The following is a 121,051-nucleotide window of genomic DNA, read 5'->3' on the forward strand; positions in this document are numbered from 1 at the left end:
CCGGATTCTAGAAACCAGGAAGTGTAAAAGTACAGAGTCACAAGGTAGTCATGAGGTAATGACTGCCAGACTATGGAATGTCCTCTCCCTGGTTTCCAGGGTAACTGACCACAGAAATGTCCCCACCTGAGGGCAGCCAATGAGAAATGGTGGCGGGTAACCACTCCCTTAGAAGTAAGATTAAGCCATGATTTCTAGAATGCCCCTAGAAGCGAGCCAATCAGAATTGTACCCGTACTAGCACCCCTAAATGATGTAACCTTGTGATTTTTCCCTTTAAAAACTGAGCTTGCAGACAGGTGGGCACTTCCTCCAGCCTCCACTGCATTGGATGTATTGGACGAAGTCCCTGCCTAGGCTTGTATTGCTTTTGGATATCCAGAATTAAACCTTGCTTTTGCATTCCGGCATGCTCGTCTTTGGTGGTGACCCTCTCCGAGGGTCACGATCTGGGCACAACACCAGTTCAGCTGGAATCTCCAGCTCGGCCTTATTTCTCTCTCTGAACTTGGCCCTCTCAGAAAAACCACCAAAAAGTCCAGTTCCGCATTCCCAGTTGCTCCTCCCCTGATGCTGCTAGCTGACCAAGACCCTGCCTGAAAGCGTTACCACACGTGGGCACAGACCCAGCTTGTGGCTGACAGGTCATGGCCCCTCGACTACAGGGTACATCAACGGCCCGCTTTGGATCGGACATGTGATTTTTCTCCTGCCCCTTTCTTCCTTCCTTGATCTCTGGGGGCTGGAGGGTCACCCGGGAGAGCTTTGCCCAAATAAACCTGCTCTTTTACTTTTTAATTTGGCTTGATCTGGCTTACTGCCTTGGCACAGAAACCTATTATCAGGGTACAGAAAACATATTACTGCTGGGCGGTGGTGGTGCATGCCTTTAATCCTACCACTTGGGAGGCAGAGCCAGGCGGATCTCTGTGAATTCAAGGCCAGCCTGGGCTACCAAGTGACTTCCAGGAAAAGGCGCAAAGCTACACAGAGAAACCCTGGCTCGAAAAACCAAAAAGAAAGAAAGAAAGAAAGAAAGAAAGAAAGAAAGAAAGAAAGAAAGAAAGAAAGAAAGAAAGAAAGAAAGAAAGAAAGAAAGAAAGAAAGAAAGGAAACATATTACTACCTGGGAGCCATCCTGGCTGCTCAGTGTCTGAAGTGAGCGCTTGAGTTCCTGCCTTCATGCCTGTCAGCAGCAGATAAACAAACTCCAGACTGACCTGACCGTGTTCAGGTGAGACTTTGCAACTGTGGGTTTTTTGTTTGCTTGTTTTTTTGTTGTTCGTTTCTTTTTTTGTTTTTGTTTTTGTTTTGTTTTGTTTTTTGTTTTTTGTTTGTTTGTTTTTTGAGACAGGGCCTCAACCTCCCAAGTGCTGGGATTAAAGGTGTGTGCCACCACTAGGCTGGAACAGTGGTATTTTGAGTGAGAAATGTTCCCCACAGGCTCAGGTTGGTGGCACTGAGTGGGGAGGTTATGGAAGCTTTAGAGTATGGAGCCTTACTGGAAGAAGCATGTCACTGGGGTGGGCTTTGAGGGTTTATAGACTTGCCCTGATTTTCTCTCTCTCTCTCTCTCTCTCTCTCTCTCTCTCTCTCTCTCTCTCTCTCACACACACACACACACACACACACACACACACACACACAACCACTGCTTCTGCTTCTTCTTCTTTTTTTTTTTTTAGGTTGTTTTTGAGACAGGGTTTTTCTATGTAGCTTTGGAGCCTGTCTTGAGTCTCGCTCGCTCGCTCTGTAGACCAGGCTGGCCTCGAACTCACAGAGATCTGCCTGGCTCTGCCTCCCAAGTGGTGGGATTAAAGGCGTGCACCACCACTGTCCGGCCACACACTGCTTTTTGATCTGTGGATGAAAACGTGACCAGCCAGCTTCATGTTCTGCCAACCATGCATTACCCACCATGACGATGGACTCTGTCCCTCTGAAACCATGAACCACAATAGACCCTTCTCCCTCAACTGTTTTGGTCGGGATGCTTCATCACAGCAGTGGAACAGTCACTAATACAGAAGAGATTAATTTGGCTCACAGTTGGCGCATACAGTCCATTACAGCAGGAAGCAGAGAGAGATGAAGGCTGGCACTCAGCTGGCTGTCTCCTTTTTATCCTGTCTGGAACTTCAGCCCATAGAATGGTGCTGCAATAGGTAAGGTGGGGCTCCCCACCTAAAATAATCTAATTTAAAAAAAAAAATCCTTCACAGACATGCTCAAATGTATATTTCCATCAAGATTTTAAATTCAGTCAAGTTGATAGTAAAGATTAACCATCTGAGACGCCCAAGGTGAATGAGACACACAATCCCCCATAATATAACAAGCCCTTTCTGACTAAACGCAGTCTCAAATAAGCAAATAAATAAATAAATAAATAAGTAAATAAGAATAAATAAATAAATAAGAATAAATTTTTAGCTGGGCAGTGATGGCGCACACCTTTAATCCCAGCACTCGGGAGGCAGAGGCACACAGATCTCTGAGTTCAAGGCCAGTCTGGGCTACAGAGTGAGTTCCAGGAAAGACGCCAAAGCTACACAGAGAAACCCTGTCTTGAAAAAAAAGAATAAATTTTTAAAACGTGTTCTCAGAGCTAGAGAGATGGCTCAGTGGTTAAGAGCACTGTCTACTCTTCCAGAGGACCTGAGTTCAAGTCCCAGCAACCACAGGGTGGCTCTCAACCATCTATAGTGAATTCTGGTGCCCTCTTCTGGTGAGCAGGTATACATGCAGTCAGAACACTATATACATCAACCAATCGATCGATCAATCAATCTTTAAAAAAGCAAATATTCTCATTTGAATTTTTTGATCTGTCTTGTTTTTTGAGATAGGGCTTCACTATTTAGCCCTGGCTTTCCTGGAACTCACAGTGATCCTCCTGCCTCTGCTTGCCCAGTACTGGGATTACAGACTTGTGCCACCATGCCTGGTTAAGTTTGTTGTTTTGAAACAGAGTCTTGCTTTGTAGCTCAGGCTGCCCTTGAATTTGAGATCTTCCTAGCTGGGCCCCTCAACTTCTGAGATTAGAGACTTGAACCACCATGCAAGGCTCTGGTCTGAATTTCTTTTTGCAAAAGTAAACTTAAATGTTGGTATAATTATAGATTTACAGAAAAAAACAAAACAAACAAACAAACAAACAAAAACAAAAAACTGAGCCAGGCTGTGGTGACGCATGACTTTCATCCCAGCACTTGGGAGGCAGAGGCAGGCGGATCTCTGTGAGTTCGAGGCCAGCCTGGGCTACAGAGTGAGTTCCAGGACAGGCACCAAAACTATACAGAGAAACCCTGTTTCAGAAAACAAACCAAAAAAAAAAAAAAAAAACAACAACAAAAAAAAAAAACTGCCCGGAGTCTAGAACTTCCTTTATATACCCCTCCCCCTCTTCCTGCACCAGCAGCCTCTTACAAGCCATGGGCAGCCTGAAATAAACATTGGTCTGCTGCTGTTAACTACAGTCTAGGCTTTAAGTAGACTCCCCCGGCTCTTCTCCCGTGTTCTTTTTCTGTTCCAGGATCCAATCCAGGATCCCACGCTGTGTTTAATGTCAGGGGTGGTTTCCATTTCACAGACTTAGCTGGGGGCTTCCTCGTGCTGATGAAGGAGGGAACTCCTGGGGAATTCTTGTCTCTCTCAGCTGGGGATGTGAGCGTTTCTGAAATCCCTGCCACCTCCCCAGATGTGCCTACTGCTCCAATCTCAGGAAGTGTAAGCACTGGGTAAGAACATAAGACCTTAAAAACCGCTCACAAACTCTCCCCACCTTCTCGGCCCTGCTGCTGCGCTTGTGTGAGCCCCATAGAGAGAGCCTGGGGCGGCCTGCCCGTAGCAGTTCTCAGCCAATCCAATCGGCGGTCATTGATTGGATCCCTCCTGAATGCAAGGCCCTCCGGTAGATGTTAGGGGGAAATAGTTTTAAAACGACCATATCCTACTTTTAAGAAGCTGACATGCAGTGGTGGCGCACGCCTTTAGTCCCAGCACTCAGGAGGCAGAAGCGGATCTCTGTGAGTTCGAGACCAGCCTGGTCTACAGAGTGAGTTCCAAGACAGCCAGGACTGCACAGAGAAACTTTGTTTCAAAAAACTAAAAAGAAGAAGAAGGAGAAGGAGAAGGAGAAGAAGAAGCTAACATGCATCCGGAGAGAGACACAGCTAGACCCAAGTGAGAGGCTTGTAGCAACAGTGTGAGCAGAGGCAGTGTGAGCAGAGGCAAGGCTGGGAGGGCTGGAGAGGGTTTCTGAGGAAGCTGGCTTTTGAAACCAAGCCTTGAAAAGAAGTAGAATTTCTGGGTTAAAGGAGAAGGGGACATTGTAGCAGGAATCTTAAAAGTTCTTATCAATAAAATCAAACCGAGGCCAGGTATTGGGGTGAATGCTGGAAGATCAGAGAAGCAGAACAAGCCACAGCTACCTCACCTTGCCAGTTCCTCAGCTGATCCTGTTTCCTCAGACTGGACGCCTCTGAGTCCTCATCCAGAATGAATCTCAGCTGAACTGTTGCTCAAAATCCTAAAAGTTTAACCAGCCAAATGCTTTTAGTTTCTGGTCTGCCATCACTCCCTGGGATTAAAGCCTCACTCCCTAGGATTAAAGGCGTGTGTCACCATGCCTGGCTGTTTCCAATGTGGCCTTGAACTCACAGAGATCCAGAGGAATTTCTGCCTCTGGAATGCTAGGATTAAAGGTGTGAGTGCCCCCATTTTCTGGCCTCTGTATCTAGTGGCTGTTCTGTTCTCTGACCCCAGATAAGTTTATTAGGGTGCACAATATTTCGGGGAACACAACACTACCACAGGACAGCATTCTGAGGGGAGGGACAAAGGCTCCGAGGCATGGAAAGCAGGAGTCAGGTACAGAGAACAGGCTGTCGTGGAATATTATTTTAACTAGGCAAAGATGTATTCTGCTGCGGAATACTACTTTAACTGTGTAGAGGTGTGTTACATTTGTTTATGCTGCATTTGTTTAATTACGTAAAGGTAAGTTGTATTTGTCTCACCTTGCCTGCCTAAGGTACCTGATTGGTCTAATAAAAGCTGACTGGCCAAAAGCTGGGCAGGAGAAAGGCTAGGCAGGGCTGGAGGGCAGAGAGGATAGATATGAGAGAGAGAGAGAGAGAGAGAGAGAGAGAGAGAGAGAGAGAGAGAGAGAGAAAAGAGAGAGAGGAAAGAAAGGAGAGAATGAGGGAGATGCCTGGGGCCAGAAGCCAGGCAGCCTCTAGCCAGCAGACACAGAGTAAGACATACAGAAAGAAAGTAAGAAAAGGTAAAAAGCCCCGAGGCAGAAGATAAAGAGGAATAGGTTAATTTAAGTTAAAAGAATTAGCCAGAAATGAGCCTAAGCTAGGCTGAGCATTTATAACTAATAAGAAACCTCTATGTCATGATTTGGGAGCTGGCTGGTGTCCCAAAAGAAAAAGCCTGGTACAGTGGACAGCACAGAATTCCACGTAAAGGAGTAAATAAAGGCTTCTAACATCATCTAATAGTATGGCAGGAGCTCCACCTCTCCCCAGCCGGCAGAGAGAAGCGCCCGGATTCTCACCCAGAGGTAAGATCAGCTGGGGCAGAGGACTGGTGGGGGCTTCTGGTAACAGTGGAGTGAAATGGAGGGTTTGTCAGGCAGTGATTTCTCTTAGAGGGTCGTAAGTAGTAAATCCAAGAGGGGCACAGGAATGGAAAGGGGAGAGAGAGGCAGGCAAGAAAGAGATGGGGTAATAATGGAATATGAATATGAGGATGAGACTGGATGGAGGGAGGGTGACTGAGGTCCAGCCTGCAGGACAGACAGGAGCCAGTTGAGGCCCTGTCTGTTGAAGGAGCTGATTAAACCAAGGGAGTTTTGAGGTCAAAGGTACAGGAGAGGTCAACCCAGAAGTCAGGCAGGCTGGAGACTGCTGCCCAAGTGTTAGTGTCTGTGGCAATGCGTCTTCAGGGAAGAATGGGAAAGACACCAGCCTGCCTGGCAGGCACCATGTTCCGGTGCCTCTGCTACCTGAGTATCTGTGCTCTTATGCAAGTTGGTAAAGACCCATGTCCACAAGGAATGACAGAAACCATTTCCTCAAAAGATAGATACCACTGCTTATCCCGTATAGAAAAGCTCTCGTGTGTAGATGTAACCAACCATCTTATTAAATAAGAAACACAGAACAAATGTAAAAGAGAAAGCCAAGAGGTCAGAGCTCAGAGCTAAAACCTTACCCTTCCTCCTGCGTGAGAGTGAGAGCTAGACAATGATAGGCCTGAGCTAATGGCCAAGCAGTTTAAATAATGTAAGAGTCTGTGTGTTTATTTTATAAGTGGGTTCTGGGACTGGCGGGACTTGGCGGCGGGAGCTGGAGAGAAATTCTCGAGCTACACTCGTGCTGGGTGGTGGTGGCTCACGCCTCTAATCCCAGCACTCGGGAGGCAGAGGCAGGCGGATCTCTGTGAGTTCAAGGTCAGTCTGGCCTACAGAGCAAGTTCCAGGACAGGCACCAAAACTACACAGAGAAACCCTGTCTCGAAAAAACCAAAAAAAAAAAAAAGCTCTCACATGGGACTGGGGTGTAATATTGTAGCTCAATTGGTAGTGTTTGCCTGGCATGCACTATGGGTTTGATCCCCAGCATTGCATAAACCAAGCAAGCTTATAACCCCAGTATTCTGGAGGTCTCAGTTCAAGGTCATCCTCCGCCATATCGTGAGTTCCGATCCTGTCTCAAAGAACAAAGAGAACAGAAAAGTTTGCTTTGTCCCCAGCTCCTAACCTTCCCGGAGTCAACCCACTCAGAAAAAGTCCAAGCTCAAATCCTGTCACCATCTGGTGGCCCCATTCTGGCCCCTCATCTATCCTGGCCCACTTCCCAGCCTCAGCTTTCCATACGCGGTGGCTCTGCCCATCCTCCACGTGCCTACCGCAGCCGGTGGTCTTCTTTCCCCAGAGTCTGTCCTGGCACCCCTTTGGGAAACTCACCACACCGATTTCCCTCAGCCTCCGGGTCTGTGGTTCACGGGTTAGGACAGTGAGCCGCTCAGGTCCGGGGACCACCCCCTGTTCCCTCCAGAGGTCTGCCTGGCAAATTTCAACAGCTCCAGAGGTTCAGATTTTGTCTTTTACTGTAAAATTCAATGCTTGCATGTGCTCATTTGGAGAGCGTTTTGTGGTTTGGGTTCCTAGGGTTTTGTTTGGGGGAGGAGGAGGTTAAGGGTTGAGTCTCTGACGTGTAGCCCAGGCTGGCCTCCAGTCCCCATCTGCCTTTCCCAGCATCCTGAGTGTACCATGTCCACAGCCCGACTCCGGGTTCTTCATCTTTTCTGGACTGAAACTGTTTAGAATCCTTCCTTGCCGGGGGGCGGTTTCCACCAGAGCCCTCAATTGCAATACGTTCATTTATTCATTTAGGCTGCACAATCAATTATCAAAGCTGGATAGTGCCAGGCTCCGTTGAGGGGCCGTGGACATGAAACACTGTGAAACACAGTGTGAGAGCCAGAGGGGATCCTCAGGGCGCTTTGCTCACCCCGGAGCCACTGGGACCTTGTCCAGCTCCTGGTGCCATGCGGGCATGCCCAGGGATCGGTCCTGCCACCTGCGTGTCTTTGTGTCTTTCAGAGCCTTCTGTACTCGCTCCAACACCGCCCCACTAGCCTGGGCCAGGCGGGATCCATGTGGATGTCCCCAGCCAGAGAGCGCGGGAAGGAGGGGCCTGGGTGGGGCGGGGCCCTTGTGGTGGGCGGGGCCGGGCCTGTCGGAGAGGCGTCTTGCAGGAGTCTGGCGGGCCTAGAGGAAAAGAAAAGTCAATTGGGCGGGGCTGGAGCTTCTGAGTCCTTCCGTCCCTGCGACCTCCCGGGAGAGGAGTGACAGCCGCACTGACCGAGCAATGGGTGAAAATGCCCCTCAGGGCCCCTTAGATCGGAGTGGGAAGGGGAGGCCCATGCACCAACTCAGTCACTCTAGCCAGTGGAGTGTGTGTGTGTACTCACTGCCCTCCCCACTGGGTGTCCAGACCCAGTCAGCAGCGCTGAGATGCAGCAGAGCCAGACTGTGGGCTCCGAACGAGTCACAAGGCCGCTGAGTCCCCATAGCTCTTAGATTAGACGAGTGTGCGCATAGCTATTTGGGGTTACACTTTGGGGCCAGCAGCATGAGAAGGTCAGCTCTGGGACACACCTGACCTGAGTAGGCCCAGCTGGAGTCCTGGAATCATGCTGTCGGCCTGTAAATCCTCTCTTGATCTTTCCGAAGGAGCTTGGCCATCTTCTGTGCCTCTGTGTAGCGGTCTGTGTACTGAGCATGGCAGTGGTCCAACTCACGTTATGGGCAGTTGGCTTGTGTCAAGTGCCTGGCACCGGCTCTGAAGGCTTAGAAAATGCTGGCCACAGTAGCCTCCCCAGTTTCTATTTCCAAGGGTTCAGTTCCCCAGCGTCCAAAATATTTAGTGCAAAGTCCAGTTTTGAGTTGCATGCTACTCTGAGTGAGTAGTGTCCTAAAACCCTCAGCCGTCTTAAAGCCTGTCCTCCAGGATCTCTCAAATATTTCTTTGAATGTAGTTTTAGCAGGCCTGGAACTCCCCTTATCAGCCTGTCCTGACCTGGATGCAATTCTCCTGCCTCTGCCTCCTTAGGGCTAGGATTACAGATGTGTGTGTGTAGCTATACTTGGTTCTCATGCAATAGTTCTGGAGACAGAGACCGCTGCACACATTTTCATTACAGTGTTTGTTTTGGAGATTTATGTTTTATGAGACAAGGTCTCATGTAGTCAAGGCTGACCTCAAATTTCTAGTCTCCCTATTTCTACCTTGTGAGTAGTGGGATGACTGGCACGTGCTACCACAATTTGTATATTATAGTCTGTTATCAGCATTGTGTTTTATTAAGTATTGTTTATTTCCTACTGTGCCAATTTATAAGTTAAACTTTATCGTGGATGTGTGTGTGTGTGTGTGTGTGTGTGTGTGTGTGTGTGTGTGTGTAGAAGCATAGATAACATTCATTGTATGGGGTTCATTAATGCTTGAAGTTTCAGGCATCCATGGGGGTTCTTGGAATGGGTTGTGCAGTTAAGAGGCACTGTAATCTGCTTAACAGAGAAGGAAACTGAGGATATGATACAGAGGTTTTAAGCAGCCAGTCCAAGGTCGTACAGCCCACAAGTGGCAGGATTCAAGCCAGCAGCCTCCAACCCACTCCTTCCCATTCTGTCCCAACACCAATGGGTTACTTCCTATTCAAGCCTGTTCAGATCTCTCTCACCCAGGGGACCCGGATGTCTTTCCCTTCTCAGGATATCTGGTAGTCTGTCTGTCCAGAGCCAGGACATAGGCTAATAGCACCCAATTGCATGCTGGAGCATACATAGATGAGGGGCTTAGGGCTGGAGAGATGGCTCAGCCGTTAAAGGCTAGGCTCACAACCAAAAATATAGATGAGGGGCTTGGTGCATGCTGGGTTCATGGTTGCAGCGGGAAAATGACCGGTTCTACCTTACAGGTCTGCTGTCCGAGTTGAAGCTGGCTGTGCCCTGGGGCCACATTGCTGTCAAAGTCTGGGGCTCCCAGAAGAACCCTCCAGTTCTCTGCCTTCATGGCTGGCTGGACAATGCCAACTCCTTTGACAGGCTTATTCCTCTTCTTCCACAAGGTGGGGCTGTGGGCCAAGGGGGCGGTGGAGGGGTGGAAGCCGCCACACAGACCCCCTTCTCTTTCTCCTCTCTGCCGCAGATTTTCATTATGTGGCCATGGATTTCGGAGGTCATGGGCTCTCATCCCATTACAACCCAGGCTTCCCGTATTGCCACCAAAATTTTGTGAGTGAGGTCCAGAGGGTGGTAACAGGTGAGCAAGAGCCAAAATGAATACCAGGAAGGAGTTGCGTGTGCGTGCGTGCGTGCGTGCGTGTTTCGGGCAGCGCGCGCGCGGGGGTGGGGTGGGGTGTCCTCTGTGACATCCCCTCTTATCCTAGGAGTAGGGTGCAGTGTCTAGGAGGCAGTACTGGCTTGGAGATGGATGCCTGGGGTCTGGCTCCAGTTCTCCCAGCAACTGAGATGAACTTGCCTCCTCCACTAGGAGCTTCCCACAGTGGAGCTGAGCCCCCTCAGCTCACCTCCCGGGTGGGGTGCTACAGGTATTTGGAGGGAGTCCCAAGCCAGGACACAGGAAAAAGTTCGGAGTAAGGCTGGACCATGCTAACCTTTTTTTTTTTTTTTTTTTTTTTTTTTTTCCTGCTTTGTGTTTTCAGCCTTTAAATGGACCAGATTCTCCCTCCTGGGCCACAGTTTTGGTGAGTCCGTTTTGGCCAGGCCCTGAGTTCTATGGAGGGCTATCGGAGAGGGAGAAAAGTTGATACGGTGGTGCCTGGTACCTTTCCCTGCCCCTCTGAGGAGGAGGAAGAGAATCCTCGTATGCTTATCTTAGGGACTGTGCTTCTGGTCTCAGATGAGGGAGGGGGATGCCCCTGTGAGTGTTTTCACACGAAGGGACCTTGGTGGCCCAGGAAGAGGCTCCAAGATGCAGAGTCCCCACACTGTGGTGGGAGAGGAGCTGGGGATGGGACAGCCCTTAGAAAAGAGCTCAGGGGAGGATATTGGGGGCTGGGGAGGGGGGGTCACATAACAGTGTGACAGCGCTGCTCTCTTGTCCGGCAGGTGGCACTGTGGGCGGCATGGTGAGTAGCTGGCTGCTCTGTGGTCACCTGGGACCTTGAGGGGCAAGGGAAAGGTGGGCTGGGGAGAACGATGGATGCAGTAGCCAGCACCTCCTTAGCCAGAGGCAGATTACACACACACACACACACACACACACACACACACACACACACACACACACGATGGATGCAGTAGCCAGCGCCTCCTTAGCCAGAGGCAGATCACACACACACACACACACACACACACACACACACACACACACACACACACGCGCTGTGTCCAGGTCACGGTTCCTTGTAGTTTCTACGGGTCCCATCTAGGGTTACTGGGGTCTGCAGCTAGGTCTGGGAGCACACTGAAGGGACGGAAGATTCGATCTGGTGAAGCCTGCCCCTTCTCCAGCCGCTCACTTGGCTCCTCTCTTGTTCCTCTCCAGTACGCCTGCATCTTCCCAGAGATGGTGGACAAACTTATCTTGCTGGACTCAACACCCTTTCTCCTGGACTCTAACGTAGGAAGAGGCTTCTTGGAGGCTGTCACGGGGACCCTAGGCTTTAGTGGGGGCGTGCCTTCAGCTCTGTCTCCTGTGGTGGACATTAAGGAGGCAGCAGAAAGTGACGGAGATGGACAAGTTAGCCAGGGATCTCCCCCAGAGAGGGTAGCATCCTGAAGCTTGTGACCCTACGAACGTCAGGGAGCAGGGCATGGGAACTCTTTGGAAGCCCAGTGTGTGGCCTGGATTCTGCAGAAAGCCGGGGGAGCCAGCATAGACCAGAAAACAGCAGCCATGGGTGGAGGAAGTCTGGGGCCACAGCAAGCTTCCTGCCTGAAAACAACCAGTTCCTTTGCGCTGTGCACCTGGAACAACCATAAACATCAACCATGAGTGTGGCTGAGAGACCAATACTACCCCCAGCAGTCACAACAGCCAGTACTGTCCCTGTATCTGAGACTCGGCCCTGTCCTTTACATACTGTGTGACCCTAAGGAAGTTAGTTTGCTCCAGACCACTCCAGTATGACAATTTCCATCTTTCCATTTACAAAATGGCCACACCTTCCCTGAGGATGATAACTCATTCTTCTTTTTTTTTTTTTTTTTTTTTTTTTGAGATAGGAGCTCATTCTGTAATCAAGGCTGGCCATGAACTTCTGGCAATCCTCCTGCCCCAACCTCCTAACAGCTGAAATTACTTTTTTCAGTTTGTTTTGTTTTGTGAGATAAGGTTTCTTTGTGTAGCCCTGGTTGTCCTAGAACTAGCTGTTGTAGACCAGGCTGGCCTAGAACTCATAGAGATCCTCCTGCCTCTGCCTCCCAAGTGCTAGGATTAAAGGTGTGCACCATCACTGCCCAGCTGGGATTAGTTTTTATCCCTATGTCTCCAGGCCCTGCACATTGTAAGCACTCAGTAATTTTCCATTGCATGGACCATTAACCATTAAGCATTAGTGTGGAACCCAATACCCAGACTACGGTGAACTTTGCCCTTTGGTCTCTGTGATGTCCCACTGATGAAACAAGTATAAAGAGCCTTGGGGCTTCCTCCTGGGTGGTACTGGGTGGCAGTGAGCCCCCAAAAGGCTGAACCTGCTGGTCTTCTGCCACTGGGGACTTTGCCTACCTGGTCCCACTACTTGCTGTTAGAGTCGAGTTGCCTGCCCTCGATGGAATGCTAGTGTTCACACCTCTACACAGCCCTCGGCAGTTAACAGAGATGCCCCCTCCCCCATCATCTGACCCCTCTAGCTGTCCCAGGCTAGCCTGTGCCCAATGAGAAAGGGTAACTAGCAGGGGCGGATCCCCCTCAGAGGGGCACCGAGGGCAGCGGGCGGGACCTGGGAAGGGACTGGGACCTCTCGTCTGAGGCTTCCCTGTTCACCAGCTCTGGCTGGCTGACTCCTTAGGAAATGGAGCACATCCCGCTCTACAGACGGAGGAACATAGAGCACATGCTGCAGGTGGAAGCTTCCCAGAAGCCCCCGAAGGTGTCCAGCCCCGAGGAAGTGCTGCAGAGGTGTGGGTGCTGGCGGCAGGGGTGGGGCGGAGGGAGGCTGGCACTGCTGTGCCCAGGGTAGAAACCTTCCAAGTCAGGGAGAAAATACAGCACGCTCCTCCTTCTCCTGCTACTGTTTCCTCCCCCTCCTCACAACGTCATCCCCCCACCCCTCCACCCCAGTTTGCTCCCCCTGGGTGGCATTCGGGCATCAGGCCTCCTGGATTCTCCCACTCTCCTGTTAGAGCTGTCCGGCAGCCTCTACCCCAGAACAACCACACAGCCTTGTGTCCTTGTTGGCCTCTCCATTCTGCACCCACGGCCCAACTGGGAATGCCCTGGCTGTGTTTGCACTCATTGGGCAGTGTGCACAGTAGGACAGGGCTCTGCTTTGTTGTTGTTGTCTAGAGGAGTGGAGACACACACACACACACACACACAGAGAGAGAGAGAGAGAGAGAGAGAGAGAGAGAGAGAGAGAGAGAGAGAGAGAGAGAGAGAGAGAGTAAGTAACAGGCAGACGTGCCTGATGCTGTAAACACCCCACTGATTCTGAAAGACATGCAGATCGTTCAAGGTTAGCCTCCCTTCCCTCCATCTCCCCTTCCTTCCTCCTCCTCTTCCTCCTGGAGGGTGACCCCAAGCACTCAAGCACTTTACCCCAAGCCACACCCTTAGTCCTTTTTGTTGTTGTTGTTTTGTTTGTTTGTTTGTTCATTTTAGAGAGATTTAGCTATAGTTCAGGCTGACCTTGAACTCACTATGTAGCCGGGACTGGCCTTGAATTCAAAGTCCTCCTGCCTCAGCTTCCTTAGGCGCTGGAATTAAAGATGGGCACACTCTCTCTAGCTGCCTGCTTTCCTTTCTGTCTAATCCCTGGGCTGGACGGAGGCCTGATTCCTTTTGTGTCTTCCTGTCTCCCCCAGGACCCTGAATAACAACAGCCACTTGAGTAAAGAGTGTGGGGAACTCCTGCTGCAGAGAGGAACCACGCAGGTGGCCACAGGTAAGGACTCACCCTCCGTCCGTCTGTCTGTCCATCCGTCCATCCGTCATTACTGCGGGATGCCATGGGGGGCCTGCATGGGTCAAGCTGATACTTGGTGCCCCCAAGTGTTTCACTGGTTTTTCCATTGCCTCATACAGAGCACTGTGAAAGCAGGATGATGGTTATGATAAAGGGCGCTGGTTACCGGCGGAAAAGTAGGCACAGATGCTGTCACTCAGGAGACACTGGGCATTGCTGACGTGAGCCTCCGTGCTAGGGAGCAGGCAAGCGGTAGGAGCCTGTGGCAGGAGCAGAATTAGCTTGGGAGAAGGAAAATCCAGATCTGCTGGCTCTCTGGATACAGTGTTAGGAAACCATTGTTCTGGGCCTCCACACCCCTCCCCAACACACACACACACACACACACACACACACACACACACACACACACACAGAGAGAGAGAGAGCCCCCCCCTTCTCTCTCTGTCTCTCTCTCTCTCTGTCTCTCTCTCTCTCCCTCCCCCCACCTCTCCCTCCTGATCTGAATAATGCAGGTGAGGAAGTGGTCTCAGGCATCCACTTCCTGGCCAACGGGAGTACCCAACAAAGCCAGGTCATGAAGCTAATGAGTTAACCAGGCAGATGTACCAGGATCAAGAGAGAGCCATGAGGGGCTGGAGAGATGGCTCAGTAGTGAAGAGCACTGGCTGCTCTTTCAGAGGTTCTGAGTTCAATTCCCAGCAACCACATGGTGGCTCACAACCATCTCTAATGGGATCTGATTCCCTCTTCTGGTATGGATGAAAACAAAGCACTCATATACATAAAATAAACAATATTTAAAAAAAAAAAGAGAGAGAGAGAGAGAGCCATGAAACACAGCTTTAGGCACATTCTTCTCTAAACACAAGTGTTCCAGCCCAAAAACCCGGTGCTTGCTTCAAGCCAGGTGTGGTGGCATGCCAGCCTGAAACCCTAGCACTTGGGAGGTCGAGGCAGGAAGACCGTGCTGTTGCGGCCAGCCTGGGCCACATAGTAAGACCCTAAGCCAAGCAAACAACAGAAGCAACACATACTCCTGGCTGAAGGTATTCTGCCAAGAGGGAGAACCCAGCTCTGTCCAGGATCGCTGAGGATGAAGGGACAGGCTCTATCAGTCTCTGGCCAGGGAAGCCCTGCCTTCCCCTCCAGGATGCTGAAATTTCTGTCATAAACTCAGCTGCATTCAGTCAAAAGCAGATCCGTCTGGCTTGAGCAGTTTCACGGAAACACTTGGCAGGGGAGCCGGGACAGCTGCCCATGTTTGAAAGGGAGAGGCTTTGTAGAAAAGCAGAGCTTTCTAGCTGCCGATGAGAAATGGAGAGACCTAACCACAGTCATCCCCCCACCGGCAACCACCAGAAGCTCTGAGGGCCTTGTCCATGGGCACAGTGCCCTCTCTGCCGGTCTCTGCTGGATCTGTCTGTGACTTTGACGAGTCCCAGCAGAGACGCGGAGCCAGCAGTGGGAAGACTGTTGAGTTCACTGCTGTTCCTCGGAAGGCCGGGCAGGCCTCCTAGGTGGGAAGAAAACAGGAAGGAGCCACCCACGGGCAGAGCGGGCAGCTATTAGTGTTCAAGGATCAGGGCCTGTTTGGTTTTTGTTTTGTTTTCAATTATACTTGTTTATTTTGGGGGTGTGGGTGTGAATGGGTGTGTGCATATGTAGATGGATGCCAAGGATTGAATTCAGATCTTCAGGCTTGGTGGCAAGTGCCTTTACCCACTGAACCATCTTAATGGCCCCAGAGGACTCTTGGCTGTTTTTTTTTGTTTTGTTTTGTTTTGTTTTGGTTTGGTTTTGGTTTTGATTTTCCCATTTTATTTTTATTGGACCTAGGGCCTATTTTCTATCCCTCATGCCCCCATGCTCTGGACAGAGGGATGGCTAGGGAATATCCCCAGTACTCCAACTGTGTAACCTGAGGACTGGGAGACAGTCACCATGTAGGTGTCCCTCTGACACTGCGGGACACTGCTAAGGCAGGGACAGAGAAGGGCCAGCAGATACAGAAGCCACACTGTGCCAAGGACCTGCCAGGAAGCTGTGGGGAGGACAGCGGGATGATCCTGAGCACAGGGCTGGAGGCTGGACCAAGTAGGACCAAGTTAAGTCTGCACTGGGACGCCCATGGCTTCATGTGGGTTCAACTCAGCCCGGGCCATTTCCCTGTCCTGCTTAAAGGGTAAAGGAGTTTATTAGGGAGGAAGATTCACTACAGCATGGGAGATTTATCGTAGGGTCCTGGAAGTCCGAGGTGAAGTCCAACGCTGGGTCCGTCTCAGCATCCAAGCCCATGAGGTCCTCTATGCATCCGAGTCACAAGTGCCTGGCTAGAGCTCTATCAACAATTAAACATTCCATTTATTATCTCAGAGTTCCATAATCTCTAATTAGAGGCCAAAACCTAATAATTACAGAAAATAGCATTCCTTAATGTTCCCATAATTGCTTTTTTTTTTTCCCCTCAGAGTAGCATCTAGATTCATGCTTGCTTTTCCTATGGGGGCAGGGAGGGGTGGGGTGAGGGTGGGTGGGCGAGGATATCCTGCCTTAACCCTTCCCAGACATACAACAAGCTCAGTCATCATTTGGCTTCTCTTTCTTTCTTTTTTAACAAGTTATTTTTTTTATTTTGTGTGCATTGGTGTTTTGCCTGCATGCATGCATATCTGTTGGATCCCTTATAACTAGAGTTATAGACAGTTGTGAACTGCCATGTGGTTGCTGGGAATTGAACCCAGGACTCTCTGGAAGAGCAGCCAGTGATCTTAACCACTGAGCCATCATCTCTCCAGCCCTCACATTGAGCTTTTTATCAACTTTGTCTAATCTGTTGCTATTTAAAAAACAAAACAAACAAACAGACAAAACCTGAGTCGGGTGGTGGTGGCACACACCTTTAATCCCAGCACTTAGGAGGCAGAGGTAGGTCAATCTCTGTGAGTTCAATGCCAGCCTGGTCTACAAAGTGAGTTCCAGGACAGCTGGGGCTACACAGAGAAACCCTGTCTTGAAACAACAACAACAAAAAAACCTGAGTCCAGCCGGGCGGTGGTGGCGCACGCCTTTAATCCCAGCACTCGGGAGGCAGAGGCAGGCGGATCTCTGTGAGTTCGAGGCCAGCCTGGGCTACCAAGTGAGTCCCAGGAAAGGCGCAAAGCTACACAGAGAAACCCTGTCTCGAAAAACCAAAAAAAAAAAAAAAAAATCTGAGTCCAAGCATGATGGTGCACACCTTTCATCCTCAAAGAGGCAGAAGCCTCTGCTTACCCTCTGTGAGTTTGAGGCTAGCCTGATCTACACAGCAAATTCCAGGCCAAGACTACATAAGTAAAACCTGTCTCAAAAATAAATACTTCTTTTTGCCGGGCGGTGGTGGCGCACGCCTTTAATCACAGCACTCGGGAGGCAGAGGCAGGTGGGTCTTTGTGAGTTCGAGGCCAGCCTGGGCTACCAAGTGAGTTCCAGGAAAGGTGCAAAACTACACAGAGAAACCCTGTCTCGAAAAACCAAAAAAAAAAAAAATTTATTTATTATGTATACAGTGTTCTGCCTATATGTGTCTCTGCAGGCCAGAAGAAGTCACCAGATCTCATTACAGATGGTTGTGAGCCACCATGTGGTTGCTGGGAATTGAACTCAGGACCTTTGGAAGAGCAAGCAGTGCTCTTAACCTCTGAACCATCTCTCCAGCCCCAATAAATACTTCTTAATAAAAACACCAGTAGGGAAGGTGGTGGCGCACGCCATTAATCTCAGCACTCAGGAGGCAGAGGCAGGGGGATCTCTGTGAGTTTGAGGCCAGCCTGGTCTACAAAGCAAGTTGCAGGACAGCCAGGGTTGTTAAACAAACAAAACGTAAAACCCAGGTGCAAGGCTGGGCGCATTGCTGGGTGGTAGGACGCATTGCTGGGTGGTAGGGCGCCTGCTCTGCATGCCCCAGGTCCTGGCTTCCAGCCGCAGCACTGCAGGAGAAGGGGATTTACTGGAAGACTGTGGAGGTGGGGAGCCCAGGGGTGCAGTGTGAACATCTGCCCCATCTATGGTCAGTCCTTGGCTTCATCTCAGTTTTTACCAACTTTCCCATGTTGCAGACGTGGAACTGTAGCCGCCTGGTCCCTGGTTGTCACTTCTCTCTAGACCTGGAGTTTCTTTTCTTGAGTGCAGAACTGTGGTATTGCACAGTGATATCCAACTGCAATATGTGTGTCTTTTTTTTTTTAATGGACTCTGGAATTTGAATCATCTACGTGTTTGATTCTAAGACTTATATTTGCATTAAATGTTTAACACACTGGGGACAGCCCGTTTGCAGGTGTTCCGGTCTGACGTCACCTTGTCTGGTGGTTGGGCACAGGGGAGTTGAGCGGACTTGTAGGTAGACCTCTCCCCAGGCTGACACCTGCAGCCGACCCTGTTCCTCTTGTTGGAGCATGTCCCCAGGGTTGGAAACTTCCACGGCTTGTGAGTTCCTACATGGCAGCAGAGGCTGCTCTGCCCCACCCCCACACTCCTGCACACAGTTCTCTAGGAATCATAGATGTGGCCCAGGAGGGCGTGGCTAAACCTTTCTAGCTGGGTAGAGTTGTCCATCCTCTATGGCAGCGACCAAGTCTGACAAGGAATGCCGTGGGTCTCGATTATCCTCTATTTCCTAAAGAAACGAACAGTTTTCTCTGAGATGGGAGTTGGACCCTAGAGGGGTGGCACATGTCTTTAGTCCCAGCACTTGGAGGCAGAGGCAGGCAAATCTCTGTGAGTTGAGGCTAGCCTGGTCTACAGAGTGGGTGCCGGGTCGTCAGGGGCCACCTAGTGAGATCCTGTCAAAAACAAACAAACCAACAAAAACAAGAAAGGGGAGAAGGAAAGAGAGAACCTTATTGTTTCCATCATCATCCTTTGCTGTCCCTTGGGGTCTGAGGAGATGCCCATGTGCTGTGGTCAGACAGTCTTGACAAAGCTCTGTTCTAGAAGAAGCCCAGGACGGAAGTCCAGGGCTGGCTTTCAGCAGCCCAGATAGAAGGCATGAGCCCTGTGTGAGGAGACCGAGATTTCCCCAGGAAGCCAGGTTCTCCCTTCCTGTAAGAGCTGACACTGAAAACACCATGCTTTGTGCTTTCTTCAGGGCTGGTGCTGAACAGGGACCGGAGGCTGTCTTCGGTAAGTACCGCTGTCTGCCGGCTTCGTCACAGATTGCCTGTGATCTCTCTTTGAAGGTAGTGTTAAATTTCTATGCATAGCATAGGATAGACCCATTTTAGGTGGCTCTAAGTACACTGCTGGGTAGTATTAGACACACTGTTTTATGTAACCATCACCAACACCTATAGCCAGACTTTGTCCCGCTCAGTAAACACTGAACCAATTAAAACCCCAAGTCCTCACCCGTCTCTCCAGCAACCTCTAATTGACTTTTCTGTCCCTGTGAAGTTGCTTGTATGATACCCCACAAAAATAGAATCAGTGTTTGTCCCTCCGTGCCTGGCTTCCTCTCCTCAGCATCGTGCTTTCCAGATCCTTTCATGTGAAACATGAAACACACACCCGAGTTCACACCTTTGTGAGGACTGAAAACTGTTCCAACGTGGTGACTTTAATCCCAGCATGTGGAGGCAGAGGCAGGCCAATCTGTCAGATTCTTTTTTTCCTTAAACATCTTTTTTACATCTACTTTTTAAATTTAATGTGTGTGTGTGTGTGTGTGTGTGTGTGTGTGTGTGTGTGTGTGTGTGTGTGTAAGGGCAGGGGGAGCGTGTGTGGAAGTGAGGACAACTCGTGGGAGTCTCCCCTTCCTCCATGAGTGTCATGGATCAAAGTCAGTCAGCTTGGCAGCAAGTGTGTTTATCCTCTGAGTGTCCTGCTGGTCCACAGCGCATGTTCTCTGTGCAGTCCTCTGCTGACAGACACCGGGCTTTCACGTTCTGGCAGCTGAGAACAGTGCTGCTGGACCATGAGGCTATGCCAGAAGAGAATTGCTGGAATTGTGACTGATCTTTTGAGAAACTGTTGAACTGCTGTCCACAGAGGCTGCGCTAGTTTATGTTCCCACCAATACACAAGGGTTCCGATCTCATCCCCACTTTCTCTCTCTCACACACATAGGGGAGGAGGGGTGCTGGGAACTGAACCCAAGGCCTTGTACACTCTAGGCAAGTGTCCTACCACTGAGCTTCGTCCCCAAATCCCTTTCTCCCATTTGTCTCTTCATACACATGGACATACATCGACAGACTCTCCAAACGTCCCCAAGTGTCTTTTCATACATGTGCATGTACACGGACACAGACCCTTGTCTTAGGACTTTGCATCATTTCCACACTCCCTTCCTAAAGAAGTCTCTCACGGGGCTGGAGAGATGGCTCAGAGGTTGAGCACTGGCTGCTCTTCCAGAGGTCCTGAGTTCAATTCCCAGCAATGACAATCATGTGGCTCACACCCATCTGTAATGAGATCTGGTGCCCTCTTCTGGCCTGCAGTTGTACATTCAAGCAGGACACTATATAATAAATAAAAATAAAAACAAAAACAAAAACAAACAAAAAAACCCATCTCTCACAGACATTTGTGGGGCTAGAGAACAGAGGTGTTCTCCTCTCGGCCCCTGGTGAGTCTGGAGCACAGCCAGGCACACCGACCTGGATCCAGGTCTCATACCCTGTGTCCTGTATGCAAAGTGCTTCAGAGCTGGCAGCTCATTTGACTTTGCTGTTGGCTTAACCTTATTACTTAAAAGGGGGGGGGGGGGGTCGGGGGATGGTGGTGATGAAATTGGAAGAGTTAAGAGACGTTGTGGGGAGAGGCAGCTGATAAAAGGGGACAGGCAGGGGCCCCCAATGTGGTCAGTCTACAAAGGAGAAATAGGCTGCCATAGAAACTCAGAAGAGCCTCACGTCTACAGGCATGATTGAGGTAATGTCCCCTAATCCTTGCCTCGGGACCAACTTAAAATGAAGTTTGAGGCCTGATTGTACCCTTGAGCCAGACCAACCCCAGGTCGTGAGGAAAAGGAGGGAGTTTGGAGGCCAAGGCCCAAACCTCCACCTGACTGCGTCTGGCGCCACCTCCTGTTCGCTGTCGACTGTGACCAGTGTTCAGAGGCGTCCTCCCTGCCCCGCCCCCTCCTCCCGCGCCCCCCAGGCCTGTTGGAGAAGGTGGAGCCAGGGAGCCTGCCCTTGTCGCAGGTCTCCAGCAGTTGCTCTGATGTGAGAACCTGGCTGAGAGACTGCGGGGCCTCGTGGGCGATGTGGGAATCTCTGCTTTGAGAACGTACCCATGGTGATTTCAGTCTGAGGAGCAGGATGAGAAGCGACTTTGTTGTGTCTGTGTGAGAGTTTGTGTATGGTGTACGTGTGCATGTGGAGGTCAGGGGACCTTTGGTGTTCCCCAGCCACATTCTCACATTTATTATATATTATCTTTATATAATAAAGACTTTTTGAGATGGTCTCCAACTTTTCAAGCAGGCTAAGCTGGCTGGCCCCCACACTCTGAGGATCCACCTGCCCCTGCCTCTTGAGGGCTGAGATTGTAAGATCGTCATACCATGTCCAGTTGCTTAAAAGTGGAATCAGAAGATCAGGTTCAGGTCTTGTTACAAGCACTCTACTGACTGAGCCATGGCTCCAGCCCAGGAGTGAATTGTTTTGTTTTGTTGTTTGGTTTGTTTGGTTTGTTGGTTTGTTGTTTTTGGTTTGTGGAAACAAGGTTTCTCTGTGTAGCTTTGGAGCCTGTCCTGGAACTCACTTTGTAGACCAGGCTGACCTCGAACTCACATCGATTCCCCTGGCTCTGCCTCTCGATTAAAGGCGTGTGCCACCGCCGCCCGACAAGGAGTGAATTTTTTCAACTGGGTATCCGATACTCCCCAGGGCCCAGTATACAACAGGCAAGCTCTCTACCACTGACCTACAGCCTCAGCCCAGATGTACTGATGTCTTCTATTTAACTTTACTAACTATCATTTCTCCCACGAAGTCCCCTGATCCTAGCATGCATATCACACCTGCTGTGCACGTGACCTACAGTGTCCATCAGTAGCTGCATGGGGCTGGAGGCCTCCATTTTGTGGCCCTGCAGCACAGGCACATTAAAAAGCAAGGACAGGGCTGGAGAGATGGCGCGGAGGGTAAGAGCACTGACTGCTCTTTTAGAGGTCCCGAGTTCAATTCCCAGCAACCACATGGTGACTCACAACCATCTCTGATGAGATCTTGTGCCCTCTTCTGGTGTGCAGACATACAAACAGAACACTGTATACATAATAAATAAATAAATAAATCTTAAAAAAAAAGACACATTTAAAAAAACAAGGACAGAGCAGTGAGGGCTGGGTGGAGACACAGGTATGGGGGACTCCGGGACTCTGTGTTGTGGTCACAACACATTTCTTTCAAGTAGAAGCAGTCTCATGAAGGGAATGAGCTCTGCCTGGCAGAGTCCAGAGCCCACAGCTGGGCTCTGTACTGGGAAAGGTCTGCAGGGGCTCCCGTCCTAAACAGGTCCAGAAGTAACCTCCAGTCAACAGCCACACCCAACTGTAAAGAGTTCTGTGAATGGAGTCTGGCTGGGCAGCTCTGATCCCAACAAGAGGGAAGAATAGATCTGGGGGTGGGGGTGGGGGTGGGAGACACAACTTTGGTTGATGGGAGCTAAGAAGTCTTGATGAGTAAGTGACTTGGTGGACACTGGCCTCCTGGGGTGGGTGGGTGGCCCAGCTAACCTCGCTGGAACCCAGCTGCCCTGAAATAAGGACTGTGCAGGTGTGCATGGGACTTCGTGGCAAGGATTCACCCTGGTCTTGTTTCTGCAGCCAGAGAATAGCTTTGACTTCGTGAGCAAGGAGATGTTTGTGCACCTTACCAGGAATCTTCAGGCCAATGTGTTGCTGATCAAGTGAGTCTGAACTGAGTGCCCTTGATAGACCCGGAGAGCAAGACCCTCTGAGGGAGCCTGGCACAGGCGTCCAGTTCTCCAGTATGACACCACACTATTTCCACTTAGTCTTTCTCGGGAAGCATCTTTGTCAGCAGGGGCTGGGAGGGGGGAAGACAGCCTGGGAGGAGGGGGCAGGGGTGAGGACTGCAGCACAGACTGGCAGGTCTCCGGGAAGCCAGACGTGGCTGGACTTAAGATTCCACTTCCACATCAGAGAAATGGCACAGGCAATCTTGGGAGCTTGCTAAGTCCTACTCTGTTGGGAAAGATTGTCCTACTTGAGTGCATGGCTTCAAGAAGGATGCACTTGGGGTGATTCTCAAGGGGCACACCCCTCGTCAGATCAGCCAAATTAACCCTGATGACCAATGGGGTGACAGACATCACAGGATTGTCTTCACATGCAGGAATTTTGAATTAGGAACTTTTCCTGGGCTAGCCACATGCAGTTGGTCTAGCCTGATCCTTTCCTTGATGCTTGGTTGTGGCGGCAATAGCAGGGAAATCAGAGGCAAGTTTGATGTCGTGGCGTGGGCTGTTGCTAGGTTTGGAGGCTTAATTAATGCTTTTTTTTTTCTTTGAGTTAAATTTTCAACTCATTATGGAGTTGGGGGAATGTTAGCACCGTTATAAATTAAGGCAAAGCTGAACTTAAAAACAAGGGACTGGCTGGGCACGGTGGCTCACACCTGCAGTTCAGGACCAGGGAGAGCTCAGCAGGGCTGTGACAAGCCTGAGGCCAGCCTAGGCTACAGTGTGCTTCAAAGGCGGGGGTGGGCTGGGCTGGGCTGGGGGGGGGTGGGGAATGGTTGCGTGATATGCACGTTAGACGTCAGTAGATTTTATTTTAAAGAGAAGCCTGGCCTTGAGAGCTGGTTCAGATCTCAGCCCAGCTTTCAGTGGCCCCCACTTTCCACGGCAGGCATTCAGCTTCTGTTAGCCTGCTACCCACTCTAAGAGAAAGCTGGTACTGAATGACCAACCCTCAGGATCAGCAGAGGCTCAAAGGGACCTAGGAAAAAGGAAAATGGGGGTCAGCCAGGCTTGGGCTCTTCAGGTCCTGAAACTCAGACAGGGCAGAGGGCTCTCTGTTGAGAGTCACCCCAACTTCTTGCTGCACAGGGCAACAGAGGGGTACTACGATGTGAGAAGAGCCAATGATGAGAAGAAGGAGCCTCTGTTCTTCATGGTGGACACGCTAAATACCATCCTAAAAGAGGTAACGTGTGTGGCCTGGGAGGCTGACAGGTTGGGCATGTCTTCTGCTCTGAACCCCACATCATAGTCAATTGCTTTGGATCCTCTCCATGGCCAGTCCCCAGAAACACACAGTCTGATTCAGGAAGGAGACAGCTTTGGTTGGCAGGATCTTCCACTTTATTGTTCTCACCTGACCCCTGGCCAGTCCTACTTGTGAGGCACACCTCTTAAAAGTGGCCTCTCACTGGCCTCCACTGCTCCCGGAACCAGCACATTGGCAAGTGTGATGGCTCCAGGGCAGGGGGAGGCCTGTGGAGGTCCTGGCTCTCTCTCGCCAGTCATCACTTAGACCCACCGAGGCCTGGAACCTCTGCACACAGCCCGCTCCACCAGAACTGGCAGCGACCCTGCCTGTGGCTGCCCCAGTTCAGCACTGTAGCCATACAGCTCAGAGGCTACATCCCCGGGACAGCTTCCAAGTCCCCAGGCTGCTGTGGAGAGAGGTCGCCTCTCACCCACTTGGAAGCAGTCAGCTATGAGAATGTCTCCCGAGTGGGCAGCATCTCACCAGCTGCCCCTTTCTCCAGCGGTTCCAGCTTGTGAAAGTCCCAGGCAATCACTACGTCCACATGAACAAGCCCCACGTTGTGGCTGGAACCATCAGCTCCTTCCTAGAGAGCCAACCCAGGACCTCATCGTTGCTGTAGCTCTGGTCTTGGATCCTGTTCGCACTTTCTAACACCCCCATCCCACAAAATAGGTGGGGTGGGGCTCACCGGGCTCGAAGACCAAGGGAGGTGGCGGAGAATCCCATGGTAGAGCTGTGGCAGGCAAGGGAAAACAAGATTCTGGCCTTTGAGAAGGGGACAGGTGCCCTGGGGCTTGTGTCTGGTAAGCTGCAGTGAGCTGTGCGCTGAGGAAGCAGGACCTGGGCTGGGTCTCTGGAGCCTGTCCTGGCTGCCAGCCTGTGTGGAAATAAATCTGTCTTCACTGCATTCCAATGGCTCTGTTGCCTGCAGGGACTTCATGGAGGGCAACAGAGTCAGAGCAGATGGTCGGTCAGGTTTCCCAGGAATATCTTTACAGGCACGAGGAGGCAGGGGCAGCTCTCTGGAGGCCAAATGCTGCTGCTGCCCTGCACTTCCAGCCTGTGTGGGTGTAGAGATGGAGCTGTGGGACACAGCAGTGGCTTCTGGGCCTGGGATCTGCTTCCCAAAGCACAGTCCCCGAGGGAGCAGGCCTGCTCGCCAGCGGCCACAGCAGCTCAGTAGGGCCGGAACTTGCGCTGGGCGCGCATCAGTTCAATCCTCTGCTTGTCCTCCTCGAACTTCTTGCGCAGCTGTGCTAGGTCTGGGGGTGTGAAGGGACACAGGACGGGTCACACGGAGTGCCTGTACAGGAACTGCCAGCCACCCTACTAAAGAGACTCCTCATGTCCCAGGGAGGCTCAGTACACCCTCCTTCTGCCCCCCCCCCCCCCGCCCCCCATGCCCCCTCTATTCCTGCTGTGCCCTGGGTCATGGTCAGGATCCTGTAAGAAAACAGACCCGGACACTAACTACAGCCACTCAGGAGGGCTAGGCTGAGGTGGGGGGGTGGCACGGAGAAGAGGCCCAGAGAAAGCAGGACTCCTAACCCTTCTGCTCCCTAAGAAGCAGCAGGTCCAGGGGCCCCTTTCCCTAGATGAGGCCTTGGAGTAGGGGGCTCCAGAATTCAGCAGTAAATGGTCACCAAGTGACCCAAGTCAGAGGTGGCACCCGGAGCTCTAAGGAGGGGATCTGACAGGCTGCTCAGGTGAAGGTACAGCTTGGGGTCTAGGAACAGGGCCGGAGCATGTGAGGTGGGGGAGAGACTATGAGGCAGGGGCCAGTGCCAACAAAGGTGGGATCTGAAGGTGGCTGTGGAGCCCAGCCCATGTTCAGGAGGGGACCGGGCCTTCTCAGCTCCACAGAAGTGTCCTGTGAGCAGCGAGAGCGTGTACTCCCATACGGAACACTCAAGAGCCCCCCCATGCACCCCCACCCCTCAGGTCCCTGCCCGAGGTGCTCTGGGGACCTGGTGGTGAGGCCACATCCCAGGTGCTCTGGGGAGCAGCAGGGGCACCAGCCTGTAGAGGAAGTGCCTGAGGACTTCCTGCTCCCTGCCCCGGCCCGTGGGGTGCCCCCGGGTGTCCCTTACGCTCCATCTTGGACTCTCGGTGCTGCCAGGCATAGAAATTGAGCAGCTCCTTGCGGGCCCGCTTCCTTTTCTCCTTCTCGAGGACGCGCAGGCTGGCCGCTTCTGTCCGAGGGAGCACAGGCCTGCGGCCCCGGCGCGTCACCTTCACCCAGCCCTCCTCATCCGGGACTCCTTCCTCCTCCTTGGCCTTAGTCTCCTCCTGCATGGAAGAGGCTGTGGATGGGCAGGGCTCCGCGGCAGCAGGATGCCCCGATTGGCCCGAGGCCCACACAGTGTCTGCTGGCCTGAATGGTCCCCACAATGAGTGTTGAACAGACATGTCAATGACACTCCCTTCACCTGCAGACCACTGAGAGTCCATGTCACCCAGCCAGGTGGCCCAGGTTTCAGCAAGCAAAAATGCGAGCCTGCACCCCCATGGTAACCAAGGACAGGCTGCCACCGCCAATCCCTCACAGGCACCACACCACACCATTCTCTACCTGTGGTGCCCACCTTCCCACGGCTACACACGTGATCCCCAGGAACCCTACTGGAGGCCTACCTCAGCTATCTTCTTGTCGTAGGCCTCCATGAATGTGTCTACTTCGATTCTCAGGGCCTCAGGGTCGAGCACTGAATCTTCATAATCACTGATCCACTCTGAGGGGGAAGGAACATGGTGTACCATAAACCACACTGGGAAAGCATCATGCGCTGTCTGCGCTCGTGGAGAGTAGACTCGGGACCAGAGAGCTAGCTCAGCGGTTAAGAGTACTGTTGCTCTTGCAGAGGACCCAGGTTCGGTTCCAAGCTCCAACATGGTAGCTCCAACCACCCATAACTCCAGTTCCAGAGATGCAACCTCTTCTGACTTCCTTGTATACGAAGCACACGTGTGGTGTGCAAACACACATAAAGCAAAATCTTTAACAATTACAAAGAGAGCAGACTCTAGGAGGCCTTCCTTTGTCCTCTCCCAACCTCTCCTGGGTCAGCCTGGCTCCCTGGCTCTGTAGCCGGGAGAGGTAAACCGGCAAGCTGCCCCGCTGGAAACAGTTAGCAAACTGCTGCCAGCAGATGGCACTGTTTTTGTTTTTTTATGCCAAGGCATAAAAGCCCCAGAGCAGGACAGGGAGGGCAGGAACCCTCCTGGGGAGGAATCAACCTCCCCAGTCACTCTGGGGCACTCCCCCATCTGATGCCCTTCCCTTGGCCTGCTCTCAGCCAGGCTACTCCAGCCTCTGCTGCTGGGTGCAGCAGCACTGACTTTGGAGGTTTTTGCTGTCTCCGCTCTGCACTCTGCCAGCCATATACTTAATCGACAGTCATTCCAAACCATCATCACTCCAGCTCTCACAGAACGTTCTCCAGGCCGTACAGAATACAGAGACGACTGGCTCAGACTGGAGAGTCAGGCTTCACCAGACATGGCCAGCAAGCTGGATCCTCTAGCACAGTCCAGGCACTTGGGATTCAGGTTCGGGTGATAGGAAGGTTCTAGAGGCAACAGGTAGGGAGGGCCCTTACCTCCTTACCTGGTGCCAAAGGCTCAGGCTATTTCCTGACGTGTCTCAGACACAGCCCCGCCAGCCCAGGCCCCTTGGGAGAGGGGACACAGCTTGTGGCATTCACAGATGCTGCCCCCATCAAGTGTCCCTCCCCAACCCAAGGCCCGAGGAGGAAGCACTGGACACCGCCAGCGGTACTGACTATGGACTCCGCTCTTCACAGGGTGGCTCTCTGTAGAAAGCAGCAATGGGCCCTTCAGATTCAAGGCAGCTGACACTCCACTTGGCTTCTGGAACACCACATAAGCTACCTGAAAGCCCTGGGGGGAGAGAGATGTCTGTGTGAGCCTTCCCACTTGTGGCACAAGGTCCCCATACCTGCCCCGGACCAGGGGAGATGGTGCTCGGCTCTTTCATGTATCATCCCACAGTCTGGGTGAGGGACAGCCATGCTCCTAGCTGGCCAACTGCTGCTGGGACACCTGGGACTCGTGAAAAGCAGGCTCACCCAGGCTAGGGTGGGTCATAAACAGACAAGGCACAAAGTCAGGGTGAGACCCCCTTGTACCGCAAGGACACGTGAGGGACCTGGGGAGAGGAGCAGGGCTCCCGGAGCCAGGGCACCAGTCCTGAGGAGAAAGCCACTGAAGTAGGAAATGGGCTCCGGGAGACTGCAGGGCAGAGAGGGAGGCAGGAAGTCAGAGAATGTGGCGGCACACCTGAGAGAATCCGAGGCCATCCCCGCCAATCTATGTCACACGTGGCAGAGGGCACCCCAGGGCCACAGGGCGCCTGTCTGAAGTCCACTGCCGAGCCCACCCACGCCCCACCACCCTGCCCCCACCCAGTGGAACCTGATGGTACCGGGCAGCCTACCTGAGCGGGCTTCTGGTGAAAATACTTGGACTTTGGCTCCTTGGGGCTCTCGGCAAGGTCGGGCTTCTCCTGCAACTCCACTGTCTTGATGGTGCCACAGGAAGAGAGGAGTCGGGACAGGCACTCCTGCCACGGTCAGAGGGAAGCAGAGCGTCAACACCCACGGGCTCCTCAGAGCCTCTGGACACTCACAATAGCCAGGAAGGACTTGAGCCCAGGTCTACACAACCCAGGGGGCCTACGTGCCCAAGCCTGACCAGCTCCCAAGACAACGCAGAGGCAGATGTGTCTAGCTGTGATGGACGATAAGGACTTTCAATGTCACTGACTTCGGATGACAACTAATTAAGCTTTACCACCTACGTCTGAGGGAATCAGCTCCGGTTGGGCTCAGGATGGTGGGAAGCTTTGGCAGGAAGAGTATGAGGGGACTTCTTAGGTCTGTGCTGCTTACACACAGTGTGGTCAGCTTCTGACATGCAGCAACTGACCAGCCCAGCCCTTCCCTCCAACCTGCTGTCCGGGTTGGCCTTGAACTTCTGATCCTCCAACCTCCAAATCTGATTTATGTGGTGCTGGGGATTGAACCCAGGCCAGCACCCTATCACTGAGCTATATCCCTAGCTCTAGCATGTCTCTTCTCAAAAAAGTAATTCCTCCCACCAGGCATGGTGACACACCCCCGAAAATCGGGGCAGGTGGAGCGATTGAAAAGTTTTTAAAATTGCATTTGTCTGTGCGTTTGTGCACAAGCGTATGTGTGTATGTGGAGTCCGTTTTACATGTGTGGAGGTCAGAGGACAATCTGCAGGAGTCAGTTTTCCCTTCCACCATGTGGGTCCCAGAGATCAAACTCAGGCTATGGGACATGGTGGCAAGTGCCTTTACCCACTGAACCATCCTACCAGTCCTCACCTTCCTTTTTAGACTAAGTGTGGTGGCACATCCCTGTAATCCCAGAATTTGAGAGGAGAATCAGGAGTTCAAGGCTAGCCTCACCTACATAATAAGTATGAGGCCAGCTCAGGCTACAAGAAACCCTGTCTGAAACAAAACAATGAAAAGTACATGTAATAGTGTCTGCGAAAAATCAGTACGTATGTCTAGACAGAACTGCACCTGATTTTTGTTAGACTTTCTTTAAAACAAAAAAGAAAAAAACTAACCAGTAAACAAAAAAAGTGGTCGGAAGGATAATTATTTCCAAGCCAGCTGTGCCCACTCGTTAACTGTAATGAGTCGGGGTGGTGGGGTGGTGCAGGAGCACAGCACATCTGAGGCCAGCCCGGGCTGCCTGGTGAGGTCCAGAACTGCCTCCGGGGGAGTGAGACCCTGTAGCCCATATTCTTAGAATTCTGAGAGCCCCGGCCTTTTCAACATCCTCCACTGTGGCTTTACTGGCATTTCCACCTGGCCGCCAGAATTTTGTAGGGCCCATGGCAAGCCCCCCCCCTTCCAGGACCCCCCGGTCCTCTGCCAGCAGCTTACCTCTGTGCAGTACGGGGGCACATTGAGGATAAAAAGGGTCCTATTGGGAGGCCACGTGGACTGGGTGTCCTGGCGAACTCTGTGCTGTCTCACGTAGAGGTAATGAGAAGCCCGCTGCTTTTCCGAGAACTTCACTGGAATAGCTACGAGCAGGGGAGAGTTCGGGGTACCCCGAGTTGAGGCCAGTGCCTGTGTCATCCAAGTTCCTCTCTCTGTGTCCCTCTCTAGCTCCACCTGCCCGCCTGTTGGTCACCCGCCCGCCCACGGAGAGCTAGGGAGCACGCAGTCGGGGCATCACGGCCGGTGGGGACACAGCGGCTCGCTGCCGCGCTCTCGGGGTACTCGCTGCTCACACCATCAGCCCCCCATCGCACTGGCTGTTCCGCTCGGCACACCAACCCTCTCCCCTCCACCCACTCTCCAGGTTGGGGCTGTCGCGTCCCGACCCCTCATGCCCAGCTAGCCCCACTTCCCAGGAAGTCTACACCGGTGAGATGCGAATCTCCATAAAGCCAGGGAAGCTGTCCCTTGGGGTGGGGATACAGCTGCGGCCACCACCCCCAGGAAGCGCTTGCTGAAGAACCAGACAAGCGCAGGCCGGCGGGTGACAAGCTCCAGTGGTCGACGCTGCACGCTCGGCGCGGCCTGGAGGAAGCTGCTCCCGAGGCCTCTCTGAGCAATGCCCGCGGAAGTCGGCAGCCGGAGCCGGTGCGGCGCGGCGAGCTCCTGCGCCCCGAGACCCGACGAGCCGCCGTGGTCTCCGCCACGCGCAGGCCACCTCCCTGAGAAGAGGTCAGTTCCCGGCCCTCCGCTGCTCACCTGAATAACCCGGTGGGCTCGGTATGCTCCCCTCGTGGCCGCACGCACCAGGTTTCTTCTTGCGGGCCACCATCTTGAGGACCGGGAGCGCAGGGATGGACGGGAGTTGTAGTTCTCCTTTCCGGCGCGGCTGAGTTCCCATGACGACGGGACCACGTGGGGCCCCGCCTTCTCAACTCTAGGCCCGCCTCCCGGATCTTGTCCAGCCCTAAGATTTTCCCCTTCCTTGTCAAAATGGGGGTGGAGGGGGCGGGGTGAGATGGGGTGGTGAAAGATGGGGATGGAGAGGGGGCGTGGGGGAGGCTGGAACGAAGGCTCGGAGGTTAAGAGCGCCGGCTGCTCTTCTAGAGGACCCGGGTTCGCTTCCGATCACTCACAATTGTCTGTAATCCCAGTTCCAGAGAGATCTGACGCCCTCTTCTGGCCTCTGTGGGCACAGTATACACGTGATGCAGAAAAACAGAGATAAAACACTCATAACACAAAAAGTAAATAAATCTTTAAAAATAAATAGTAGGCAGTTTGAATCGCGGTGCAACTGAGGAGCCACTGTGGGATTTTGAGTAGAGAGATGCATAAACCGTCTCTCCTTGGTAGTTAATTCGACTGTAAGAGGACAAGGGGGTAAGTAGCCTGGGGCTGAGACTGTAAGCAAAGAGCCTTGGCAGCGGGTAAAGGCACTTGCCACCAAGCTTGACATCCTGATAGATCCACGGAAGGAGAGAACTGACTCCTGCCAGTTATCCTCGGACCTCCACATGCACTCCATGGCATATGTCCTCTCCCACAAGATAAAAGTTTAAAAAATTAAAAAAAAAAATGCGTCCGTGTGACCCTGGCTGTCCTGAAGCTAGCAGACCAGGCTGGCTTCAAACTCAGAGATCTGTGTCTGCCTCCCGAGTGCTGGGATTAAAGGTGTGCACCACCACACCTGACTCTATAGAATTTAAATGTTTACAAATCGAAGTGAGTTCAAATAAACTTTTCCCAGCTGGGCATGGCTGTAATCCCAGCTGAAGCAGAGGATACCTGTGTGTTCCAGAGCATCTGAGGATACAGGGAGACCGTGTCCCACCTTTTTGAGGCAGAGGTCTCACTTAGCCTAGGTGGGCCTGAACACTGATCCTCCTGCCTCCATTTCCCCAAGTGCTGGGATCAAATGTATGCATCCCCAGGGTGATTTACGTAATTGCTTCATGCTGCTAGACAAGCACCCTACCAGCTGAGCTTCATCTGAGCCCAATTCCTACTGTTTAATCGCCAAATTCACTGCTGTTCCCACCCCCATTGCTTATCTTAATTCTAAAGGGTTTTTCTTGGCTAAGACTTTGAAAATTTCATTCAAGTGTGTATTCATAATTATCCATTATAGTATTTTTATGATGGCTACTTTAAAATCTTTAATAAAATTGGGAGCTGTACTACATCTTAAATCCCCATTCTCAGGTTGGGAATGGAGGATCAGATTATATGTCCAAGGCCAGTCTTGGCTAGATAGTGACATTGTAAAACCCTGTCAAAAAATAAACAGTAAGAAAATTATGCCAGTACCAAGCCATTTTTATTATTATAGCTCTATAGTAGAGCTTAAGGTCAGGGATGGTGATGCCTCCAGAGGTTGCTTTATTATTCAGGATTCTTTTCGCTATCCTGGGTCTTCTGTTTTTTCAAATGAAGTTGAGTATTTTTCTTTCCAAGTCTGTGAAGAATTGTGTTGGGATTTTGATGGGGATTGCATTGAATCTGTAGATTGCTTTTGGTAAGATTGCCATTTTTACTATGTTAATGCTACCTATCCATGAGCATGGGAGATCCTTCCATTTTCTGATATCTTCTTCAATTTCTTTCTTTAGAGATTTAAAGTTCTTATCAAAAGGTCCTTCACTTGTTTGGTGTTATCCCAAGGTATATAAACAGTAAGAAAATTAAAAACCCTTGTCAATTCCCACCACACCTGCCATCCTGGGGTTGATGTCCGTGGGAGATTTGCTGGTTCTCGTGATTTACTTGTTAACTGAGACCCGGACATTTTGGGTATTGGATAGACTCTGGATTTATTTAAACCTGCATTTCTTTACAGCCAGTCTGCTGCCTTTCCTTGCTGTGGGATGTTCTGTATGGCAAATGTGTTGCTCTGATTGGTCAATAAATAAAATACTGATTGGCCAGTGGCTAGGCAGGAAGTATAGGCGGGACTAACGGAGAGGAGAAAAGAAAGAACAGGAAGGCGGAGGGAGACGCTGCCAGCCGCTGCCATGACAAGCAGCATGTGAAGATGCCGGTAAGCCACGAGCCACGTGGCAAGGTATAGATTTATAGAAATGGATTAATTTAAGCTATAAGAACAGTTAGCAAGAAGCCTGCCACGGCCATACAGTTTGTAAGCAATATAAGTCTCTGTGTTTACTTGGTTGGGTCTGAGCGGCTGTGGGACTGGCGGGTGACAAAGATTTGTCCTGACTGTGGGCAAGGCAGGAAAACTCTAGCTACATTTCCTTGACTCCCCCGCCCCCCAAACCTTGATTCATCTACATTCAAGTTGAAAGCCTTGAGTCCCATTTTACTCTACAAAATATTCAGGGCTGTTTAGTAGGAAGAGCAGGGCTAAGTACTATTCTATTCTACCCCTATCAACGAACAACTACTTTCCTAATGCCATAGCTCACCCAAACAGTGAAGCATTCCTTCAAGTTTAATTTCTTCAGAGCAAGACACCAGCTCCTTTGTTGCTTGTGGACAATGCCTAGGTCTGTCTATACAGGAACGAACAAGCCTCACAGCTAGTGTGTGGGCTAGTTTGTCAACCTGCCACAAACTAGCTATCTAAATAAAAGGAGGGAACCTCATCTTGGAAAATGTCTCCAAAAAATCCAACTGAATCCCAGCACTGAGGGGGGGGAGGGGGAAGGGCAAGTGGATCTGAGTTTGAGGCCAGCCTGGTCTACAGAGTTCTAGGACAGCCAGGGCTGTGCCATAGAGAAACCCTGTCTCTAAAAACCAATAAATAAGTTTGCAGAGGGAGGAAGGAAGGGAAGGAGGGGAGGAAGGAAGGGGGAGGAAGAGAAAGGGAGAAGGAAGAGAGAGAGAAAAAAAGAGAGAGGGAGGGAGGGAGGGAGGAAGGTAGGCAGGCAGGCTTACTTTCTGGTTAAGTTCCACAAGTCGCTGTGGTTTAAATGAGAAATGCCCCCCTAGGTTCACGTATGTGGTGCTGTCTGGGAAAGCTCAGGGACCTTTAGGGGACAGACATTTGCTAGAGGAAGTACACACCGAGTGCAGGCTTTGAGAGCGTGGTCTTGCAATGGCCTCTTGTGTTTCCTGTGTGGCTCAACGTCATTGGTCAGCTGCCCGCTCTTCCCTTTCTTTCCAGGACAGACCATCCCTGAATCTGGAAGCCAAAACCAACCCTTTCTTCCTTGCTTTTTCCTCAACAACAGAAAACTGTGTAATCCAGCAGGAGTGTTGCTCTAATCAATCTGACCACATGCCGTTTATGCCTTTGAGACTGTTTTGTGAGAGTCTGGACTCTGGGCAGGAAAAAACTGCTTAATGCTAGAAGCAGAGCTTAATGGGCCATTCTGGTGGGAACTTGGAAGATAATACTCAAGAGAAATGTAGACAGCAGAGGCCTGGCTTGTGAGCGTTCTGGGGGGGATGAGGACTCTAACCAGAAACAGGCCTGGGGCCATTAATGTGATAGTTTGGCAAAGAATCTGCCTGCATTCTGTCCGTGTCCTGAGAATTTACCTGAGGCTGAATTTTCAAAAATAACAAATTTCTTTGGCAGAGAAAAAAAAAATTTTTTTTTCCTTCCCCAAGACAGGGTTTTTCTATGCAACAGCCCTACTGTCCTGGAACTCGTTCTGTAGCCCAGGCTGGCCTCAAACTCACAAGGTCCACCTGCCTCTGCCTCGCAAGTGCTGGGATTAAAGGCGTGCGCCACCACTGCCTGGCACAGAGAAGACTTTAAGACAGTGTAACACCGAGTCTATGGTATGGTTATCAATGGTTACTCTCATGCAGGTCTACAGACCTACTAGGGCAGAAAAAAATAAAGGCTGTGCCACTTAGAGGAACAGCCTGAGCAACTTTATGCTGCAGTCCTGTCATGTGCTGAGAGGCTGTGCCACCTCCTGCTCTGCACCCACAAGACCACTCCCTGCTCAGCCTCCAAGTGTCAGAGGAGGAAACAAAGTGGTTTTCTGCTCCTAGAAAATAACTGCCTAGAGTTTCCCAGCTTCCACACAGAAGCTGCCACAACTGTGCTCCAAGGGGCCAGAGGCCAACCTGAGTTGGGCACAGCTGGCAGTATCATTCATGTGGTACTGGTGTGTGTGGCAGAGTTTAAGTGTGGCAAGGCTATTTATTACACAGTACAACTGTTAGTGAAGCCTGGGTTGCACTGGAGACCCCAAGATGGGGGAAATGCCAAAGCCATGGACATCAGACAAAAAGCTGCATACAGGAAGTGGAGCAGGCCGGAGAGCTGTTGCAGACGACCAAACTGGAGCTATTGAAACCTTTGAAACTGAAGTTTTCATCATGGACAGGGAGCTGAAGGATTTGGTGTTTGTAATGTAGGTTTTGGTCTTGCTTTGGTACAATCTTTCCTGGCTATGCCCCCACTCCTCTCTCTTGGAATGGGAATGTGCATTCTTTGACATATGTTGGAAGTATATAATCTTTTTTGATTTTGAAGGGTCAGTTAAGAATTTGACTTGAGGCTAAAGAGATGACTCAGTGGTTAAGACCACTGGCTGCTCTTCCAGAGGACCAGGTTTTGATTCCCAGCACCTACAAGGCAGCTCACAACTGTAACTCCAATTCTCCAGAGGATCTGATGCTCTCTTCTAGTCTCTGCAGGCATCAGGCGTGTACGCACACAGACAGACAGACAGACAGACAGATAGATGCAAAGAGATTATAGCCCAGGACCAACAAGATGGTTTGGTAGGTAAAGGTGTTTACCCTTAAGCCTAATAAACTGAGTTTCATACACGGAATTCTTTGGTGGAAGCAAAGAATGGACTCCCAGTGTGCCCTTGACCACCACACATGGATCATGAAATGCACATACCCAAACTAAATATAGTAAAAGCAATTTTAAAAAGACATTACGGCTCAAAGTTAGGAATAACGAACATTTATTGAGAAATGGAAAGTAACAAGCCCCTCCATCCTGCAATGTCTTTCTCTCCTGAACAAGACACAACAAACAAGTAATGCAAGGGAGTGGGGACATGAGGGTTGGCCCGCCTTCTTTTCCCATTCCCAAGATGACACCCTGAAAATGCAAGGGAGGCCACACACTCCCTGAAAAGTACCACATAGCCAGGAGGCCGAGGCTGACTCTGTTCAACTGTGCTGCCCAGAGCATGCCTGGTTCAACAAGAGCAGGGAACCAAGAAGGGCCTAGGCCACCCCTACTCTACACAAAGCAGAAAGCATGCCAACTGTTCCCAGTGGCAGACAAGTCAGGCCCTAGTGTCTTGGGGTTCTCTTGGGCCAGGAAGGGTGAGCATGAGGAATGTCTTCTGGCTGCTGAGAAGAATTAAGTTTGTCCCCATTTAGAGGGTTTAAGGGAAGCAGACTTCTTTCAACAGTAGAGTGGAGCACCCCAGATGCCATCCTTGGATTCCTTGGCTGGGCAACCTCAGAGCTGGACTGATTTTGGCTCAAACTAGACCTTTCTAGCTGGGCAGATCTAACTCCAAGAGAACAGGAATTAATTGAAATTCTCTTTATTGGGCTAGCCTTGAGAGGATCATGGTGTCTCAGCTTCCTTTACTTCCTTGGCTTGTGCCTTTACAGCACACACTACTGATATGTGTGGCCTTAGAATCCTGCTCCAGCTATGACAGCTTAGACTCTCCTGTTCCCATCGTCAGAGGACTACTGGCCAGCTCCGGAATGGTGCTGCCCAACACTCAGCACCTGCCCAACTGCCATAATTCTGCACTAGCAGCCCAGGAGCATGCTGTAGAAAATCGCCCACCAGCTCTACTCTGAGACTACTCATGGCAGTGAGGGTCACTCACGCCAACAGACAATGCCATGGTGGCAGCTGCACTGTGGGCAATCCTGACTGCTGTTCTGTAGATACCAAAGCCAGGATGGCAGAGCCAGAGCCAGCCAACAGCTCCCATGCAATCCACCCTCCCAAGCCCACTGTGCCGCAGCCTGGGGTACAGCCTGGAAAAAGACCCAGCTAACTTGGAGCTGGCACCTGCACCAAAACCAGGCTGTGGTGTTGCCCTGTCAGGGAGAACCAAAAGGGCTATGGCACAGGTCCCTTCCTGTGTTCCTATCTGGAAGCAGAGACTGGGCCAGGGCCTTTGGCACAACTCTAACAAGGGAACACGAACTCTGGGGAATCCTTTTGGGCTATCCACGACAGCACGGGCAGCCAGGAGCTGGCCACCCTACCTCTGCCTGCCCCTGTCACAGAGCTCTGCACATGAGCAGTCAGGTGGAAGACAAGAGGCCAGTGACCTAATGCAGCTCCCCAGCTGACCTAGTGCCCTCCAAATGGCAGGAGGTCCCATTCATTCCATTTTATTTGTAAAACTTCAACAGAACAAGAAAACTCCTGAAAACACAACAAAAAAAGCGGTCTCTCCAACAGCCCCCAGCCCTGTGTCCCACGGGGCCACAAGAAGGCTACCCAGGGAAACAGCACACCATTCCTAGGGAAGAAATCAGCATGGGGCCGAGGGTCGGGAGGCACACAGACAAACACAGCCTACCTTGGTGATGAGTGGAGGAGAGAGGAAGCATACTATAGAAATGTAATGCACAGAAGGGCAAGGTGTGGAACAATACAGAAAGGTGGGTCCCGTCCAGTGAGGAAGCTCGCCCTGGTGCCTTGTCCCTTGCTCAGGGGGCTTCAGTCCGACGGCCCATTGGTCACAAGCTTTGCCTTGGGAAACAGAGCCACCCTCCTCTGCCCTGTTTCTGGCTGCCTCACTCCCCTCCTCAAAGTTTGATTTTGAATTCTGTGGGCTGTGTGGTCACAGAGGCCCCCGAGGACTTGAAGAGAGCTTTGAGAATGGTGTCAGGGTCCACTTCGGCAGGAGGGTTGGAAGAGGAGGCAGGAGTCCCCCGCCGAGGCAGCTCACTCTCCTTCTTCACTGAGGGGCTGTCACTCAGGCGCCTGTGAGAGCAGAGAACCAAATCCCTGTTAGTTTCTCCTTAGGTGGGGCAGGGTCTCAGCACTGAGCATCTGTTGGGAGGTAGGCATGGGGTGTAATGCTCTCCACACCCCTCCATCTGACTTCATCTTCTAGGAGACCTCTATTCTTATTTACTACTAAACAAACAACAACAAAACCTAGCTGCAGCCTGCTGAGTGCTCGAGTTCCAAGTCTAGAAATACTGCATGTTCTTCTTTCTAGATAGTCACATACGGTCACATATTACACAAATCTTATAAAGCCTTACCTAAACCAACCACATTAAATCTGGTTAGTCCAATGACTAATTTGTCAGGTCATAAAAACCTTCAATTTTTTTATTATTATTTTAAATTATGTTTATATGTGTGTCTGTGCATGTGACTGCAGGTGCTCACAGATGGTTCAGAGATGCCCAACATGGGGAACCAACCCTGGGTCCTCTGCAAGGTCCTCGTATTACTGAGCTGTCTCTCCAGCCCCTTCCCAAACATTTCTAAGCAAACTTACTCCTGAGACAGTTTTACAGACTGGTCTAATCACTGTCTATTACCCAGGTTCAAATCCTGCCTTTGCATGTCCAAGTCTATTCTAGGCCTGCCTGGCAGGATTCCACCTACCTTGGCAAGTGTCACCTTCTCCTTGGGTATACTGTCCCTTTCAAGAAAATTCTACCCTGCCAGCCTCAACACTATGCATCCCAGGCTCCAAAAAGTTCTCAACAGTAACCAGGCACCTGTGCCCAGAGTCTCCAGCACCAGCTCAGCAGTCAGCCACACAAAGGGGAGGGGACTGGTTTGCTTTCCACTCCCCTCAGAGGTGCTGGACGCTGTCATATTAGTCCACTGTACGAAAACCTTGGGGACAGTCTGAGACAAACCACTTGGTTCTAACTGAAGCACCCTGACTGACCACTGAGCATCAGAACAGAGGAAATGGAATGGAGGACAAAGGAAGCCGTGATGAGGCAGGCGCTTTACCCCTCCGAACAGAAGAGGTGACTATACGGACTAAACGAGCAGAAAGCCTTTCCCGAAAGCCTGTTCCCCTTGGCACTTACAGCAGGATGGGTTGGTCTGAGGTGATGACATTCCCATTCATGTGAAGGTTGCACTTCATGGGCTGCCCTGGAAACCAAAAAAGGCAAAGGCTCCATCAAGAGACCTGTTCCTAAGAGGACAAAGGTCACCAACACCATGACCAAGGGTCAGATCCTATCACTGAGGCCAGACATGGTGAAGAGCTCTGAAATCTAAGTGTTGAGAGACTCAGACAGGAGGATTCTGTTTCCCCATCTCCATGCTTACTCTTGCTAACAAACTCGTCATCGTTTGTCAAACGTGTGATCCCTGAGTATGGTGTACTGCATGATGAGAACAGGCCTGGTTCAGTGAGTCCTTGCCGAAGCCAAACCAATGCTGGTGCTGCCTCTGAAAATCCAAATGAACCTCTTTCCTGTATGAAGAACATAGCTTCAAGTACTGCATCCCAACAACAGACAGCGCACTAACACATGCAGACACTAGGAAACCTGAGAGCGTAAGGGAGCCTTGGTAATGAGACAAAAAGGCCAGGACTCTGCTTCACACTGGAGTCAGTCGGTAGCTGGGGGGTGGGAAGGAACTACCTACCAGTGAGGAGCCACCCCAACAAGTCTGTGAGGCACACAGAAAGGAAACCATTTATGCTATGATCCTGCATAAGAGAAGACTTAAGGATTGTGTGAGGCCTTCCCCGTCCACGAAGGACCAAGTGCTGTGAGGCTGTCCTCCCACTGTGGGAGTCATGATGTGCAAAGTGAACAGAGCTGTATGCAAGCACCCAGGTCAAGTCACTACTAACACGAAACAGGTCCTGATAAATTACAATGTGCACCGCAAACCTTTGAGCAACCATAAAAAAGATTCAAAATACACACTGAACTCACTCAAGGAGCCAAAAATCTGATTATTAGTAGTGCATGTGGGTGGATCACAGCTCCACTTCAAGGAAGCAAAGGTGAACGGGACTGAAGCCACACTGCTGACCCTCAGGAGGAGCCCACTCTGCCATGCTCTCACTACACTGCCCCGAGGGGTTGTCCCACCTCCTTTCTCCAGACTGAAGGTCCTAGCACCCACCCGGGATGAATGAGGTTAGCAGGGCCACTTTTGCAGGAGCAGTGCGCACTCTAAGTCTCTGTCACGTGTTTTGTTTGGTTTGGGTTTTTGGTTTTTCAAGACAGGGTTTCTCTGTGTAGCTTTGGAGACTGTCCTGGAACTCGCTATGTAGAACAGACTGGTCTTGAACTCACAGAGTTTGGCCTCTGTCATGTTTTGGTGATTCTGCACTGCCTGGAGCTGTCTCCGTGTTATCACATATGTTGTGTGATACAGTATGATGCATCCGAAGTGTGTGCTCTGGATGCCCCACTGACTAGCCATAACACTGAAAACAGACCACCGAGTAACCCTACAATGAGTCTGTTTTGTCTGAGCAAGGTCTAATTGTGTAGATTTGGCTGTCCTGTAACTACACAGCCCAGACTGGTCTCAACTATGATTTAGAAATGGTCACATGAAGGGAAGAGCTGCATGTCTAGTCACTGCTAGTTAAAGGCACCGGACCAGAGCTGTAGCTCACAAGGAGAGTGTTTGCTTAGCATGTATGAGGCCTTTGTTGTTGTTTTTAGGATTTATTTATTTATTAATTATGTATACAGTATTCTGCTTGCACACATGCCTGCAGGCCAGAAGAGGACACTAGATCTCATTACAGATGGCTTACAGCCATCTGTAATGAGATGGGAATTGAACTCAGGTCCTCTGGAAGAGCAGGCAGTGCTCTTAACCTCAGAGCCATCTCTCCAGCCCTTTGGTTTCATCCCTAGCATTGGGGGGGTGTGGGGGGGGAAAGTATCACAAAATGAAATAAAATGAAGCTGCACCTAAGGGTGCATGCTTGTAATCCCAGTCCTTGGGAGGCAGAGGCAGGAGCACTGCTGTGAGTTTGAGGCCAGAATGAGCTACAGTGTGAGACTCTGTTGTTTGCAAACAAATACTACCACCCCCAAGATAAAGGAACAGCTGGGTGGTGGTGACACACGCCTTTAATCCCAGCACCTGGGAGGCAGGGTCAGGCGGATCTATGTGAATTTGAGACCAACATGGTCTACAAAGTGAGATCCAGGACAACCAGGACTGTTACACAGAGAAACCCTGTCTCAAAAAACAAACAAACAAACAAAAAAGGAATAGAGTGGTGGGGGATGGACAGACAGACACAACACCCTACAGGATGAGAGAAATTAACTGTACACCATTTATCTATTCAAAGACCTGACCTAAAAATCAGATGAAGAACTCTTGTGCATGGTGTAAGGCTGGGCATGTGCGCATGTGGAGGTCAGAGGTCAACATCAGCGTCTTCCTCTATCACGCTTCACCTGCTTATTCACATTTATTTATTTATTGTCTGAGACAGCATCTCTCACTGACTGGCTAGCAAAGCTAAGGACCCAGCTGTCCCTGCACCAACGTGGTGGTCTTGCAGAAGCCCGTGACCTTCTCTATGGTGCAGGGAACCTAACACAGGCCCTTATGCTCACACTTAACCCACTGGGCAGTCTCCCTAGCCTTGTGACTCTAGGAAGAACCTTTACCACTCAGGAGCCAGAAAAGAGAATCCAGCCAGCACACCTTTAGTCCCAGCACTCGGGAGGCAGAGGCAGAGGCAGGCGGATCTCTGTGAGTTCGAGACCAGCATGGGCTACAGAGTGAGATCCAGGACAGTCAAGGCTACACAGAGAAACGCTGTTTTAAAAACCAAAAAAGAATCCAACTCTAGACCTGGCAAAGACTGAACAGACATTTCTCTAGAAGATACACACATGTCAGATAAGCACACACAAACCAGAGCACCAATGCTGTCTATTATTCTCTGTCTCTCTGATTCTAGTCCAGGGCCCTGGTCCTCGGCAGGTTCTCATCACATACACAATGAACATGGAAAGGCACAGAGCTCCTCTCAACTATTTAGCTTGAGATACAAAAAGAAAGCAGTTTCCTCACTGGTAGCTCTCACCCAGAGAAGACAACATATAGCCAAGACTGCAGGCCTCTGAGAAACCCATGCCCTAGCAAGCCTGAATGTGAAGCTTGGCTTTCCCAGCAAGACCAGAGAGTCACTATTCACAGAGTGCACATCACTGCCTCTTCCTGTTACCCTGAAGGTCGCAGGGAGTGAGTTCTCCAAGATGTCTTTATACCAACCTCAGAGGACAAAAAAAAAAGCCTCCTCTTAAAAGCAGAGGGAGCATGGTGGCAGCTCCTCTCTAACTTACCGTCCAGACATCGGTTGTTGTACTTCTTATAAGCAGTGATGGCATCATCCTTCTTCACGAACACAACCTCTGCTACCCCAGGATGGACCAGTCGAGCCCGCTTGAGGGCTCCACACACACAGAAAAGCTCCTGCAAAGAAAAGTGAGGTTAGGAGGGAACCCCAGACTCCCAATAAAGCCCCAGACACCGAGTCTCTAGCAGGTTGTTGGTTTCAAGTGTTATCCTAACTTGTTGGGGGAATAAGTCCATCCTGTCACCCCACTAGGAGATACTACCTGTTTCCTAACTCCACCTTTGGTGATTTGGCCCTGTATCCTCAGGTAGTGAAAAAGCTGCCCTGAGCATGACCATCCTTTGATTTGCAGCAAATCATAACCGACGTGGTCCTACAGACTGGTACCACAGAAGCAGCCTGTGACTTCAAGGTCGGGCGGCTGTGAAGGTACTTACAACAATGTCCTCCTCCGTGACTCGAGGGTGCAGATTATTCACAGTCATCTTGGTGCCTTCCAAGGGACTGAGCACAGGCTGCCATAGAGACAAGAACGTGACAAGAAGTCAAAAGGTAGCATGTACTAACACAAAACTCACCCCAGCCAACTGTCCAGGAAGGCACAGCAGAAACCCCATTCAGAGGCCATCTATCACACTGGGCCTCCTGGACTACAGAGGCCATCAGACTCCTGCTCCTTCCTAGGTGTGCAGGTGCTTCAGACCCAAGCCTCTGAACATTTGGAATCTATCCATGCTTCCAGTCTCAGCCAGCTAAGGCCTAGTCATGGCATAGCCTTAAATTCCTGAGGGGCACAAGATAGCTCCTCAAAGTTCTCAGTAGCTTTCTTCTGGGACCCTCATGTCATGTCACTATATAGTGGGATCTCTCTCCAAGGGTCCTCACTGGCCAGCAAGCTCTCTGAGGACAAGGGTCCCCAAGTACTGGTTTATTCATTTGCAGAAAGGGGTGGTTAACATCCATTTCACAGGGCTGTTCTGAGGACCGTGGGTACACAGAGCACGGTGACCACCCACACAGGCTGATACTAGCTGGAGTGGTAACTTTTACCTTACCTCAGCAGGTGGCAGCTCTTTGGGAGGCTCCTCCTTGTTCACCAGTGTCCGGGACATGTTGGTCAAGGCTTTGGTTCGAACAGAGGAGGGGAGAACAGGAGCTGTATAGGCATCATTCTGAACCACTTTTGTGAGAGGGAGAGCCTTGGACATGGACAGCTTGGAACTGCTCAGTCCAGTCTACACAAACAGGCAGAAAGGAGTCTGAGAAGCCAGACACAGATTTTGTTTGTATGTTTGTTTTTCGAGATAGAGTTTCTCTGTGTAAACACCCTGGTTGTTCTGGAACTCACTCTGTAGACCAGGCTGGCCTCAAACTCACAGAGAACCACCTGCCTCTGCCTTCTGAGTGCTGGGATTAAAGGCGTGCGCCACCACTGTCTGGCCGAGACACAAGACTACTGTCTGAAGGGCTAACAACTAGCTAGAGCAAGACCCCCAAAGTTTCCCAGTCCAAGCCCAAGGGGGGAGGTTATTGGTACTAGTGATATACACTGGGGAGGGGCAAGATTGAGAAGAGTACACTGCCCAGGCACTGACTGAACCCTTGATGGGAGGGAGGCACAGAGAAGCTACTTTCCCCAGGGTTAGCTCTTGCTTGGCAAGAGGATTCCATACAGCTTTGACCAAGAAACTCATCCAGGAGTCACAGGCTCACACACACTGTTCACATTTTCTGGAAACCCTGCAATTTACAGCTGGTCAGAAGGTCAAAAGCATGAGGTTAATCTCATCCCTAGATAAGCTTCTACTACAATGGAATGATCATCAGCTTGTAGAATGGCTAGACAGAGGAACTCTCATTTTCTTTTCTAATGATTAACTTATTTTCTGTACATTGGTGTTTTGCCTGTATGTGTATTTGTCAGGTCCCCTGGAGCTGCAATTACAGACAGTTGTGAGCTGCCATGTAGGTGCTGGGAATTGATTCTGGGTCCTCTGAAGAACAGCCAGTGCTCTTAACCACTGAGCCATCTCTCCAGCCCCTAGGAACTCTCTTTAAGAAGGCATGGAACTCCTAGCTTTCCGTCTCTGACCTGGCAATGCAGAGGCACCATGCCTAGCCACAGCCTCTGTAGCTCTAAGACTGTGAGGACAGCCTGGCAGAGTTAGCATGCACAGAGCATCAGACTCAGTCCCCTCCTGAACTGAGGATGTGGTCCCTTGAAAACAGAAGTTCCTCAGTTTAACATGTCTAGAAAGATGCATGACACTAAAGCCAGGTGGTTTTGCTGGCACCAAACAGGAAGAAAGGAGGGATGCTACAGCCAAGGAAGTAGATGAGAGTATGGGGCGGGGTCAGCCCACCAGGCTTCTCCAAGTCCTGGTGAAGCATCCTTTCCATACCAGACTCCACACTGCTCAAGCCATGTTCTGTGTCTCAAGAGCCATACTGATGTGGTTCAACAACTCCATCAATGTCTTATAAGCTGGGTTATGGTGAATAGGTCCATCTACTTTGTGCTGCCTTCTTATCATAAAAACAAACTCATGGCACTGAGAAAGAGAAATCTTAAATGAAATTACTATGAGCATTGTTTTTCCAACTGGAATTAGCCATGGACTAAGCCAGCAGACAGGCACACCCAAACAGTCTAATTACTGGAAAGGCCTCTTCCCTTTACAGCTAAATGAACTGGCAACACTCAACTTCACAACCACTGTAAGAACTTAATTAGCAACCAAGAGATTGCTTCACACTTGGGATCCTGGCCAAAGCTGAGTCTTTGCAGCAGGACCCTCCTCAAGCTCCCAGACACTGCTTTCTCACCTCTCTGCATGATGTCTGACTAGTACCCTTGGTGGTGGCGGGTTGGGGGAGAAGCCCAATTTTCTTGACTTGCTGGTAACTCCTACTGCTTACAGTTTACCAGCCTGATGTACTGTTAGAGTAGGAGAAAATGGACTAAGACCCAATTCCCTTCACGTGTCTCAAACCCAGCCCCTGGGAACTGCAGCTGTTCATCTCACTGCTGTGGGACCCTGAGCAAAGTCCTGGACACCCCAGTCTCAGCAACAATAAAACCAAGGAGCTGGCTAGTCATGGCTCTAAAAAAGCTCATAGCCCACATCAATGAGAGGCCCTTTTCTCCACAACCTCATCCATACACTAGATCTGACGCAGGGTGCCATACCACGTGGTGGACAAAGCTGCCCGTGGCTGCAAATTTCATCTGTTTGGTAGGAACAGGTGCTGCAATATCATCCTCTTCATCTAGGTCGTATAAGTTCTGAGAAGAAAGAAATAGTAGCTGGGCTAGGGATGTCGCTCAGTGATCACTAGTACCCCAGAATAAACCAATCAATCAGATAGATAAATGCTAATATGGCATGCAGGCCCTCAGCAAACATCTGAACCAAGAGCAGAGAAATGGCTGCTGAAATGCACAAGGAACTAAGAAGGAGGTGGACACATGAGTACAGGGGCCTGGAGAGACTTAAGACTCAAGTCCTTACAAGGTGATTCCTACCCACAGAACCCAATAAAAACTGCTAAAAAGTACTGTGACTTATGGGTCAGTCAAACTCCAGTTCCAGGGACCTTTTTCTGACCTCCGAAGCACCAGACATTCTAAAAACCCACCACCTGGAAAGGAGCTATAGCAGCATGCATGCCAATAGCTCCTGGCTTGGTGGACAGGTACACAAAGGTGTTTCTCTACATTAGACATATGTAATGTTTATAAGAACAGTTTGGTTTCCCTGTCTTCTCCTGCCCTTTGTGCCTCTCCTTTCTCAGTTAAGAAGTTTCTTCTCGGAGGCTCCGGTATAGCTGCTGAGATGGTCCAATGCAAAGCCCTGGGTTTCACCTGAAGCACAATATACCAGGAAGGAGAAGGCAGAAGGACCAGATGTTCACAGGGAACTGGAGGTCAGCCTGTCTACATGAGAACCTGTCTCAAGGTCTCACTACATAGCCCAGGCTGTCCTAGCCCTTGTGACCCTCCCGACTCTACCTCCCTGATTACATATATACCATGCCTGGATTAAGACATTTCTTTATTTATTTTCTTTATGTTTTGTTTTTTTGAGATAGGGTTTCTCTGTGTAGCTTTGGAGCCTGTCCCGGAACTTGCTCTGTAGACCAGGCTAGCCTCAAACTCAGAGAGATCTGCCTACCCCTGCCAAAAAAAGTGCTGGGATTAAATTTGTGTGCCATCACTGCCTGGCTGTTTCTTTCTTTAAAAACAGGGTTCCATTCTATAGCCCAGGCTATCCTGAATTCACTATATGGCCCAGGGCTCAAATTCATGGGCCCAGCCTCCAAGTGTTGAGATTATAGGTATGAACCATCATGACTCCAAAGAGGCTGCAGCTTCTTTTTCTGCAATAGCATCTCATTATGTAGACCAGGCTAGCCTCACAGAGATTCGCTTGCCTACGCTTCCTGTGCTCTAGGATTAAAGGTGTGTGCCATCATACCTAGTACAAGTTTCTTCTTCAAACTCACAAACTCCAAAGTGAAAACCTTCTTTTAACACTTTGAAATAGAAGTCGTAGGCCAGTCCTCAGTTGATTTACCCAAGCAGACCTCATCAAAATACATGCATGCATATACACTCAGGTGTGGGTACCACACACACACACACTCATTCTACCTGTTTGGCCTGGTGGTTATTGACAACATTGATCCTCATTCCAGCAGGATGAGCATGAAGAGGCACCATGGCCTTTTGCTGTGGAACCTAGAAACATCCAGTGGTCATAATCCATCCCAGAAGGTTCATGTGCATTCTAAGTAGTCAATGAACTTGAAATGTGTTGGCATGTGCAAGTATCACAAGCAGTCAGATCTCTTGGGCTCCTACTCTGGTCCTCCCACTGGCTGGATGAGTGAATAATGTCAGATACACTAGTTCACATTTCTTTCAGATTTTTTTTTTTTTTAAATAAAACTGAGGTAATAACTCTCAAGTCTGAGTGAGGAACAAATAAGCTAGAACTTGTTAAGTACCTGCCGTAGCATGTGTACAACATGTTTTGTGTCGTGTCGTCCCCTCCCCCACCCCCCCCCACCCCCGTTTTTCTCCACTTCTGTCTCACTCTGGTGGACCTCTCCTTAAAAGACAATACTCTGTTCCACAAGACTGTCTCTAATGTACTCTATCCGTTTTGTAAGCCAGAAAGTACTGGACCAACACTTAGAACAAAAACTTGCATTTCTGCCATTCCCCAATGTTCTCTGCATATTTCTAGCTTTCTTCCCAGGTTTCTGGAAATGCAGGCAGGAGCCACAGCCTACCTGGATGGTTTTGGTGAGTTTCAGAGCAGGGGTCACCGTCCCAATGGGTGGGCTTGTGAAGGTAACAGGCGATCTCCTCTTCAAGCTGATCTTCTCCCGGGCATCAGCCACCTGCCGGGGCTTCTGGGGCACAGCGCTCTGCTGCTTTCGGGAGTTCAGCATCTCTCTGGCATCCTGTACTTTTCCTTTGATTCGAAACCGAGCATCTTTCTGCAAAAGCTTCTCACGGGCATCTTTGACTCCCAGCTTGAGTCGAGCATCTGAGATGCCAATCTTTTGCCGGGCATCAAATCTCTGCTGGAAGGTGGCTGTGCGAGCTGGCTGGCTAAGAAGACTCTGCTGGATCCCAACTCGAGATCGGATGCCTCCTCCAACTCCTGGTCTGGCACTGAGCCTGCAAGTACAAACTGCAACAGTAAATAGACCTGAAGATCAACAGCAGCCCATGGAGGAGAGCTAAGACCACTGAGCAGAGCTTGGCCTACAATTTCCAAAACCCTGCTGGCACCCACACACCCAAAAACATACCAACTTCTTTCTCGCCTCTGCCTTTTAACGTTGCGCGATAAACAAAACTATGGACAGTCCATCACAAATTAAGACTGTTTCCGTCCCCGATCATGCCTTCAATCAACACTTTACATACCTTGAGGTATTTGTTATGCCTGCTTTCCTGGAAGGCAGACCTGGTGAAGCTGCCTCTTATAACAAACGGTGCCTCTATGCAGGCAGACACCTCTTACTAGGACAAAGGGAGCTAACATGTAGGCCTTAGCACTCTAAGAACTAATAAAATGAAGATATAAAGATTTAATAGCCAGGCATGGCAATGCTCATAATCATAGTATTCAGGAGGCTGAGGCAAGAAGACTGATGCTGAATTCAAGGGTGGTCTGAGCTACACTGTAAGACCTCTCAAGATAAAAGGAAGACACAGGGGCTGGAGACAGAGCTCAGTGGTTAAGAGTGTGTTTCTCTAGCAGAGGACCTGGTTGTTCCCAGCTCTGGGATGGTGGCCCACACCATCTGTAACTCCAATTCTAGGTGATCCAATGCCCTATTTTGACTTCTGAAGGGCACCAGGCCCATACGCGGTACACACATACATTACATACATGCTTGCAAAATGCTCATACACATAAAATAAGTAAAACTAAAAAAAAAAAAAGTAGCTCTACAATAACAAAAACAATTTTACAACTCTTTTTTTTTTTTTTTTTTTTTTTTTTTTTTGGTTTTTTCGAGACAGGGTTTCTCTGTGTAGCTTTGCGCCTTTCCTGGAGCTCACTTGGTAGCCCAGGCTGGCCTCGAACTCACAAAGATCCGCCTGCCTCTGCCTCCCAAGTGCTGGGATTAAAGGCGTGCGCCACCACGCCCGGCCAATTTTACAACTCTTAAAATTAGAAATGAAGGCTAAAACAATGGTGCAGTGGTTAAAAGCACTTGCTGTTCTTCCAGACCCGAGTTTGGTTCCCAACACCCAGGCCAGGCAGCTCACAACCAACTGCCTGTAACTCCAGCTACAGAAGATCTGATGCCCTTTCTAGCTTTTTTTAGACACTGTACATAAACACATGCATACACATAGTAAAAATTAAAACTAAGTTGTTTTTAAATATTAGAAATGAGGGGGCTGGAGAGATGATTCAGTGGTTAAGAGCACTGGATGCTCTTCCAGAGGATCTGGGTTCAATTCCCAGCACCCACATGGCATCTCACAACTGTCTATAACTCCAGTTCCAGGGGATCCAACATCCTCACACAGAATATATACAGGCAAAGCACCAGTGTACATTAAATACATAAATCTTTAAAAAAGTTAGCAATGAATTAAACTCCCTTAAGCAGGCCCTGTTCCTGTGGTTCCTGTGGAGAGTCACCAGCTGGGCCTGCTTTCTCCTGCCTGACCCACCTACCTACTCTACCCACAGGCCTCTCTCCACTCCAGCCAATAAAAGCAACCACCCCTAAGGAGGTGTCCTGTCTCCAGCTGTGTATGCCAACATCTCCTTTGGAAACCCTCTTTGATTCTCCAAGACATCTTTCCTTTGTGCCTGTTACAGCTGCTGGTTTCCTTGATTTCTCCCCAACCTAAGCTAGGACGGGCAGAAAGGGATTCATTTCTTTTCCAGGGCTCGGTATCTAAAAAGTAGTACTATGTAGTACTGTAGGAACTGGGAGGAGAGGGAGGAAAATTGGAAAAAAAAAAAAAAAAAGAACATCAAACAAACAAAATCCACCCCCCCATGCCCTAACCCCCCCCCCAACACATGGGGGAAGAGTTACACTCCATTAGTTCATACAAGGACTGCATGGAAGAGTCATTTACAAAATCAACCAGAGTAAGTTTAAAGTGGAAGGTGGTGCTCGTTTGGTGTGGTTTTCTTATGTAAAGACTCTGGGAGATCAGGCTGATAGTATAGTTCAGTGGTAGAACACTTGTCTAGCTGGTGCTAGACCCCGGCTGAATTCCCAGCATTGCATGGGTAAAAAAGGATTGAAGGAAATGGAGGCACTAGAGAAACCAGTCAAAAGGAATGGGGCATGGAGGGTGGCCAGCACCCACAATTAGGGAGGAGAAAATAAACTGGGAAGCAGACAACATATACCTCACTTCCACTGGGCTACCCTTGACTTAGCTGTCCATAGCTTGGAAGCCACTGGCAAAGTGGAGTTATAGAAAAACTTGATGCCATACAGAAGGAGCCCTGTGAAAGTGAGACCCTCCCCAGGTGCCCCACAAGCTTTCTCATAGTCTCCCACACTTGTTCGTGATGTCCATTAAAAATAAAAACAAGCCGGGCGGTGGTGGCGCACGCCTTTAATCCCAGCACTCGGGAGGCAGAGTCAGGCGGATCTCTGTGAGTTCGAGGCCAGCCTGGGCTACCAAGTGAGTTCCAGGAAAGGCGCAAAGCTACATAGAGAAACCCTGTCTCGAAAAACCAAAAAAAAAAAAAAAAAAAAATTGAGGAATCAGATTCCTTGATGTAAATAACAAAAAATAAAAACAACTGGCCGGGCGGTGGTGGCGCACGCCTTTAATCCCAGCACTCGGGAGGCAGAGGCAGGCGGATCTCTGTGAGTTCGAGGCCAGCCTGGGCTACCAAGTGAGTTCCAGGAAAGGCGCAAAGCTACACAAGAGAAACCCTGTCTCGAAAAAAACCAAAAAAAAAAAAATAAAATAAAATAAAATAAATAAATAAATAAATAAATAAATAAATAAATAAAAACAACTGGCTATGGGTTCAGACAGTTGCTACTAAAGTGCTACTCATAAATGGAAGATTTTAATCAACAATTACCATCTAGCTCTAAACGAAAGCAAGGCTAGCAGAAAGCACCCCAGATTAAAACAACCACTTACTGAGCTCCTCCAAAGCCACAGGCAATCAGGTTACCAAAGGAAGCGGGAGAGAGGAAGCTTCCAGGTGCTTCCAATCCAAGAGTGTGGCTTTCAGCCAATCAAACAATGGCCACAGTCCTACCGAGAGGAAGGCGCATGGTCTGCAGGGTAGGTTTGCAGGGTAGGTCTGCAGGGTTGTCACAAACAAGTGGACACCTGGAAGGCTGTGGGGACACTTAGACATGACCCAGGAAGCCTGGGGCAAGCAGCATGTAGCAAAGCTAGCTACAGCTCACAGCTCATAAGTTCTCTGCTCACGCAGTTGAAGAAGGATCCAGCTTCCCCCCTTTCCAAACTCAAAAAGGTTCTTTACTTCCTGTAACCCCCACACCAATGCCTCTCTGCACCCTGGTTCCTAGACGGAAGGTCCTCTTGCATCTCTCAAAGCACCCTACAACGCTTATAAGCACAACACCCCATTATAAGCCTATGTCTCCCATAGCCTGGATGTTCTCAGGCGCACACCCTGAACCTCCTTATCTGTGCCAACCCTGCATCTAGGAAGGAAAGGCTCAAAGAGAGATGATCACTGCCATTCACACACGAAAATTCTGCAAGACTGTCTGTCCGGGTCTGACTCGGAGGCACCCTGACCAGGCCCCAGAAGGTCCAGGAGCTTTTACCCCTTCTCCGGATCACAATGTCTGAGACTCCAGCAACCTCCCTCCCACATTTCATGCTGACTGACTTTCTGGCTCCCCTGAGTCTTCCAAGCACGGGGATGCCTCCTCCTAATACTTAGGCTTGTTTTCATCTTTCCCAAAACCTGGGGGGATGCCTCAGGCAGCAGGATAAGACACTCCGCCAGTCCTGCCTGCCATTTCTTTTTTCCTTCTTTCTTTTTTTTCTTTTTGAGACTTACAACCTGGCCCAGGCAGATAGACTCTACACTGGGTCCTAATGCCTGCTGTTTCTACTGGGTCTCCAAGCCGGCTTCCCCTGAGATAGATGGTCTTTTTGTTCCCGGGTCTTCTTTGTTTCTCCTCTACCAAGCCTGGATGCTCTTGCTTTTATTTCTACTTTTCAGTTACCCATTAGGCTTTTAAGGTTGTCTTTCCCCATCTATAGACATAAACTGGTTATGGAGATGGAGACCACTGGGTTCGTCTCACAGAGATTCAGATGTCTTCTGGGTATGGATAGATTGATAAACTGTCACAGGCTGTTTTAATTCACTTGAAAAGTTGGCTCTGAAGATGACATCTGGCATGCTTGCTTCAGCTGCAAGCTTACGTATCTTAGCATTTCCTCCAAAGCCTCTGTCCCAGGTCAGGCTGGCCCCGACTCCATGACAGAGAGAACAAAACAGGTAAGAGGTAAGCCATTTCCAATAGGGGTATTATTGATTATTTCATGCTATAAAAGTGTTTATAATAAAATTAGCTAACACGAAGCCCACACATGGAAAGAATAAAAAAGGACCTGTCCAGAATCTCTTAATAAGAACTCCAACATCACAGTTTTTTTTTTTTTTTTTGGTTTGTGGAGACAGGGTTTCTCTGTGTAGCTTTGCGCCTTTCCTGGAACTCACTTGGTAGCCCAGGCTGGCCTCGAACTCACAGAGATCCGCCTGCCTCTGCCTCCCGAGTGCTGGGATTAAAGGCGTGCGCCACCACCGCCCGGCGTCAACATCACAGTTTTAACAGGACTCCCTCAGCTAAATTCTGTCAGATGATGTAAACATGAATTTAATGATGATTATGATTAAAAAACAAAACAAAAACCCAAAAAACCTCAGCCAGGCAGTGGTGACGAACACCTTTAAGCCCAGCTGAGGCTGAGGCAGAGGCAGTTGGATCTCTGAGTTTGAGACCACCCTGACCTACAGAGTGAGTTTCAGGACAGCCAGTGCTACACAAAGAAACCCTGTCTCAAAAAACAAACCAACTAAACTATCAAACAAAAAAACTTTACATGCTGCCTAAGTTATAAAGGCTGCTTATGTTTTGTTTTACCTGGGAACTTACAAGGCCCAATGGGTTAACAAAGGGACACGTGTGATACTGATTCATTGCGTTACTCCCTGTGTGATTGCCTTCTCTTATTAAGGTGGTGCGGCACAATTCCTTCTAAACTAAATAACTGCCATTTTCAGAACTCCAACTGTGCCCACTTAAAACAATTACAGCTGGACTTGTTAAATGTTAATATTCCTGCAGAAAGGGAAGAGACAGACAAGGTCATTGGACTGTCACCTGAGTAACCAGTCACTCCTCACAGCTGGTTGTATGAAATAAGGTCCTAATAGGAGAACTCAAGGTTTCTTGAATGACCAGGCTAAAAACTAAAAATAGGAAGGAGGTTCATCTATGCAGCAATGAAAAAAAAATGTTAAATGTACTGAATAAAGGCCCAATTATTGCCCCCTAGAAAGTTTTCTTATAACAAATGATGAGTGTTACTGTTATATCTCATGGTATTAAATTTTTTTAATCTATCTAAGTTAAAATGATTAAATTGGGGGTTCTGGCTCTGAATACTCCCCCTGTTGTCTTTTTTTTTTTTGGTTTTTCGAGACTGTTTTCATGACTGTCCCTGTCACCAAGTGAGGCCTTGCTGTAGGTGAAAATGCCAGTCCAGATTGTCTTGGTGACTTGTATGTGAGCAGCTGAGCACTTGGTCAGGCAGGTGTCATTCATGGGCATCCTCACCCTGATCAGCAGTAGAGTGGGCTCTGTCCCTGAGCAAGACTAGAGCCCTGAGATGGTGCTGCTCCTGAAGACAGCAGTCACCCTTCCTTTTTACTTTGGAGGTGTTAATGTGGTAGATGAGAACTAAAACACCAACATCAGTAACGGGAAAGACTGTTTAAATTTGATTCCTCAAGTTAATGTCTGTTGACCCATGCTTAATTTGTTGGTGGGCCGTTGGTTTTTGTTTTCCAAGACAGGGTTTCTCTGTGTCACAGCCCTGGCTGTCCTGGAAATCACTCTGTAGACCAGGCTGGCCTCCAACTCAGAGATCTGCCTGCCTCTGCCTCCTGAGTGCTGGGATCAAAGGCATGTGCCACCACTTGATGAACTTAAAATCCACAAAAAAAGGTTGTTAGAAATTCATAAATAAGTCATATCTTAATTTGCTACAGCATGCCATGTATAAATTCCTAGGTTATATAATGGTCTATTCATGTTAACAAAAATCTGACTTAAAGATGTATGGTTTTGTTAACGTTTAGTTTTCCCGTGGACTGTATCTATGGTTTAGAATTTATTTTTATTTTATGTGCATTAGTGTATGTATGTCTGTGTGAGGGTGTTGGGTACCCTGGAACTGGAGTTACAGACAGTTGTGAGCTGCCATGTGGGTGCTGGGAATTGAACACTGATCCTCTGGAAGAGCATTCAGTGCTCCTAACCACTGAGCCATCTCTCCAGCCCCCTGTATCTATGGTTTAAAGCTTATTTTGGTACTAAAAGAGCTTCAATTCAAAATTGCAATTTTGAGAAAAAAAATTTTAAAAAATCCTAGTTTTATAAAAGTTACTTATTGTAAGCAGTTAAAGATAATTAAAGCATACAAGTTAATGGTCAGTTACCTGATAAATGATCAAATTCTTTAATGTGCAAAGAACTATGTTTGAGCCGGGCGGTGGTGGCGCACGCCTTTAATCCCAGCACTCGGGAGGCAGAGGCAGGCGGATCTCTGTGAGTTCGAGGCCAGCCTGGTCTCCAAAGTGAGTTCCAGGAAAGGCGCAAAGCTACACAGAGAAACCCTGTCTCGAAAAACCAAAAAAAAAAAAAAAAAAGAACTATGTTTGTAGTCATGCTAAGTACAAATGAGTCATTTGCAGAAACAAGCTTGGAGGGAGAGACCAATTTATACCTCCCATTATTTAGTCTTTCTGTATATGTTGTCAGAGATAAGCCTGAAGAAAGTAACTCAAAACAAGTTTAATGTAAAATAATATTCAAAACTGTTTAACACAAAATCATATTCAAAACCAGGTATACTAAAAAAATGGAGTAAAGTGGGCTGGATTTACAACACACCTGCATGGCAGGATGTCTGCAGGTCCAAGCAGTCCCCTTGGATGGAGCACAACCCCACCAGGGTAAGCTGCAAGCCGGCCTCATTACAAGACAAGGATGCATGAGAAAATAAGACCTGCCAGAGGTCTGCTGCTCCTGTCTCTGGCTGTGTAGGCCAAACTAGAAAAAAACCTTATCTGTGGAGAGGATGAATTTCTCCTCACTCTCACATGACAAGGGAATAAATTCTCTTGCCTGTGAAGGGTCTGAAAGTCTACATCCACATTCCAAATGCCTCAGAGAGGTAAACTGTTGAGGAATACTATTTTTGTACACTGTGAAGAAGTGTCACTCTGATTGGTTTAATAAAAAGCTGAACAGCCAATAGGTAGGCAGGATTTCCAGGCACAGAGGATGCTGGGAAGAAGGGCAGAGCAACTGCCCTGTCTTCAACATCTCCCGAACAGACATAAGAGGATGCTGTGAGCAGGGAAAACCTGTACCTAAGCCTACCTACCACCTGACTGGTATAGGACCTATACGCCATTTCAAGTGGCTGTGCCCTTTACCCTGGCTTTCAATTCTTCCTCTTAACAAAAGCTGATTCCAGGGTCCACACCCTAACCACCATGTGCCCTGATTAAAGGAGGCTGCCAGATATTCTGTCATCATACTCACAGTTGTGGATATTTATTCAGAATAGCCAAGTGGTGTCTTTGAAAACCTTGCTAGACAATCCTATAAAAATGACTCAATAGGGTTCTAGTTCTCCTTTAAATTGCCAATTAGATGCTGAATTTAACTGAATTTAAAGCTTCTTTTACAAAGCTTCCAGGTGCTCGTTCCTTATGTGGGAGTTTGGTGTAACTAACTGCTAGTTACAATTACCTTATCCTTCTACAGAACTCTGGTACACGGTCTGGCCAGTTGTACAATTGTATTAAACCTTACTAAACAAAATTTATGTTAGCTTTGTCTCTTAATGTTCCCCAGGAGGTTGTACAGTTACTACCTCCTGAAGTTTTCTGGATCCTTGCCATCTGTGGGGTTTCACTGTGGCCCCTTGGATGGACCCTCCTGAGGCACTTTGACTAACGCCCTTCTACACTATCCCTTTTATCAGCGCAAAGAGAAATCTGCACCCTACACCCCTAAAGCAGTTTGGGTGACCTATGACGGGGTATCCAACCCCATCCCTCTTTTTGCCACTCTGATCAGTTCTTGGCACTCAGAACTAGAACAACCAGATGGAAGCCTTTCTACACCAATTAACCTGTTTTATCAGCTCTCAACGCCCAAGAAAAATTTCAGATCAGCCTAACACCCAACCTGATTCTTTGCCTGCTGCAGTCCTCGTCTGTGACTAGATCTGACTCCAGCTTGGGATGGGATTTGTGTCCTCCTCTGAAAACGATGTTGCTTCCACACCAACAGATCCTAACTGGTTTGAGATGCGGCCCAAAGACATAGGGACCAAACAAAAATTCAACCACAAGCTTCTGTGTATGTATGGGCTTTTAGTTCCCTCCCTCTCTGGCTCCTCCCCTGATCACTTCCTTCATCCTTATTATCCTCACAGTCACATTTTTTACCCTGTCTTTTAAGTGTTTTACCCTCTGAACTTCCCCCATAAGCCCTCCCAATGGCTCTCACCCTACAAGTGATGGGTTGCCAACAGTTACAACACCGCCAACTGACCAATCAGATTAAGGAAGACCTGACCTTGGTACAACACAGCACAGGCACCTTACAAAATTAAATAGGTTCCCTGACTGTGGTGGTCCTCCAAAACGGCAGAGGACTAGACTTAATGACTGCCAACAGGGAGGCATCTGCGCCTTCCTAGGGGAAGAATGCTGTTTTCCTGGGAATCAACCTGGCCTAGTACGGGAAAAGGCTAACAATTATTAGGAGGAATCAACACAGACAAAGGGCACACAATACTTTCTGGAAGCCCACCTGACTGCTTGGGGACCACAGATCGCCCCTTGGCAGGCCCAATCATTATGTTCCTGCTAACTTTCAGCTGTCTCTCCAAAGTCCTCCAGCAAAGACTACAAGCTTTCTGTGCCCAGAGGGTCACCGAATTCTTCATGCCCCATCCCACCTGGAAGGGACTTCTACATGCCCCCCTCCACCAGTCTGACGGTCACCCCACTCCAACTGGAGAAGCCTCCCTGAAACTACAACCTCTGTCCCTTCTTTTTACTCTTCCAGAATTGGGATACGTTGGTGTGGTAGTTTGAATGTAACTGGCCCCCATAATCTCACAGGGAGTGGCATGAGTAAGAGCTGTGGCTTTGTTGGAGGATGTGGGGGGGGCGGACTTTGAGGTTTCCTATGCTCAGGATACCACCCAGTGTCTCAGTTGACTTCCTGCTGCCTGCAAGATGTGGACTCTCAGCTACCACATACTCCAACAGCATGTCTGCCTGCCTGCCGCCATGCTCCCTGCCATGATGATAATGGACTGAACCTCTGAAACTGTAAGCGAGCCACCCCAATTAAATGTTTTCTTTGTAAGAGTTGCCATGGTCATGGTGTCTCTTCACAGTAATAAAAACTCTAAGAGTTGGGTAATAGCCTCAGGTCATGAGGAAGTGAGCCAGGCTATATGGGGCACTAGCCTCTCGCCATAAAGAATGGTCTAGCCCCAGCCTGACCAGTCCATTCCACCCAAAGAAACAACATGCCCCAGTATCAAAACAACCCACCCAGAGCCTGGTGTGGTGATGCAGGCCTTTCATCCCAGCACTCAGGAGGCAGAGGCAGGTGAATTTCTGAGTTCAAGGCTAGGGAGTTCCAGGACAGCCAGGGCTGTGACACAGAGAAACCCTGTCTTGGAAAACAAAAACCAACGACCCACCAACAAATTAAGCATGGGTCAACAGACATTAACTTGAGGAATCAAATTTAAACAGTCTTTCCCGTTACTGATGTTAGTGTTTTAGTTCTCATCTACCACATTAACACCTCCAAAGTAAAAAGGAAGGGTGACTGCTGTCTTCAGGAGCAGCACCATCTCAGGGCTCTAGTCTTCCTCAGGGACAGAGCCCACTCTACTGCTGATTAGGGTGAGGATGCCCATGAATGACACCTGACCAAGTGCTCAGCTGCTCACATACAAGTCACCAAGACAATCTGGACTGGCATTTTCACCTACAGCAAGGCCTCACTTGGTGACAGGGACAGTCATGAAAACAGCTCAGCACTGCCCTGTCACATAACCCTAGGGCCACCTCCACGTATGCCACTTTTGTCTGTACACGAGGGTGCATCTGTGGAAGAGAGGCTCTGGCAGTCAGGGATACAGGCGCTGCTCCTGTGGGGAGTAGCTACTTTGCAATTTGATGCATTCATTCCCTGGTTACAGGCATTCTTTCAACTCCTTTCACAGCTCTGGAGGCTTCTGTGTTCCAGCTTTTTATAATCACATCTCCTCTGCTGCATGAAAAGACAGCTATTCATCCCAGCAGGCAGCAGCCCTGGCTATAAGGCAGGCATTAGTCATCAGGGATTCTTCAAATAAACACAACTGCCAGGGGCAGACCTCTAAACCAGTCAATTATGGTACCTGCCCCAGAACTGCTGAAGGCTCACTAACAAAGCCCTGCCCTATGGGGGGTCTCCAGTCTCACCCCATCTTTGAGCCTGCAGCCCCACATCCCATTGTAGGAGCTACTGAGTTTCCTAAACACATCCTGCACATTTGTCTGTGGACAGCAATAACTGCAACTCTGCAATGTTCCAAGCGGCCCGGGCACTCCTGAGACCCTGGGAGAACACCGCAGGTCAAGGAGAGGGCCCACTGGACTCCTCTTTCCTAGTCTCCACCTAGAACCCGGCAGACACAAGGGTGTGCGGGGACCAGGAAGGCCTGGTCTTCCTCGTTCTGTAGAAGACAGAGCCAAGGCCAGCTCCAGATGCCTGACACAAAAGAGGCTCATGAAGGTAGCCATGGGTTACAGAAAGTGGATTTAAATGCAGGAAAGGAAGTTATGCTAAGAGTATATTCATGTTGACACCATTCAAAAAAAAAGAATAAGACATTTGTGTATGTGTGTGTGTGAGAGAGAGAGAGAGACCCCGCAGAGAGAGACAGAGACAGAGACGACGGGGGGGGGGGGGGGGGGGGAGAGGGAGAGAGAGAGACCCCGCATACAGCACAAATGTAGAGATCAGAGGACAACTTTCAGGAGTCTGTTCTCTCCCTCTACCAAATGGGTCTTGAGATGGAACTCAGTTGTCAGGCTTGGTGGCAGGCCTTTTTACCTGCTGAGCAATCTTGCTGGCCCTGAGGTCATTTGGGGGAGGAGGGTGCTGGTATTTTTGTTGTTTTTTGAAGATTTTATTTTTTTGTTTTATATAATTGTCTGTCTGAATGTGTTTGTCTGTGTACCATGTACACAGGGAGGCCAAAAGAGGGTGACAGATCCCTGGGTACTAGAATTACAAAGAGTTGTGCACTGTCATGTGGGTGCTGGGAATTGAACCCAGGTCCTCTGGAAGAGCAGCCAGTGCTCTTAACTGCTTAGCCAGTCCCGAGATCATTTTTATACAGAGAAAACAAACAGTTTAACCTAAATTAGTAACAAGATACCAGGACACGTTCCTTACTGAAGTATTTTCAGACATTTACTTGAAAACAGCACTCCTCCACCTTGGTTTTTGTGTTTGGAGCTACACTTCCTTCAGCTTACCTCACAAGGAGTCAGAGTGAGGAGCAGGTCCAGAGCCTAGATCTGAGCCCAGCTTCACTGTCCTGCCACCCACCGTGGCTCCAAGGACTCCTCAGACTGCTGTGAAGCTCTCAGCCGATCAACTCCAGCACACTCTAACCGGACCAGCAGTGATCCCAAGAACCAGACTAAGAACCTACAGAGAGATGCTGCACTCACTAACTTAATCCGAGACTCTCGAGTCTAAGGCAGAAGTCAACAGGGCACAGCCTGCACTAGAGCGCTAAAATCACTAGAGCCAAGTGTAGGTGGGACAGCAGGATCCCATCAGAGATGGATCAGGGGTCATTCAAACCACGCTCGCCACTCTACACACACCCATTCACCGGAGCTCTGCTCAGACCGCTCCCCCAGGTCCCACTGCACTCGGTGTGCTTGGGCTGCGGTCTTATGGTAAGCAGTGAGGAGGGCCACCAGGCAGGTAGGTTATGGAGGCTGTTTTCCCGGGCAGCCCCTGGCTTTTGCCCATCAGCTAGCAGGAGAGTGGCTGCCCCAGGAGCCACACACTCTCCCAGTTACTTAACCCAAGGCTCTTCTCAGGATCACTTTGATAACACTTAAAACCAAAGTTGCCAGAACAGTGATTCCTTCTAGAAAGTACTAAACAATGTATTTACTGTATGACATCACAGAACTTGATATGGAGCCCCAGATCAGTTTGTTGACTATGCAAGTGAAATGGAATGTCAAGAAGTTTTAACCCTTGCACTGCCTTCTAGTCCTCCAGATACTCCTGTTCCAATACAATCTTCACATAAAAGCAAAATCCTCACACTGAAAATCAGATCTTTTTTTTTTTTCTCTTTAAACCTTCAACAGTGACATCAAAGAAAGGCACCACCTAGTGAGCACTTGGCCTGGGGGACAGGCCTACTCTGTTCCAGACGTGGAAGGAAAGCAGAAGCAAACCGTGGTGCTCTGAGTGCAGAGTCTTTCCACCTATGCGGTTCCCTGCTTCTCTTCCGTAAAGGGAGGCTCCATGGCACCTCCCATCCCTTTCAACACTCACTACAAAGTACATGCTTTGTTTTCTGAGGCAGGGTCTCAACAGCTCAGGCTGGGTACCACTCCTCCTCAGCCTTCCTAGTGCTGGGATGACAGGCTTGCTCCATCACCTCAGCTCTAACGTGGCAGGAACTTAAAAAAAGAAAAAAAGTATGGTTTGGATCAAGAATGTTCTCCAGAGAACTCACTGTGGAAGGGTTGGTTTCCAGCTAGAGGAGCTACTGGGGTTGGGGTGGGGTGGATAGGTTCATGTATATAGCCCTGGCTGTCCTTGAACTCACAGAGATCTGCCTGCCTCTGCCTGAAGTGCTGGGACTAAAGATGTGCGCCACCACACTTGGTGGTGCTAAGAAGGGACTAACTACATCACGAGAGACTAACCTTACCAGTGGATTACTCCACTGACCAACCTTCAGTTCATAGCTAAATGGGCTACTACGGGGTGGGGCCTAGAAGCAGGAAGCAGGTCACCTCCTTCGAAGGGTGTACTTCTGTCCTTTCCCTCTCCTCCACTCACCTCTCCTGCTTCCGTGGCTGCCCGAGCGGCCCTGAGGTGAACAGCCCTGCTTCTTTAAAGTTCAGTCAAGTCGAGAGCCAGGCAAACACGGACTGAAACTGAGAGTCAACTGCCATGTCAAGTACGTCACAGCAACGTCACAGCTGACACACAGCGCAGTCCTCTGAACAAGCGGCCAGGAAGACCATCCCAAGGACAGCGGAGAAGGGCCTGCTCTCCCTTAGGGCACACATCTTCCTCTCCCGAAGCTGCCCTCACTGCTTGACATTCCAAGACCACCCACCTAGGTTTTGTAGACCGCACAGCATCAGGCTCTGGGGGAGACATCTGTGTCGAGAGCTGTGCTGAGATAACTAACCACACACTTGTGTAAGCAGGCCCCGTTAAGTTTGCACACTACATTATCACAGGTTGTGAATTCCGGGATGCACGCCCTCCTTTGATTCCCCACCGTGCCTGGGGATTTTCGTGCACGCCTTTAATCCCAGCTATGAACTCGTCAGTGGAGTAATCCACTGGTAGGTTAGTCTCTCGTGATGTAGTTAGTCCCTTCTTAGCACCACCAAGTGTGGTGGCGCACATCTTTAGTCCCAGCACTCCAGGCAGAGCCTGGTGGATCTCTGTGAGTTCAAGGCCAGCGTGGACTACAGAGTGAGTTCCAGGACAGGCAGAGCTACACAGAGAAACCCTGTCTCCACAAACCAAAAAAAAAAAAAAAAAAAAAAAAAAAAAAAAAGAAGCAGCAGCAGCAGCAGCAGCAGCAGCTTATGGCCTCTTCTCAGGGTCACTGAGCCAGATCCCGACCTGCCTGTGGCCCTAACTAGTTAGAAGTTCTGGTACCCCAAGGTGATGGAATAAAGTTGCTTCTGCTCATCTAAGGTTGGTCATTTCCAGACCCAACAGCCATAAAAGCTCGAGATGGCTACCGATGTTGATGTCTATTGAGTCTTGAGTGTCTCACCGAGTCCAGGACATCCATCAGCGAACACCACTGCACCCTGTCTTTTTCGGCAGTTAAAACTCCGAGCACTCCGTGGCCTTGGGAAAAGCCACCCTACCCTCTCTCAGGCTCCAGCTTCCCATTTGTGAAACCGGCATAAGGTAAACAAATAGCGCGGGAGTGCCTGGAGTCCCCGCTACTCAGGAGGCTGAGGCAGGGGGGCCGATCGAGTTCAGGAGTTCGAAACCAGCCTGGGCAACATGGAAGGCGCCAGCTTCTCAGAACACAAACAAACTCGCCTGTCATCCCAGCAGCACTTGGGGAAACGAAAGCGGGAGGATCTAGGCTTTTAAGGCCGGTCTCAGCAACACCACAGAGTTCGAGGCCTGCTCCCGCTATGTGAGACGCCGTCTCGAGAAAACTGGCGACCACCACATTACAGACACTCTAGTGATAGGAACCAGGCCTCTCAGCTGGTCAGAGGTAACCACAGTGGCTCAGGAGAGCCTGCAGGACGGGGTCTGGGCTGCGGTCCCGTCCGCTCAACTTCCGCCCTCTTAATTCCGAGGGCCGCAACGCGCGAGCCGAGACGGCGCCACCGTGGGCCGCCCCGGACCCAGAACCCAGGCAGGAAGGGCCGGCGCTGCCCAGCCCTCGGCCCGCCCGAAGCTGGGCCTCCCGGGGCCCGGTAATAAGCAGTGGGCTGGCGGGCGGATGGGCCCGCGCGGCCCGGCCAATAAGGAGCGCGGCGGACGCAGGGGGGCGGGAGCAGGCGGCTCCGCGCGGGCGGCTCCCTTCTCTGCCTCCCCCCCCGCCCCCGAACCCTACGAAGCCGCGAGCCCCACGAGCCCCCGAATAGAGGCCAAGGCCGCTCACCGTCCCTTGGTCGCCGTCCCGCGCTTCCGGATGAGCTCGTCGAGCGAGATGTCGGCCATCTTGCGCCGCTAGGCTAGCGGAGAGCGCAGCGAGCGTCAGCGACGAGCCCGCTCCGCGGCCGCAGCGCCCAGCAGCTCCCGACGCCCCGACGACCAACTCTCGCGACAACTCCAGAGGGGCTCGGAGCGGAAGGGGCGGGGCCGCTCCCCGTGAGCCTCTGCGGTGCCCGCTCTCAATCTGCATATAGAAGGCCGGGACGTAGTGGATTCTTTTTTTTCCTTTCCCCCTCTCCTTGTACAGAGGAAGAGTTAAAGGGCTATGATTGGAAACCACTAGAAAACTTTCACGTCGACGGTTTTGCCGGTTGAACGACCGATCGGAAAGTCACCACAGCTGTGATGAGAATATAACTCCTCACCCCTGATGATCCGGGCGGTTGCTGTTCATGCCTTAAACTTATGAGTAAGGAAAATAACGATTCGGGGTGACGCCCGAGTCCTCACTGCTAATGTGAGAAGAATTTTTGAGCGGGTAAAGGTTACCCCCTAAGGTGACCCGCCTACTTTGCGGGATGCCTGGGTGAGGTAGTCTGCCCGACCCCCTTTATGCTAAAGAAAGTCAGAAAGAGAACAAGCTGTCTGCATAGTTATCCCGGAACTGCATCGTGTGCACAGGTCTGCGGCTGCCTTTCCATCCCAGTAAGCCGAGTTTATCCCGGGCGTCCTACCCCGGTATGAGTGTAGATACTCTCCGAAGACTGTTGGCCACCTGCTGTAGGGTGAAAGATTCACCTGCTGTAGGGTGAAAGATTCAAGCTCACTTTCGGTTTCGGGAACCCATCTTCTCCGCTGGCTGGACTCCACGTCCACTACCAGTCAGTTATTTAAAAAAGTGCATCAGGACTCAAAGAAGAGCTAGGCAGAAGCCAAAAAGCCTTGGGGTTCAGCACTGCATCTGACACTGGAGAAGCATCCTGGTCCCCGGAGTGGAGCTAAGATTGGCTCGTTCTCTATCCTTGTCTTCAAACAGAGACCACCAGCATCCCACCTGTCTCTAGTTGTTCAAGAGGAGCAGGACCCCAGGGTGGGCAAAGGGATAGATAGCTGCAGGTTTAGCCTCAGTGCTGGGGCTATTTGAGCCGTGCAGGGAACAGAACCGGCCACGGGGGTCTTGTCAATAAAGCCCTCACTCCTCTTGACAGTGAAGTTGTTAAAAAAAAAAAAAATAAAAAATCCGTGTTTTCCTCCAGTACACGAGACTATAAGGAAGTCATCTAATTTTGGTTTGGGCACTGGGGATGAGGCTTTGGGTGGGGGCAGCCCCACTGGACTCCCCCATGGAATGGAGCTCTGTGATCAGGTCTTTCTCCCCGGGGCAAACAAATGCACCTTCCAGCGATGAAACTGCCTTGTGGTAGCCAAAGAAATTCACTTTGCTTGGCAACTGTAGAAACCACACCTGACTGTGAAACCCAGAGTCCAGCCGCACTGGAGTGGGGACGTGCCCAGGGTCCTGCTCTGGACAAGCCTCCCCAACGACTGCACCTCTCCTGGAGGACTTCAACTGTACACGGACATACTACATAAGCAAGTGACACCCTATTGTGAATTCCTTTTCTTTTTACTAGTTCTGACGTGCTTGGAGTGTGTCGATTCTTTCCCCCAATTACATGTATTAGGGAGTGATTTCTCACCCCAAGATCAACTTCTGAGAATAAAGGGGCTACTGTGGCTTTCTAGATAAGCCTCAGCCTAGAATCACTAGCCCATATGGTGGACTGGAAAACTGAGGCAGAAAGGGTGTGGGCCAGGCCCAGCACATCTCCTCAGAGAATAAGACCAGATCCCTTTCAAATCCCACCCCTCAAACGCTAATTTTGCATCCTCGGGCAACACAGACCTAACCTGTGCCAATGGCTCACACTGATGAAAGGCCTGTGGGGCTTGGGATTCTAAATGGAGCACACAAGAGTCCTGTGTGCAGAGTTCCAGGGACATGATGGGGTAGGAGAGAGGGGTGCCCCATCGTTGAAGCTCCCGCGGGCATTCCTGTGACCCCTCCCACTCTCCCTGGCTCCACTCTAGCCTTACTAGCTGAAGGCAGGTCTGGGTGTTTGTTTACGTGGTTTCTTCTTGTGTCTAGCCCCACCCACTTGTTTACCATTTCCTGTCCCTTCTAGCCACCTACATTCTTGTGTGTGTGTGTGTGTGTGTGTGTGTGTGTGTGTGTGTGTGTGTGCGCGCGCGCGCGCGCGCGCGCGCCCACCAACTGTGCACATGTGGAGGCCAGAGATCAATATCAGGTGTCTTTCCCTCTCCCCACACCTTATTATTTCTTTTTAAGATTTATTTATGGGGGCTGGAGAGATGGCTCAGAGGTTAAGAGCACTGGCTGCTCTTCTAAAGGACCCAGGTGCAATTTCCAGCATGCACGTGGTAGCTCACAGCTGTAATTCCAATCCCAGGGGATATGGCATCCTCACGCAGACCTACATGCAGGCAAAACCCCAATGTACATAATAAATAAACGAAACGATTTATTTATTATGTATATAGTGTTCTGCCTGCATATATGCCTTCACGCACCAGATCTCATTATGGATGGCTGTGAGCCACCATGTAGTTGCTGGAAATTGAACTCAGGACCTCTGGAAGAGTGCTCTTAACCTCTAAGCCATCTCTCCAGCTGCTCCTCATCCACCTTAATTTTTTGACAGGGTCCTTCACTGAGCCTGGAGTCATCAATAGGCTAGGTCGGCTGGCCAACCTGCTCACCATCCTGACCACTTCCCAGGGCTGGAATTGGGGCATACACTGCCTTGCCAGCTCCCCAGCCCCTCCAGACTCCTGCTTTTCTTCATGTTTCGGGAAGCTGCTTGTTCCAACTATACGCCCTCGACCTCATTCTCACTGCCTGAACATCTGCTCCAGAGGGATCAGGTCTCTACATCCCAGCTATGGCATCAGCGGTGGCTTTCCTGCCAGCCGGTTTTAAGAACAGCCCTCAGTCCCTCCTGGTCTGTCTTCAAGTGACCACCTTACACATGTTATCAGCCTAGCATCTTTCCCAGAAGAACCCAGAGCTAGGAATCAGGAAAGAGAAGGCAATGACAAAGACATCACAGGGAAGTCTCAACATGGACAGTGGACCAGGAAAGAGGCCCGATGAGCCGCCCCCCCCCCCCCCCCCTACACACACACTCTATATCTTCCACAGAGCTGTCCTGACCTGGATGTGACAGTCATCAGTAAGGTGACAGGACAAGGGTGAACTTCCCATCTACTTTTCCCCACTTTCCAAACTCTGAACAGGCAACACAAATGCATATCTGAAATAAAACACGTCTGTCTCTTCTGCCCCTCCCTGGCGATCCCCATGAAGACTCCAGAAGGGTCAGTATTAGCAAAGTTTTACTTCAACTCTTTTCTGCCCATAAATGACTAAAAAAGCCGGTGTGCAGGAGTCGACACCACCTGCTGGAGGCTGCGCCAGGCAACGGGTGTGTCCCCGAGGCAAGAGGCACTGCTCAGACACCCTCCCCCAGGCTGGAGACCAGGCGGGAGGGAGGTTTAGGGTGGAGAAACAAGCCAGAGCTCTGGTGGATCCCAAGGTCCACCCCACTCTGTTGGGCTGACGACTCAGGGCACCCAAGGCTGCAGGGGGGAGGCCGTGAGGTTTTGGAAGGGTCCATGTGCTGCCCCAGGAACGCTTGGCCAGCAGTGGGGGGTAGTCTGTCAATGCCAGACACCCTCCTGAGAGAACCTCTGGGCATCACCGTCTAATGTAGTGTGAGGGGCACAGGCCAGGTCATGGCCTAAGGCAGGTGGTTGGATGGTAGGCATGGGTTCTGGGGCTGGGGCTGTTACCCTGCCCTCTTCCTTTCTATAGACTGTGGTCCACGGCAATGGGTAGACGTGGTACTGACAGCTAGCGCTCTCTCTCTCTCTCTCTCTCTCTCTCTCTCTCTCTCTCTCCTTTCCTCTCCTCTCCTCTTCTCTCTCTCTCTCTCTCTCTCTCTCTCTCTCTCTCTCTCTCTGTGTGTGTGTGTGTGTGTGTGTGTGTGTGTGTGTGTGTGTGTGTAAGGGGGTGCTCATGGGACATCTCTGATAATGGCTAGTTAGTGCCAAACAGGAGCTTATGCAGACAGTGGTCAACAGGGGTCACCTGATACAAAGTCCTGATCCCAAAGAGGCCCCTCAGGGGCCAGTACAGCTGGATGACCAGGGCCGGGCAGGCCAGGCTGAACCCAGGCCCCAGTATGGATGTGAGCTGATGTTAGGGTGAGGGACAGTGGGGAAGGAAAGGGCGGACAGGTGGCTGTGGTGAATACATGAGCAGCAGGCACGGGAGTGGCCGGCGTCCAGCCATCAGAAGGTGAAGCATCGCTCCTTGGGGTGGCCCACTCGCTCCAGGTTTGGCAAACAGGCAAACTGGATCATGGGTGGAGGTCCACACATCAGTATCAGCGGCTCCTCCCCAGGTGGTGGAAGGTGGTCCCTGATCATCTCCTCATTCACGAAGCCCTGGCTGTAGTTCCAGTCTGTAAAACAAGAGACCAGTTCGGTCAGAATGGGGTCCACTGCCCACCTGACCCACAGTGCCCCGGTCCATCCTGACCCTTCCCAGATGTTACACATCCCTAAACCCAATACCTCCTGACAGCCTGCAACCGGAAAACAAGGCCTTCCTGTTTCCCCTCACCCACCTTACAGTTTGAAAACCTGCCCCATGGGCCCCCACAACTACCACAGGATTATTGAGTCTAACAATGATAGGATGCAGTTCGGCCCATGCATGCTAAACAAGTGTCCGGCCCAGGGTATGGCACATGGATTTCATTTTATAGAAACAGATGCCAGAGGACCCAGAATCGTTGAAGGTCGCACCCTGAGTCTCCCTGAGGCGGTGTCCAGCCCAGGCTAGTCAGAGTGACACTCTCTTCACCCTGAACCCCAGCGGCAAGCTCACTGCCTGGCTCTTCTGCCCCCCTAGAGCCGGCCCCCAAGACGTAGGGTCTTGTTCACAGCTGGCTTCTGGTCCCTGGCCTGAAACTGTCACTCAGTAAACAATGAGCAGGCCAGGAGAAATGACAGGCTCAGGACTGAAATCCCAGCACCTCAGAGAGACAAGGGAAATGAGGATGTGAGTTCGAGGCCAGCTCAGGGACTATAAAGTGAGACTGTCTCAAAATAAATAAATGAAACAAAAATCCCCTGGAGAGGCAGCATGTAAGAGCAGTCCGGGATCCGACACCAATGAGGCCAGGACAGACTCAAACCCTAGGCCCGGGCCCTGGGTGGCAGCTGCTCCCTCCAGGTCCTGCCACCTCCTCCTCCTTTCCTGGGCCTGTGTGCACAGTATTTCCACCGTTCCCATCCCTCATAACAGAAAATACATCAGAGAGAAGCCAGCTCACGGCGGCTGGGGAGGGTTCTGGTCCAATATTGACGTTTAAGGACCTGCTGGCTGGTTCGGGATGCCCAGAACAATTCTGACACCTCTTGCTCCATCTGAGGGTACCTGCTCCAGGCCAGTCCCTGAGCTGTGGGCACATCCCTGGATTGCTTTCAGAGGGAGGCAGGTGGAGGCAGCGGCCGAGCAGGGGGAGGCCGGGCCACTGACCCCTACCACTGAGGCTGCTTCTGAGACGCAGGGCTCCACAGGCCTGGCAGAGGCCCCTCAACCCACCCCCCACCTGCCCCCTGCCAGTTCCCATCACTCGGGGTCATCTCCCGCTAGTCTCTGTCCTCTGAAACCCAGACAGGCTTCCTCAAAGCTGCAACCGCAACAGAAACACCACGAAGCTCGGGGTAAAAAGGGCACTGGGGGCCACGGAGCTGGCGCCGTGGGTCAAGGCACCTGTTGTGCCAGCCAAGCCTGGTAACCCGAGTTCGAATCCCAGAACTTGACTCCACAAGCTTGTCCTCTAACCACCACACATATGCCGTGGAATGCACCCGCCACACACACACACACACACACAAACACAACGTTAATCATTTCTTTAAAGGCGCTGACAAGGAGTTATTGCCTTTATGATGTCTCCTCTATGGGTTCCCAGGTGCAGGAGGGGCCAATACAGTCCCAGGAGACCCCAGGACTGGGAAGAACCCACCGTTTGATCCATCATGTCCTCCGAGCAGTGATCCCATGAGCTAAGTAACTGAACACATTTCCCTTTGCACCCCGGCTGCTGGGAATGTCGGGGTGACATACAGGGCCCATTTGTGGAAGGCGTGCATCACAGCCAATGTTTGTGTGAGCCCCATTCCTGACTTCAGGCCAGCCCTTGTTTTTCTTCCATTTCTAAATTCCATTTGTACCCCCTCTGACTCAGCGTGTGAGTCACGGCAGGCTTCCTAGGATTCCTCTGCAACAAGGCGTGGCGCGGCCAGACAGCTGCCTGGGAACGAGCCGTCTGACAGCACGGACGGGTACAGAGGAGAGGTTCACAAGGCATCTCCGCACGGCGTTCCTTATGCGGGTCCCAAAGGTGGCCTTGGGGAAAGCTAGCATTTGCCACATGTATGGGCTGCTGTCCCTGTGTCTGGGTCCTCAGGGCCTGTTGCTGCTTCCTTGTGGATCAGGGTGGTATCGAATAAAAGGGAAATGCCAGCTGATGACCCAACTCTTGCCTGAGCCTTGTTAGGGAAACCAGCCCGGCGAGATGGCCTGCATTTCCACAGATCGCCACGAGGGGGCAGCCCTGGCCCTGACCCCCGGAGGGTGGTCTCCAGCAAGCCGCTCCCGGGCCAGCCCATCTCCCACTCCCCCCCATTTCTTTACTAGAAGAACAGAAGCCATTCAGACACCCACACCCAGTGCCTCGCTGACTCACACATGCAGGGCTTGGCCAGCATGGAGCTGGGTAGCTGTTACTTCCCACTGAAACGCCTTCCTGCCGGGGGAGGAGGGAGGCCAAGGCTCATAAAACTCCACAAGTGTGGAAGACTCACCAGGGCCTCCCCAGGATTATAAAGGCCGCAGGAAGAAGAGGAGACTCTGGACGGAGCTGCCTGCAAGGTGCCCAGGGAGCTCCTGGGAAGCCTCCTCGGTCATGAGTGGGCACCCACGCTGGGGTGGGCTTCTAGGTGACGCCGCTGCTTCAGAGTCACCGTGTTCCTGTAGGGGACCCTGCAGCTGTGCTCCTGGCAAGACCCCAATAAACTCGGTGGGCACCAGGGTGAACTTGGGTGGAATCATTCCTTTACTCTATCTTTGCTCTCTCAACCCAAGATAAATAGAAACGGTCTATCTTTTTGCCCTCTCTACCTGGGGTTAATAATAGAAACGGTCTATCTTTTTGCCCTCTCTACCTGGGGTTAATAATAGAAACAGTCTATCTTTGCCCTCTCTCCTGGGGGTGGGTGGTGGGTGGGGTGGAGGAGTGGGGGGATGGGGGGGACTAGAAACAGTCTACCTTTGCCCTCTCTGCCGGGGGAACTAGAAACAGTCATGGAGGAAGCAGTGTTAGTTACTGCTGTTGTTTTAAGGGGAAAGGGTCCCATGTGGCCCAGGCTGGCCTGGAACTTGCTATGTGGTTGAGAATGACGAACTGCTGACGCTCTTTGCCTCCCACCTTCTCCTGAGCGCTGAGATTGCAAGCATGTGCCACCATCACGTCCAGTTTGTGTTACGTACGCCATAGGTCAGACCCAGGGCTTCAAGCCTGCAGAGCGAGCCCGGCCCAATACCGATGTGACCTCGTATACTCTGGCATTTTACTCCAAGCAGGATATGAAGGACAGTTCGGTTCCCAGAGAGCAGTCTCACAGGAGTTTGGGGGCCTCGTTCCCTCCTTCCAGCTCCTGGCTCCTCCAGAGCACCATGAACTTGGCCCACAGCTTATGCAAGCACGTGGTAGTGTCAGGGCAACCGTAACACCCCAGCCCCTCTCCAGAGTGAGTGACCAGAAAAAACACATACAAAGGCTGTTACAGATTACAAATCACACAGAAGCTGCCGCCCCAACCCCCAACCCCAAAATTGAGCCAGGCCCAAGGAGATAGTGTGGGCTCCACTGTACAGTGGGGCAGTGTGGAGATTGTGAAGGACCAGGATTCCTGCCCTGTCTCTGCCGCTTCCCAGCTGTGGGATGTGGGCACTTACTTCCCGTCTCCGAGATTCGGTTCTCCCACAGCCATGAACAGGCCGTGAGTGCTGAATGAGCCTGGTGAAGGCTCAGGGCTGAGGGTTCAGCCTCCCACTCCACCTGGGGTTCCCCATGCTCACCATCCGGGGCTTTGTCCACTGTATACCAGAGCTTGAAGCGAGCGGAATGTTCGTTCCTCAGTTCCTCCAGCTCAGGCCGCAGCAGGATGTCTTTCTCGGACTGCAGGGGACAGGCCACCCAGTCAGGAAAGGTGACTCAGGGACTGCCCTTGGGGACCTCAACAGGGACAGACCCAGGGGTGGACCGTCTTGCTCCTGGAGGCCACACTCAGCGGCTCAGAGGCAGATGCTGAAGCTCACGAAGAGTCCTAGTGACCCAGTGGCCCGCTCCAGCCACCTCGCCTGCAGGGCCTCTCAAAGCAGCTGACCAACGGGTCCTTATAAATGGAGCCTGTGAGCTGGGCATGGTGGCACATGCTTCTAATCTCAGCAGCCAGAGGCAGAGGCAGGAAGATCATAAGTTCAGGTCCAGTCTCCACTTTGTGGGTTTATGGCCAGCTTAAGCTCTCTCTCTCTCCTTGGCCTAGCCAAGGCCCCAGTTCGGGCATCAAGGTGTTTCCTACAGCTGTGCAGAGACCAAGTCTCAGGATGGTCGAGACTAGATCGGGGCAGAACATGCTTCCCCTGGGCTACTGTGCCCGATACATGGGCAGTGCAGAGCTGGGCCTGACAGGCTCTGGGGACAAGATGACCTGAATCATATCTGAGAAGAACAAGGTGCCAGGGTCTGGCCTCTATACTGCTGGGACAGGTGGACTCAACTTGGTCCCTCTAGAGACCTCACATAATTTCATCTTCAGCCACCAAACACAGGACCCGAGAAGGCTGGCGCGACAGTCTTGCTTCACCAGCCTAGTCTACCAGAGAGCAGGGCAGAAAGGGCCAACTCCTCATGCCAGGCTACACAGGTCACAAAAGCCAGGCTTCACCAAGCCCCTGGCACTTCACCTCCGTCTCCGCCCAGGCCTGTGTCCTCCCACTCTACCAGAGCTCCACACTCTGCCTGGGCACACCAAGTGTGGAGGAAGGAGTCGGGAGATGCCCTGGGGCTCCCCCTGCAGCAGCCACCCACACCTGCTGCCGCCAGAATGTTCGCCCTGCCCCTCATTCCAGACATCCTCGGCACCTCTGAGGAACCGTCAGACTCTTGCCCAGGACCTGGGCCAAGCCCCAAGTCCGCCCGTTCTAGAGACTGTTCACTGACCTGGTTGGCAAAGAGCAGGTAGCACACGGTGTGGTCGTTTGGGTCCTTCATGACGGCACGGATCACTTGCAGCATTGGGGTGATGCCTATAAAAAAACAGGGTCCTCGCACACTGACACCAGGCACCCAAGCAAGGGGAGGTATGGGGCACCCAGGCCTGGCCTCGAACCTGCCGCTTCCCATCCACGTCCTGACCCACCCCCAGCTCAGCCAGGGCTCCGCCCCTCACCTGTGCCTCCTGCAATCATGCCTACAGACTTCACCGTCCTGACAACAGGGTTGGACTTCTTGTCTGCACGGATGGCAAACTTCCCTAGGAAGAGAACGGTGATTGAAGTAGCGAAGCCCTGCGGGGGTCCGGGCAGGGAGGACACCACACACTCCCGGGCAGTTGGGAGTTGACGATTGGAATCCAGGCCCCTGCTCAAATGAGATCTCCATGGAAAAGAGAGGGCAAAGGTGGGCAGGATTCCCACTCAGACACTGGCTGGCTAGTTTTGGGGGGCACTGAGTCTGTAAATGAACCTGGTCCCCCCCAAGCACAGCCAGGGGCAGCCCCTGCGCCGGCCACTTACCCTCTAAACAGCCACCGACCAAGGTAGGGGGCAACACCACCTGTCCCCACCCCCCAGTCTTCCCAGACACAGCACCCCCAGCTCTCCAGTTCCCGGGGATGCCTGCTCTCATCACCTTTGCCCTGGTAGACCAGCAGCCCGTTGGGGCCCCGGAATTCAATGGTGTCGCCAATGTTCATGTTTTCCAGGTACTGAGACATCTTCCCTCCGGCGGGAAACTTGGGATGGGTGTCCTTGAAGTAAACCTGCAAGCCACACAGGTATCTCTCAGTCCCCAGCCAGCCTTGGGGCACCCCAGCCTTTCCTAAGGTCCCATTCACCCCAGACTTAAGCCTTCCACCCCACACCTCACAAAAGCAAGGCTTCCACCTGCTACACGGGGTTACTATCTGGAGGGATCGTGCTGCACCAGCCGAGGTTCTGTGTCCGCGTCTGCCGGCACAGTGAGGCTCTGGGCATCAGCTCAGCCCAGCCCCCACTCCTGGTACACGCTTCAGCAGTCACACAAACATCCCCCTTGAAGTGACTTCCTTCCGGGCCCCTGGGGGATTACTGTCTTGGGAAAGGCGAGGCCTATGGTACAAAGGGCCTAAGAATACGACGGACACAGAGGAACAGCAGTGCCCATGTCTGGGCCCGGCCATCTTCCCAGGGGCCGAGACCTTGAAGGTAAGCAGGAGCCTGACCGGGAAGGGGAGAGGTGGGCAGAACACTGTCACAGACTCTGATGCATCCAGGGCCAGCAGGAGCCACGGAGACTGGGAGGGGCCTGTCTAGGGCCCGCGTGTCTGTCTGTCTGTCTCTCTCTCTCTCTCCTAGACTCCTCACCTCCCTGTGCTCTTCCTATCTGACCAGAGATTCCAACCCAAACAGATGCTCGGTCCATGACCATTTCCTTCGTTTCTGGACAAAGTCCCAAGTCAGACTGGGACATCCAGGACCCTGTCTAGCCCAGCGATGTCTCCACCCCTAACCACCCCTCAAGGCCTGCTCCGCACTGTTTGGTTGGTTGGTTTTGTTTTTTTTTTTTTTTTAGAAGCAGGATTTCTCTATGTAGCCCTGGCAGTCCTAGAACTCGCTCTGTAGACCAGGCTGCCCTCGAACTCACAGAGATCCACCTGCCTCTGCCTCCCTGAGAGCTGGGATTAAAGGTGTGCGCCACCACCACCCAGTTCTGCTCTGTACTTTTGACTGGCCGTTCTCAAGAGAGCCTTTACACCTGGAAGGCTCCCTCTTCTCTCCTCACCTGGCCATCACCCACTCCCCTATGGGTCTCCCTTTCTCTGCCACCTGAGTAGGAAGCGGGTTTCCACACGCCACCACCCGCAGCCACGCCCTGGGGACCCCACCTTGACCACCAAATCCACGAAGCCCTTGTCATCATCGCTGGAGACGGGGGTGTAGGGCCGAATGACCAAGTTCCCATCAATCCTACTCGAGAGGTAGATGTGCTGGCCTGTGAGACAAGGAGGGGTCATTTGGGGTCAGGCGCTATCTCCCCCAGGAGCTTGTTTTCCCATGGCCCTTACACCTGTCTCACATTCATACCCCGGCCTCGGCTCCCACTGTGCCCTCCCCCTCACAAGGGATTCCCAGACCCCTCAGCACTGGTCTCTACATCTGCAAGTCCCACTGGACTCCAGGGAGGAGATGGGCTGAGCTGGACAGACTCACCAATGGGAAGGCCCAGGATGTGCTGGGGCGAAGGCAGGGCGAAGCGGAAACGCCGAGTGTCGTGACTGATAATCTGCAAAGAGGCAGAGCTGCTGGACCTCAGAGCACACACACACACACCCTCCGCATCCCTCAGCAGTGACAGTGACGTCACCAGCACACACATATGGGGGGTGGGGGGGTCAGGCGCATGTGTGTGTGGGTCTCCGCTCTTGCACAGAGGGCCACACAGCAGGGTGGTCAAAGCAAGACTGAACATGTGGCCACAAATGGAGGATATCAGACAATCCAGAAAATTCCACATGGTGGTGGTGGTGGTGGGAGGAGCCACCTCTACTCTCCGCTGGAGCCAAAGGTAACAGGAGACACTTACACCTGGACTAGAGAAGGAGCAGAGATGTGATAGAGTTATGGGTGTCAAGCTTGGCAGTAGAAGGTTCTAGAAGCCACCGCAGCCAAGAGCCCACAAAAAGTGAGTGAGTGGCCGTGGCTGAGGCTGAGCTATGTAGGGCCAGGGGCCACAGCAGCCTCCACTGCCTGGGAGGTCCTGGGGTTGGCCACAGTCGAGAGCCCAAAGTCAGGCCTCCACCGTCCACAGGCTGGGCACTAGGGTATAGTCAACAGGGGGACTGTGGTGGCCACTTCCCCTGCTGGGATGGCCAGGGGCCACTGAAGAGCCTAAGGAAAGGACCGAGAAGCAACCCTGAGACCCCCATAGGAGGATCACGAAGTCTGCCCGTGAGTTCTGGCCAGAGCCGACTCTGGACCCTCACCTGGCACCCCAGCTGGCTCGAGGAAGAGCCAGCAGCTGTAGAGCCACACCCACATGGGCAACTGTCCACAGATGGCCACAGCATTAACACCTGGGGGTGACATGCAGGCTCCCCCACGATAGGTCGGATTGAGAAAGAAGGCCTTGGCCCACAGGAGGAAGTCAGCAGAAGGAATCTGTCCGGTGGGGGGTGGGGAACCCCACCCTGTACATTTGAGCAGAGGAAACACTTGGCGAAGCCCAACCGGGCACCACTCGGGGCAAAGCTGCGGGCCACCCTGCCTCCCGGAACCTTTGGACTGGGCCAGATGTGGCCTCAAGCTGACTAGGAGCAGAGTTCAACGCTATCGACTGGGCCTAAGGGCCAAGGACAGACACTACCCTTGGGGGTTTTTTGGGAGGAAGTACTGATAACTACAAGACAGCTTGGCAGGACCACAAAGCAGGTCCACCTGCTGACAGGAAAGGCAGCGCCAGGCTGGGGAGGGGGAGGGGGAACAGCTGAACTCCAGAAATGCCATGTGCCCGTTCAATGGGGACAGGAGGGTCCCCACGGTGTGGCCTCGTGTCCTCATAAAAGACACCAGACAGTCTCAGAAAAGATGCACACAAACCAAACCAAACAAGGCGGCCCTGAGTTCCTGAAACGCCATCTGCACTGTACGGGTAAAAATGGAAGCCACCTGCAGGTTTCCAGCACAGCCTGCTGGGCCAGCCATGGGTGGGAAGGGAAAGTCCACCGCACAAGCAGAACTTTACAGGGACACGCTAATCATGTCACACACACACACACACACACACACACACACACACACACACACACTAAGAATAAACACGCAGCATAGAGAGGGGAGACGAAAATCCCAAACAAAAACAGGTCAAGAGGGCTGAAGTAAAGGGCAGAGCCCGGAGCACCTTGCTTAAGGCCCTGGGTTCCATGCTCAGTAACAGGACAAGCCAAAAACCTGACAGACAAGGTTTAAAAACATGATGCTGGGGGCTGCAGAGATGGCTCAGCGGTTGGGAGCACTGGCTGCTCTTCCAGAGGACCCGGGTTCAATTCCCAGCACCCACATGGCAGCTCACAACTGTCTGTAATTTCAGTTCCAGGGTATCTAACACTCTCACAGATGTAGATGTAGGCAAAACACATAAAAATGTACATAAAATAGCCGGGCGGTGGTGGCGCACTCGGGAGGCAGAGCCAGGCGGATCTCTGTGAGTTCGAGGCCAGCCTGGGCTACCAAGTGAGCTCCAGGAAAGGCGCAAAGCTACGAAGAGAAACCCTGTCTCGAAAAACCAAAAAAAAAAAAAAGTACATAAAATAAATGCATTATTAAAAACATGATGCCGACAAGGTGTGGTGGCACTTGGGAGGTAGAGGCAGGCAGATCTCTGAGTTGAAAGAGAGCCAGTGAGTTCCAGGACAGCCAGGGCTATACACAGAGAAATCCTGTCTTGAAACACCAGGGAATCAAAACAAAACACCATGATGCTGGGTCTGTTGGTACTCAAGCAGTGCTCGTCTTTAGTCCTAGCACTCAGTAGGCAGAGGCAGGAGCATTTCTGTGAGTTCCAGGCCAGCCTTACTTACTGTAGTGAGACCCTGTCTCAAAAACAAACAAACAAAAAAACCATGGGAACTCCATTTTGGTAAGAAGACAAGTATGCATGTGTCCACACTTGTGCAAGACTCTGTGAGAGGCCACAGAGGTCTCAGCAGGAGAGGACTTGGCTTTCATTCTGAATTTTCCCCTTCTGCCTCCCCTACACCTCTGAGAACACTGCAGACTTACACACGTGAGTCCCATCAGGTCCCCCCTGAGATGGCCAATCCCACGGCCACGCGTCCTGAGTGGAGACCTGGGCCCAGGGCCTGAAGCCGAGGCTCCTCCACCCCTCTAGGCTTTGCCTCTGTGCTCCCTGACTCAGTTTTCCTGCCACACCCCTCTGGAAGCGTCTAGGGAAGCCAGGAATAGAGCAGGAAGGGCCCCGAGGAAATGGGGAGGGCGGCTGAGCGGGAGGGGAGAAGCTCAGCCTGGGTCCTCTCCAGACACAGTTCCGAAGGCAGCGAGAGGAAGCCATCCGGGCTGACGGAGACCAGACTCTATCTACCACCCGGGCAGGGGAAGGGTGAGCTCTTATCTCCAAGGGGCAGAATGCTCAGCCTCTCACCCTGCTCCCCAGGCTAAGTAGGGATATGTACCCAAAGGGCCCCTCCCACCCTGACACTCCATGGACAGTGAACGTGGTGGGCCACGGTCATGGGGTGTTATGTGACCCCCCCCCCAAGATAACAGTTTCCATCTTCATCAGTGCAGCTCTGACTACGTGCAAGAGACACCCCACCCCCAGACCGGGCCTGTGGTCGACTCTCCCTCATAGGCTGGGCTGGGGAGGGTCAGTGGGCCCTCACCTGGGATTCCAGCCACCTCGGCACCTCCCAGTCAGCTGTGTGGTTCTGCCTAACGGACCCGGCTGAGGGGCCTCCCGAAGGTGCTGTAGTCCACAGGGTTAACTCAAGGGGCCCTCCACCTACGCCACGTGGGAAAATCCACCATTCATGTCGGGGTGAGGTTTTTCAGTGGTGTGGCTGCTTTGGGGTCACCCACAGTCCCCCATGCTTTGTAAGGAAGCCCAATAAATTCATTGGTCCCCCGGTGTGGCTTTTGGTGGATGGGTGCTTTGGTTTGTCACTGTGCCCTATCTGGAGAGAACGGGTGTCTGTGTCTACCTCCTGTTCACACAACAGAGAGCAGGGTCTGAATCCCTCTGCCACTTCTCCAGGGCCTTCAGAAGGGACATCCCTGTGTTCTCTCCGTTTGGAAAAGGGGCAGATGAGAGGGGGAAGCCACAGGGATGCTGGGGCGCGGGGTGGGGCAGTCACCTCCTTATCGATGAGCCGCAGCGGGTACTTGACGTCAGGGTTCTCGAGGGTGATGGCCGGTGTCGAGCGCGGAAACAGCTTCATGAAGAGGCTGTAGAGGAACCAGACGGGAGAGAGCGCCACACGGCTCAACTGTAAAGATAGAGTGGGCCCCAAGGTCAACACAGCGGGGGGAAGAAGCCCCGCCATTCCCTCATAGGTGACAACTTCACCAACATCCCCAAGCCTTTCCTCCTGTGACCTTTCTCCTCCAGGGAACTCCATTTGGCAGACCACTAGAAGAACCCATCAAAACCAGACTCACGACGCATGCCATATCACTCAGTCGTCTGTGCCCAGTGCCACGAGAGAAGTTGTGACCCTCCCACCTGCTTCTACCTCCCGAGGGTGGAGATTACAGGCATATGTATCCTGCATGCTGGGCAAGTACTCTCCCGACTGAGTCAAATCCCAGGCCCAAGTTCCAGTTCTCAGGCCCGCTCAGAAGCCTCCTAAGAGCCCTACGCTGCCCACAGGCCTCCAAGCATCCATGAACCAGTTTCCTAAGGGTCACTGGCTCCTCACTTTCCCCTCCCCGCTTCCCCCTCAGAGCCAAGGAAACCAGCCAGTGAGGTTGGAGGAGTTGAGTCACTCCCCACAAATAAGGAGCCTGAGTCTCTCCCTGGGTGCTGGGCTCTGCCTGAATTCAGCGATGGGCAGGGCACTGCTCCTCACCGGTTGAGTAGCCCTGGGCAGCTGTTTTGGGAAGTTGGGCTTAGCTGAAAGAAGTGAGTCACTGGATCTGGCCCTGGCCCGTGGCTTCCTGGTTAGCAGGATGTGAAGAGTCTCAACCACAGGCTCCTGCTTCTGCTGCCATGATCTCGCCGCCAAGCCCAAAGGTCCTTCCTCTCTGGTTATTTCTGCCAGGTGTCTTGATCACAGGAAAAGTGCCCTCACCCACCCACCGAGCCATTTGGTGGACACCCCCTAAGGGAGGATAGTCTCGCTCACTGTCCCCCTCTGTCAAAGCCCTGCCAGGACGCCCCACCCTCCAGCAGCTCAGAATGGCACTCAGCCTCTTGTCCCATCTGCGGAAAGAATGTAAGGCTCACCACGAGGCGTTCCTCCCCAGGAGCAGGGAGCTAAGCTGGGGGGGGGGGCTGATTCCCAGAGGGGTGTGCAACTTGAGAGATGGAGGGGCAGTAAACCTGATACACTCCTCACCCCCAAACCGGCCCTGCAGGTTCCAGCAGCCCCAGCAGCCAAGGGCCCTTTGTTGGGCCCAGAACAAACTGCCTCTCTCCTAGTCAAGGCTGCACCCCACGGGCCCCTGGTATGTGACCCATAGGGTCTAAAAGGGCCAATTGTTGGATCACACCCATTTAACAAGCACTAATGTGCCCGGTATCATGCAAGCACCTTACCTGTCCCAAGGCTCACTGAAGGACCAAGTTGGCACCATGGAGTGTAAGCTCCAAGAGACCCAGTTTTGAGGCCCAGCCAGAACTCAGAAAGGGTCCCCTAAGGTGTGGGGCTCTGGAAGTGAATGAGACTTCCAAAGGCCAAGCACAGAGCAAACATCAGCCATGTGTCCCTGGGACACCCCCACTTCAGCCCTTGCCTCCCAAGTCTAGTGGCTACTCTAAGCTACTGAGAAACAGGCTGGAGGGAATCGCCCTGCCCTGGCCCTGCCCCGAAATCTCAGGGTCATATTCACGCCACCATCTGCAGGCCTTCTCAGGGTAAGCAAGTGGCTGGCCGTGGGGACAAAACCAAATAAGAATGAGACTGCAATTCGACTTCAAGACTTTTCAGTCCCATCTTGCTGTTCCTGAGCCACCTCTGGGGACAGGTCCTACTGTGCCCACATCACAGTCTCTTTCCGCCCTAAATGCATCCAACCAGCTTCTCCTATGAATCTTTCAGAACCCAACTCAAATGTTCGATCTTTCCTGAGGAGTCATGCGTAGCTAACCAGGCCCTTGGTGACTTTCCACAGCCTTAACTTCTCTGTAAGCTCTCTGGGGTTGGGGACCATCCTGGAGAATTTTTCTCCATCCTGCTGGATGGTTCCATGGCACATAGCAAATCCACATCCAGAAACCACCACTGTTGGCAGCCTTGGGAATGAGCACCAATGACTGTCCACCTGGGCCTATGCTTGGTGTGCCCTGTTTTATCTCCCCCAGCAGGGCTGTTGTGAGTACTACAGGTTCACTAGCTGGAGTCCCCTTGGCCTGCCGGCAGCTGGCCTCCCAGGGCCTGCCACACATCTGGATCGTTCCTGACCCTCCTGTTGTGGTTTGAATGGGGAACATCCCCCATAGGCTCGTGGATTTGAACCCTTGGTCCCCAGTTCATGGTGCTGTTTAGTGAGGTCCTCAAATCTTTAGGAGGTACAGCCTTGCTAGAGGAAGAACATCACAGGAGACAGACAAGCTGTCTCTGCTTCCTGTGTGTGGCTGAGATGTGATCCCCCAGCTCCCTTTTGCCATACCTTCCCCGCCATGATGGACTGTCCCTCTGAAACCCTGAGCCAAAACCCACTCTCCCTTAAGTTGCCTTTGGTCACGGTGCTTGATCGCAGCAGCAGAAGTGACTAATTCAGAAGTGCAGCTCTCGACACATCCCCATGTAACAAAGGAGGCTCAAAGAGGCCCAACATGGACTTCAGATTTCGTCCAGTGTGTGGACCAGCCCACAATCCTCACTCACCCTAAACCCACCAGTGCTGGTCAGTTTTGAGGGCAGTGTCTACAAAGACACCCCTGTGTCAGGATTCTGGGTGGGTCCCAGAACATAAGCTACGGTCCCTACACAGCCCCCCTGCCTCAACGAGCCCTGGGTTCAGAATGGCCCACCTCTCCGGTCTCCAGGTAACAGGGTTGCCTGGTCACCACTATCCCAACATTTGGTGCAGAAGGCACTCAGCAAATATTTGTGCAATTACCAAAAGGACAACAACATCATCTCTCTCTCCTGACCCCGCATGTCTCTTTGTTCCAGAAACCAGGGCAAAAGCCAAGACTGCTCCCTAATGAGAAAAGGATTCAGCGTATCCGATTTGCTTTACAAACCTTAGGCTTAGCACAGGCTGTGGAGGAAGCCATGCCACCTGCCCCTGGCCCTGGGGCATGCTCAGAAGGTGCCGGTTCCATGAGCCAGGACCTGCCTCCTGGTTGCTACCAATAGGCACTGCCCTCTTACCTCAACCCTCAGGCTGCATCTGGGAGGTGCTAATGTCACTCCCAACTCAGGTAAGAAAACAGTCGCTCCGGTGACAAGCCTGAGCCCAGGGCCACTTCTGGACACTGAGAAAGGAGAAGGGAACCTTTCCTAATATAAAAATTCCTATCTGGAATGACAGCTGTGACAGGCCGTCCTAACTGTCGTCACTGGTTCAGTCAACAACCTCGGCAGGCACTCCGGGGGCCTAAGGTAGGTGTGTACGTGTGTGGTCCAGGTAAAGCCCAGGCCCAAGGAGCTCAAACTGGATGGGGAGACAGAGTAGTCACAGAGGAGCCGCACCAAGGCCAGGAGCAGTAGAGCGAAGGCCTGATCCCCAACAGTTAGAGGCCCAAGCAGACTCACTCACCATGGGGCTGGGTGTATTCTGTCTTCACTGGCATACAGTAAACAAGCTGTCCCTCATGCCTCCATGGCACCACCCTAGTCCCAGCAGCAGCGGCCAAGTAAACAGGAGGCAGACGGCTGAGAAGTCACTGCCTCAGTTTCACACACACACACACACACACACACACACACACACACACACACACCATCTTACCCCAACCAGTTTCAAGTCCTTGAGGGCAGCTGCTCCCAGACCTTGACCCTCAGGCCGCACCATGTACCAAGAAACCCACCCCTTCTTCTTCTTGCTCCGACAGCAAAGAGAGGTAAAGAAACTGGATGCCAGGATCCCAAGAGGGAGTCCTGACCTCACTTACCATCATAGCTAAGGGATGCATGGCCTGCTCCCCACCTTCAGGACACCCTGCCTGGCTGCTCACTCTGGCATTTTTCCCTCTAGGGCCCTGGAATCTACTCTGCCCAGGCTGGATAGGGAGGTTGGGCAGAGAGCCCAGCCCCGGCCTCCCCCCAGGTGCCAGCTCCCTGACCTGGGGCTTAAACAAACCAGTCATCCACTCGCTTACCTGCCCACCACCCACTCGCCTGCTGTCCTGCCAGATCAAGTGACCACAGCCCTCCCGGTCTTGTTCTAAGTGGGAGGAAGCAGGAGGAAATGGAGGAAGTCCTGAAGCAGGGGGGCTCTGGGCTGGGCTCCAGACCAATGGGAGAAGGGAGCCCAGGAGGAGGAACAGGTGGATAGTTGAGCCACCCTCTGTGGATTCTAAGCTACCAACCAGGCCCAGGGTTGGCAGGAGTCAGTGGGAAGACCTTATCTGCTCTACAAGAGGAAATGGGTCTGTCAGGGCTTGCTGGGACTCACGGGCAGGCAGAGAAGCAGTCCAGAACAGCAGGCCAAGCCCGCAACGTTTTCCAGATGGACAGCTGACTCGAATACCATCCTCTGGGCTGGAACCCCAATATATGCAGGAGGCCTCCCACAAGGCCTGCATGGCCCAGATAAGACATCTGGTACACCCAATTCCCAGCAGCCACTCACAGAGCACATGGCCTCCCGGACAGGAGGCTGGATGGTGTATACTGTGGGCATTGGGGACAAGTGGGACCCCAGTCAGTCCCATAAGTCAAGGACAATACCAAGCAACTCTTGGACAATTGAGGCCAGGGTGGGGGGCGGGGTCTCCTGATAGAGCTCTGCTGCCTGCAAGGAACTACTGTTGATGTAACATGAATGGATGTAACAGCCAGGTGCTGGGGTGCCGTGATGAACCCACTAACATGGTCCAGAAGGTGAGGAGAACCTGGAAAGCAGGAGAGGGCAGGGGGCCCAAGGGCAGTCTCTGGGGAAACTGGTCAGAATGTCATTGTGGGATGATGTCACTCTGGGGAGACGGCACATGTTTGCCTTGGGCCAGGCTGCTCCTTGAATGGACCATTCTGGACTGGTCACTTTGTCAAGAGCAGATAGCAAATGCCAGGCCACGAAGCCAGTTGCCTGTCGTCACCAGAAGTCTTGGATCTTGCAGAGAGGAGAGCACCCTCCAAGACAGGTGCTGGCCTAATTTCCCCACATCCAAAAGAGCTGGGCACCTCAAGGCCAGGGTGTGCTTATGTGGCTGGGGGTGGGCACACTTCACATGGATGCTCTCAAGAAATCAGGGAGAGGAGGTGGTCTCCAGGGTTGACGAGGGGGGGCCCTGGTCAACCCAGAGTGACAGCAAGGGGGTAGATTTATAGATATTAGACAGTCCCAGCATCCTCAGTGTCCTGGGCTGGTGGCCAAGTCTAAGTGACACTTCAGTGACAGCACAGCTGTGTAACTGAAATGGCCAGGGCCTGCGTGTGCCAGCAGCCAAGGGGCAGACAGCATAAAAGATCCTGGCCAGCTACCAGCCTTGATTATGACAAGAGGATGCACCAAATCACTGATCTAGAGATACACTACACACTTTGCCCAAGCACACATGCACCCCAAAGTACTCACTCTGGCCATGCCAGCTCACACGTGTCCACGATTCACACAGGCCTGTCTTCACGCCCACACCTTCATTCTCACACACACACACACACACACACACACACCTGTGCACCTACTGTCACACCTTCACGTTCACATTTACAAAACCCTCACGTGTGCACTCGGTACCGATGCGTGCGTTCCACATTCTCACCGGCTCAGCCGCTCCAACTTTCTCACTCTCACAGGTCACGCCCACTCACGCGGGCACACACGTCACTCATCCCCTGTCACGTTCGTGCACACCCAGGAAGGGTCGCCCAATGTCCGCCCCGCGCCCGGGCCCCTCTGGCCTGCGGCAGGGCCGGCGTGGCGCGGCCACTAGCCAGGGCGTGAGTCACGGTCTGCAAGGGGCCGGGTGGGGCGCGCGGTGCGCGGTGCGCGTGAACGGATGCTGGGTGTCCCGGATCGTACCGTGTCCCCACGGTGCGCGCTGGCGACCCCAGACCCCTGCCACCTACCGTGCTCAGCTGGGACCCCATGGTGGCAGAGAAGACAGTAGCTGCGTGCTGCTGCACCCGCTACTCCGCCCGCCGCTCCCCCAACGACCCACCCCAGCCGCAACACCTCGGAGGCGGGGCCGCTCCGCGGAGCCAATCAGAAGCGCTGTGGTGGGCGGGTCGAGGGCGTGGCTCCTAGTGTCCCCGCCCACCACTTCCGTCCTGGGAAGGTAGGAGCGCGTTCTGAGTGGCTGACGGCGCTGCACGGAAGAGGCTCGGCGGGATCAGCTGCTGTGGCGCCGCTGTGTGGCCCCGGGCGGTAGCTTGTCGCCCCTGGGCCTGTTTTGTCCCGGTGAAGAGAGCAAGATGGCGTCCCCATGATAGGCTCTTAAATCCCGAACCTTCGGTCCTGGAAGCCTGCAGGAACTGGCTGTGCCGGCCAGGGCTCAGTTCGCATCCCAGGGCGTGTTGCCAACACCATTGACCACCGAGTTCAGGCCACAGCCCTGCCTTGCCCTTCCAGCCTTTGAACCGGTCGTTCCCTCCTGGACAAATCTCCCAAATGTGCTGAGGCCAGCTCCGTATTAAAGTTCAGATGCTGCCTCTTCAATCATGCCGGCTCTGACCCCTCCCTGGAAGGACCCAGCTGGTGCAGAGCGGTCTTTGTACAGCTTACGTTATCCCACCTGTTCATTCAGGATGCTCTACATCCTCATACCCACCCTGCTGGACTGTGGGCTTCCCCCGGCCAGGGCTCTGCTGTCAGCCTCCTGTGTGCCTGGAACCCAGAACAGAGCCGAGCATGTAGGTACTCAATTAAACACTTGCTGAATGTGTGGCCTACTGGGGAAGTGAAGGCGTCCCTGGTGTTCCGGAATATTCCTCAGTGTGGTACTGGCCAGATAGGGAAGAGAAGAGCGCTTGGAGAGCACGCAGAACCCGCAGAGGCTGGAGGTTGGGACAAAGTGGGTAGATGCAGGAGATGGGAGAGGCTGGAGAAGCTGAGACTGATGGGGCTGCTGCCCTCAGTGATGTGAGACCCGAGGAGCATGGGAACTTGGCGGGCTGAGTGAGGGAGTGAGCAAGGGACTTGTTGCATGAAAATAGGGAACTAGGGCCTGTGGTGACAACCCGTGTATTCAATACTGAAGAGACAGGCGGATGTGTGTGCAGTTCCAGGCTACACAGTGAGGCTGTATTAGTTATTTTTTTTTTGTTGTTGTTGCCATGATAAAACACCATGACCAAAGGAAATTTTAGGAGGAGTTTATTTTAGCTTACAGTTTCTAAGGGGTAAGAGCCCATTATGACGAGGAGGCATGGCCACAAGCAGCAGGCAAGCATGGTGGAAGAGTAAGATGCTGAGAGATAACATCTGGATCTTAAACTTGAACGGAGAGAGAAAACTGGAAGAAAGGCCCCGTCTATAAGCTCTCAAAGCCCACCCCCAATGACAGTACTCCCTCCTGAGAGGCCACACCTCCTAAACCTCCCCAAACAGCAACACAAGCTAGGGACCAAATGCTGTGGGAGGTTCTGTATGTTAAATGTGTTGCTCTGATTCGTTAAAAAATAAACACTGATAGGCCAGTAGCTAGGCAGGAAGTATAGGCGGGACAAGGAGAGAGGAGAATTCTGGGAAGTGGGAGGCTGAGGCAGAGAGACGCTGCCAGCTGCCACCTTGAAAAGCGAGATATAAGGTGCCAGTAAGCTGCAAGCTACGTGGCATCTTATAGACTAATAGATGTGGGTTAATTTAAGATATAAGAACTAGATAACAAGAAGCCTGCTGCGGCCATACAGTTTCTAAGCAATATAAGTCTCTGTGTGTTTACTTGGTTGGGTCTGAGCAGCTGCAGGACTGGCGGGTGAGAGAGATTTGTCCTGACCGTGGGTCAGGCAGGACTGGAGAAAACTCCAGCTAAAACCAAATGTTCAAATACCTGAGCCCGTGAGGGACATTTCTTATTCAAACCACCACAGAAACCCTGTCTCAAGTAATGAAATGAATAAATAAATAAGGAATAATGGCAGACACATCTGTAATTCCAGAACTTGGATCGTGGAGGCAGGAGGATAAGGGATTCAAGGTTATCCTTGGCTACCTACTGACTCGAGGTTAGCCTATGCTACATGAGACCCTGCCTCAAAGAAACAACCATAGGAGGGGCCCCTACTACCCTGGAATAGGAGGGTAGATCTGACATCAGTTAAGTATGGTCTCGTTTGAATTTCTGAGGCTTCTGAGGCTGAGGCAGGAGGATCTCAAACTCAAGCCGGTCTATTCTACAGAGTAAGACCTTGTCTCAAAAGGGGCGGGGGTGGGTGTGGAGGCTCTTCTGATCCCTAAAAGTAAGTAGCCTAGGAAACGCGTCCTGGAGACTAGCACCCTGGTCTCCAGGTCTCCACGCTTGCACAGCAGGCGCCCTTCCCTTTAATCCTCCGAGCCTCCTCTCCAGCCCTCACCGTCACAGCCTCCCTTGGGATCATGATTGACCGTCCGTCTCTTCCATCTGACTGAACCTCTTCACAGTTGTTTCTCTTCCTGAAAGTAACAGGGGTCATAGGTCACAGTCACCTTTCCTTACTGAGGCATCTCTCTGCTGTTTCAGAACCTGTCTGCACATATACGTCAACCCACTGGCAATATTTCTCTCTCTCTCTCTCTCTCTCTCTCTCTCTCTCTCTCTCTCTCTTTCAGTGTTTTGTTTGTTTGTTTGTTTTGGTTTTGGTTTTTGGTTTTTCAAGATAGAATTTCTCTGTGTAACAGCTCTGGAATTCACTTTGTAAACCAGGCTAGCCTCGAACTGTTTTTGCTGTGTAGCCCTGACTGTCCTGGAACTCACTCTGTAATCCAGGCTGGCCTTGAACTCAGAGATCCACCTGCCTCTGCTCCCCAAGTGCTGGGATCAAAGGCTTGGGCCACCACCACTCGGCTTCACTCCTGATATTTCAGGAACTGGAAAGGGAACTGGGTATCACAGCAGATGTCATACTAGCTTGGTGCCCTGACTGTGTGACCTCCAGGCTGTGTTGACTCATGACCTGAGGTGACAGAGCTGATAACAAAGTGGAGAATAGTGGAAGCTGATGACAAGATCCGGATAGATCTTGTCAGCTTAGGGGAGGGAAGAGGCATGTGGTCAGGAAAGTCACTGTGACCACGGGACGGTAGCGAGGAAGAGTCACAGGTTGAAGAACTGACTCAGAGGTTAAGAGAACACGCTACTCTTCCAGAGGACTGGAGTTCAGTTGCCAGCGCCTACAACCACCTTAACTCTAGCTCTAGGGCAGTGGTTCTCAACCTGTGCGTCTCAACCCCAAAGAAAATACAGATGTTTACATTGTGATTCATAACAGGAGCAAAATTGCAGTCAGGAAGTAGCAATGACAATAATTTTATGATGGGGGTCACCACAACAGGAGGAACGTATTAAAGGGTTGTAATATTAGGAAGGTTGAGAACCATTGTTCTAAGGGAACCAAAAGGCCTCCATGAGAACCTTGAGAACCTTGCACACATGTGCACATAACACAGACATTAAAAAAAACAAAAATGGCCGGGCGGTGGTGGCGCACGCCTTTAATCCCAGCACTCGGGAGGCAGAGCCAGGCGGATCTCTGTGAGTTCAAGGCCAGCCTGGGCTACCAAGTGAGTTCCAGGAAAGGCGCAAAGCTACACAGAGAAACCCTGTCTCAAAAAAAAAAAAAAAAAAAAAAAAAAAAAAAAAAAAAAAAAAAAAACCACAAAAAAAAAAAAAAAAAAAAAAAAAAAAAAAAAAAAAAAACAAAAATGGTCGTTGTGACACATACCTTTAATTCCAGCACTCAGGAGGAAAAGGCAAGTGAATCTCTGAGTTCAAGGCCAGCCTGGATTACTGAGTGAGTTCTAGGACAGCCAGGGCTACACAGAGAAATCTGTCTCAAAAAACCAGGAAGAAAAAAGCCACCAGAGACCCTTCCTCTCTCCACACTCTCCAGCTGCGGGGTCCCCAGGCCTGTGCTTGACTGCCTCCAGCCCTGGAAGAACTGAGTTCCCCCATAGTGCATTGTCAAAGTTGTCCGATTCGGTGTCTGTTTGAAGACAGCATCTCTCTCACTATGTAGGCCAAGCTGGCTTCCAACTCCCAGTGATCCTCCTGCCTCTGTCTCCTGAGTCCTGGATCACAAGCTTGTCCCACCATGCCTGGCTTGTTCTGTTTGATGATTGAGCTGGGTCTCAACTCTCAACAAATCCTCTTCCTGGGGCCCAGATCTATGTGAAGTGGTTGAGCTCTGCCCAGAAGTTGTTGCTTTCCAGGGGGACGAAGTTCCTATTCCTGTGGCCTTTCCTCTGAGCCCCGAGCTCTCCCCATTCAGTCTGATCCAGGCTTCAGCTCAGGTAGGGATGTTGTTCCAGGGATGGTAGGTAGAACAAGCTGAGGGAGGCTGTGGTCCAGTTTCTTTTTAGAGAGGGGGATAGATTTCTTCCCAGGCTTCTGCAAGGAGCTGACAGCGACAAGAGGTCATCCTGGAGCTGGCCTCTTACTCAGAGATCCCCCTGCTTCCGCTTCCCAAGTGCTGGGATTAAATGTATACGCCCCTCCCCCCATCTTCTACGCAGATCGGTCTTCTGTCTTTCCCAGACTTTCAATTCGTCCCCTGGCCACCACCATCCCTGTTACAGTTCTTTAGTGGTTTGGTTTATTTCTTACTATTTTTACTTTTTTTCTTGAGACAGGGTCTCACTAGATAGCCCCAGTAGGCCTGGCCTGTGCAGCCCTCCTCCAGGCTCAGCCTTCTGACAGATGGCAAGTATCACGAACTGCACCCTGCGCTTACTGGGCAGGTCCTCCCGCCTCCTTTTATCTGGTGACAGATAAAATCGGGAGATGTGCAGTGTCAGCTTTCACCACTGTTCGTGGCACCTGGCACTCACCAGATCTTCCCAGGGTAAGGTGATCCTTTGCTTTGAATCTCGTGTGACTGTCTCAATCCCCAGCAACTTCATCCCAGGTTTCAATGTCCTCAGTGTCCCTTGCCTGGAACAATTGTCACTGAAGGGGGTTAGAAACTGCTTTAGGGGAAAGAAAAGACCCATGACCTCATCCATCCCTCAAGGCCCTCCTATGACCTAAGACCAGAATTTCCCTGTCACTCGGTTTCCTTCAGGCATTGGCAGAGAATCCCCAACCCAGCCCAGACCCCTGATCCAAAAAAAGGTTGAAGTTCATTCCACTTGGTATAGGAGTGAGTCATGGCCCAGAGAGAAGAGAGAATTGATTTTATTTGTTTGTTTGTTTGTTTATTTATTTACATGGATTTGAGTGCTTACGTACTACAATGCGTGTGGAGGTCAGAGGGCAACCCACTAAGAACCAGTTTTTGAATCTCTGTGAGTTCGAGGCCAGCCTGGTCTACAAAGTGAGTTCCAGGACAGTCAGGGCTACACAGAAAAACCCTGTCTCGGAAAAAAAGGAAATGGTTCTCTCCTTTCACCGTGTAGGACCCAGGGAGCAAACTCAGTCATCAGTCTTGGAGACAAGACTTTCCCTGCTGAGTCACCCGGCTAGCCAAGATCAGAGGACTGAGTCTGTACTGAGGAGCCACTTCCTGAGGGGCTCTGGACTCCAGTCCTTCCGTGGATTGGGAAGGGTTTGGATAAAGGCTCCCAGGCAGACTTCAAGGGCAGATTTGGAGGCCTGGGTTGGAGTTACCTGCTCCTGGAGGTACCCCGGATGCTACTTAGAGAGGTCCAGAAGTTGTGCTACCAGATTTAGTGTATGTGTGTGTGTATGTGTGTGTGTGTGTGTGTGTGTGTGTGTGTAGCATATATATATATATGAACATAAGACCCTGTCTCAAGCACAACACACACACACACACACACACACACACACACACACACACACACACACACAAACACACACACACACATCCTCTAAAACCCATGCTACAACAAAGCATAAGCTCCCTCTGTGGCTCTTGGGAAGGTTCAGTAAGGGAAAGGGCCAGAGACCAGTGAGGGAGTAACGGCAGTGACTAGTAATGTACCAAGGCTCAGGCCCTTGGTCAGAGAATGAAGACATTTCCAAACTCGGGCTTGGGATTCACTGGCTAGGAAGACCAGGCCGAGGGCCACTAGATTGAGCAACGTGTTAGTCAGTGGCCTGGCATGGGAGACAAGCAGGGTCAGAGGGCCTGTAGGAGATGATATGGAAAGCCCAGGAAACACTTGAGTCCATCTGTGGAATGAAGGGACCGTGTGGGCCCAAGGAGACGAACAGTGAGTCCAGCCCCGGAGAGACACTGGACGGGGTTAGGGTGCTGAGCTGCACGGAACTCTCTGGAAGGAGAGATGCTTCAGCTCAGAGGAGCCCACCAATGTCACTTCTGCTTCTGGAAGCCCCCAGGGGACACCAGGGATCGAGGTGGGGAGGGAGGGTAGGGTCTCCACTCCCTGGGAGGGAGAGCAAGAACTAGATACAAGCCGGGCGGTGGTGGCGCACGCCTTTAATCCCAGCACTCAGAGCTGGGCAGATCTCTGAGTTCGAGGCCAGCCTGGGCTACAAAGTGAATTCCAGGAAAGGCACAAAACTACACAGAGAAAAAAAAAAAAGAACTAGACACATAGACACGTAACTCCTCCAGCTAGATCCCTGAAGGGCCTGTGAAATATTCCATTGTGCGCTAAGGACATAATCCCTGGCTCTTAAAGTGTGAAGGAGATTATGTTTCCAAGTTTTTAAAAAAGAAAAGGGGGGCTGGGGGTGACCCAGTGAAAGGAAAGGTTAACATAGGCCAGTAGAAACCACAGGTAACTTCCTGTTGGGTATGGGAAGGACCCTTAGAAGGGAGGGGGTGCTGGGTTGATGAGCTTGGCTCTCATCTCACCAAAGCTGCCCCTGAAGCCTCTTTTGAAGTCACATGACCTAGATCCATCCTTGAGCAATCTCTAAGCAAGCAGGGCCGGTCCTGTTGAAACAGGCATTGGCGCCCCTGCATGGTGTGGTAATCCTCTCAGCCAGTCATCCAAGTCTACAGAATACCTCCCAGCCAGGAGGATTCATTACCTACAGGGCAAGAAGAACCTGGCTGGGTCCCCTGGACAGCAAGTAACCCTTCACCCAGAGCATCTGTCTGCCGCAAGGCCAAGGCTCAGAGATGCAGAATTTTGCCCAAGGTCACCCAGACAGACAAGGGCCGAAGATAGAATTCCCACTGCAATCTGCTTGCTTCTGAGCTGGTTCTCTGTGCCACCTCCTGCCCCTGGAATGAGGCACCTGTTTTTCCTCTTCAATGTCTACATGGGATGTCTCAGGGTAAGTGGCCAGGGACTGACATGCGGCTGGAGCTGGGTAGGGGAGATTCTGTCATTCCACCCATAATGCCAGGAAACTTCAGATCTAGGCTGTTTCTGTGACCTTGGACGAGTCATTCCTCTCTCCCAGGCTCAGTTCCTTCAGCCACAAAGTCAGGGATTACCTTGAACCTAGAAAGACCAAGGATTAGCTGGATCTGGTGGTGTGTGCACTTGGGAAGTGGAGGCAAGTGTAGCAGTTCCAAATAGCAAGATGGAGGGCTGGAGAGATGGCTCAGTGGTTAAGAGCACTGGTTGCTGTTCCTGAGGACTGGGGTTCAGTTCCCAGCACCCACATGGATGCTCATAACCATCTTTAACTCCAGTTCCAGGGGATCAAACAACCTCTTCTGACCTCTGAGAGCATGACCTACACATGCGGCACAGACATGCATGCAATATAAGATAAAAACATATCTCAAAAAAAAAAAAAAAAAAAAGCAAGTTTGAGCCTAGCCCTGAGCTCTATGACACTCAATCTTTATAAACGGCTTTTAAAAAAAGAAAGAAGAGGAACGAAGGAAGGGGAAGTATTCACATAATGTCAGATGGAGGAGGACTGAAGAGCAGGACTAGGGGCTAGGGTAAGCAGGAAGGCTCTCTAAGGTGCAGACATTTGAAACAGAGGCCTGAGGGAGGTGTGGGAAGAGCGCATGCAAAGTCCCCGAGGCAGCAACAATGACAGTTGTCTGTTTGTCACTGGATTGCTACTGTGGTCACTTGGCTACACCATGTCTTTTAGTAAAGGTTCCCTTTGAGACTTCATACATAACATGAGCTAATCCCCACAGCAACCCTTTAAAAACGTGTCTATAGCCAGGCTTGGTGGCACACGCCTTTAGTCCCAGCTCTCCTGAGGCAGAAGCAGGTGGATCTCTGTAAATCCAAGGGCAGCCTGGCCTACATAGCAAGTCCTAGGACTGCTAAGCCTACATAGAGAGACTTTGTCCCAAAAAACCCAAAACATGTCTGTACACTCTTTGGTGTTCTACCATAGAGAGGTGAGCACTGTTTCCTCCCCCTGAGCTCCATCATTGCTCAGCCAATAGAAGGAACCCAACTTCGGCTTCCCATCTCTCGGGTTACCTACCCTGGAAACCCAGACACCATGCCCTGTGATCAGCCAGTAAAGGAGCCTAGGAAGAGGGAGGGGCTGGGGTCTCTGATCCTTATCTTGTCGAGCTCCCATCCAGCAGCCCCAGCCTGCCTGAATGTCAGTAGACCATCTTGGAAGCAGATCTCTTGAGCCTGATGGGCCACCCTAGCCAGTACCCTTGAAGCAGAGATGAGGTACCTTTGTTTCATTAAGGCCTGCCTAAATTTCAGTTGCATTTGAAAATTAATGTGTGTGTGTGTGTGTGTGTGTGTATGTGTGTGTGTGTGTGTGTATGTGTGTGTGTGTGTGTACTGCTGAGTATTGAACCCAGGGCCTCATGCATGCTAGGCAACCACTGTACCACTGAGCTACATACACAGCCGTCTTTTTTTTTTTGGTTTTTCGAGACAGGGTTTCTCTGTGTAGCTTTGCGCCTTTCCTGGAACTCACTTGATAGCCCAGGCTGGCCTCGAACTCACAGAGATCCGCCTGCCTCTGCCTCCCGAGTGCTGGGATTAAAGGCGTGCGCCACCACTGCCTGGCTTCCATCTTTTAATTTTATGACGGGGTCTCATTAAGTTACCCAGACTGTCCTCCTTGCCCCCTGATCTGCCTGCTCCATGGTCTAAGCTCTGGAACTACCAGCGTGCACCCCCATGCCCGGCTAAAACCTAGTCTTTTTCTCTCTGTGAGCATTTAACCTCTTTGGGAGCCCACATAATGGGACCTGGTGCTCCAGCATGCAGAGACGCTGCCACACATGCGAGCAAGCTCTTTCCTGATTTTTCATCATTTTGAACAGAACTCAGGGAACACCCTGAGATGGACAAATCTGTGCTGTTTGACTGACTTCCTCAAAGGTGACAGTCAGGCATGAAAATGCTTGGCCAGGGGGCTGGAGAGATGGCTCAGTGGTTAAGAGCACTGGCTGCTCTTCCAGAGGTCCTGAGTTCAATTCCCAGCAACCACATGGTGGCTCACAACCATCCATAATGAGATCTGGTGCCCTCTTCTGGCCTGCAGGCATGTATGCAGGCAGAACACTGAATACATAATAAATAAATAAATCTTTAAAAAAAAGAAAAATGAAAAGAAAATGCTTGGGCAAAGAGAGAACCCATGTTTTGGTTTGTTTGAGTTTTTTTTTTTTTTAACTTTTATTTTCTGTGTATGAGTGTTTTGCTTGTATGTATGTCTGTTTACCATGCATGTGCCCAGGGCCCACAGATGTCAGAGAGGGAGTCAGATCCTCTCGAACTCGAATCACAGTGATGAGCTGCCAGATGGATGTTGTGAACTAAACGTAGGTTTGAAAGAGCAGCGAGTGCTGAGCCATCTCTCCAACCCCTGTTTGAATTTTAAGGATGGCATTTTTTTAGTTATATACCTGTATGTCTGTGTGTGAGTATGTGCACATGATTATGGGTACCTGATGAGACCAGAAGAGGGTGTCTGTCGGGACACTGTCAAAAGAATGATGCATGGTGGACAATGCCTTGGGGAACTGTGAGAAGCTCCAGGGAAAAAGGCAGAGGGCCTCTTTACCTCAGGTGCATTTTGTCCCCTGGATTGTTCTTGGACGTGATTTCGTGTCTCTTGCGTTAAACATTACATTCAACTTACAAGACATGTTTATTCTTGTTGGATGTCGGAACATAGCCATAGAACCCAATCTGGTGAAGGTGTACCCTGAATCTGGATATGGCCTCTGTCTTGCATTCATAATTTCTCTGATACAATCTATAATATGTGACAAGCAATTGTGTTTACATTGGTCTGTTCTGAGAAAGTTCTGGGAAAGGGCCGCTCTATTAATATTTAATATGTGCTACTGTCATTTATTTACATGTTTTTCTGAACTCAAACAGCCTTCCTGGGATCATTGCTTTCTTTGTTACATTCATGTGTAAAGTCCACTAAAACGGAAGGAAAGTGGTCTACAGCATTAGACTGTAGTCCACCCTATTCCTTCAGGTTTTCAAATCCCAGGTCTTGCAGACAGATCTGCATAGGTCTGCTAAAGGGTCCATCCCTGGGTTTCCAGAAGATGTCCTCAAATAAGTTTACAGTGGCTTAAGTATTTCCATCAGGTCCAATTAGGGGCAAGCATACATCCTGACTTACTCCAGCCTACATCCAATCAGGGGTAGTGTACATTCTGATATATTTCCTGCCTGTGAACCTCCCACCCACATGTGATCAAGCACATCCAGTGCAGATGGGTCAAACAAACTTATTTAGGGGAGTGAAAACATGTGACTTGTTACCTCCTATAAACAATAGACTCTGGCATTTCAGGAACTGTCTGTTTTTGGGCTTGCAGACCAGAGGCATTTTTGTTTCATGATCTCTAAGGCATAGTAATTAAAACTTAAATTTTAACTTTGGCTCTTACATTCTCCCCTTGAGTTGTTTTCTGAGTCAAATCCTTGACTCTTTGAAGGGTACCAATTTATGTTGGGATCTAATAACCATTATCATTTAGTTAAGGCACCAATGATACAAGAGCCAAAAGCAATTAGCAGAAGTAGAAAGGCTAAAAGCCCTGTGATGGATGACATCAGAGTTACTATCTAGAAGGAACCTGGATATGAGAATGGGGACCAATTATTTACTTTATCTCAGGTCCCCTTTATTACAATAATTTTTTCCAAGTACAGCCAGATTATTTCTAATGATTTCTGAATGGTTTACATAAAAACAACTTTCTCTTAAAGCTATACAATAACCTCTCTGTTTTGCATAGAGCAGGTTGAGTATCCTATTATACTATAGAACTATTTCAGCTAATGAATCTTCCTGTTGATTGATCTGGGTCTACTTGGTTTTAACAGATACCTTTCCTGGTAATGCCAATAGGCACTACCAACTGCTATTTTGTCTCCTGTGCCAGTGAGTTTCCTTTTGATCTAACATTCGAGCCTGTTGGGGGAACAGGGGGTGACTGTCTTCTGTAACTACTTCCTGCTGAAAATAGGATGTTGTTGTCAGGGCCCAGGAGGCCTGGAATGCTAGTCAAAGGCAAGGAGGGGCTTTAGGCAGCAGGGCATTCATCAGAAGTATCTGGTTATCTGGCCCAGCTAAAGAGATAGGGAGCAATCACATCGGCTAGACTGGTCCACATCAGCTTTCAGCAAGTTCAGGGTTTGCAGTTATATGGAGCAGGTTGTAGTCAGCAGTTGATGCTTGGATGTGTCTGTCAGCCAAGTGAAAACTGCTGAAGCAGATATAGACTAGAGACAAAAGTTAAAATTTAGGAACTTAAAGTAAAATCTTACATTTGGAACTTTCAGGCCCAGTTCTAGTAATTGATGGAAGGGAAGAATCCTAAGACCAGGAGAGAGAGAGAGAGAGAGAGAGAGAGAGAGAGAGAGAGAGAGAGAGAGAGAGCTATCCCATCCTCAGGAATAGACAGGTAGGGAAATGTGAAAATGTAGCCTGTACTTATCTGGAGTCCTTTTGATCATGAGAAATGAATCCAAGTCTTATGACTCCCTCAATTTTCTGAAGCTTACATGATTTTTTTTATTTTACAAAAAGACATAAAAGTAATCTGTCCTGAAATCCACACTGTAGAAATTTCAGGTAACAGGTGTCTGTAAAATAGCTAAAGTAGACTCACATCTTTGAGTCCTAACAAAAGCTATAGATTTGTTTTAAAAATCATGAACATTTTTTTCTCTATCCAGAGAGCTAGAGATAGATTGAACAGAGATGTCTTTGGCCTGATGAGAAGCACCTTTAAGTCTGTATTGAGAAGGCAACCAATAGAAATTTGAATCTTGAGTTTGTGACTAAACAGTAAGTGGTCACTACTCTACCAGCTTATCAGAACTCCATTGATCAATTCCTGAACCTTTGAAATCTTAGTGTAACAACAGCAGAGGAGAAAGAAATCTGAAACATTTCCCATTTTTCATATACCTTAAATCACTTATTTATACCTTTCCAACTTGCATTTACATCTTAAATCACTTTCTGAAACCCTCAGAACTTACTTAAGCTTTTACATCCTCCGACCTTTATTACCTTAGAACGTTTTCTTAGACCCTCAAGACTTGCATAGACTTTAACACTCTTTCTTTCCATTCATCATTTACTAGAAGCATAAGCATTTATTATTGAGAACAGTCATTGCAAGTCATGTTCCTTTAGTGGTAAGTTACATCTGAAACCTGTTTATCTTTTAATATGAAGGCTGCTAGCAAGTCAAACCTGTCTATCTTTTCTTTTTTTTTTTTAATTTTATTTTTTTATTTATTTATTTTTATTATGTATACAGCATGTATGACTGCAGGCCAGAAGAGGGCACCAGATCTGATTACGGATGGTTGTGAGCCACCATGTGGTTGCTAGGAATTGAACTCAGGACCTCTGGAAGAGCAGTCAGTGCTCTTAACCTCTGAGCCATCTCTCCAGCCCCTGTCTATCTTTTCTTAATAGGATACCTAGTAGCCCTAAAAAAGAAAAGCCTCAATTTTTACATACAAAATGAGCTAACAAAGTGGCTGCAGCCTTGGGGAAGAACCTGGTTGCCTGCTGCTGCTAGGCTGACAAAGTTAGCCTAGTTGTCAATACCATCAGAGATCTGAGAAGGATAAATTATAACATGAAGTATAGTCCAAGTGGCCTAGGTACCACTTAAAATGGCAGCGACTAATCCATTACCTAGACATTCATCCCAGGCTCCTGTGTTCTCTGTGGTGTTGGGGGCAGAGATGCCAGGACAGCTTCAGTCTTCAGCCACCAGGCCCAGAAGGTAAGACGTTTTCTGTGGAGGAGGAGCATGGGGGAGACCGACCTTACTTTCTCTAGGTAAAGTGGGGCAATCAACTCTCCAGTGTCCTCCTTGTCCACAGTTTGGGCAAGGTCCTGGTGGCAGGTGCAGCATTGGGGCATTCTTGCCCCGTGGTTAGTGTTTCCACAATCCAAGTGGAGTCATCATGGTGCCCCATCATCTCCTTTGGAGACCTTGGGGTCACTGCTAGGAGCTGGGAGGGTCTCTGACATCGGAAGCCTTTTTCACTAAACATTTTAAATGCCATATTCATCAGCGCTCTGACAAACTTGAGGACCATTATCTATTAAGCATATCTGAGCTAAACAAACCTAGGTTTAACCTTGAAAACACATATAGGCTAAATAAAGCTCTTTTCTATAATTAATCACATTAATATTTAGCATGACTCTAAGTACAGTTCTGAACATATTAAAGAATTTTATCATGTATAAGGTGACTAACCATTAACCTTTATTTCTTAATTATCCTTAACAGTTTACAGTAACTTATTAGCTTTTATAAGATTAAGACTTGCAGGGGTAGGGCTTCTGAGCATGGACTGAGGGAACCTAGAGGTTAGCATTGCCCTTGACAAGTTAATAGGCGTTAGAGTCAAATGTTAATGGAAAGGCCATAAGTTCCTTTTGCCAGAGGTAAGGAAAATGACTCCCTTTTTAGCAAGCAAGAACTTTCTTCAAGCCCCTGAGGAAATGGGGCTTTTGTCTAAATGCATTGGTGTTTTGCCTGCATGTTTATCTGTGTAAAGATGTGGATCCCTTGGAACTGGAGTGACAGACAGTTCTGAGCTGCCATTCAGGTGCTAAGAATTGAACCTGGGTCCTCTGGAAGAGAAGACAGTGCTCTTAACCACTGAGCCATCTCTCCAGCTCCTCGAGGTTCCTTTTGGGGGTTCTTAGTCTCATCAATAAAAGAATTTAGCAACAGACTCCAAAGGAAGAGCAAGGACAATTTTATTAGATCTTAAGAGAAAAACAATAGAGCAGGCAAGCCATAAATCTCAGCAGGATTACCGGAAGGGAAATGAAGAAAAACACCATGCCAATTTTGACGGAGATTGACAAATAGCCACATAACAAAAGGGGAAGGGGGCTTCAGAGAAAGAGTGGAAAAGCCCAGGGCACCTTGGAAAACATGCTCTGGCCAGTATCCATCTAGGAAAAAGAGAAGTATATGAAAAGAAGAAGAAAGGAAAGGTCTGCTTTTCTGAGTAACTTAGAAAGTGGGAACACCACAATGCAGAAATCCCACCAGCCCCCTGGAAGCTGGAAGCACCTGCCTGGAGAAGGGGCTTCTGGGCAGGAAAAGTACATTATCTCCTGATTCCTCCCAGCTCCTCTTGGGTAGCTTAGAATGGCAGGTCTCCACCAGATGGAACTTAGAACAAACCCCAGATACCTCCACCTTTATATAAGGCGATTTAAATGTCAAGGGAAGGTAAAGTAGATGTTTACATTTCTAGTGTTGCCAGGGGAACAGGAGGTGGGATCCAAAGCTTCGGGAGCTACTGTAGCAGCTGGATCTCTTTATCGGTCCCTCTTCTTAAGTGACCACACTGAAATAGTCGCCTTTCTCTGCTTTCCATTATTCTGTAGTTGGTTATTTCACTCTTTGCTCTTTGGGGGCCCACCACCCAGCTCTCAAATAAATACTCAAGAGGCCTTTTCTTACTTGTGAATGCCCAGCCTTAGCTTGGCCTGTTTCTAGCCAGCTTTTCTTAGCTTAAACTAGCCTGTCTACCTTTTGCCTCTGGGCTTTTATCTTTTTCTATTTCTATATATTTTTTCTTTACTTCTTACTCCATATCTGGCTGGGTGACTGGGCCCCACTGTCCTCTTTCCTCCTTCTTTTGTTTTTCAATCTTCTCTTCCCATATTTGTCCTATGTATTCTCTCTGCCTGCCATCTCTGCCTATCCTTCCTCCTGCCTAGCTATTGGCTGTTCAGCTCTTTATTAGACCATCAGCAACACAGCAACACAGGGTTAAACAAATGCATCTTTTCATCATTAAACAAATGTTCCATGGCATAAGCAAATGTAACACATCTTACAATAATATTCTACAACACTATTCCTTGTCACTTTAACTGGCCCACTGAGGACAGGGGACATATGGCTGAGCCTAGCTTGTTAGAGCTGACACTAAAATCCCAGCCACTCTCCTCCTCCTCTTATTCTCCCCGCCCCCCCCGCCCCCCCAAAAAAAACCAGAGTCTCCCTATATTGCCAGGCTGTCCTGGAATTCACTGAGATCCCCTGCCTCTGCCTCCCAAGCGCTGGGACTAAAGGCGGGTGCCACCACACTGGCCTCCTAGCCACATCCTTAACAGGGTGTGTCACTCACTGCTAGACAGAACCCTAATTCAAACTAGCTGCAGTAGGAAGGTCCTCGGGTGGCTCACCAAGGAGGATCCTTGGGAGAGGGCCAGGGTTCCTCTCTGAGTAGGGAGCCCCAGCTCTCCTGCCAACATGGGCATCTTTCCACCTGGGCCCTGTCATAACTTGGTCTAGGAAAGCAAATTTTTGATAAGGGAAAGAAAAAAAAAACCCACAGGAAAATCTCTGATTGGCTTGTTCTGTCACGTGTCCATCAGTGGTGCCAAGAAGACTTGACCCCTTAACTGGCTCAGTTTGGGTCACGTAGTGACTCTTTGTCCAGTTACACTAGCAGGGGGTGGAGTTAAGTGGGGATCTAGAAACTCTCCCTGGGACCAAAGTAGCTGGGCCCGTGGGTCTGGAATGTCCTCGGAAGGCCCGCACACCCAGGGCCACCCGGGGAGGGAAATGTATGTGCTGGCCTCTGTGAGTGGTAATCGCTATTGGGTTCTGGAGCTGGAAAAGGGTCCGCCCCTGGCTTTCAGTGTGACTTGGAGCCACGGAGAGATGAGCAGGGTCTCAGGAGGCTTTTTAAAAAAAAAATGAAAAACAAAAAACAAGCTTTGATTTTCTGAGAATAGAGAAAGAGACCCAGAGCTGCAGCGGCCGGCTTTGGCCCAGGTGCACAGGCGTGAACTTAGATGCTAATCTTCACTCTGCGGTCTGTTGCTTCCCTTGTTTCCCCCTTCCCTCTTCCTCTCTGCCCACACTGGCAAAATCTGGAAGAGCAGAGTGGGGATAGACTCCTTGTGCATCCTCGGAAGGGCTCTTAGTTCTCAGTACCATCACCACCGTGGAAGGCTTGCAGGTCCAGGAGACCTCTCTTCTCACATGGAATTGCCTTTGGGCAGCTGAAAGGACCAAGCAGATGCCATAGCAAGCTGCTCAGTCTTCTCTCAGAGATCAGGCCTCAATTTCAGTTTCCTGAGACTTGAACAAGCAGTTTCTGGGAGGGCTGTGAACAAAATACATAGTCCTTGCAGTAGCTCCCTTTCTGCACGTACTCTGACTGCTCAAGGTTGAGCCAGTTGTTTACTGTCTGGGACCCCTCACCAACTTAGAGCTACGTGCATGGGTCAAGGACAGAAGAGCCTGGACCACTGAGTCAGCCCCCATAGTCAGAACGTGCTAGGCCAGCCAGCCTCCATGGCAGCTCAAGGACAGAGCCTGGGACCTGTCCAGGCCTGCCCCAAAATGATAACTGTAACCCCCAACTAACCCTAGCCAATTAAAAGTTACTAACATGATTGGCACTCGCATAAACCAATCCTGAGTCTGTTCCTATGTGGTCTGTAGACCCCACGCCCTCTTTGCTTTAAAAACCCTGCCCCACGGCTACTCGGGGGTCTCTCCTGCTCCGCTTCTGCGTCAGACAGATGGAGAGTCCCGGGTTAACTTGTAGTAAAGACTCTTTGCTTTTACATCGGATTTGGTCTTTGGGGGACTCTGGGTACAACACAGCTAGAGAACAGGCCACAAGAATGGACACTAACCTGGACTGGATGACTGCATAGGGGCTCGGTGACAGGGTAAGGTGGTTTTGGCTTGGGACACATTGCCAGAGAGAGGCTTGCCAGCTAATTTATTTATCTTTATTTGAAGTGCATTGGTGTTTTGCCATGGGCGTCGGGTCCCCTGGAACTGGAGTTACAGACAGTTGTGAGCTGCCATGTGGGTGCTGGGAAGTGAACCCTGGTCCTCTGGAAGAGCAGCCAGTGCTCTTGAGCGCTGAGCCATCTCTCCAGCCCTATGCAGAGACTGTTTTTGAAGATGAGTGGCGCAGCAGAAACTGTGGAGGACCAGTGACCATCACCAGAGCTACCGGCCCCTCCACTGGAGACTCCTCAGACAGAACTGAACCTGGTTGGGATCAGCCTGACACTTGAGGCTGAGGCACCCGTGAGCTGCCTCTTAGAAAACAGGAGCTGTTTCTTGCCGTCAAATCCACACCCAGCACACACATGAGCCATGAAACCTCTCGGAACTCTCACATCAGCCCTAGGAGGTGGGAAAGCTTATCCCTGTGTCATAGATGAAAGGACTCAGAGAGATGTCAGAGTCTGCTCAAGTCACATGGGGGTGGGGGGGCACCAGCTGAGGACCCCCCCATTTCTAAATCAATGTTGCACTGTCCACTCCTTTCTGGCCTTCCTTCATTCACTCTTTTTTAAAATCTAATTTAACACGTATGGATGCTCTGCCTGAATGCATGCCTGATGCCCACCAAGGGCCAGAAGAGGCCATTGAGCCCTCTGAAACTGGAGTTATAGAAGATTGTGAGCCGACTTGTAGGTGCTGGGAATTGAACCCGGGTCCTCTGGAAGAGCAGCCAGTGCTCTCCCCCCGGGCCATCTTTTCAGTCCCTCTTTCACCATTTCTATCCTGTTACAGCAGTGCCAGGCACACCCCTCCCAGCCTGGTCCGATTCTAAAACACACAGCACGGAGCTGGCCAGACACGACAGGATGGGACTACCCTGAAAAGTGCCCTGGGCTGACGGTGTGACCTAGAGCATCTGACCTAGTAGTACCTGGCCTCTCTATGGTTCAGTTTCCCCATCTGTAAAATGGGGATAATTATGATGAGTTCTTGACAGGCCCCAGTCTGGTGTGCTTTGGAAGTAGCTAGATTGTGCAGCCACACCTATGAACAAGAAATGGGGCGGTGGTGGCTCATGACTTTAATCCCAGCACTCAGGAGGCAGAGGTTGATGGATCTCTATGAGTTCGAGGCCAGCCTGGTCTACAGAGCCAATTCCAGGACAGCCAAGGCTGCACAGAGAAACCTTGTCTTGAAAAACCAACTAATAATAGTAATAGTAATAGTGATAGTAATAACTATTATTTTGCACGTGGAGGCTGCACCCACAGAGGTCAGAGGGGAACTGTGAGTCTGGTCCTCTCCTTTCACCTTGGTGTCAGCGCCGTGGATCAAACATGGATTATAATACCTGTAAGGCAAGCACTTCCCCTGCTAAGCCTCCCAACTGGCCTGAGACAGGGTCTCATTGAGGCCAGGCTGACCTCAAACTTGCTATGCGTTGGAGGATGACCTTGGATTTCTGAGCCCCTGCCTCCATCTACCCAGTGCTGGATTTCTGCTGCTGTGCACCACCCTGCTCGCTTTAATCACAGGCTGGGAACCCAACCTAGGGCTTTGTGCATTGCAGACCCTGCCGACTGCCGCGCCTCCAGCCCACACATGGGGCGGGGTTGCGACCTTCTGGTGTAGTCCAGCTTGGCCTTGACCTCCACACTTGGCTCAGGATGACCTTGAGGTCCAATTCTCTTCCGTTGGAATTACAGCAGTTCTTCCGACTTTGTCCACTTGGGAAGTTTGTCTCTCCTCTCCCACTGACTTATTGACAGCATTTCCTTCTGTCTGTCTGTGCGGATTCTTGGCTGTAACTTTACAGTTGTGTGTTCCTTCTGATTTTAATCTAACACCAGCTTAGTTTGCTTCCTGCTTGGATGGGGCCAGCCTTGGCCAGGGCTGCTCTTCCGGTGGCCTTTAATACTCCACATGTTTAAGCACTTCCTTAGTCCCGGGCCCAGCAAGGTGCTCCTGGCTAATGTTATTCCAGTCCTGGTCCTAAAAGCCTTGATTATCTTTCCTGAGTGATTTTAGAAACAAGACCTGCTGGACAGTATTCCATGCTGTACATACATGCTTTGTTCAAATATTCACTTATGGGTTTGGCTTGTCATGACTGCAGCCATCTTAAATTACAATGGCCATGATTGTCTCCATATTAGCCCTGGTCAACCAAACATGGTGCTGTGTGCACTCCAGAGGCAGAGGCAAGTGATCCACTTCTTCCCACCTGCTTTCCTGCTTCCTGCCTGGGAATCCAAGAGCCTGACTGCAGGGTCTTTTAAATATTATTTTACCAGATGGTGGTGCTGCACACCTTTAATCCCAGCACTTGGGAGGCAGAGGCAGGTAGGTCTCTGAGTTCGAGGCCAACCTGGGCTGCAGAGTGAGTTCCAGGACAGCCAGAGCTGCACAGAGAAACCCTGTCTCGAACCCCTAACCAAAAAAAGGTATAGAGGAGACCCCCTCCTCTGGTCTCTGAGCTCTGATTCTCTTCAGAGACCCCACCATGCTGTTGATCCTCTGTCTGTTTGTCTGTCTGTCTGTCTGTATGTATGTCTATGGCATTAATTACTCTAATAAGCTCCTTAGTCCGAAGTAATGTTTAAGTGTCCTCTTGGAGCCTCATGCCCCATCCAAAACTTGATTCCATCAGGCAAGGGCAACAGTGACACACGCCTTTAATCCCAGCACTCAGTTCGAGGCGGAGGCAGGCAGTTCTCAAAGTTCAAGGCCAGCCTTGAACAGACAGACTCTGCTATCCCGGGTGAGACATAGCATCTTGATGTGATCTTCAACCAGTCCTTCCTTGGTGGCCAGTGATCAGTATATATTTCATGTGCTTATTGGCTATTTTTACACTTTCTCTGGAGAAATAATTATTAGAATTTTCTGCCTTTAACTTTATTTTGATTTTTTTTTTAATGAAGATAAGGTCCCAGGTAGCCCAGGTTGGCCTCAAACATATGGCTGAGGATGATGTTGAACTTAACTCTCCTGTTGTGACCTTCTGGGTGCTGGGGTCACAGGCCTACACCACTATGCTCAGGTGATGTGGTGTTGGGTCTCTGCAAGCAGCAAGGCCAGCATAGTGATTGAAATGGAACCCTCCTTTCAAATACTTAGTTGTCCCTCCCAATTTAAACCCAACTTCCCTGGGAACCCCCCAAATAAACCAATCTCTCCTAGTCGGCTTGCAACCTTGTACCACCATGCCCCTGGAACACACTCTCTATGGAATATCCAACAAGGCTCAAGACACCCCGGAAACGGAAACTACACCAGATAGCCTGCTTTGACCTCACGCCATGTCTCTTCTTCTACAGGAAAGGGCTGTCACGTCCATGGGTCTAATGACCACATATATCTATCTAGTTATCGGGAAGCATCGGGTTAATGAGAATTTACTTCAAACTCTGAGGAACTAAGGAGAAATAGCACGCATCCCATTCTGGTAAATACTTTGTAACTTTATTACTCAAATCCCCTCCTAAATCAATCCCTGCTGTTGGAACCATTAACAATCTTTTATAAGGTTCCAACTTAAAACTGGGTCATAGAGGACCGAACACTCAGAGTCCTCAGCTGAGCTGCGTGGTAAGCTGGCTCCAAGGTCAGAGCCGTTTGTCATTTCAGTCTCTACCTGAGAGGAACAGAACGGGTCAAGCGGTTCAGAATGCACGGTCCGGAGAACGGTGTTGGAATGATCAGACGAAAAGGCCCCGTCGGAGACACCAGCCCAGCCGACCACTTCCAGCAGCCGCTAAGAACACAGGGGTTCTCTAGGGCCTCGCTTTTGACGGCTCTCTGAGCTGTTTCAGCTCCTCTCTGACTTCTGATTTGCTAGCATAATAACAGGATTCTTTATTCGTGAAGGCACGTAACCCTCCCTTATAGTCGTTAGTAGATTTTGACCTCTTACAGACAATATTTCATTTCATATTTATGACATCTACAATATGCACAACCAGGCATAATTCATTAAAGAAATGAGATAAGCCGGGCGGTGGTGGCGCACACCTTTAATCCCAGCACTCGGGAGGCAGAGGCAGGTGGATCTCTGTGAGTTCGAGGCCAGCCTAGGCTACAGAGTGAGTTCCAGGACAGGCTCCAAAGCTACACAGAGAAAGGCTGTCTCAAAAAAAAAAAATTTTAGCCGGGCGGTGGTGGCTCACACCTTTAATCCCAACACTCGGGAGGCAGAGGCAGGCGGATCTCTGTGAGTTCGAGGCCAGCCTGGTCTCCAAAGCGAGTTCCAGGAAAGGCGCAAAGCTACACAGTGAAACCCTGTCTTGAAAAAACCCAAACAAAAACAAAAAAAAAAACAAAAAAAAAAAAAAAAAAAAAAGAAAGAAAGAAAAAGAAAGAAATGAGATAAGCCCTCTTAGCAAACCTATCCCATACAGCAGAGCTTTCCAGCGCTGGCGAGCTGTCCTGGCTAGCCCTGTAGTAAGTACTATGGCTAACCTCACTATCAGTCCAACGGCAGGAAGGGGCATTGTAATCTCTATCTCCAAATGCCCCCTGTAGAGCATGTTTAACTGTTGACTGTGGAATTTGGGGCTGGGACCTAAAGGAGGTTTACGGATGACAGACAGTCCGTGTGGAATGTTACAGACAACAGTCCGTGTGGAAAGTTAGAGCTCACAGTCAACACAAGCTGCAAAGGATTTCTTTTCAAGGTGGGGTTCCCTTTGGGTGTCAGCCAGAACCAGACATGTACTATTAAAGAATGTTTTCCTTTTCTCCTGAGAATTTGGAATAGATTCTCATGGCTGGGGGTGGGGGGGCTTAACCTACTCCTTCAACTGGATGGCGACTTGTACCCTGGTCCTATTCTCACCTTCCATTTCTCTCATCCCTTCAGATGTCCGCTCCTTACACTGGACTCTACCTCAGAAAGAACCACCCGAGGCATCCCCTTCCTAGCAACCCTATGTATTCTCTCCGGACTTGGAACAGGGGCTGCAGGGCTAACCATCTCTGACACCAGTTGTGATGGCTAGTTTTATGCCAACTTGACCCGAAGTAGAGTCACTGGAAAGGAGGAACTGAGAAAATGAGGCATAAGACCAGGTTGTAGGCAAGCCTGTAGGGTATTTTCTTAATTAGTGATTGATATGGGAAGGCACAGCCCATTGTGGGTGGGGCCACTCCTGGGCAAGTGATCCTGGGTTCTATAAAGAAAGCAGGCTGAACAAGCTATGGGGAGCAAAGTAGTAAGCAACTCCTCTGTGGCCTCTGCATCAGCTTCTGTAAGAGGTCCCCAGACCTTAGCACAACTGACTCCATGATGCAAGTAGCATTCGGGCTGTAAAACTCAGCAAGCAGACAGCACCACCCGCTAAAACTAAAACAAAGGCCTAATTCATCAAATTCCATAGTTCTGGGGAGGTCTCTAAGTGTACTAACCTTGCCTTTTGGCTTCAGTAGTTCTGCTTCTGGCTACCTATTCTTGTTAACTGAAGTATGTTAACTTAGAATATGGTTTTTGTGCTTAAAAGTTCACCCTGAGAAAGTGCTAAACTGGGATCCCGAACACCTGGTGCAGTTGCTGGCGAATAAAGACTTTCTAGTGGCTTAAACCCATGTCTGAGCAGTCTTCTCTGGTGAGTACCCCACAATGTTCTTGCCTCCAGGTTCCTGGCCTGTTTGAGTTCCTGTCCTGTCTTCCTTCCATGATAAACGGTAAAGTGGAAGTATAAGCCAAATAAGCCCTTCCCTCACAAAGTTGCTTTGGTCATGAAGTTTTATCACAGCAATAGTGACCCTAATGAGGGCAGAAACTGGTACCCGGAGTGGGGCATGGCTGTGATAGACCTGATGATATGTTTTGGGGAGATTATGGAAGGACTTTGGATCTTTGGATGAGAAAAGCTGCTGAGCGTTCAAAGCTTGGGGAGCAAGCCACTAAGCTGCATCGCTCCATGGCTTCTGCATCAGCTCCTGCCTCCGGGTTCCTGCCCTGCTTGAGTTCCTGTCCTGACTTTCTTTGATGAGGGACTATGATGTGAAAGTGTAAGCCAAATAAAACCCTTTCCTCCCCAGCTTGCTTTTGATCATGGTCTTTCATCACAGCAATAGAAACGGTAACTAAGACACCAGTTTACTTCCCTATCAAGTCATTTATCAGAAAGCCTCAAAGAAATTTCAGATCAACACAATTCAAGATCAGCTTGACTCTTCAGCTGCTGTGGGACTCCAAAATCCAAGAGGTCTGGACCTTCTGACTTTGGCTCCTGGAGATGTCTACACCTTCCTCCAGGAACAATGCTGCTTCTAAAATTGAAGGGAGCCGGGTGGTGGTGGCGCACGCCTTTAATCCCAGCACTCGGGAGGCAGAGGCAGGCGAGTCTCTGTGAGTTCAAGGCCAGCCTGGGCTACCAAGTGAGTCCCAGGAAAGGCGCAAAGCTACACAGAGAAACCCTGTCTCGAAAAACCAAATAAATAAATAAATAAAATAAAAAATAAAATAAAATTGAAGGGCAAGTCCTCTCTTCAGTATGAACTTTTGGCTCCCTCCCCTCATGGCTCCTCCCCTTACTCAACCCCGTTCTCCTTGTTATCCTCATACTTACCTCACCTACTCTCTCCTCAGAACTTCCCACTGACAAACCAAAGTTTAATGCTACTAGGGTTCACCCCGTGGAAACAAGTTTACTAGGCTTACTTATAGCTCATGGGTGACCCCCAAAGCATTGGTGAGGACTTTCCCATAGATGGCTGGAGTTCAATTAAATATATATTAAATACACATATTTAATTACATATAATTATATGTATATATTCCTACCAACTCCCAGTCCCCAATCCTCTGAAGCCATGTGCAATTAGGGCACAACTATACACAGGTGGCTGGGTGGAGGTGACTGGAAATCACAGGTGAAGGTCCGGTGACCCTCCCCGGCCACTCCTTTACGAGAGAACGCCAGCAGTCAACAAGGCCTATCGTGATGGACTCTTACAAACAGGCACAGGTGATCTGGTAAACATGACAGCTGTCCTGCTCAGAGGGCTGTATTCTACAACATTCTGGGGTAGAAGTACACCCCGGTGTGAAGAGAGGGGGCAGAGGGCATGCTGTCATACAAGGCGCTCGGAGTGGAGTCACCGGGGACTCCTGGTTTTATGTAGGCTCTGGGAGAAGCTGGGAGGGTGCTCTCAGCACCCCTGTAAGAGAGCAACACTGGACCAGTTCTGTTCTGGGTCTGTCACCTTACTAGTCCTCTCCGGGCCACCCCTTCTCTCCTGAGTAATTTGCTTCACAGTAGCAAAGTTGTCCCCCCCGGCCCCCAAACAGGTTTGTGCCTGCCTAAATCTCTCAAACTGTCATCCATAAGCTGGGGAAACAGAAGAACACAAGGAAAGAGTGTGGCTGCTGAATGGATCACTCTGAATCCTGTGGGAATGCTTGATGGAGGCAAGGTTGGGCTAGAGAGAGCGAGCCTGTGCAGTTACGAGTACTTGCTGTTCTTCTAGAGGACCTGAGTCCTGTTCCAAACTCCCATGTCAGATGTCTCTCAACTGACCATGACTCCAGCTCTAGGGGACCTGGCCTCTTCTGGTCTCCACAGGCACAAGGCCATAGATAGAGGTAAATACATTTAAAACCCATTCACAAGGCCGGGTGTGTTGGTGCAGATCTTTAATCCCAGCACTCAGAGGGTAGAGGCAGATGGTTTTATGAGGCCATCCTGGTCTACATAGTGAGTTCCAGGACAGCCAGGGCTACATAGTGAGATGTTGTCTCAAAACAACAACAAAAGTCACCCACAAGTTGGGGGCTTTAAAAGCACTGCTCTTGAAGAGGGCCTGGGTTCAATTCCCAGCACCTACATGTGTCTCAGACTCATCTTCTGGCCTCCAGCAGGCACAGGCATGCTCACGGTGCTTAGACACATGCAGGCAAAATATTCACGCACATAAAATAAATCTCAAAACAAAATTTTGTAGGTCAGATGATGAGGATGAGTGGTTAGTTACTACCCACAAGTCTCTGTGCTTGGAGGGTTTTTTGTTTGTTTCTTGAGACAGGAGGGTTTTCTGTGTTATTGCCCTGGCTGTCTTGGAACTTGCTCTATAGACCAGGCTGGCCTCCAACTCACAGAGATCCTCCTGCCTCTGTCTGCTGAGTGCTGAGATTAAAGGCATGCACCACCACTGGAGACCTGAAAGATTCGAGGTCCTATTTGGAGCCAAGCCTGGTAGCTAGAGATTGTATCCTACACTGTGGATGATTTAGTCTTTTTTAAATTTTTATTTATTTAACTTTTTTTTCTGAGACAAAGTTTTCTGTGTAGTTTGTGTGGCCGTGGCTGTCCTGGAACTCACTCTGTAGACCACACTGTCCTCGAACTCACAGAGAGCTGCATGCCTCTGCCTCCCAAATGCTGGGATTAAAGCAGGCACCACCACACCTGGATGCAAAAAAAAAAATTTTTTTTGAGATTTTATGTGTATGAGAGTTGTGCTTGTATGTATATATGTATACACAGGATGTGCATGCCTGGTGCCTGAGGATGCCAGAAGAGGACATAGGATCCTCTGGAATTGGAGTTACAGATGATTGTTAGAACCTGGGTCCTCTGAAAGAGGAGCAAGTGCTCTTAACCACTGAGATATATCTCCAGGGGCCCTCCTCCAGGTCCACTTTCTTTCTTTTCTTTTTTATTTTTATTTTATTATTATTATTATTTTTAATCCGAGATAGGGTCTCTCTGTGTAGCCCTGGCTGTCCTGGAACTCACTCTGTAGACCAGGCTGGCCTCAGACTCACAGAGATCCACCTGCCTCCCATCCCCACTTCTCTTCTTATAAACAGGTTTCATGTCTGGGTGTCTGGCTCCCTTGAGCCTTTTACTCAGAGTCCTTTGTTCGAGAAGCTTGTCTGACCAGGTGTGATCACTGTCCTGGAATTCCTGAAATGTTTAAACACTCCAGATTGCTAAGCCTGCATCCCTCTCTGCTCTCTCTCCTGGATTTCTAAATTAGCCAGTTGGGAATAGACTATAAAGTTGAGCCTCATTAAGGAACAGCCAAGCTCCCCCTTGAGTTAGGAATAAAAAAAAACAAAGGTCACTGGCACAACAGCACACACCTTTAATTCCAGCACTTCAGAGGCAGAGGCAGGAGGATTTCTATGAGTCCCATTCCAGTCAGGACTACATAGGGAGACAATATTTCAAACAAAACAAAATAATATGTCTTAGGGTTTCTATTGCTGTGAAGAGACACCATGACCACGGCAACTCTTACAAAGGAAAAATATTTCATTGGGGTGGTGGCTCACATTTTCAGAGGTTCAGTCCATTATCATCATGGTGCGACATGGTAGCATTCAGGCAGACATGGTGTCGGAGAAGGAGCTGAGTTCATACACCTTGACCCACAGGCAACAGGAAGTGATCTGCCACATTGGGCGTAACTTGAGCATATGTGAGACCTCAAAGCCCTCATCCTCAGTGACACACGTCCTCCAACAAGGCCACACCTCCTAACAGTGCCACTCTCTTTGGGGGGCCATTTTCTTTCAAACCACCACACAATACAACCCCAAAGACAGAGGTTATCTAGGCCATGTGTGCTACTACTGCACTGTCCTGGTTGGGGGTGTGGTGCACCCTTTTTACAAAAAGAAACCGCCTTGTTGAGTTACTTTCGCTTCGTTCATGTGTTCTTACTACAGCATTGAAGACTGCCTTTTCCAACAACACGATGTAGTAACCAAGGGGGAGGAGACGCATCCATCATACCCTGGGTCCTCCCCAACAGGCATGAGGGCAGTCGTTCATTCCACAAGTTAAAACAAGCTGTGTTAAGGCCTGGTGGCACAGGGTTGTAACCCAAGCTGTGAAGGAGGCCGAGGCAGGAGTATCTCAAGTTCAAGGCCAATCCAAACAAACGATCTCAAAATAGCACATTGATATCTCCAGCTGTCATTCAGCTTTTGCAATATCTGACACCAGCAGGTCCCATCGGGGTAGAGCTCTGCTTCCTGACAGGCCACGGTGCTACTGGTACCCAATACTGCAGAAGAGCCAGGGTCAGCGAGGGGAAGTGGGGAGGAGCAAGGGGCAGGACCAGGCTCGGGGCTGACTGGGCAGAGCTAACACTCCTGTTTCCCACATGCTGTAATTGAGCCTCACATCAGGGCATGGTTCTCCCCCTACCCCACCCCACCCCCCGACAGCTGGCTGACACTTTGTAGCGTGGGCTCTCTTGGATGGTGCTGGCTGTATCTCCCAACAAGAAGCGCGGTGAGAATATATGCCCAAAAGAAAGGAGGCTGGAGAGATGGTTTAGTGGTTAAGGGTACAAGTGTGCAAACCTGGGGGCCGGAGTTTGGATCACAGCACCCACACAACAAATTGTGTATGTGTGTTCCCATATTATTGTGATGAAACTCCATGACCAAAGCAACTTCGGGCTTACACTTCCACATCACAGTCTATCACTGAAGAAAGTCAGGGCAGGAAGTCTAAAGCTCCTCTTCCAGGGGATCTGCTACCCTCGACTGTCTACTGACCTCCAAAGGCACCAGGCATGCATGTGATGCACATATATGCACATAGGTAAATGCTCATAAGATAAAAAAAAAAAATCTCTTTTTTTCTTTCTTTGAGACAGGGTCTTGAGCTGCGTGTGGCAGTGACACACTCCTTTAGTCCCAGCACTTGTGAGGCAGAGGCAAGTGGATCTTTGTGAGTTGGAGGCCAGCGTGGTCTACAGAGTGAATTCTAGGACAGCCAGAGTTACGCAGAGAGAGGGTCTCACTATATAGCCTTGGCTGGCCTGGAACTTGCTCTGTAGGCCAGGCTGGCCTCAAACTCACAGAGATCCACCTGCCTCTGGCTCTTGAGAGCTGGGATTAAAGGTGTGCTCAGCCCAAAATAAAATGAATCTTAAAAAAAAAATGAAAATTGTGGGATTATATACTAAATGACTGATGCCTCTAGAGATTATAAAATGTGTACAGTGGATTATGCAGAGGCTTCCTGGGTCCAGGCACTCAACTCAGTCAGTCTTTCCCCTGGAATAATGAGAAGGTAGAAAGAGACTAGAATGGGGGGGGTACCTGTGACTCTCTCTTGTGGGGGGGATTCCACATAATATCATATCCCCGGTATTACCAAAGCACCCAAGGATGGTCCCCAGGAGGCCACTCCCACATCGTATGTGTGGGAAAGTGCTTGCTCTGTGATCCAGTTGCGGCCTTGGGTTTCCACCGCTCTCTATAGCTCACAAGTTCATCTGCGCTGTAAGCTGGGACCTTGTTATCCTCTGCTTTTGACTGATTTCTTGCAATCTGGTTAGAAGAGAGCCAGTTCTGTGGCAACTCCAGCCCTGTCCTCATGAGGCCCTGTTCCCTTCCTGCCCCAGTCCCTGTCCTATCCGGAAACACCCACACCCCCTTCCCACCATAGCTCCTTCCCTCCTGGTGTTTGTTCTGGATGTCACGGGCCGGGGAGGTTGCAGAAGTATGAAGTTCTTCTGGACTCAAGCCCAGACAGAGGCAGTTGTCAAGGGTTGTGGGTGCATCTAGGGATAGGGATGGCCTGAGGACCGGGTGAGCCTGTGAGCAGCCCTGTGAGGTCACAAGTGGAGTTCAGACTGCAGGCAAAACACAAGATATTAAAGGGGGACAGGACTGAGAGCCTGGCTGTCTCTGAAGGCCAGCAAGTTTGGGGTGCAGACTGCTCAGCCCTGCTCCGGGTCACAGAGGTGTGCAGCCTCACCTCCATTAACCCAAGCCTGGCTATGTTTCTGCTCTCAAGCCCGCTCTGGATTACACTGGGCTGGGGCAGGGGAGGGAATGGTTGGGGTGGCGGTGGGGGTGGGTGGGTGGGTGAGATGCTGACACTAACCTCCAGAGGTACTTGGAATCCGCACCGCTACTGCCTGGGAGTGGAGGGGAGATGCCGGATGCCAGGTGGGTTATGTGCACGTTTCGTTCTGGAAAGCTGGAGGGCTTGTGAGACCCTGAGGGAAGACATTTAGATTGGCTGGGTCAGAGACTTCTCGGCAAAGCATCTTTATCGCAGCCTAAACTGTAAGAACATCCTGAGGACAACAGCGCCCCCATGTGGATAATTGAAAAAGAGGAAGACGCTGGTGTGTGTGACAATAACCGCAAGAGCAGCCTCAGCCATCCATCATCCCTAATCCTTTCGTGGTCTGGGGCCCCAGGTAGCTCTCACAACTCTCAGTTTTATTATATTGAAAGACGGGATCCAAGGGGCTAGTGATATAGTTCAGTTGGTAGAGTGTAACCTAACATGCACTAGGTCCTGGGTTTGATCCCCAAGCGTCACACACAACATGGTGGTGCACACCTGTAATCCCAGCACTGGGGAGGGGAAGATGGAAGGATCAGAAATTCAAACTCTGGGAAACGAGTCAGCAGAAGCCACTTGCCACCAGGCTTGACATCTAGAGTTCCATCCTGGAATCCACAGGGTGGACACAGTGGTCCTCTGACCCCATGGGCACCATGACACACGTGGACACTACCCCCTCAACAAGAAATTTAAGGGTTTTGTTTTGTTTTAGATGTATTTATTTCATGTGTTTGAGTTATGGATGCTTGTGAGCCATCATGTGGGTGTTGGGACCCAAGCCAGGTCTTCTTCAGGAGCAGCAAGTGCTCCTAACTACCAAGCCATTTCTCCAGCCTCAAAATTAGAGGAAGAAAAATGAAAAGAAGTTCAAATGCAAGTCAAAACGACTCTGAGATACCACCTTACACCTGTCAGAATGACTGCGATCAAAACCACCAATGACAACCAATGTTGGAGAGGATGTGGAGCAAAGGGAACACTCCTCCACTGTTGGTGGGAATGTAAACTTGTACAACCACTGTGGAAATCAGTATGGCGGTTTCTCAGAAAATTAGGAATCGAACTACCTCAAGACCCAGCCATCCCACTCTTGGGCATATACCCAAGGAATGCTGATTCATACCATAAAGATACATGCTCAGCTATGTTCATAGCAGCACTATTTGTAATAGCCAGAACCTGGAAACAACCTAGATGCCCATCAACGGAAGAATGGATGAAAAAAATGTGGTACATATACACAATGGAGTACTACTCAGCAGAGAAAAACAATGAAAGCATGAAATTTGCAGGCAAATGGATGGAACTAGAAAAAATCATCCTGAGTGAGGTAACCCAAACCTAGAAAGACAGTCATGGTATGTACTCACTCATAAGTGGATTCTAGATATAAAATAAAGAACAATCAGACCACAACCCATAGAACCATGGAGGCTATATATATATAGCATGGAGGTCCCTAGGACGACTGTGGCTTATAATAAATTTCAGTTTTACTCAATTATTCAAAAAAAATTGCCAAATGAATGGAAAAACATAAACTATGAACCAAAGGCTGAGGGGCCCCCAGCTGGATCAGGCCCTCTGAATAGGTGAGACAGTTGATTGGCTTGATCAGTTTGGGAGGCAACTAGGCAGTGGGACCAAGTCCTGTGCTCATTCCATGAGTTGGCTGTTTGAAACCAGGAACTTATGCAGGGACACTTGGCTTAGTCTGGGAGGAAGGGACTGGACCTGCCTGGACTGATTCTACCAAGTCGATCGCAGTCCTCGGGGGAGGATTTGTCCTGGAGGAGGTGGGAATGGAGGGTGGGGGGGGGGTAAGGGGAGGGGGTGGGAGGGGGGAGAATAGGGGAACCCGTGGCTGATATGTAGAACTGAATGGTACTGTAAAAAAAAAAAAAAATCTCCTGAAAAAAAAATAAAAGAAAAGAAGTTCAAGGTCATTCTTAGCTACTTAGTGAGTTTGAGGCCAGCCTGGGCTACATGAGGCCCTGCCTCAAAAGATTAATAACAGAATAGAAACGGATGGGATTTGACCCAAAATTATTGGGGTTCCTGATGCCCAGTCCACTCATACCCATAAAGTACCCCCCCAGACCCCCCCACCTCCGCTGGCTATTCTGTGTCTTCACCGTATACTCAGTGCAGCCAGCTAGGTCACCCGGCTGCTTAGTGGCTTTGGCCTTTCCTCTCGAAATACATTTGAACAGGTGCTAAGAATTTCCTTGAAGCAATGCTATTTCCAAAATGGAGAGATCCCAGCAGCCCGGAAGGCTGCTCATGAAAGGAGTTAGGCAAGCTACCTCAGCGTAGGTCGAGCTGATACACTGGTCACTCAAGCTGGAGCACTCTGGTTCCCCCGCACCGGGAGCCATGAGGACCCTCCTCTCCAGCCTATTCCTGTGTGGCTTCCACAAGCAAGACATCCACAGGAGGTGTGGAAGCACTTGCCCACGGAGTGTGATTCCATTTAGGGCAGGAGCCATGTCCCTGTCTCCCCCACGCTCTCTCTGGGGTCTCTGGTGGAAGCCCTGTCTTCATAGACTTCCCCAGCCTGGAGTGGCGTTGGGTGGTTCGGGGCGCCGCCTGTCGGCCGCAGCTCTGCTCGCAATCCTAGAATGCCTCTGGGATCCCAGGTTCTCATCATGCCTGTCCCCGGTATGGACAAGCAAGAACCCACAAGGTGTCTGCTGTAAATAAATCTTTTTTTTTTTTTTTTTTTAAAGCGATTGTGGCGCTTTAATCCCAGCACTCGGGAGGCAGAGGCAGGATAGATCCGTGAGTTCAAGGGCAGCCTGGTGTACAGAATGAGTTCCAGGAAAGCCAGGGCTACAAAGAGAATCCCTGTCTTGAACCACCACCCCCCCTTCCAAAAATCTGCTGAATAGATGATACTGCTAAAGGGCCTTAGGGAGAGGGGGCCCACCCAGGTAGGCAAGGGACTGTGGTGTCCATGCCCACTCAACTCCTTCAAGCCGATGCACGTTGTAGACATCTGTAACATGCAAAATGATGGCGAGTAGTTTCTTTCCCACCCGAGACCTGGGAAGCCTTCCCCGACTGCTTGAGGCAGGGTCTCATGTAGTCCAGGCTGGCCTCAACCTCCTGTGTTTCTGAGAATGCCCCTGAAGTTCTGGTCCTCTTGCCTTCATTTTCTGTGTGCTAAGATTACAGGTCTGGGTCGCCAGCTGAGACCTGGGACTTCTTGGGTAGGGTCAAGTTGGGACTTTGGACTCTTGATGCAGCTGAGAGGGCATGTGTCTTTTTTTTTTTTTTTTTAAATCTTCAGAGAGGTCAGAGTTGAAACCTTCACTGTGATCTGGGTGCGGCTGACGACGCAGCTGGGAATCCCTGTACTTTCCAGGCTTGAGGCAGGAGATTTGAGAGCCTGAGGTCTGCCGGAGCTACACATGGAGACCCTGTTTCAAACAACCACCCAAGCCAATGTGACAACTCCAAGCTCCAGCCATCTCGAAGATGGGACCACTTCTGACAATTTAGTAAGGTAAGTAAACAGGAAAATGCAGGTAAGAAACTCTGCAAGGGTGAGTGAAGAGAGGTGGCGGCCTGAGAACAATGTCTCAGGAGGAGGGCACCCTCCCCTGTAACATCACTGACGCCCTGTGGGGTGCAGCCCTGGGACCATGCCTGCCTGAAGTTAGAGGACAACAGTTTTGAGTCTCTTCTCTCCTTCCACGTTTAGATGGGTCCTGAGGATAAAACTCGGGTCAGCGGGCCTCTGCTGGCCCTTTAAAGGCAGAGCCATCTCAATGGCCCTCCCTTGAATATTTGTTATCTAACATTGACTGAACCTATAAGTGAGGAGTCTTTGGCTATAAAGGCCAGCAGTAGGGCTGAGCTTGTGGGTCAGCTGGTACACTGTTTGCCCAGCGTGCATGAAGCTCTGGGTTTGATGCATGCTGGTAATCCGAGCACTCAGGGAGGGTGGGGAGGCAGGAGGATAGAGTTCAAAGACATCCTTGGTGATCCAGTGAGTGGGAAGCCATCCTGAACTACAAAACCAAAAGTATTTAAAAGCCATTTGTAAGGTGTACCCAGCTCCGGAGTACCCAGCTCCTGGGCACCCAGCTCCTGGGTGCTCTGCTCCCGGGTACCCTACTCCCGGGCACCCAGCTCCCAGGCACCCAGCTTGCTGCTTGGGCCACTGACTCTGCTTAGTTAAGCTTTTCATGGAAACAGCTTCTCTTTGCAGATAAATGGGAGAAAAACACAAAGGAGAGACTTGCCATGGGACAGGACCATGGGACAACAGGATGAGCTATGATGTTTAACTATTAATGTAGATGAGCACCTGGCCAGGGGCGAGGGGAGATGGAAGAGGAGGTTGATTTTATTGCAATAGAAATTAGCCTCATTGCTAAACAAAACAGTGAAATGATGTAGTTTCTACATCCAAGCCTGTGTGCTGACCTTTTTTTTTTTTTTTTTAAGATTTATTTATTTGAGCTGGAGAGATGGCTCAGAGGTTAAGAGCACTGGCTGTTCTTCCAGAGGTCCTGATGGTGGCTCACAATCATCTGTAATGAGATCTGGCTCCCTCTTCTGACCTGCAGGGATACATGCAGACAGAATACTGTATACATAATAAATATGTATAAAAAAGATTTATTTAGCCGGGCGGTGGTGGCGCACGCCTTTAATCCCAGCACTCGGGAGGCAGAGCCAGGTGGATCTCTGTGAGTTCGAGGCCAGCCTGGACTACCAAGTGAGTCCCAGGAAAGGCGCAAAGCTACACAGAGAAACCCTGTCTAGAAAAACCAAAAAAAAAAAAAAAAAAAAAAAAAAGATTTATTTATTTATTATGTATACCATGTCCCTCCTGCATGTAAGCCTGCATGCCAGAAGAGGGCACCAATCGTATAGATAATTGTGAGCCAACATGTGGTTGGTGGGAATTGAACTCAAAACCTCTGGAAGAACAGCTCGTGCTCTTAACCTCTGAGCCACCTCACCAGCCCCGACTTTTCTTCTAGGCTAGCCGAGTGTTCTTCCTTCACTGCCCAAGTGCTGGGATCACAGGAGTGCACCACAGTGCCTGGCTGTTACACACCTTCGTGTCAACCTTTTTAATCCCTGCTGACCACAAACTTGCAATCCTCCTGCCTCAGCCTCTCAGGTGCTGGGATTGCAGGTGTGCACCACCCTGCCCAGCTCTAACCTCCTAATCTTACCTGAAATCCAAGCAACTGAACTATCCCTTCTTTGGCTCATCAGACTCCTTTTGTTTCTTATCACAGGCAGTCCAAAGATAGCCAGAAATTTTCATTTGTCAACATTATGTCCCGTCCCAGCCAAATAGCCATCCTTATCAAATAGAACAGGTACATTCCCTTCAGTTCCCCCGAAAAGGGTCTGCAGACTATGGGGTTATACAAACCAGCCAATCACAGCACGTATGTGAGCCAGGAGCTCCTGATGCTACAACGCCAGCCTCCCAGTGCCCAGGTTCACTTTATACCTGAGCATTGGCGTTGGTGTGGCCGGCATGTCCTCTCCCTCAGCTGTGGGTATGAGTGACTCACAAATTGCTGAAGTGGCCTGTAAATCTTACTCTTACTCCATGGCTTGCTGTGTAGCTGGGTGGCTGGCCCCTGGAGTCCTCCTCCTCCTCTGGCTACTTCTCTCCTCACAGATTTCTCCCTCTATATCTTCTCTCTGCCTGCCAGCCCTGCCTATTCTTTCTCCTGCCTCGCTATTGACCACTCAGCTCTTTATTAGACCATCAGATGTTTTAGACAGGCACAGTAACACAGCTTCACAGAGTCAAACAAATGTAACATAAACAAAAGTAACACAGCTCAAAATAATATTCCCCCACGGAGGCTGCCATCCAATGTCAGGTGGCATATTTGGCCATGGCTCTAACCCTGGGGCAGATCAGCTGTTCCTCAAGAGGTGGTTAGATCAAGTGATCTGGTTTACCTAACCTGTTACAAAACCTGGGTTTTGTTTCTTCAACATCCAAAAGCAATACTTCACTTTAAGAAAAACCAACTTCAGCTGGGCAGTGGTGTCCCAGGCCTTTAATCCTAGCACTAAAGAGGCAGAGGCAGGCAGATCTCTAAGTTTGGGGACAGCCTGGTCTACACAGTGAGTTCCAGGACGGCCAGGGATACATAGAGAAACCCTGTCTTGAAAAACAAATAAACCAAGAAAAAAAAAAAAGAGTGCTTCCTGCTTTTGTAGAGGACCCGAGTTCAGTTCCCAGCACCTACACTGGTCAGCTCACAGCGGCCTGTAATTCCAGCTCCAGGAGATGGGACCCCTGCCTCAGGTCTCTGAGGGCACACACATGTGGCTTACACACACATACATAAAAATCAAATCTTCTTTGAAAAGAATGAAAGATCACAGCTCAAAAGCACACCTATACCAGTCCTCCACAAACACCTTGACCAAAGGTAAGTGAGTGCTGTCCTGGAACCCGCTCTGTAGACCAGGCTGGCCTCGAACTCAGAGATCCGCCTGCCTCTGCCTCTGGAATGCTGGGGGTTAAAGGCATGCGCTAGCATGCCCTGCACAGCCCCCAGGGAACTTTCATCTTAGCAGGGTGTTCTGACCGCCATGAGATTCCGCTGCTCATATGGCACTTCTTGAGCTGGCTCATTGTCTCATGAAGTCATGACTGTCGGTGAAGACACGTTACTGTTTTTAGAATTGAGGCTTTCCATGGAAGGCTGAGGTTTGGCAATGCCTTGCTAGGCTGTACAAACAGAAGGAGGCTGTAGGTTGTCTGCAGGCCTCCCAGCTTCCATATCTAGCACTCATGTCTATCTATTGCCTGACAGTCTTCATGTTTTATTTTTGCATTTTTGGGAAGTCATGCCACATGGTGGCCAGAATTTATTTCCTTCCTTCTTTTCTGTTTTTGGTTTTTCAAGACAGGGTTTCTCCGTGTAGTTTTGGTGCCTGTCCTGAATCTTGCTCTGTAGACCAGGCTGGCCTCGAACTCACAGAGATCCGCCTGGCTCTGCCTCCCGAGTACTGGGATTAGTGTGTGCCACCGCTGCCCGGCTATTTCTTTCCTTCCTTCTTTTGGTGTGTGTGTGTGTGTGTGTGTGTGTGTGTGTGTGTGTGTGTGTGTGTGTGTGTGTGTGGTTTCACACATCTGTATGCAGATATAGAAGCTAGTGGTGAACCTCCGGTGTTCTCAGTCACTTCTCTACCCTGTGTTTTGGACAAGTTCTCTCACTGAAGCTAGAATTCATGGATTTGGCTAGACTGGCCAGCAAGTCTCAAGGAAGCCCCTGTCTCTGCCCCTTCAGCACTGGGGTTACAGGTTCCTGCTGCCATGCTGAGCTTCTTCGTACGGGTGCTAGGGATCGGAAGTTGGTTCCTCATGCTTGGGCAGTATCCACTGAGCCATCTCCCCAGACCCTGGCCTGCAACTGACAGACATCTCTTGTGACTGACATGGCTGACTTCTCCTTAGTATCCACCCCTCACCCCCTCTTTTTCCAAGACAGGGTTTCCTCTGTGTAGCTCTGGCTGTCCTGGAACTTGCTCTGTAGACCAGGCTGACCTCGAACTCAGAGATACACCGACCTCTGCCTCCTGAGTTAAGGAGTGCACCACCACTGCCCAAAGAGAATAATTTTTAATATTTACTTCCTTTTATATGTATGAGTGTTTTATCTGTCTTTATGTATGTACACCAAATGTGTGCCTGGTACCTGTGAAGGTCAGAAGGTGTCAGATCCCATGGATCTAGAGTTATAGATGGTTGTGAGCCACCATGTCGGTTCTGGGAACTGAACCTGAGTCC

The 121,051-nt window shown here is 50.5% G+C and overlaps 4 protein-coding genes, 2 long non-coding RNA genes and 1 other non-coding gene across 10 annotated transcripts; 4 read left to right on the forward strand and 3 right to left on the reverse strand.

Moving 5' to 3' along the window:
* Window positions 1–7,742: 7,742 nt before the first annotated feature.
* Window positions 7,743–24,806, forward strand: Serhl2 (serine hydrolase like 2). Of its 2 annotated transcripts, XM_006980230.3 has the most exons (12): window positions 7,743–7,890; window positions 9,499–9,648; window positions 9,729–9,842; window positions 10,246–10,287; window positions 10,652–10,671; window positions 11,091–11,165; window positions 12,559–12,668; window positions 13,574–13,653; window positions 18,803–18,837; window positions 22,487–22,569; window positions 23,734–23,830; window positions 24,399–24,806. In XM_006980230.3, exons 1-12 carry the CDS (start codon window positions 7,887–7,889, stop codon window positions 24,516–24,518), a joined length of 930 nt encoding a protein of 309 aa, XP_006980292.1. In that variant the 5' UTR covers window positions 7,743–7,886; the 3' UTR covers window positions 24,519–24,806. The 2 variants fall into 2 exon arrangements, with proteins under 2 accessions (XP_006980292.1, XP_042120559.1); XM_042264625.2 differs by lacking the exon at window positions 9,499–9,648 and having other exon boundaries at window positions 7,746–7,890.
* On the reverse strand, window positions 23,966–31,084 carry Rrp7a (ribosomal RNA processing 7 homolog A). The gene is made up of 7 exons (XM_006980232.4): window positions 30,663–31,084; window positions 29,844–29,986; window positions 28,356–28,481; window positions 27,682–27,799; window positions 26,534–26,631; window positions 25,990–26,188; window positions 23,966–25,161 (listed from the first exon to the last, which is right to left on the reverse strand). The coding sequence occupies exons 1-7, from the start codon at window positions 30,802–30,804 to the stop codon at window positions 25,076–25,078; spliced, it is 912 nt and encodes a 303-aa protein (XP_006980294.2). The 5' UTR covers window positions 30,805–31,084; the 3' UTR covers window positions 23,966–25,075.
* Window positions 31,085–35,786: 4,702 nt separating this feature from the next.
* Poldip3 (DNA polymerase delta interacting protein 3) lies at window positions 35,787–63,981 on the reverse strand. 2 transcript variants are annotated; one of them, XM_006980233.4, is made up of 9 exons: window positions 62,913–63,981; window positions 47,465–47,858; window positions 46,821–46,907; window positions 45,357–45,452; window positions 43,222–43,401; window positions 42,604–42,681; window positions 42,153–42,282; window positions 38,892–38,958; window positions 35,787–37,812 (listed from the first exon to the last, which is right to left on the reverse strand). In XM_006980233.4, the coding sequence occupies exons 1-9, from the start codon at window positions 62,969–62,971 to the stop codon at window positions 37,635–37,637; spliced, it is 1,269 nt and encodes a 422-aa protein (XP_006980295.1). In that variant the 5' UTR covers window positions 62,972–63,981; the 3' UTR covers window positions 35,787–37,634. The 2 variants fall into 2 exon arrangements, with proteins under 2 accessions (XP_006980295.1, XP_042120851.1); XM_042264917.2 differs by lacking the exon at window positions 62,913–63,981 and adding an exon at window positions 62,058–62,778.
* LOC121824564 (U12 minor spliceosomal RNA) lies at window positions 63,358–63,508 on the forward strand. Its single transcript, XR_006066496.1, has one exon. It is a non-coding gene; the product is annotated as a U12 minor spliceosomal RNA (small nuclear RNA).
* Window positions 63,982–66,305: 2,324 nt separating the features above from the next.
* Window positions 66,306–84,379, reverse strand: Cyb5r3 (cytochrome b5 reductase 3). 2 transcript variants are annotated; one of them, XR_013046529.1, is made up of 10 exons: window positions 84,245–84,379; window positions 78,197–78,328; window positions 74,538–74,610; window positions 74,213–74,319; window positions 72,979–73,108; window positions 72,518–72,601; window positions 72,289–72,374; window positions 71,083–71,244; window positions 70,229–70,804; window positions 68,911–70,184 (listed from the first exon to the last, which is right to left on the reverse strand). XR_013046529.1 is itself a non-coding variant. In XM_006980234.4 (9 exons), exons 1-9 carry the CDS (start codon window positions 84,263–84,265, stop codon window positions 67,280–67,282), a joined length of 906 nt encoding a protein of 301 aa, XP_006980296.1. In that variant the 5' UTR covers window positions 84,266–84,378; the 3' UTR covers window positions 66,306–67,279. The 2 variants fall into 2 exon arrangements, 1 of the variants encoding a protein (XP_006980296.1); XM_006980234.4 differs by lacking the exons at window positions 68,911–70,184; window positions 70,229–70,804 and adding an exon at window positions 66,306–67,452 and having other exon boundaries at window positions 71,145–71,244; window positions 84,245–84,378.
* Window positions 79,370–84,786, forward strand: LOC143269797 (uncharacterized). The gene is made up of 2 exons (XR_013046530.1): window positions 79,370–81,613; window positions 82,209–84,786. It is a non-coding gene; the product is annotated as an uncharacterized LOC143269797 (long non-coding RNA).
* Window positions 84,787–90,818: 6,032 nt separating this feature from the next.
* Window positions 90,819–107,010, forward strand: LOC121824441 (uncharacterized). The gene is made up of 3 exons (XR_006066336.2): window positions 90,819–91,524; window positions 104,752–104,879; window positions 105,062–107,010. It is a non-coding gene; the product is annotated as an uncharacterized LOC121824441 (long non-coding RNA).
* The last annotated feature ends 14,041 nt before the right edge of the window (window positions 107,011–121,051 follow it).

This window comes from Peromyscus maniculatus, chromosome 20, assembly GCF_049852395.1.
Source record: "Peromyscus maniculatus bairdii isolate BWxNUB_F1_BW_parent chromosome 20, HU_Pman_BW_mat_3.1, whole genome shotgun sequence".
NCBI lineage: Eukaryota > Metazoa > Chordata > Mammalia > Rodentia > Cricetidae > Peromyscus > Peromyscus maniculatus.

What these genes read in the sequence shown, in the direction of transcription:
- Serhl2 (XM_006980230.3), top strand. An exon ending in TATTCCTCTTCTTCCACAAG is followed by an intron (nt 9,649 to 9,728) that starts GTGGGGCTGTGG and finishes TCTCTGCCGCAG; the next exon opens with ATTTTCATTATGTGGCCATG. An exon ending in AACCACGCAGGTGGCCACAG is followed by an intron (nt 13,654 to 18,802) that starts GTAAGGACTCAC and finishes TGCTTTCTTCAG; the next exon opens with GGCTGGTGCTGAACAGGGAC.
- Rrp7a (XM_006980232.4), bottom strand. Translation starts at nt 30,804, where the DNA reads ATGGGAACTCAGCCGCGCCGGAAAGGAGAACTACAACTCCCGTCCATC. An exon ending in ACGACAAGAAGATAGCTGAG is followed by an intron (nt 26,189 to 26,533) that starts GTAGGCCTCCAG and finishes TCTTCCATGCAG; the next exon opens with GAGGAGACTAAGGCCAAGGA. An exon ending in CCGAGAGTCCAAGATGGAGC is followed by an intron (nt 25,162 to 25,989) that starts GTAAGGGACACC and finishes TCACACCCCCAG; the next exon opens with ACCTAGCACAGCTGCGCAAG.
- Poldip3 (XM_006980233.4), bottom strand. Translation starts at nt 62,971, where the DNA reads ATGGCCGACATCTCGCTCGACGAGCTCATCCGGAAGCGCGGGACGGCG. An exon ending in AACTCACCAAAACCATCCAG is followed by an intron (nt 46,908 to 47,464) that starts GTAGGCTGTGGC and finishes GGATGTTTCTAG; the next exon opens with GTTCCACAGCAAAAGGCCAT. An exon ending in ATAACCACCAGGCCAAACAG is followed by an intron (nt 45,453 to 46,820) that starts GTAGAATGAGTG and finishes CTTTCTTCTCAG; the next exon opens with AACTTATACGACCTAGATGA.
- Cyb5r3 (XM_006980234.4), bottom strand. Translation starts at nt 84,265, where the DNA reads ATGGGGTCCCAGCTGAGCACG. An exon ending in GCTGGTCTACCAGGGCAAAG is followed by an intron (nt 72,602 to 72,978) that starts GTGATGAGAGCA and finishes TTCTCTTCCTAG; the next exon opens with GGAAGTTTGCCATCCGTGCA. An exon ending in ACCTGCTCTTTGCCAACCAG is followed by an intron (nt 71,245 to 72,288) that starts GTCAGTGAACAG and finishes TGTCCCCTGCAG; the next exon opens with TCCGAGAAAGACATCCTGCT.